This window comes from Calonectris borealis, chromosome Z, assembly GCF_964195595.1.
Source record: "Calonectris borealis chromosome Z, bCalBor7.hap1.2, whole genome shotgun sequence".
Taxonomy (NCBI): Eukaryota; Metazoa; Chordata; class Aves; order Procellariiformes; family Procellariidae; genus Calonectris; species Calonectris borealis.
The window spans coordinates 30,691,644-30,835,822 of NC_134352.1; the positions used below are offsets into that span (position 1 = coordinate 30,691,644).

General features: G+C 42.0%; 1 protein-coding gene across 9 annotated transcripts; it reads right to left on the reverse strand.

Annotated features, from left to right (window-relative positions):
• Positions 1–46,840: 46,840 nt before the first annotated feature.
• On the reverse strand, positions 46,841–110,396 carry PCGF3 (polycomb group ring finger 3). Of its 9 annotated transcripts, none has more exons than XM_075138221.1 (12): positions 109,891–110,094; positions 104,625–104,680; positions 83,594–83,880; positions 75,262–75,304; positions 68,125–68,242; positions 61,788–61,884; positions 59,152–59,207; positions 58,074–58,184; positions 57,492–57,580; positions 56,124–56,261; positions 54,036–54,116; positions 46,841–52,214 (listed from the first exon to the last, which is right to left on the reverse strand). In XM_075138221.1, exons 5-12 carry the CDS (start codon positions 68,231–68,233, stop codon positions 52,167–52,169), a joined length of 729 nt encoding a protein of 242 aa, XP_074994322.1. In that variant the 5' UTR covers positions 68,234–68,242; positions 75,262–75,304; positions 83,594–83,880; positions 104,625–104,680; positions 109,891–110,094; the 3' UTR covers positions 46,841–52,166. The 9 variants fall into 9 exon arrangements, with proteins under 9 accessions (XP_074994322.1, XP_074994323.1, XP_074994321.1 ...); XM_075138222.1 differs by lacking the exon at positions 109,891–110,094 and adding an exon at positions 73,392–73,433 and having other exon boundaries at positions 104,625–106,555; XM_075138220.1 differs by lacking the exon at positions 104,625–104,680 and having other exon boundaries at positions 109,891–110,215.
• Positions 110,397–144,179: the final 33,783 nt, after the last annotated feature.

Here is a 144,179-nt window from a genome sequence, read left to right on the forward strand (position 1 = left end):
GGATAACATTGCTTAGTGATTTTGGCTGCTGTCTGCATAGAGTCGGCTTCCATCCAGATGGGACACCATTTGAGAAAGAGGCTGGAAAAGGGTGGACGGTTTCTATCAGAGGTTCCCACTCCAGACACAACAGCTAAAATATGCCAAGAACTATGGGACAGCTAAGAAAAATCTCTTCCATATCAGCGTCTGGCGCCAGAAAGAGCACCAAAGAAACAAGATGCAAAATGGGAATGTCACCCCCACATTTTAAGTGACAGCCTGTGACTACACCCTTGAATCTGCAGCAGGATTGTTAAAAATCTCAGCATTTACACGTTTTGCTGAACAGCAAATCACTACAATGAAAAGATGCTCACAGGAGTTCAACAAATGCCATCCGTCCCCACTACCCGCCACCATGGTTAGAGGTGTTTGGGCCCCATAAGAAGAGGGAAGCATAAATCACTCTCTGAAGCCGCCTTTGAGACCTTAACTTCATTGGGAAAAGCTACTCTGCACCCTCATTGAATATCCTGTCAGCTGCCCAATTAGTGTTGTGGCTGCTCAAGACAATGGGACCAGTTAACCTCAAAGCCCCCTCACAGCCTTTAGGTCCTGCTGACTAATTTGAGTGTGTAGGGATCAGTCCTGGCCCTAATGGCCAAAGTTTTCCTATGAACAACTGGTCTTCCAGGAGCTAGAGAGAACACGCCAGGCTTCCAGAATATTTTTTCAGCTAATCGCCTGACAGGTAGGGGCTCTGGGGCTTCCAGCTTACTTCAGGCAGGCTCCTGAAAACTAGGAGAAACTTGCATCAAAAGTATATTCATAGGCTGGAAGAGAAATGTGTCATTTCCCCTTTGCATAAGAGTGAAAAACATGTGGAAATGTCACAATATCCCCACAGGACAGAAATCCCAGTTTCACCCAGCTCACCTCTGAAATTCTTCAGCATTCTGGTCCGCTTGCTGCCACTCCAGACAAAACAGGCGCAGCTCATCTTTCCCATCTGTGCATGCAAGCCTCAGCTGCCAAGGCTGGAGAGAGGAATTACGAAGTGACTCCATCTCCTATCTTTTCAGCCTCCTCTCATTAAAGCTTTAGCATATCACAAAGAGAGTACAATATCATCAACCACAAGGAAGGTTTTTATGGTGAAAAAGTGTGAATATTCACATTCAAGAATAGTGAATGGCCTTTAGAAGAATTAAATACCCCAACAATTTCCAGCTTAAAAATTGGAACAAAATTCAGTTCTGCTGAAGTTCTGTAAATGTCACATCAGCAATTTTAAAAATGTTTTCCAGCTGTTTTCCTCACAGAACTGCAAATATCCTACATTTTAAGTAATATTATATAGTTAAAGACCTGAAACACTTGCAGATGTCACACTTCTCCAAAAAGGTCAAAATATTCCAGGGAAATGGTTTAATTTTTTCCAAGTCCTGTACAATCTCTCAAGAGTTTTCAAAAACATGCATTGTGAAAGGCGAATGACACAAAACGTGCCTGACCAGCTTCCCTATTCTGCTGGTGCTGCGCGTTTCATACCAGAATCCTCCACCACTGCAAAGCAGCCCTTCTGAGCAGAGGGCAAAGCATGGTGGTACTGAAGAGCACTTTTCACACCCGGAAATCAGTCCTGCTGCTTCAGTTTAGGATAGAAAAGGGGCTCTACTTTAAATTACAGATAGTCTTTAAGGTAACCATACCGAGTAATTTTGCCAAGATGTTTTAAGTTCAGTGTCTTCTCTGTGCGTAATTCTGCTGCTGCACTCTTCAGAGAGGTTGGATGTGTACATGCAGTGAGTCTAGTATTTCTGCTTGTATCCAGAGCCAGAAATACCTATGACTCATGCATGCTAATACCCACCTCCTGTGATCATTAAATTCTACCAAAAACCTTTCTGTTGGGGAAAAGGTTCCATTCTAGCTTTCATGGATGCAAAGAAATGTGGGTGCCCTGCTCAGTCTTCCTGGGGTTGCAAGAGAGAGGAAAACCTTCTTCACACTTTCACAGGCTTTGTAACTTGAAGACCATTGTTTTAGGCTTCCCACCACCACTGATGGCAGTGCTGGTTCCACAGGGACAGTGTCCAGGGGTTGAACACTGGGCCCACAGTATGATTGGAGGTGACTGGACCATAGCAAACACTTGTTACAGCATGGCTAAAAGTCCCCAAATGCACAAATACACACTCATTCAGTCTTCTTAAAGGGAATGGTGGGAGTCACCTATATGTGACACTCACAGCTTCTGCTGGAGGAAACTATGAGCAGCCAAAACACAGACCTGTTTTACTGAGTCTGAGTCTGTCAGGTCATTTGAACTCTGTTGTTTTTAACTCCCCTGCCTTAGCCTTTGTGGCAGGCACATCTGTTGCCCCAAATCACAAAAGCCAGGAGCAAAGAAGTTCCTCCATTCCTGCCTTGCTGATGCAGTTGCTAATCTGCTGTGCGTCAGGACGAATCTGCCTTTACAGAGCCATCATTGCATCCTCAACCAAACCAAAGAAAAACCAACCTTCTCCCCACCTCAGGGAGCAGCTAGTTGTACAGTTCTGCTCCTGTTACATGCCAGAGGACTGTCCAAGGAGACCTCAGCCAGTAAATCTCTACACAAGCAAAACTTGTCCTACCTGGGATCACCACAGCGTGTTCAACATGTTCCCCTTTGCTCTGTATTTGTTAGCTACGGTCACTGTCAAGGGAGACAGCAGAGGTGTTGTCTCTGTGCTCTGAGTTGTCAGGCCAAGGGCCTGAGTGGTGCCTGTCCTTCAGGGGCGTATCCAGCCATCACTGTCCTGACTGCATGGCTCCCACAGCAGCTTTTGCATTCCCTGGGAGGTGTCCACCACAGTGTATTCACAACTCACTCTTCTTATGTCTGAGGAGCAACACAGGGACCCCGCTGCCAAATCCTACTGGGAGCACCCAAGAGCTGGTCCCAAAGGAGAATTTGCCTGGTAAATCACTTCTCTGGAAGACAGCTGGCACTAATTAGAAAATTAGAAGTCATTTGGGATCTGGCTGCAGGTGGTCCCTCACAGCTCTTCACACATCAACCTGCATACATCCTCTTAAAGAAGCAGTTGGGTCCTGGCTGACATTAACAGGCACAAATTTCCATCCTATTCTTGGCACTGCCATCTGCTGAGTAGAAGTACCATGCCAGCACATGCCAACTCACCTCAACCAAACCAGAGTGCCAGTGCGGATCTTATAAATCCTTTGAATTCTTTTCTTCTCTTCCCCCTGTGGATTGGATGGAAGTTACTGTAAAAATTTAATGCTCTGAAATGCTAGAAAAGGTCAAAATAATTTAAAAGTAAATAACAGACTTAGAACAGACTACAAAGCCCCACTGCTCATGGGCTGACATCTCTGGCAGGAAGCACAGCTATAGAACTCGTAGTTGTACTGGCCATGGCAACAAGTGAAGACTAAAACAAATATTTGGGATTTTTATCTTCAAAACACTTCACAAGCAGTAAAACAGTCAGAAAAGCAAATCTCCTAGTCAGGTCTGTATCTCCTTACTGCACAGTCAGTGCAAATCGAGTGGCAAAAGAACTGACCTCCTCCCTGATAGCAGTTTGGTTCCTCACAAGAGGTAGAATTCCTGCCAACTTAAGCAGTGGATGGACATTGCTATAGGATTTGATTTGCCATTGGCGTGGATTGACTAAATTTTCGTATCCACTACAATGTTTAAGCAGTTCTGCTGAAGCAGTTGTATTTGAGCCTGTATCTCCCTCCTGCAAGATTTCACATATTTGCTGAGTGGGGCAGCTCGAAAGATGCTCTACAGCACCTTCTATCAACAAATCAGCTGCATTTACACTTGATGCCTGTGGACCCTCTCTCGTTAATGTGGATTAGAACTAAACTGCCCCAGTGTCACCTATCCATACAGTGTCTGGCTCCTATAACAACACCTCCATATGAAAACGCTGAGGTCTGTGTTGCTCTTTAACTTCCAGCTCCCTCTGACTGCAGATTCTGTGGTCCTTAGGATACACTGGAAAGTCCACAACAGCTCAGATGGGAAACGCTGAGGACTTAGGGCTCCATGGGTATGAGAAGTCTCAGCTATGAACATTTATGCTTCACCAGCTGAGGAAGGAGAGACTTTACAGGCTCCTATTTCTATTCCTTTTAGGGAATTTCTATACAAAACTTTTCTCTGAATTACTTCATTAAATCCAGAGTTAAAAATCAAGAAATGCATCATTAGATGAGAAAGATTTGGATTAAATCAACAAATCTACAAATTTCTTTATTTACTGCCCTAAAATTTGACTTTTCAGAAAAGAGACACAAAGAAGGTTTCAGAGTCCTGAGGCTGCTGGGTTAAACAAAAATTCTCTTCTAATGTCTTTGAAACAGAAACTTTGCCTTCATGCATAATAAAAGACCAATGAAGAACAAAGCCACAAGCCGAAACTTCTTTTTTCCACTGCAGTGTACTTTCAGATAAAAGGAAATCGATAGTAGCTGTGAGATTCACATCAGAAAGATCAGCTTATTTAGGTATGAGCACAGCTCCCCCACCCCCTGAGGATGTCTGTGCCATCCCTGGGAGCAGGTCAGCCCTGTCTGAGGGCAAGAAAAGCCCACCACAGAGTACTCAGCAGTGACATGAGCCTTTGATCTCTGATAAATTGAAGATGTGGTGGAAGCAGGGGAAAAGGATGCAGATAGTTGTGTTATTTGCTATAGTTTTATTTTTAAATTCCTTTCTATGCAGTAAAACTCGAAAGATCCTTTTTTTCTAGCTTTCTTTGTTCTGCAAAATTCATTTTGCTGCTTGAGAGGTTTCTCCTCCTTACAGCAGAATGGGCTATCTTCCTTAGGAGCAATGTCTCAGTTATTTATACACACCAAGTAATAGACAGTATAATTGTGTTTACCAAGGTAGTCTAAATTGCTGAATGACACATGTTTGGATTTCTGTCCCGCACTGAAGTCCCAAAGCAGAAGCCAGACCTTTTTAGCAAACACAGGCAGCTTTAGCATTGTTCTACAAGGCACCTGCTGACATATGGATCTTACTTTTAGCTGCTACCATAGTACTCACCGACAAACCCACAGAGAAACTCACCAGCAGGCTGAGCCTGGGAACCAGGAGAGGATATGAGCTGCCAGACTTTGAGAAGGTGCCCTGTCCTTCACAGGACTGCACTAAATTGCAGAGGTAACGAACTGGGACACAACTTGCACAATGTGCATGAAAGCTAGAGACACAAATACTAGTCATACCAAACTAGGACCATCCTTTCTCAAAGATTTGACTGCTTAGAAGAACATTTTACATTATAGAGCCATCTTCACTTATTTTACTGATGCAAGCATTGACAATTGCCAGCAGCTCTTCCTTGTCATATTTCTGGATTAGAAAAAATGCCAGTTCACTTCAAAAATCTATTTTCAGATCCAAACTTATTATGAATCCAAGCTCAACTTCATCTCTGATCCACAGATACCAAAAGCAGTCTAAGATGCTTGGTACACAAAACCAGGAAACTGAACTGGAGAAAGACCAAGAGATCTTCCCATCTTCCAGACTGCCTGAATTTTCTTTCAGAAAAGGAAATACCTCTGTTTTGACAATGCAATCACTCATGACAGAGACCGTGAAACACTGGGCTGGGCTTTAAACAGAGTACACAGAGCCATTAATATCTGTTACTTTTTTCTCCCTTCAGTTTCCAGAGTTGTCTCCCTGAACAAATGGTGCACATCCTTAAGATGCTCTCTCCATGACCACTTCTGCTGCAACAGCAGTGTTGATTCTGACATGTTTTGTTACATTTTATTTGGAAATTTATGGGATGGATCTCACAGACTGTAAAGTTATGAGCACAAGCACTGACATAAATTTTGCTGCAATATAAAACAGATTGCATAAGAAGTGAACGGAAGTTTAAATACCAGATAGTACTGAGAGACTCACATCAGCATTAAAGCACACTAGGTGCATTGGTAAACACTGTAATAAGCAATAGACAGTATAATTATGTTTACTAAGGTACTCTAAATTGCTGAAATCTTCCCTGGCTGTCCATAAAATGTTGCAGCCTTTGCTTTAGGTTATAGCAAATCTCATCTAGAAGGAACCGACTGAGACTATTCAGTTTCATAAACTACCTGTGGGAAAGCAGGCAGAACACCATTCTTCTATTCCTTTATTTCTAGGAATCAAAGATGACTATTTGGGTAAATACAGTATTTTTTCAAATGTTCCTTAGCAGAGAAATTTCAAGACAAAAGAAACATCCAAGTAGATAACAAATGGATTTAGAAAACCACATGTTGTTCACACTGCTCCTGTATAAAATTTGACGTGCTGGGGTGCCAGAAAAGTCCTCAGTCATAAGTGTATGTCTACATCTATTCTCTGCCAAAACTCCAGAACTTCAACTGAACAGGGATGGGACAACTTTACACATGCCCTAATGTCCCACTAACCCCTTAAAATCCTGAAGGAAGCTCTGAGGAAAACATTACCAAAACGATATACAAATTCTGTGGGGAAATCTCTGTACAACCACTTATAGGTCTTTTATGCCTTTCTTGTATGTAGTACATGATGAAAAACAGACCAGATGTTCACAGGTGCTGTCTTCTCTCAGCATACATCTAACAGTTAAAATAAAATGTTTTAAAAAATAAGGTGAGAGCAGAACATACAATTTGGGGTTAGGAAGGACCTCTTGCTAGCAGAGATCTTTGTCTTTTGGAAAGTTGTAAGGGAGTTAAGCCAGGAGGGACAGAGTTTACTGGTTAAGGCAGGAATTGCTTCACTAGAGTAAGCTGTCTCAAAAATCTAGATATGGAATCAGGGACCACATAACTGAATGTAACACCTCTCTCACAGCTTTGTACCTGAAAGCCATCTGCTCGCTTGACAGGGCACTGCAGAGAAAATCTGTTATCCTGATCCTCTGTTAACAGTAGTGAAAAGCTTTCACAGGGTTTCCTGAAGATGATGCCTCACTGTGGTGTGAACAGTGGATGTGGAGACTAGACTCCACTCAGCAAGAGGCAGTCAGCTGGAAAACTCAACACAAAGGGGCATGCACCTCACCTGGGCAACTTACCCCAACTCTCTCATGGCATCTCAACATCCTTGAAATTCTCCTTTGGGAATCACCACTGGGCCAGTGTGATGAGAAATGAGGAGAGTCCTCCTGAGGCTGGAAGATCCCTAGGAAAAGGAACTTGGATAAGAAAAGCAGACAAATGAAAGTAAAATAGGTTGTGTGTCCCCAGCAAGACAGCATGGAAGAGGTGGCTGGGAAAGGAGGTAATGCCTCCCCCCATCTGCAAACGCACATGGCACATGGCACAAGGCAGACACATACAAAACATAAAATTCAGGGAAAAACTAAAAAACAAATCATTGCCAATGATGAGGGTGAGGGGGAATCTCCTCAGATCCTGATGAGGAAATTGGTGCAAGTCTCAAGGAAGACCAATGGCAGATTAATGGACAATTGCATCAACTAGCCAAAGGGTAAGCACTAAAGAACTAGTTCTATAGGATCAGTCAGCCAAACACAAGGGTTGGAATGAACAATGGATCCCAGAGAATGACAAATACACCAAAAAAAGTCATCAGCCTGCAGCCTGTAGTAAAAGCTTCAGTTCTACCTATGGTTCCCATAAAGACTTTTTAAGGAAACAGGAGGTTTATCATTTTCCTTGTTTTGAAAATGTGTGTAACTCAAATTTGGTACCAAATTCACTTCTCATTTTGACATGTGTGTGTGCAGAGGCTGATGGTTTCTTTTTTTCTATTTTCAGTCCACAGTTTATTTTTAGACCTAACCTTTTGTTCTGAGACAGGAGGGAAAAAAATTAAAGCAGTGAAAATTCCCACAAGGCAGAAAAAAAAAGAAGGTGTTGCAGAACACCAGTTCCTGAGGAAGACCCGAAGTGACCTCAGCCCTTCCTCAAGCCCCCATGAGATGATCCTTCTAATTTTGCCTGTGGCATTATTTTAGCCCCCTTTCCTTCCCCACAGATTGCTATAGCTCTGCCCTTCAGAAGCCTTCCTCCCTGACCACATCACACGCTATTTCTATCTATTCCCAAGATCATTGTAGGTTGCTGCAATGTGCAAAAGCCCCATAGCAGGCAGGCCAGCTCAAACTTTGCCTATCTAAAATTACCATCATAGCATAGATCAGTGGAGACTGGCAGAGTACGTTAGAAAATTTAATTGTTTAGAAAACACTGTAATCTCGAAACACCTCTTAGTGACACAGGGAAAGGGGGAAATATTTCACATAGAACACCAAATAAAGAAATCTGCTTTACACAAAACCCATTCGAGCACTCCTCTGCACAATTGATGTCACAGCTGACAAGTTAAGCTGTTTGTATTACAAGGGAAAAAAATGAGAAAGCAGGTTTTCACTTGCAACTGGAGTTTAGCTTGATTCCAGGATAATATCACGGACAGAAAAAGTTTCTCATTTTTGCTTCCTTAGTCTCTAATTTGAAAGAACATTTTTCACAAGGACACTGATCCCTCTTAGCGTAGCAAGCACTTATAAATTTCACAGGGCAACATATGCTGGCATTAGAAAGCTAGACTTTGGGTGTATCAATATTTGAATAGGCATAACTGCTTGTCCTAGTTTCGGCAGGGATAGGGTTAAATTTCTTCCTAGTGCTGTGTTTTGGATTTAGTATGAGGAGAATGTTGATAACACACTGATGTTTTCAGTTGTTGTTAAGTGCCCTCCTAGTCCAAGGACAGCTCCCGTGCCTACTGACTGAGCTAGGTACACAAGATGGGACGGAACATAATCAGGACAGCCAGCCCAGCTGGCCAATGGGGTATTCCATACCATGTGACGTCATGCTCAGTATATGAACGGTAGGCGTGATCCAGGAAGTGCCGATCGCTACTTGGTTATCCGTCAGCGCGGGTGGTGAGAAATTGCATTGGGCATCACTCATTTTGTATATTCTATCATTATTTATTATCATTATTCTCCCTTTTCTGTTCTATTAAACTGTCTTTATCTCAACCCACGAGTTTTTCTCACTCTTACCCTTCTGATTCTCTCCCCGTCCCACTGGGGGGGCGGGGGGAGTGAGTGAGCGGCTGCGTGGTATTTGGCTGCCTGCCAGGTTAAACCACGACAGTCCTTTTTGGCGCCCAACGTGGGGCTCGAAGGGTTGAGATAACGATAGATCTGACCAAAGTGTGTTAAGGCAAAATTGTTATAAGCATCCATTATATTGATTGGTCACAATGTTGATGTATTGGCTCTCAAAGTTGTGGGGCTGGCTCTCAATGTTGGGTCATGTAATACCTTGCTTGCAGTATGTGTTCCCTTTTGTGCTGTTTATCATTATTTGGAACTGGGCCAAGATTATCATTTTGTTGCTGTTTTATGAGGTGATAAAATTGTTGGTCGTAAGTCTAATCTGGTATCTGTATTCGGCACTGCCGTCATTTCTGTACCTCGGGAACCACCTCTTAGAAATTATTGGTAATTGCACTTGCTTCTCCTCGGAGAATGAATTTAAGGGGGAGACGGGATGGGACACTCTCTCCCACTTGTTCATCTTCCCTTCCATATCGTCAGAAACTCCTTTTTCTTCTATCCTCTTCACAAAGATGTCCACAATATTCCCTGAGAATTTTGAATATCCTTGGGATGCTCAAACAAGCATGTTCATATTGCTATGCCTCCTGAATGTGGTTCAGGCCTTGTTTAGGGTTAAACAACTATTCAGCAATACTGTCCAGAGATCAACCCTCAGGAACAAGAAAAGAGGGAGGGCAAGCAGCGGTGCCTCATCGGGGCGGGCAGAGCGGCAAGTCTCGGGGGCGGCTACAGACACGGTGGCTACTCAAAACCCCACGACAGGCACTGCAGCTACTCCAACCCCCACGACAACCCCTGTGGCTACTCAAACCCCGGCAACAGTCACCGTAGCTTCTCCAACCCCTGTGACAAGCACTGCAGCCACTCAAGCTCCGGCAACAGGCACTACAGTTACTCCAACCCCCATGACAAGCACTGCAGCTACCCAAACCCCAGCAACAGGCACTACAGCTGAACAGGAGGACCAACCCGTGCTGGTATCCGTTGCCCCTGTACAGAAGAGGAAATCTTGGAAGCGGAGATCAGGTCGTTTAGAAAGGGATGATGAAAGAGCAGGGACATCACGAGGAGAGGAGGAGGAAGAGGAAGAACTCATAAACGAGACGGAAACCACCCGATCCCTATCCCTGAGTGAGCTGCGAGATATGCGGAAAGATTTCAGCCGTCGTCCAGGCGAGCATATTGTTACCTGGCTGCTCCGATGCTGGGATAATGGGGCCAGTAGCCTGGAATTAGAGGGGAAGGAGGCCAAACAGCTGGGATCCCTTGCTAGGGAAGCGGGTATTGACAAAGCAATTGGAAAAGGGACACAGGTCCTCAGCCTCTGGAGGCGACTGCTGTCAGGCGTAAAGGAAAGGTATCCCTTCAAGGAAGATGTTATATATCGCCTAGGCAAATGGACCACTATGGAGAGAGGTATCCAGTACCTGAGAGAACTAGGCGTGCTGGAGGTGGTTTATAGTGACCTGGATGACGCCCAAACACCCAAAGATCCAGATGACGTCCAGTGCACCCAACCCATGTGGCGGAAGTTGGTACGGAGCGCACCAGCATCGTATGCCAGTTCGTTGGCAGTACTGTGCTGGAAAGAGGAAGAAGCACCAACGGTGGATGAGGTGGTTAACAGACTTCGGGATTTCGAAGAAACTATCTCCTCCTCCCTTGTCTCGGCTGTAGAGAAACTATCCCGAGAGGTCCAGCAACTCAAAGAGGATATGTCCTATTCTCCACCTGTACGGACCAGTATCTCAGCCATTAGGAGTCAGCGTTTTTCTGCTCAAGAGAGAGGATACAGAAAGTACACACCATGGGGCACCCTGTGGTTTTACCTGCGTGACCACGGAGAGGACATGAGGCAGTGGGATGGAAAACCTACCTTGACCCTAGAGGCACGTGTACGTGAGTTGCAAGGAAAAACAATCACACAAGGGGGTTCTCTCAGGAAAAATGCTGCTCCAGTTTTCAGGAAAACCCTGTCTCACGACGGTCCAGTTTCCAGGGAACAGTTCCCCAGACAGGGTAGAAGGGCTGATCTTACTTTGGACTGTAATGAAGGAATTCTTGACTCACGTTTGCAAGAAGTGAGAAGCGGATACTATGACCAGAACTAGAGGGGTCCTGCCTCCGGCCAGGTGGAGGAAAGGGACAACTGGGTTTACTGGACTGTGTGGATTCGATGGCCTGGCACATCAGACCCACAGGAGTATAAGGCTCTCGTAGACACCGGTGCACAGTGCACCCTAATGCCATCAAGCTATAAAGGGGCAGAACCCATTTGTATTTCTGGAGTGACAGGGGGATCCCAAGAGTTAACTGTATTGGAGGCCGAAGTGAGCCTAAGCAGGAACGAGTGGCAGAAGCACCCCATTGTGACTGGCCCAGAGGCTCCGTGCATCCTTGGCATAGACTACCTCAGGAGAGGGTATTTTAAGGACCCAAAAGGGTATCGGTGGGCTTTTGGTATAGCTGCCCTGGAGACGGAGGAAATTAAACAGCTGTCCACCTTGCCCGGTCTCTCAGAGGACCCTTCTATTGTGGGGTTGTTGAGGGTTGAAGAACAACAAGTACCAATCGCTACCACAACAGTGCATCGGCGACAATACCGCACCAACCGAGATTCCCTGATCCCCATCCATGAGCTGATTCGTCGATTGGAGAGCCAAGGAGTGATCAGCAAGACTCGCTCACCCTTCAACAGTCCCATATGGCCAGTGAGAAAGTCTAATGGAGAGTGGAGACTAACAGTAGACTACCGTGGCCTGAACGAAGTCACGCCGCCACTGAGTGCTGCCGTGCCGGACATGCTAGAACTTCAATACGAACTGGAGTCAAAGGCAGCCAAGTGGTACGCCACCATTGACATTGCTAATGCCTTCTTCTCCATCCCTTTGGCAGCTGAGTGCAGGCCACAGTTTGCTTTCACTTGGAGGGGCGTCCAGTACACCTGGAACCGACTGCCCCAGGGGTGGAAACACAGCCCTACCATTTGCCATGGACTAATTCACACTGCACTGGAACAGGGTGAGGCTCCAGAACACCTGCAATACATTGATGATGTCATTGTGTGCGGCAGCACAGCAGAAGAAGTTTTTGAGAAAGGGGAGAGAATAATTCAAATCCTTCTGAAAGCCGGTTTTGCCATAAAACAAAGTAAGGTCAAGGGACCTGCACAGGAGATGCAGTTTTTAGGGATAAAATGGCAAGATGGACGTTGTCAGATCCCAATGGATGTGATCAACGAAATAACAGCCATGTCCCCATGAACTAGTAAAAAGGAAACACAAGCCTTCTTTGGCATTGTGGGCTTTTGGAGAATGCATATTCCAAATTACAGTCAGATCGTAAGCCCTCTCTATCAAGTGACCAGGAAGAAGAATGACTTCAGATAGGGCCCTGAGCAACGACAAGCCTTTGAACAAATTAAACGGGAGGTAGTTCGGGCGGTAGGCCTTGGGCCAGTCCGGGCAGGACCAGATGTGAAGAATGTGCTCTACACCGCAGCCGGGGAGAATGGCCCTACCTGGAGCCTCTGGCAGAAAGCACCAGGGGAGACTCGAGGTCGACCCCTGGGGTTCCGGAGTCAGGGATACAGAGGATCCGAGGCCCGCTACACTCCAACTGAGAAGGAGATATTGGCAGCATATGAAGGGATTCGAGCTGCTTCTGAAGTGGTTGGTACTGAAGCACAGCTCCTCCTGGCACCCCGACTGCCGGTGCTGGGCTGGATCTTCAAAGGGAGCGTCCCCTCTACACATCATGCAACCGATGCTATGTGGAGTAAGTGGGTCGCACTGGTCACACGATGGGCCTGAGTAGGAAAACCCAGTCGCCCAGGAATCTTGGAGGTGATCACGAACTGGCCAGAAGGCAAAGATTTCGGAATATCCCCAGAGGAGGAGGTGACACATGCTGAAGAAGCCCCACTGTATAATAAACTACCAGAAAACGAGAAGCAATATGCCCTGTTCACTGATGGATCCTGTCGCCTTGTGGGAAAGCATCGGAGGTGGAAAGCTGCTGTATGGAGTCCTATACGCCAAGTTGCAGAAACTGCTGAAGGAGAAGGTGAATCGAGCCAGTTTGCAGACCTGAAATCCATCCAGCTGGCCTCGGACATTGCTGAACGAGAAAAATGGCCAGTACTCTATCTCTATACTGACTCATGGATGGTGGCAAATGCCCTGTGGGGGTGGTTGCAGCAGTGGAAGCAGAACAACTGGCAGTGCAGAGGTAAACCCATCTGGGCTGCCGCATTGTGGCAAGATATTGCTGCCCGAGTAGAGAACCTGGTTGTAAAAGTACGTCACGTAGATGCTCACGTACCCAAGAGTCGGGCCACTGAAGAACATCAAAACAACCAGCAGGTGGACCAGGCTGCTAAGATTGAAGTGGCTCAGGTGGATCTGGACTGGCAACATAAGGGTGAATTATTTATAGCTCGGTGGGCCCATGACACTTCAGGCCACCAAGGGCGAGATGCAACATATAGATGGGCTTGTGATCGAGGGGTGGACTTAACCATGGACACTATTGCACAGGTTATCCATGAATGTGAAACATGCGCTGCAATCAAGCAAGCCAAGCGAGTAAAGCCTCTTTGGTATGGGGGACGATGGTTGAAATACAAATATGGGGAGGCCTGGCAGATTGATTATATCACACTCCCACAAACCCGCCAAGGCAAGCGCTATGTGCTCACCATGGTGGAAGCAACCACAGGATGGCTGGAAACATACCCTGTGTCTCATGCCACTGCCCGGAACACCATTCTGGGCCTTGAAAAGCAAGTCCTATGGCGACATGGCACCCCAGAAAGAATTGAGTCAGACAACGGGACTCATTTCCGAAACACCCTCATAGACACCTGGGCCAAAGAGCATGGCACTGAGTGGGTATATCACATCCCCTACCACGCACCAGCCTCCAGGAAAATCGAACGATACAACGGGCTGCTAAAGACAACACTGAGGGCAATGGGTGGTGGGACATTCAAGCATTGGGATACACATTTAGCAAAAGCCACCTGGTTAGTCAACACTAGGGGGTCTGTTAATCGAGCTGGCCCTGCCCAATCAAGACTTTTACGTACTGTAGATGGAGATAAAGTCCCTGTCATGCACATAAGAAATATGCTGGGGAAGACAGTCTGGGTTACTCCTGCCTCTGGCAAGGGAAAACCCACCCGTGGGATTGCTTTTGCTCAAGGACCCGGGTGCACTTGGTGGGTGATGCGAAAGGATGGGCAAGTCCGGTGTGTACCTCAAGGGGATTTGATTTTGGGTGAAAATAGCCAATGAACTGAATTTTATGATGTCAATTGTTATATGATATTGTATATCATTATTTCTATGGTTGCTATCAATGGTATAGCAGTGAAAATCACTCAGATTAATGAAGAATGAAGTAACTCCGATGAAACCGAGCAAAGTGCAACGATGATAGAACCGGACGAGCGCAGCAGTACTGAAATGAGAACTGGCTTCAGGATGCAACAGCCCGACACCACACACCATCTCTTCGGCCCTGAAAGACTGTTATGACAGATGGAGCCCAAAGTTGTGGACTAAAAGAACTCAATGGACATTTATATATATTTATGTATATATATGTATGTATATGTATTATATGTATATATGTATGTATACGTATTATATACGTATATATATAAAAAAGATAGTGGTGATTAATTGAAAGGTATCGAAAAATGTGAGACCTAAGCATAACGTAAATGGTATGGAATAAGGGGTGGATACTGTCCTAGTTTCGGCAGGGATAGGGTTAAATTTCTTCCTAGTGCTGTGTTTTGGATTTAGTATGAGGAGAATGTTGATAACACACTGATGTTTTCAGTTGTTGTTAAGTGCCCTCCTAGTCCAAGGACAGCTCCCGTGCCTACTGACTGAGCTAGGTACACAAGATGGGACGGAACATAATCAGGACAGCCAGCCCAGCTGGCCAATGGGGTATTCCATACCATGTGACGTCATGCTCAGTATATGAACGGTAGGCATGATCCAGGAAGTGCCGATCGCTACTTGGTTATCCGTCAGCGCGGGTGGTGAGAAATTGCATTGTGCATCACTCATTTTGTATATTCTATCATTATTTATTATCATTATTCTCCCTTTTCTGTTCTATTAAACTGTCTTTATCTCAACCCACGAGTTTTTCTCACTCTTACCCTTCCGATTCTCTCCCCGTCCCACTGGGGGGGCGGGGGGAGTGAGTGAGCGGCTGCGTGGTATTTGGCTGCCTGCCAGGTTAAACCACGACACTGCTCTAAATCACAACCTGCTTTGGCCTTCCAGGTTCTCTTCAAACCCAGAAACGGCATCAAGAGCCACTTATTGCCACATGGTTAAGAAACTCAATTGGCTCTGAAGCACTTACCCAGCATGGTTTGAAAGAAGCAGCATTGGCTAGGGATGGACAAAAGCACACACTGCACATGGACTGTGATTACCCAAGTTCTTTCACTTGAAAGAACAGCAACTTTCACAGTCTCAGCTCTTTCACAAAGCTACTGTCCAGATGATAAGGTCAGTCAACTCATGTTGTGCTTTGCACACACTGACTTAAAGCACAGGGGTTTGGCAGTGCAGCAAATGCTGGTTTCTAAGCTGCATATGTTTCCTCAAACACACTAACTGGGAAACAGGTACATAAGTGGAACCCATTGCTCTCCCTCCTCCCAAAAGATCCCACACAGTCCTCACAGGCAACCAGCATGGAAACTACCCTTTCAAGGGCAGCTCCCAGGGAATGCAGTATTGCAGGCCATAATGTGATCCCAAAAGAGCAAAAATCTGAAGAGAAGCAGCATCCCTTTTCTTGCTAGTGAGCACCCTAAGATGTCAAGTTCCACTGCTTTGCTACCAGAACAGAAAAACAATCAACTAAGTCATCTTTTAACTGAGGAAAATTCTGCCAGAGGAGAGACCGAAGAAAAGTGTTTGCAAACTCTGTTTTTCTAGCAGAGGGACATCTCTTTCTCCAGCCATGTTCCCAACCACTTTCAGTAGCTTCCTGAGCTGAGAAAGTCCCACAGGGTCCCCAGAAAAGTCTGTCTCTTTATCCCTCGGCCTCTTAAGGTTGTCCAGTTTCCTCTGTCAGCTGCACATTGAAAGTATTGGCACGGTCAAGTGGAGTCCTTATTGCCCATCTGCTGGAAAAACACTGTTTTAAGGCAATAATAAACTTGGTGAATTTTGCGAATACTTTCTTCTCCTCACATATATTCAAACAAGCTGAGCATATGGACAAGGCATTTCAAGAGTGTTGCAGTCAGGGCCAGGAGACAGCATTTGTTTCTGTTCTATGCAAAGTTCTGTCAACAGAGCCAAAACATTTTGCTACTAGAAAGCACCATGCTTGTAGGTTGTTTCTCCCATGACACAACCTGACAACTCGTGGTTCAGTTTTCAGACACATTAGGAGAGACTCCAGCTCCCAGCATCTAGACATAATGAAACTTCTGAAGAAGGATTTCCCAGTGCTTTGCTGAAACTTGCTGCATGTCATCCATCAGCATCTGGTTCTTCAGCTACAACAGAAGTAGGCTCAAAGCCCCTTTTACCAGTTCTTTCAGATGGTTTATATGAATTTCAGAAAGCTTTGGGAAGTACATACATTTTTCCCATTGATACATATACAGCTGAAAAGTTCTTTTTTTTTTCCAAACAATTCTCCAACTAATTTTTCCAAGTTGAATAAGACATGGGATGGCCCAAAAGAGCAGAATCTTTCTCCATTGGTGAACTCCTGCTCTATAACACTCTTGTGCACATACAGGTTTTTCTTTCCTCCTATGGTTTCAATGGTTCCCAGTTTCCATTTGATTAAGGCATGGAAGAAGCTAGAAGCATCTTTTCTCTGAGTATTAGATGGTGCATCTTTGAAAGGACTTCATAACCATCTTCTCCCAATTTACAGATTCCATTTGCTGGTGCATACACCACAGCAGTTTTTCTTTATAATCTCTTTTCACCTCTGCAGCATTTGCCCTTTTCTTTGTGTCACAACAACGCACGGAGGCTGCCCTATACTGCTCATGTGAAGGCTGCAAGAAGAAGAGCAATAAGGTCATTTTTAATGACATGCCTGCTAATTCAAACCAACACTAGAGCACAGCACAACACAGTTCTTAAAACAAGGGGGATGAAAAGGCGTGCCAAATCAAGTGCATTTTTACGTCTGTTTCCAGGATGTCATAGGGCCTTGTTGTGAGGGGAGTAACAGAAACTGTGAACCTGACTACCATCACCAAGGTGCCTATGAAGAACTGTTGTTCAGCTTATTAATTCTCAGAGGCTTGGGAATTGCAAAAGAGCAGATGATGTCATGAAAAGGCTGTGACTGTGAATTAATCATAGCAGCACCACTACCCATCCAACACATTTAGAGAAAGCCAAATCTACTCTATAGAGAAAGAACAATCTGGTACCTAAAAATTCATATGTGAGCCCTAAGTATGACTTTTGGGGGAGGGGGGTGAAATCTTCATGTCGTGTACACGTACACTGGTCATTTAATGAATATACAGAGGAAAGATCTATGGTGCTGCTACAGCTCTTTTTCAGTCACCTAAAGGAAAATGCCTTTGTTACTATGAGACCAATGCTGCTGAAAACTAAGCAGAAAACTATGGAATCAGTGACAACAGCTTTGAAGAGGGGGGAATTCACAGCATTACATTTTAGAACTTTGGAAGCTGTCGTGGTTTAACCCCAGCCAGCAAATAAACACCACGCAGCCGCTCGCTCACGCCTGCTTTCTGGTGGGATAGGGGAGAGAATCGGGAGGGCACAAGTAAGAAAACTTGCGAGTTGAGATAAAAACAGTTTAATAATTGAAATAAAATGAAGTAGAACAATAATAACAACAATGATAACAACAATAACAGAATATACAAAGCAGGCAATGCACAATGCAACTGCCCACCGACTGCTGGCAGCGTGTCACGAATGGGGGCGAGCCCCCCACACCCCTGGTTTTTATACTGAGCATGATGTCACATGGTATAGAATACCCCATTGGCCAGCTGGGTCAACGCCCCGGTTATGCTCTTCCCCTCCCACAGCTTCCCCTACACTTGGCAGGGCATGGGAGGCCAACAAGAGAAACAAAAAGTCCCCAATGCAAGCACCACCCAGCAACAACCCTTTGGCTGGCATCAATGGGCCATCAAAACTCCTCTCACAGCAAACCCGAAACACAGCACACTCCCCAAGCTACTGGGAAGAAAGTTAACTCTGTCCCAGCCAGAACCAGAACAGTATCCACCCCTTATTCTATACCATCTACGTCATGCCCAGGTTTCATTTTTTCCAATGCATTCCAATTAATCATCACCACTTTTCCTGCCTTTTGATATATACACACACACAGATTTCATTCCCTTAGTCTATAGACCATCCCTCTAAAATGTCCATTGAATTCATTTAGTCCATGACTTTGGGCTCCATCTGTCATAACAGTCTTTCAGGGCAGGAGAGATGGTGTGTGCTGTTGGACTGTTGCATGCTGAGGCCAGTTCTGGTTCCATTATCACTGCGCTCGTCCGGTTCTATCATCGTTGCACCTTGCTCAGTTTCATCAGAGTTCATTCTTCATCAATCTGAGTGATTCTTACTGCAATACCATTGATATGACATAGAGTAACCATAAAAGTAATGACATACAGTATTATATAGTAATTAACATCATACAATTCAGTTCATTGGCTATTTTCACCTAAGATCAAATCCCCTTGAGCTAAACACCGGACCTCCCGATCCTTTTCAATTACCCACCAAGTGCACCCAGGTCCTTGAGCAAAAGCAATCCCACAAATGGGTTTTCCCTCGCCAGAGGCAGAAGTAACCCAAACCGTCTTCCACAGCATATTTCTTATGTGCACAACAGGGACTTTATCCCCCTCTACAGTACGTAAGGGTTTGGATTGGGCAGGGCCAGCTCGAGTGACAGATCCCCTAGTGTTGACTAACCAGGTGGCCTTTGTTAAATGTGTGTCCCAATGCTTGAATGTCCCACCACCCATTGCCCTCAGTGTAGTCTTTAGCAGTCCATTGTATTGTTCAATTTTCCCAGAGGCTGGTGCATGGTAGGGGATGTGATATACCCACTCAATGCCATGCTCTTTGGCCCAGGTGTCTATGAAGGTGTTTCGGAAATGAGTCCTGTTGTCTGACTCAATTCTTTCTGGGGTGCCATGTCATCATAAGACTTGCTTTTCAAGGCCCAGGATGGTGTTCCGGGCAGTGGCATGGGGCACAGGGTATGTTTCCAGCCATCCTGTGGTTCCTTCCACCATGGTGAGCACATAGCGCTTGCCTTGGCGGGTTTGTGGGAGTGTGATATAATCAATCTGCCAGGCCTCCCCATATTTATATTTCAGCCATCGTCCCCCATACCAAAGAGGCTTTACTCGCTTGGCTTGCTTGATTGCAGCACATGTTTCACATTCATGGATAACCTGTGCAATAGCGTCCATGGTCAAGTCCACCCCTCAGTCACGAGCCCACCTATATGTTGCGTCTCTTCCTTGATGGCCTGAGGTGTCATGGGCCCACCGAGCTATAAATAATTCACCCTTATGTTGCCAGTCCAGATCCGCCTGAGCCGCTTTGACCTTAGCAGCCTGGTCCACCTGCTGGTTGTTTTGATGTTCTTCAGATGCCCAACTCTTGGGTACGTGAGCATCTACATGACGTACTTTTACAACCAAGTTCTCCACTCAGGCAGCAATATCTTGCCACAATGCGGCAGCCCAGATGGGTTTACCTCTGCACTGCCAGTTGTTCTGCTTCCACTGCTGCAACCACCCCCACAGGGCATTTGCCACCATCCATGAGTCAGTATAGAGATAAAGTACTGGCCATTTTTCTCATTCTGCAATATCCAAGGCCAGCTGGATGGCTTTCAGGTCTGCAAACTGGCTCGATTCACCTTCTCCTTCAGCAGTTTCTGCAACTTGGCGTATAGGACTCCATACAGCAGCCTTCCATCTCCAATGCTTTCCCACAAGACGACAGGACCCATCAGTGAACAGGGCATATTGCTTCTCATTTTCTCGTAGTTTGTTATACAGTGGGGCCTCTTCGGCACGCGTCACCTCCTCCTCTGGGGATATTCCGAAATCTTTGCCTTCTGGCCAGTTCGTGATCACCTCCAAGATTCCTGGGCGACTGGGATTTCCTACTCAGGCCCACCGTGTGACCAGTGCGACCCACTTACTCCACATAGCATCGGTTGCATGATGTGTAGAGGGGACGCTCCCTTTGAAGATCCAGCCCAGCACCGGCGGTTGGGGTGCCAGGAGGAGCTGTGCTTCAGTATCAACCACTTCAGAAGCAGCTTGAACCCCTTCATATGCTGCCAATATCTCTTTCTCAGTTGGAGTGTAGCGGGCCTCGGATCCTCTGTATCCCTGACTCCGGAACCCCAGGGGTCGACCTCGAGTCTCCCCTGGTGCTTTCTGCCAGAGGCTCCAGGTAGGGCCATTCTCCCCGGCTGCGGTGTAGAGCACATTCTTCACATCTGGTCCTGCCCGGACTGGCCCAAGGCCTACCGCCCGAACTACCTCCCGTTTAATTTGTTCAAAGGCTTGTCGTTGCTCAGGGCCCTATCTGAAGTCATTCTTCTTCCTGGTCACTTGATAGAGAGGGCTTACGATCTGACTGTAATTTGGAATATGCATTCTCCAAAAGCCCACAATGCCAAAGAAGGCTTGTGTTTCCTTTTTACTAGTTCATGGGGACATGGCTGTTATTTCGTTGATCACATCCATTGGGATCTGACAACGTCCATCTTGCCATTTTATCCCTAAAAACTGCATCTCCTGTGCAGGTCCCTTGACCTTACTTTGTTTTATGGCAAAACCAGCCTTCAGAAGGATTTGGACTATTCTCTCCCCTTTCTCAAAAACTTCTTCTGCTGTGCTGCCGCACACAATGACGTCATCATGTATTGCAGGTGTTCTGGAGCCTCACCCTGTTCCAGTGCAGTGTGGATCAGTCCATGGCAAATGGTAGGGCTGTGTTTCCACCCCTGGGGCAGTCGGTTCCAGGTGTACTGGACGCCCCTCCAAGTGAAAGCAAACTGTGGCCTCCACTCTGCCGCCAAAGGGATGGAGAAGAACGCATTAGCAATATCAGTTGTGGCCTACCACTTGGCTGCCTTTGACTCCAGTTCGTATTGAAGTTCTAGCATGTCCGGCATGGCAGCACTCAATGGTGGCATAACTTCGTTCAGGCCACGATAGTCTACTGTTAGTCTCCACTCTCCATTAGACTTTTGCCCTGGCCATATGGGACTGTTAAAGAGTGAGCGAGTCTTGCTGATCACTCCTTGGCTCTCCAGTCAACGAATCAGCTCGTGGATGGGAAGCAGGGAATCTCGGTTGGTGCAATATTGTCGCCAGTGCAACATTGTGGTAGCGATTGGTACCTGCTGTTCTTCAAGCCTCAGCAACCCCACAACAGAAGGGTCCTCCGAGAGACCAGGCAAGGTGGACAGCTGTTTAATTTCCTCCATCTCCAAGGCAGCTATACCAAAAGCCCACTGGTACCCTTTGGGTCCTTGAAATACCCTCTCCTGAGGTAGCCTATGCCAAGGATGCACGTAGCCCCTGCGCCAGTCACAATGGGATGCTTCTGCCACTCATTCCTGCTTAGGTTCACTTCGGCTTCCAGTACAGTTAACTCTTGGGATCCCCCTGTCACTCCAGAAATACAGATGGGTTCTGCCCCTTTATAGCTTGCTGGCATCAGAGTACACTGTGCACCGGTGTCTACGAGAGTCTTATACTCCTGTGGATCTGATGTGCCAGGCCATCGAATCCACACAGTCCAGTAAACCCAGTTGTCCCTTTCCTCCACCTGGCTGGAGGCAGGGCCCCTCTAGTCCTGGTCATCATATTCACTACCCACTTCTTGTAAGCACGAATCAGAAGTCCCTTTATTGAGGTTGGAAGTGGAATCAGCCCTTCTACTCTGTCTGGGGCACTGCGCACTGAAGACTGGAGCAGCAGTTTTCCTGGAAGAACCCTCTTTTGTGGTTGTTTTTCCTTGCAAATCACGTACCCATTCCTCTAGAGTCGAGGTAGATTTTCCATCCCTATTCCTCACGTCCTCTCCATGGTCATGCAGGTGAAACCATAGGGTGCTCTGGAGCCTGTACCCACGATATTTCCTCTCTTGAGCAGAGGGACGCTTGCTCCTAATGGCTGAGACACTGGCCCGTGCAGGTGGGGAGCAGGACATATCATCTTTGAGTTGCTGAACCTCCCAGGACAGTTTCTCCACAGCAGAGACACAGGCCCGTATGGAGGAAGAGAAGCTTTCTTCGTATTGCCGGAGTTGGCCAGCCAATTCATCCACTGTTTGTTCCTCTCCGTCTTGCCAGGTCATTACTGCCAATGAGTTTGCATGTGACGCTGGTGCACTCCATACAAACTTCTGCCACATGGGTTGGGTGCATTTGACTTCATCTGGGTCAGACTGGGTAACTGCTTGTTGTTCAGGTCATCATAAATCACCTCCAGCACGGCTAATTCCCTCAGGTACTGGATACCTCTGTCCATGGTGGTCCACTTGCCTGGGTGGCATATAACATCTTCCTTGAAGGGATACCTTTCCTTCACGCCTGCCAGGAGTCGCCTCCGGAGGCTGAGGACTCGTGTCCCTTGTCCAATCGCTTTGTCAATGCCCCCTTCCCTAGAAAGGGATCCCAGCTGCTTGGCTTCCCTACCCTCTAATTCCAGGCTACTGGCCCCGTTATCCCAGCATCGGAGCAGCCAGGTGACAATGTGCTCCCCTGGACGAAGACTGAAATCTTTTTGCATATCTCGCAGCTTACTCACTTGTGATGGCCCTGGTTCATTTTCATCGCTTACTAGACGAGCTGATTTTCTTGTGTATTTTCTTTTTTGTATAGGGGCAACTGATACCGGCACGGGTTGGTTCTCTGTCGTAGGGGGCAGAGTAGCCGCCGTGCCTGCCGTGGGGGTTGGGGTAGCCACAGGGCCTGTTGTTTTGTCATCAGATGCAGAGCCCTTTTTTTCCCCTTGAGGGTTCTGAGTGGTGTTAAACAGGGCTCGGTAGGCGTGGGCCAGGCCCCAGCACATTGCAGTGATTTGTGTCTCCCTAGAATGGCCAGGGTGACAGCACACTTTTTCCAAATATTCTACTAATTTTTCAGGATTCTGCACTTGTTCAGGGGTGAAGTTCCAAAACACTGGGGGTGCCCACTGTCCTAGGCGTTTGCCCATGCTATCCCACTCACCCTGCCACTCATAACTATCCAGCCTTGGGGCAGATCTCTGGATGACATTCTTAAATTGCTTACTAACCTTGGATAAAACCCAAACAATATTCCCAAGGAATACCAATAGATGTATCTTAACTACCCAGGGATGTTCAAGGTACTGACAAGTTATATTAACGAAGGAGATGACATCATAGAGAAAGGTAGTGAGGGTGCCGTTCTCTATTTCCTCCATAAAAAACCTCTCAGAGGAAGAGGTATAATTGCTAAAGGTCTCCATGAGGTGGTACACGAAATACAGTAATGGCTTCATTAGAAATCCCAAATACCAAATAACTCCCATTGCCAGAGTTTTAATAACAAATCTCCCAGGCAAAACATCATTAATCACTGCAGAGCACAGCAGACTACAAAACCCAACTCCAATCTTTAACAGGCACAGTAAAAACAAGAGCGTGGCGCAGATCAGATAAATAAATATATAAATTCCTTGATACACACTAGTTAATCTCAACCCTTCATGCCGTACGTTGGGCGCCAAAAACAAATGTCGTGGTTTAACCCCAGCCAGCAAATAAACACCACGCAGCCGCTCGCTCATCCCCCCTCTCTGGTGGGATGGGGGAGAGAATTGGGAGGGCACAAGTAAGAAAACTCGCGGGTTGAGGTAAAAACAGTTTAATAATTGAAATAAAATGAAGTAGAACAATAGTAACAACAATGATAACAACAACAACAACAGAATAAACAAAACAGGCAATGCACAATGCAACTACTCACCGACTGCTGGCAGTGTGTCACGAAAGGGGGCGAGCCCCCCACACCCCTGGTTTTTATACTGAGCATGATGTCACATGGTATAGAATACCCATTGGCCAGCTGGGTCAACTACCCTGGCTGTGCTCCTCCCGCCCCCAGCTTCCCCTGCACTTGGCAGGGCATGGGAGGCCGACAAGAGAAACAAAAAGTCCCCAATGCAAGCACCACCCAGCAACAACCCTTTGGTTGGCATCAATGGGCCATCAAAACTCCTCTCATACCAAACCTGGAACACAGCACACCCCCAAGCTACTGGGAAGAAAGTTAACTCTGTCCCAGCCGGAACCAGGACAGAAGCCTTTATGATGTGGAGACAAGGTTACCATTTTTCTATTATATCAATACAGAAATCATGACAAGGTGTTGAACACTAAATGCATCTCTAGGCCATAAGTTTTTCAAGGTAGCAATCATTACTTTGTCCTGTCTGTATAGCCTTTAGCATAATGAAGCCTTCACTCTATTAGTCACATCTAAAATTATAACTTTCTGCTATTACTACTGATGATTGCACTAGGCTTTTGGACAAGTTCTGTACTATGAGAAAAGCTTAATGTCATATTCTTGGGGCAAGAATGGTACAGGAAGGTTTCACACAAGACATACTGTTTTCTGAACAGCAGCTGCTGGAAGCAGCCCAGGAGGGCAAGAACAACTGAGGCAGTCTTAGAGCAGATAGGATAAGCAGTCATGATGGGCAAAGGTGAATATAGAACCCACTCTTGATGCAATTCTGCAATTAATAGCCGTCACATCTCCCAAGCACTTGTTTGCTCGTGTACAGGGAGAGAATTAGCTATAAAACACAAACTTGCACTGCCATGGATCATTTTTTCTATCTACTGGAGTAGTTCTGCATCTATCAAACACTACCACACCTGGGGATAAATATCCTTACCACTATGAGTCTATCATCAATTCTCCTCTGCCAAAGCAACTGACTTTGATTTGAGACTTAATAAGCATAACCTGGCTGCTTGCTTTTATGCTGTTGCTTCTCTTATTTATGAATCATTAATGAGGAGGTGGAAATTCTCCTAATTTCTCCACTTTCTGCATTAGTTTAGCCAAATGTCAGGCTATGGATACCTGTGTGCCCTTCCCAAAAAGCAGCATTCTGTTACTAGTACTCCCATTGTCCCTAAACATCTTTTCATTCCTCACCTAAGTTCCTTCATGCAACCTTTGTCTTCATTCTTCTACCACTCATAGCAGAGAGGTGAAAGCTCCTCTGTTCCTTTTTGCCCAAAGCTCTAAAGGACAATGAAGAGCATTTGTGGCTGCTTCTCCCTCTGTTTTTTCTTTCTAGCATATGCCCAGATAAATCTGTATTTATCTGACCTGGTTAACATGTCCAGACTCTGCTGCTGACTGGGAACCTCTCTAGAAACCACCAGGTGACAAACAGCCAGAGCCATGAGATCTGGGGAGCCACAGACCTGCAAGTCCGTATCAGGCAAATTAGCAGAAACTCTTCCAGTGAACAGAGCTGGTAGGCACATAGATAAATCAGAGATATTGAGGATGGGTCATGGTGGTGTTTGTGAAGGAAAGCTGTGCCTTACAAACCTATTGGTGTTCTTGGAGTGGTCTGGCAAGCATGCCAGCTTCAAACAGTTTTGATGGTTTTCAACACAGCCCCCAAGAGACATGAATCTACCATGGGATAACAGGTTAAAATTTCATACAGACTTAAACAAATTGTTAAAGGAGAAGAGATAAAGAGTAGAAGAAAGCAGTAATTTTTTTCAATAGAGGAAAATCTCCAGAGAAATGTGCATTAGTGACCTTTGCTGTTCAACACTATCTCAGCTAGCTTAGCCATAAAAGGTCAGGAGTGGAGTAGGGAGGTCAGAGACTTCACTAGTCTAATGAGAGTCATCCAGGCAAGAGCCAGCTTTGTGTAAGTATCTGGTAATACTGAATGACTAGGCAATAAGACAGCAGATGAAATTTCATGTAGGTCAGCACAAAGTGATGCACACGGGTGGTAAAAAACAGCCATCGATTTCATGTATAAAATGATGGTGTCTGAGCTAATCATAACCACACAGGAATGAGATCTTGGGTGACGACATATGAAAAACACCAGCTCAATGCTCAGCCCCTTACAAAAGGGATAGAAAACACTGGAGAGAACATCATCATTATCTTTCTGTAAAGTGAATAAAACTCGAATGCTCTGTACAAATTTTTTTCTGGCACTCAAGAATATATAATGGATTTACAAGTCTGGATTTTAGTCTGGAGAAGAGGAGGCTGAGGGGAGACCTTATTGTGCTCTACAGCTACCTGAACAGAGGGTGTAGCGAGGTGCGTGTTGGTCTCTTCTCCAAGTAACAAGCGATAGGATGAGAGGAAATGGCCTCAAGTTGTGCCAAGGGAGGTTTAGATTGGACATTAGGAAAAATTTCTTTACTGAAAGAGTGGTCAAGCATTGGAACAGGCTGCCCAGGGAAGTGGTTGAGTCACCATCCCTGGAAGAATTTAAAAGACGTGTAGATGAGGCGCTTAGGGACATGGTTTAGTGGGCATGGTGGTGTTGAATTGATGGTTGGACTCGATGATTTTAGAGGTCTTTTCCAACCTTACTAATTCTATGATTCTATGATTTTACAAAAGGGGCCAAGATGGCAAGAGGGGTGATCGGATGTCTGAGACAACTTCTGCCTAAGGAATATTCCCCCAAAATGGTTGGAACAGAGGGAGGGGCTTATGACATTGACTGTAGAGTGTTATGATACAGAACCAAGAAAGGGAGAGCTACATGAGATGACAAGAAGCTCAGAGAGAGTGACCAGAGAGTGACTCGTTCAACTCTCTCCTCTGGTAAAACGTTGGGGATATCAGATGAATCTATCTGTCATAAGTTCAAAACAAATGGAAGGAAGTGACTTTTGAAACATGTAGTTCATCTGTGTGACTCCCTGCTACAGGATGCTAGAGGTTTACAAAAGGTCAAAAAGAAACCTGGAGAAATTCACTGATAAAAGTCAGTCGAGGGCAGCTAACTTAGATTTGCCATCTGCAAGAGTCCAGGAGACAGTGCTAGGAAAGAATCATGCTTGACCCATTCTTACACGTCTCTTGGCATCAGCTGCTGGCCAGGATACTAGGACAGGGACAGATCTTTGGTCTAATTCAGTTCAGCTGAACTTACCTTCTTAGGCTCTTATGCTGACAAAACTGTAAAACTTCTATGAAGAGCAAAGCACTACCACCCTAAGAAACAGGACAAGGGTTTCGGATCTGCCAAAGCTGGTTAGCAAGTTCCAAACGATTCTCTTTGTTCTTATGTCCCATCTGAAGCTGAAGTTGAAATTAACTGGTGGATAAGCGCAAGTTGCAATGATAACTCACTGCAACTACAGACCTATAGTTAGATTAGTATATAACTATATAACTGTAGTCTAACTATAGACTATAACTTGCTTCCCTGACCTGTTAAATGTCATTGCATTTACTCCTTATGCATCAGCATAGCACAGTATCTTAGAGAAGAGGGTACAGAACATGAACGAAGTAGAGCTAATAGCTGGAGGAAGGAGGAGTTTACAGGGTTAAATAACTTTGGTAACACTGATGTCATTCTTTGCAGCATGTTTTCTAGGCCGTGTGCAAACCTATCTAATTATAGATTATAATTATAAAGCCTAGCATGCTGGAATATTAGCACCTGCCAAAATCAATAATGTCAAAAGGTGGACATAATTAAAAACAATATAATTGTAATCCTGCCAAAAATCAGCTCTGGCACACTGTACTAAACAACTTGGAATAGAACTGTTCTAGTGGATTCATCAACATCCTAATCAAGCTACGCCCATTTTCTAAGGTTTGTAATTACTGCAATCAAGTAATGCTATTTTCCTCTTATTTGCTCTTTGCTCTAAAGAAACAAGTGGTTCGATTCCATTTAACCTCAAAGTGCATAGTTTCCATGTCTTATGAGTAATTTCTGGCTGTAGTCTGACCACAAATCAGTCTTCCCCCTTGCTATGCACTCACTAGAAGTTTCAGTCTTCCACTTGGATTGTTTCAGCTTGTGCCAGAGACAGGCTTAAAGCAGAAGTGGATGCTGTGAGTAGCTGAAGTCTTTAGCGGTCTCTCCATCTCTTTTATTTCCATTTTCTGGTGTCCTTTATGCTGCCTTGTGTTAGTAGGAGCAATCATAGCATAAGTTATCATATCATGAGGGATACTTCCTCTATCTTGTCTTGGTTTCAGCTGGGATAGAGTTAATTTTCTTCCTAGCAGCTGGTATAGTACTGTGTTTTGGATTTAGGATGAGAATAATGTTGATAGCACGCTGATGTTTTAGTTGTTGCTGAGCAGTGCTCACACTAAGTCAGGGACTTCTCAGCTTCTCATGCTGTCCTGCCAGCGAGGAGGCTGGAGGTGCACAAGAAGCTGGGAGGGGACACAGTCAGGACAGCTGATCCAAAGTGGCCAAAGGGATATTCCATACCATATAACATCACACTGAACAAAAAAACTAGGGGGACTTGGCCAGGAGGGCGCAGCTGCTGCTCAGGAACTGGCTGGGCATTGGTCAGTGGGTGCTGAGCAATTGCATTGTGCATTACTTGTTTTGTATATTCTTTGATCATTATTATTATATTCCCTTCCTTTTCTGTCCTATTAAATTGTCTTTATCTCAACCCATGAGTTTTACCTTTTTTCTGATTCTCTCACGCATCCCACTGGGGGGGACAGGGGGAGTGAGCGAACAGCTGTGTGGTGTTTAGCTGCTTGCCGTGTTAAACCACGACATAGCTGAACTAGGACAATTTCCTTTTCTCCCTCTCAGAGTTTCTACCTTCCAGAGGTGGAAGGGAAGCACTTTCAAGCAGATCTCATCAGCATGAAGACAAATGAAATTCACTTACCAGACAGAAGAATCACAAACCTGCACAGGTTAAATGGTGAGATATCTTCTGAAGCCCCCCTACAGAGTTATCAGTGAAATGTGTAATTATTTGCCCTCATCCATAACGCTGCCCTGCACACACACTTCATGCAGTGAATCTGAGGGATCTGCTGCATTAGGGTCCTTGTCAGGGAGGGGAAAATATTTCCTTGGTTTTGCTTATCAAAGTTCTTCCCTCTTGATATGGCTATCATGATTTCCAAGTAGCCTTCTGTCCACCTCCCCTTGCCCAGTTCCAGGAGAGCCATCCTAGGCAGCCCTCTCCAACTTCTTCGTCTCAGGAGACTTACACAGGCAGAACACAGCTGCTGGTGACTGACCAAAATGTTTGCAAGAAGAATCATACAGCTTGTGGCTCCAACTGTTAGGCTGCACACCAAGCATCATTCCAGGTTACATTGCTATGAACTCTTCTTTTGGACTGTGATGTAATCTGTTACCTGTTTTGGCAGAGAAGCAGGCAGGCAGGGCCTTGCGACAGCTTCCTCAGAAACGTCTTCCCACCCTCTGGCTCCGAGGTTGGTCCTGCAGACCTGAAGAATACCAATGGCAGCCATGTCTCCATAAGGTAGAAAGGGCTGCTTCCGTAGAAGATGTTAATTAACATCTCACAACATCATCAGCACGGCGAGGGGAGGGAGGGGGGGAAGGTGAAATTTAAAGCCAGTCAGAGCTTAGTGCACTGTTAGTGTCCAACCCTTTGTCCCCCAGCCTGCAGATCTTGGAAGGATTTCATTCTGTACCAGCGCAAAGGAACACAGTTTGCTTCCTGTGTGTGACAAAGCTTCTGTGGATTCAGAGTAAAGAAGCAATTCATGTTTTAGCACAGCTGGAGTCAAAGGATGTTCCTCCCCAGCTCTCCCCAAGTCTTTTCTGTCCCCACTGAGGTCAACTGCCCTAGTCAGAGCTTGTGACATGCCCAGTCATTCCTGCAGCAAGTCCTCTCTGTAATGTGAAAACAACTTCGCTGTCTTTCTGGAGATAGAATAAGAGCGTGCTGGCATGCCCCACTGCAGAGTGCTGCAGGTTTGGCCATGCTGCTCAGCCAAGGCTGACATCACTGAATCGCTCTCTTAGCCAAAAGCCATGTCGGGATTTCAGATGCTTCAAGCCAAGGATCCATCTAGCAATAGCCAAAGAAATGTGAAATACAGTATTTCGCTCAGAACCATCCCACACGATTAGACCCATCTGTAAAATTCATGCTCTGTTCAAGGGAACTTGCATGCAGATGTGTGACAGGGATATTACTTCGCCATAACTTAAATTTAATCTGTCATAATGATACTTTCTCTCTCTTCCCCCAGAAGTAACTGGGGGAACAACTCAAACACCTGTCCCCCATTAATCCTCACTGTGACCATTCTTTTTACTCATTTCTCTGGTGAGGAAACAGAGGTCCAAACAAAAGCACTCAAAACTCTTCACTAGTACTTACTGAGTTTGCAAACTTAGTAAATAGGAGTTATTTCAGCCCCAAATCAGTCTGATGGTCAAAGGCAGAAAAGATTTGCCCTTCCCATCTCTGAGCTTCTTTCTCTGTCTCTTTTCCAGGCTGAGAGCCAGACAAGCTTCACAGACAATGTGAGGATCCCATCCACTCTACTGCAAATTCCATACAAGAACATAGAACAGAAGACAAACTATTCCTAGCCAGAGAAAAACATTTTATCTCTAAGTCTAAGAACAGTATGTTTTTAGTAAGTCTAGTGTAACTTTTCATGAAACCCTGATATTTCCATTCATTTTCTAGAGTTTGGCAGTGCATTAAAAATTATCTATTCTGATACTCGATTTTTCCAAGGCATATAGCAGTAATAAATCATAGAGAAATAAGCCACATTAAAATACGTAGTGGTATTTTCCCCTGTACAAAATCACCTGCATGACTTCCTTGGTCTTGATAGGCTAAAAAGTTTAATTAAAAAAGAACACACTTATCAGACCACTTGCAGAAAACTCATTTTAGCATGAATTGCAAGGCAGCATCTGGGTCTCCTGGGGCAACTGCAATTCACTTTTTTGACCTGACTTCTGGAAGTAGGCTAAGCAAAGCGAAGGTATAAAGGAGTTACACTGAAGAAGATAGCTGGGAAATGTGCAGTGACATTCTCTGCATTAGTAAAGCAATGAGACAAGGACTTGCAGTCTCAGAAAAGGTAAGTACACAATAAGTTTGCAGGAAAATAAATCTAGATTAATAAATTTTATTCTGCATTGAATTAACAGGTGTTTTGGTATATATCAGACTATTCCATAGCATTACACAGAATAGAGGTTTTCTGAATATTTATAAGGGTGGTTGGTTTTTTTTTTTCCTATTATCCACTCAAATTACGTTACTGCAGTTTGATTTTAAGGCTGTGGTCTGCAAAATTAAGTCATTGAACCTGAGTGAGGAATAAAATCGTTGATCGACGCTGAAGTAGTTTCGCTAATGTGTTTTGGGTAATTTTGCCAGCTGGGCTGGTTCTCAGAGTACATGGAAGGTAACGGAAGGCAGCTTGCTGCCCTCACAGCGGCCGCGCGAATGAAGCCCTCCGAAAGCAGAACGAAAGCCTTACGGCTGAGCAGGCTGCCGGCGCGCGGGGCTGCTGGCTGCGGGCTGTGACACGCTCCCGCCGCGGCGGCGCCCACCGGTGCCCTCGCGCCCGGCAGCGCGGCGGCGGGCAGCGCGCCAGCGCCACTGGGCGGCGCCAGAGGCCGCCGAGCCCGCGCCCGCCCCGCCGCCCCGCTTCCGCGGGCGCGGTGGGCGCGGCTGGCTGCCCCGCGGCCGGGGCAGGGAGGCAGGCGCCCGCAGCAGGGCGTCTTGGTTTTCCCTTCCGAAAGGCGTTGGCTTCCGCTTTCTCGGTCGGAAGGGGCTGGTTTGGGGGGTTCACATTCAAAGACGGCATCGCGATTTTGTCAGAGGTGAATTTTACGGTGACCCAGTGTGGTTGCTTGGGGCGGAGGGCGTAATGCCGGTGGAGAAGGAGGAGTCTTGTGAGCAAGCAGTCTTGTTCCAGCTCCGAGGGGAAAGTCCGAGACTGCAGGATTTCCCTGGAACTGGATACGGTAATTCCTGTGTAACAACATTGCCAGGATCAGAAGTCTTATGTGCCTTGTGCACTGAAAATGCGTCATCCCGAGTAGTTTGTATGGGAGTGAAAAGTTAAGTGTGAGTCACTGCGCTACCATCATACATGTATTTAATTAAATACACTACTCTCCCAACAGGAGATATGAGGATTCTCATGAGAACTGTAAGGGATGGGTATGTAGCAAGAAAGATTGAAGATTTTGAAATAACTGAAAGCTAAGCGAATACCTAAAAGCTAAATGATTAACTTTCTCTTTTGGGTCACCTTTTTGCTTAACAAAACATGTTTTATTTAATAAAAAGGTGATCCAAAAGAGAAGGATCATTTTTTGAAGACTCCATATATTACTCAGAAATGCTTATATCATTTGCTTTGTCTTAATTGAAAAAACAGCTATAGGCTGCCAAAGGAAGAACATGTTTACTACTACAGCTCAGCTAGGAAATTCTCAGTAGCAGTTAATATTGGCAGGTCAGGGAACGCAGAAGAAATAGTAACACTGAGACTGTTTGGGTAGTGAGCTACCAGTTTCTGCTGCCTTTTTGAAAGAAATCTAACATTAATTTTTTGTTCAAACAACCCATGATAATACTACAGCAGATTTGAATGAATGAAATGGCCTAGAAACCAAGATCAGAAAAGGTGCTCATGCCAATGATGCATCAGAGTCATGAGGACTGATTTACCTGTCTACCTGGGAGAGCAACGCTAACCAGCATGCGCAGGGATATGGCAGAAATCTATCAATCAGCAATGCCAGTGCACATACAAACCTTCCAGGTTACTTCTGTTGGAGACTCTGACTGAGGCACTTTAAGTCTCTGCAGTCACAGTCCGAAAAACACAGACAGTCTGCGTGGAATAAGAAGATGCAAATCTGTTATGACAGAGGAGTTTTACTCAGCCTTCTGCCAGCCTGCACCTGCCTGCTGGCCAGGCCCTGGAGCTTTCTGCATGGTGACATTGCCTGCAGATGGCACCAAGCTGCTGGGCAACTGCACAGCAGTCAAGTCATAGACACTCAAGTCAAAGGCCTGTTTTCTTCTGAAAATCTGAAGTAGCCACATGTCAGTTGGCATATGAAAGCACAGCATGGCCTAGAGCATAGTTTCTAAAAGACAAGGTGTCCTGGTTTCAGCAGGGATAGGGTTAAATTTCTTCCTAGTGCTGTGTTTTGGATTTAGTATGAGGAGAATGTTGATAACACACTGATGTTTTCAGTTGTTGCTAAGTGCCCTCCTAGTCCAAGGACAGCTCCCGTGCCTACTGACTGAGCTAGGTACACAAGATGGGAGGGAACATAATCAGGACAGCCAGTCCAGCTGGCTAATGGGGTATTCCATACCATGTGACGTCATGCTCAGTATATGAACGGTAGGCGTGATCCAGGAAGTAGCGATTGCTACTTGGTTATCGGTCAGCGCGGGTGGTGAGAAATTGCATTGTGCATCATTCATTTTGTATATTCTATTATTATTATTATTATTATTATTATTATTATTATTATTATTATTTTCCCTTTTCTGTTCTATTAAACTGTCTTTATCTCAACCCACGAGTTTTTCTCACTCTTACTCTTCCGATTCTCTCCCCGTCCCACTGGGGGGGCGGGGGTGGAGTGAGTGAGCGGCTGTGTGGTATTTGGCTGCCTGTCAGGTTAAACCACAACACAAGGCAAAGGGAGGAAAGGAAAGGGAAAAAAGGCAATTCCTTCTGCAATTTAGCAAACTTTGGTTACTTCAAAAAAGTGCTGCCTCAGAGTCACTGAGAAATACAGCAGATGACTCCACAGTTCAAAACCTGTGCTGTGGCCAACACACTGGTGCCTCTAGCAGGCGTGTGTTGGCTGTTTACCATCAAGCTACAGGGAGAGATCAAACAGGCAGTGGACAGAGATGACCATGGAGATGACTGTTTGGTGTTTGATCAGTTTGGGGAATGCTAAGGCTCATCTCAGTGGTCCACAAAAGGGGAAGCTGTGAAATAAACATGCCCTGGGGCTGAAGTAGAATCTCCTCTCTGAGAGATAATCTGAGTCAGTGTCTGATGCCTTGCAGATCTTGCAGTGCCGTATTGCGTCTCACATGTAATAGTACTGGACAGCACCACCAGATCACCGTGCAAAACCTGAGACACATCTTTAATTTTGCAGGTGTCAGTCCCTCGTGAGCATTCCTGACAGTTCTGAATTTTTTGCAAATATGAAAAGGCTATCCAGAAGATCTGAGGCCTTAAAAGAAAAACCTGGGATGTTCATATGCCATCTCTGTGTTGTAGCTTCTGAAACAGGAAAAGCCTTTCAAAGGCACTGCAGGAAGGAACCTTCTGAATTATCTGTGCTCTGGCAGAGGTTCTGAAGGGCAAGAAGTGGAAGAAACCAGTGTTTGATTCTTTCTGCTATTACATGCCTTTTGCTAAAACTTGAACAGAAGTGACACCCCTAGAGCATTCTGGTTCAGATTTCATGTAGTGGTAGATAAAGGTAACTAGCAGCCTTGGCGATTAGGACATATGCTCCATCCCACTGTCCCATCAGATTATCCGTCTGCTTGTGAATTTGCCTTTACGGAGGCATAGCAGACTTCTCATTCCTTTCAAACAGTGCCACTTCCCGGTTTAATTGAACCACTGCACTTTTTCAACCACTGATTTGTAAGAAAAGCTGGGATATGGACTAGACATGTTGTCCTAGGCAGAAATCAGTCCAGGAACCCAGCTTGCACTACTGTAATGGGCTAAAGTCCTACAGCTGAAAGTGAAGGTGCTTGAACCAGGAGAAAGTCTGATATTTTCATTTCAAAGTTTGTTTGTATCCTGAGGGAAGTTTCAGTAACTGTTTTGGGAGCACTCCAACCTGTCCCAAATCCTTCATGTACTCTTCCTGACCAAATCTGCTAAATAGCCACCAAGCTACAGCATGCTTCAAAGGTCCCCAGCTAGTTCCCTGGGACAGATGGGAGAATCTGTACCCATCACAAAGCTAATGTATTACTAGATTAGCCTCCTGATAGTAGACACCCTTCTACTATCTTCTCATCACTTCAAATATTCCTCTGGAAAGTTAAATAACATTCACAACTATGAAATACCCAGGAATTGCTGCTGGTTTCCCATAGCTGAGTGCATTGCAGACATCTAAATTGAATGTTTCCTAGGGCCATCAGTTAATTTACTTCAGATAGCTGTGAAATCTCACAGAATCCTGCAGTCCTCCAGTGTCTCTCTAAGGCAGTCAATGGGCAGCTGCAGGCTTAAAAAAGAAATATTTGAATGTGAAGGGACACCGTGATTATTTAGTCATTTGCATGCATTGCTTCTTAGGGAATATACAAATATTTGGAGAACATCATCTCTGTCTTTCTCTGAATATAAGATAGATGGTGGTAATGAAACTGTGGTGGGTGAGTATTAAAAATACCTCCCTGCAGAGATTTTTAGAAGCGGTTTATGTGACCTTCACACAGCTTCCTCGAGTACTGTTTATAACCAGCCCAGCCATCTGATGTGTCCTTGAAATATTTCATTATGTCAGCATGTAGCATTCTGCACACACTGCTGTTTCTCTCAGGGACAAAGCAGTTAAAAGACGTCCTCCTGCGAAGAGTGCGTATTTTTCAGCTTTAGGTTATGTTCCAGAAAGCCCATGAAAGCCTGGAAGGAGCTCCAAAATAATCCGGAGTTCCAAAATGATCCAGAGCGCCAGGACTAACCTGACTTAGACCCACAATCAGTTTCTGTTGCGGAGTTGGAAAAGCTCAGCTTCACTTAACTACCTCCAAGCTTACTGCCAAGCAGCAGATCATGGGAGCTCTGCTTGTTCTGTCCTCAGCCCCATTCATTCTGTCCAATACTGCAACCAGTGAGCCAAGCCCGTTGAAGTACCACAGGCTGCACAAAAAGAGCATGGTTGGATGAGGGAAGTTTTACGAACTGATAAGAATAATGCAAGGCTGACCAGGCTGAAGGGAAGACATCAAACATCACATTAAACTGAGCTCAGCTTTTGTTGCACTCCCTGGACTAGGATGTGTTCCACTGAACCCACAATTAGCTCAAGAAAATTGGCTTTTGAGAGTATTAGTAGGGACAGCTCCAGAATGGAAACCAGGAGGAGGTATAGCATAAAAACAGCCATTAGTTTGAGTGCTCTATAAATGACAACTCTCCCTCCTGCCACAGAACACAAACAGTCTACCCCTGACTGTGACCTCACTTCCAGGCTGTCTAAAAAGCCTGTCACTTTGAAAAGCCATCAGGTAGCTGCCACACTGCTGTTAGTGCACTCAAAGCCTGTGGGCAGCTCAGCATGTACTTACTTTGCCAGCTACAATCCATTATTCTTGCCCTAGAGAAATAGATTCCATCCCCAGCAAAGCAGAACACATGAGGAGAGGAATCTGTGCAAAGCATTTGTCAAACCTCAGGATGATCGTCTATAGAGGCTTTCCAGAAAGTATTGCTCTTGCTGCAGAGATGTAGCATTCTCTACATTGCAGAGAATTAAGCCAGCACAGTATATGATGCTGGTGCACCTGTATCATCCTACTTCACCATATATCCTCTTGGCAAGGAACTTGCCACCACTCCAGGAGCACTCAAGTTTTTTCTGTTTCCCAGTCTTTTGTTTCTATTTTGAGGAACACTCCTGCTGGAGACCTGCAAGGTATGGAGCTGAGGAGCACAGAAACCCTGACCTTTGATACTTACAAGTGAGGAGAAAGGTGTCAGAAAGCTAAGGGAGTCTCAGACAGCATCATTGGGGTTCAGTGATATGAACAGATACCCAAAGTAATTTGATAGAAAAGCCATGTGGGACAAGCACAGACAAACAGTCAGTTGGCCCACCCAAGCCCTCAGCTCTGTTTGAGCCATTCAGCTCAAATTGTGCCAGTCATGGTCCTCTGGTGAGGACCAATTTGGGATCTCTTCATTGGAGTGTATGACCGCTGGCAGCAAGCCAACAAGCTTCAGTCCATCTTGACTGGTATGCAACAGTTAGTTTTAGCTCCTCAGGAATCTGTAGATTAAATTTATTTCCACCTATGACAGACTAGCTAAAGATTCTTTCCCCCAAACAATTGATTGTTGTAGTTACAAGTTTTCCAAATAGCTGTGTAATGAGGCATACAATGATAATTTGCCCGAAGATACTGAAAAACTTTCTTTTTTTCTTCTTTTTTTTTTTTTCCTGGAAAGAGAGTCATGGGATGAATCAGAAAGCTCTTACAATGTGTCTCCAACAGCATTTGCCTCGGTCTCACTGATGGGACATATTGCAGCTGAGCTCTACTAGGAACACAAACACATGCAGTAAATATCACTTTCACTGCTGGCACTGAGAACTCCACCAGTACTAGTGCCATCTGCATCCCTACAGGATCTTAGGTTTCAAAGATGAAACACTGATGGCCAGAGCTGGAAGAATGTAGGTGACTTTTTACTGGCAGGGGCTGGGGCAGGGTGGGTAGTGAATGTAAAGATTTTATGATCTGAATGAAAACCTGATAGGGAAGCCAGTCTGGAAAACACTCTCCTCCAGTCAGTCTGGGTGTCTACGGTGAGCTTCACTTTACTCATCGTGGGAATACCTCTCTATAAGAGGAATAAGTGGACAAACAATCAGGAGGAACAACATGTATGCTTTTATTTATGAGGGTTTAACACATTTCCAGTGAACTGGGACAGATATTACAGCAGAAGCAACATTAAAGGTTGTAAAAACATCAAGAAAGTTCACATGTATGTAACTCTGGATTAAACCCCCTAAAACACACCTCGGATCCATGCACCTTGGCCAAACCACTGCTGTCTTTTCATGTGGTGCAGCCCAGTAAAAGGATATTTTCCTTCTCTCTCTCTCTCCCCTATGTTGTCTTTTCTGTGTTAATGTAATAGAATATTGGAAATTGTTCAATAAAATATTGCTCTGGAGAGACCTGTGAACTCTAAATCCAAGAATCCTAGGTGTCAGCCACCCATATTCCCCTGCTCTCCTAGAGGTCTTGCCTCGAGCCCTTTAAATACTACTTTGTATGCTTATCTTTTTAAAGCTCTGATTTATTACACATGAAACAAAAAAGTTGAAACGACAAAGGATCTGAAATAGAGATTTAGAATATGAAGTCAATAGCCATTTGGCCCTCAAACTCAACTGGTTAACAGGGGCCATGCCCTCTGCATGACAGGCAAGCTAAACTCCTGTGTGACACCAGTACCTCTACTTGAAAACATTGTCTGGGAGTCCTTCAGTCAGAAACATGTGAAAGTATTGCTCCGGACAGTTCATCTGGGCACCTGTTCTAAAGAACAAGACCTCATGTCCCTTACAAGACACCTTCGCACCTAACGGTGGAGACAGTATTACCCATACAAATCTGCAGTGGCAGCCCGGCCCCCGTCCTCCTCACCCAGCTGTATCAGCACTGTCCTGCCACACTCCTGGACCTTGGAGCTTTGCCCCAGTGAGCAACACGCGCGTAAAAGAGCACGACAGGGCCTGTGTTTATGTCCTCCAGTGTGTGCTTAGGATTGGTTTTTAGATTATGTGCTCATAGCTTTAGCTCATCTGCACACCCACGAAGGAACACAGAAAGACATTGATGGGGGCAAACAGTACCCTGCTGGGCTGCTCCCAGGCCCACCATAGGAGCCACCAGCCCACAAAAGTTCCGTGTCCACAAGCCCAAGGAGCATGGGGGCACAACAGCAGGCAAATTAAGGACTCTTGAGGCACCTTGTCTGGCTCCTTCCAGGGCTGTCCCAGGAGAACCGTCAGCCCAATGCCCAGGTGTGATACCCACCATGATGAGTCACCGGGACCCGCTCTCCAGATCAGGTGTCTGAGGCGGGTTGATGCCTAAAGGGTATGGGACATGTTATGGGATGCAGGGGAAAAGCAGTTCTGGATTGCACAGGACTTGTTATGTGATGTTTAGGGGAGGAACCAAAGGCAGGAAAAGGGAGGGCCTTCGGTGATTTGGGGAGGAAAAAACATGGGAAAAAACAGAAGTAAGGGGATTAAAAGGGACAGTTTTGTGTAAATAGCTGGCTGGTCAGTACAAGTCTAACCATGCCCTGTGCCTGATCAGCGCCTGTCTTATCTTCGTAGTGAATTCCTTTCTAACTCTCTCCTGGGTGAGGGGCACCCCGTTCTGTGTGCAGGTGTGTCTGCGGGGGCCCGAGTGCCGGCAACTGCAGTCAGACCACGGTCGGAGGGCCCGGGCTGCCAGCAGCTGCAGCGAGTGGGGCTGTGCGAGTGAGTGTGTGAGCACTAGCGGAGATCAGGCCAGACAAGATGGTGAATAGGTGAAGTAGCCCGGGAACAAGGGGTTGAGTGGGTCTGCAAGGGCCAGCTCTGGGTGTGAGAGTGCCTGTGTGTCTCTAGGAGCGAGAGCACAGGGTGGCCATCTATGGGACCAAGGAGGTCCTGGCCAGCTCTGTGTGTGTGTGACGGGCTATACCAGCAACTGGAGTAGAGCTGTGGTTTCAAAGGCATGTATGTCCAAGTGACAGCAACTGGGGAGACTGGGATCCAGGGGCCAGCTACTGGGGGTCTGAGTCCAGCTGCTGGATGGACCCACCTTGTACCTATTCAGTTTTTCCTGTGAATGACTAGATGTGAAGTTTAGCGGCCCCAACACACACAGACATATGCAAGCACATGCAGTCTGCATGTTTTGTTACTCGTGCCAGTTCGGAGCTTTTGTTTCATCTTTGGCTTCTCGATAGAAGAGCCTGTTTCTCAAAATTTTGCTCTTCCCTAGATCCCTAAAGACCAATAAAATCTGTTCTTTGATTAACAAAATAAACTAAAATTCGTGATTTCATCCACTTTCTGCTCTGTCAAGCTTATACATCTCACTTGGTGCTGTCAGAGCACAACCTCTTCTGTTTGGAACCGAGCTCTGGGAATTGAGCACAGCTTTGTACGCTGGACTGCACTGATCAATTTAGGGGCAGATGAAGAAAGATGAGGATAAACAGTGACTAACCCCACCAGCTTGACTGCATGAGGAAGTTAAAGAACTGCAGCTAAAGAGAGCTTTTCTCCTGTATTGACAGACAGAAGAAACTGACAGTATTCAACAAGCTTCACTGAGCCTGAAATCAGGCTACATGGAAGCAACACTGAAAGAAACCCACACTTTTGTGAGCAGAGTACTGTTCAGCATCTAGTTCTTTTGCTACATAGCATGGATATCTTTTGCTGTTCTAAAGCAAGCTGTAAATGGATCACCAGTTGGCAAGGAACATAGTTTTGGAATAGAAACCCTTTGCACAGTAAGGCAAAAAACAGATGCATGAGCCTCAAGGAAAGCCAATAGTTCATATAGCTCAGCTTTCATGCCCATTAAGCAAGAAGCTGGGCTTAAGCAAGGTGGAGGACAAAACCAAGGGGCTTCCTGAATTACAATTCTTATGGTGAAAAAGATGTATTAGCATACAAGCCAGTGTTCATGTGACAAAATTAACTATCACTAGTGTGCATCACATTATCTGCAGCCACTGCCTACCCCATCCACTTCTCTGCAGATGTCTAGACCCTGTATTTATAGGGTATTTCTAATTGCTTCTGTGCTGCAGTTCAGAGTACGAAGCCACCACGCCTTCGCCCAACTGCTTGCTCCCAGGGTGGCTTTTTTTTGTCAGCTGAGCAGTCCAACACTGTCCTGTAGGCATTAATAATCCCTGAATGAACCGGACAAAAAAAACTTGGAAAGGAGCTGCCATGGTGTGATACAAGATTCCTTGAAGCGAAACAGGAGGAGATAACGGAAAGCCAACCGAAGTGTTCTTTGATAAAGAAAAATTGCATCTAAGGCAGGAAAATCCAGTTCTAAAATAAGCAGAGCCATTTCTGGAGTCCAAGACCAAGCTGACTTACAAAGGGTGGAAGGAGCAAGGAGCCTGAACGTGGTATGAATATATGAGCACTTCGCATGCAGGAGCTGAGCATGCTTTCATGTTGAAATCTGGCAGTCCTATGCTCCCAAGACTTCCATGAGTCCCTGCCAGCAGATGGATGGGATCTAGCTGACAGTGGCTCTGCATCAGTGCTAGGTTTAGAATAGTTGCATGCATCTCTGATAAAACTGATCTGTCGGAGGGCAAATGGATAGATGGACCATTGACTTCTCAGTTACTGACTGCACCCTAGCTGTCCATTTGATGGTGTGGCATGCCCATTCTCTGAAAGATACAGCTTCTCTGCTCTAATGCTGTCTGGTCAGTGGCTGTCCATCAAGCTATGTGTTGTCCCTGTCTTTGGATGCCTTTCTTGTACTTCCATGGCTTGCCTCTCCCACTGGTCGTTTCATCACTGCAGAGGTGCTCCAACAATCCTGGAACAGCCCAGAACACAGCCTCTTCCCCACCAGCTGCGATTTGCCACCTCAGAGTTTCTAACCAAGGATCTGACTCCCTCACAGCCGCATGACTCAATACTGGACTTCTTGCACTAGCTTCTTCATTAGGGCAGTTCGGTTACCAGGACATTTCCAGTGACGCATGCTCAGCACCCAGCAACCTGCAAAGGAAAATTAAGAGGTATTCAACACAAAATGCAAAGCATCCAATGAACTCCCCGTGTACTGCAACAGGCATTTCCTTACTAGTCTCTCACTTCTATTGTGCCCTTTTCCAATTAGCTAATTACTTTACACACATACAATGCATAGACTTCTCAGTCATCCCAAGTACCCCTGGTGAACCCTGTGCTTTTTATGTTGTTTAAGCACAGCCTTCAATGTTTCCCAGTCAGCTCACCCTTCCTGATGGCCTTCAGGATCTTCTGTAGAATTCCGTTTTTTCTTTGACAGATAACAGACCAGCCTTCAAATGAAGTCTATGATTAGTTATGTACCAGTGGCAGTCCTTTCAGATTCACAGCCACAATAAAGACATTTTGTATTGTCCAGGCACTTAGTGTGTTAGTCTACACACAGTTCCTACCTTTTTCCATGAATTGTGGATAATAATTCATTAGTAATAAGAACAGCCTCTGCTCCCAATTCCAATCACAAAAAACAGGCAACTGTATGCAATTTGTACCGTCATGAGTACCTGTATATGCAATTCGTACAAACAAAACTAATCATGACTAGCTTTCCTGCACCTCACTGCCTCTTCTTCCCAAATACCCTATCGCTTATAACAGGCAGTTGCATGGGCCATGCTCTGTACCACAGCAACTCAGAATCCCACAGGACATTTTCATTCAGCATGTTTAGCAGCAAGATGCTTACTCCCATGGACCTTGGGGAAATTGAGTGGGGCTGCTGCTTAGCTGCAAAAGCCTGCAGGTTGCACCCTAGTGTGATCAGGGAGCTCTCTGCCTTGAAGCCAGGCAGTGGTTGGAGCAAAGACACACACTTGGATGCCTCTCACCTGGTGCTGCATGACAGCTGGCACCTGTGCTAGGAAGGTCTCTGGTTTCTCTGCAACAAGTCATAGAAGCAGATTAAACTGTACTCCTGGCAATTAAAATCTACAGGAACATGGTGGTGCTCTGAATGCAACTCAGAGACATACTCCACCACAAGAGGTCACCTCTAATAAATATGCATGTGCTGAGACTGCAACATCAAACAGGCCATGGATCAGGGTAAGTGACCAGGGAAAGATGAAGAAAGTTGATGAGGCCTCCTCATATCCAGCAAGAAGACCTCCACCACCACACAGACAAAGCCAGTCAACCCATCAAAGCCAAGGAAGCAAGAGGACAAGGCCCAAGGCTAGTTGAAAGCACACTTTGCTAAGGAGGACCCCCAGAGATCAGACTCGTGATATTGAGATGCCAGTCAGCTGTTGAAAATGCTGAAGGGAGCCGTCTAGTATCTCAGAACTGTGAACTTTATGCAGGGCAATGTAAGAAACCAAACTCCCCTGCTAGCAACTCTATTCATGTGTTTAGTCTCCAGTCATTCTGACTAAAACTAGTAAAGCTTCTGTAAGACTTTGTGAACCAGAGTAGAACTATGCAAACCTTGTCTGAACATGAGGATCCTCCAATCCTGAAAACTCTTGAAGAGAGCAATGATGAAGCAGTCCGTATAATATCAAAAGGCGTGCAGACATGGGACTGCTTGTTTTCTAGGGAAAGAGGAGACTCTTTCTCCAGAATGAGAAGCCAGTTGTCTCTCGAGTCAGGACACATAAGATCTGTTGAGGTGCCAATGGTAGAGGGTCCAGAAACAACTATTCAGTATCTTTGTTTCAAACCAGCATTATCACCATTTTCAAGCAATACCCACTGCTGCAATTAAATCCAGAGATAGCCTTGAAGCTGAGCAGAGGAAACACTTGAAATCACCAGGTCTCAGATGCTGCAGCTGTAGACTGTAAGGCTGAAATGAAGCAGAGAAAGGAATCTTTTTCCGGAGGATATGAAACAGGACCAGAGGATACATTCTACTTGACATCCAGGTTCACCACTATACTATCAGTCTCCTTCCAGGCACTCTCAGAAATCAGCAAAACACATTTAAAACAATAATCCAAGTAATGCTGTCACAATCCATTGCAACTGATTACAAAGAAATTGCTTAAGTGGGAAAACAAAAGCATTTAGAGAATATATTGTATTATGAAATATACCAAAGCAGAAACTTTGCTCTGCAGCCTGCTGAGAACTAGCAGAACAGCCCAGAAGCAGAGACATTATTTGCTGCATCAGCAGTCAGCATTTTCCACAACAGCAATAGAGACCTTCACATGATGCAGCCGTAGAGCGTCCAGAATCAAAGGCTTTGTGTTCTCTTGAATGAAGGAGTCAGAATTCAGGCAATGCATCAAAGGAGAAAATAAATAAATAAATAAATAGCCGTAAAGACTTTCATGAAAATGAAGCTTTCCTTCCCTCAGGTGTGCGAAGGAACAATGACATGCTACAGGCAGAGGCAGAAAACAAGAGGCAAGACTGTAAGGGCAGCATCCCTGCATGGAAACCATGCGGTCAGTCTTTCTATTAAAGCCAGTTGCTTGGATTTTTGTTCTGTTCTCATTTTCATGGATATGGTGTAAGTTTGGATACATCAACATACAATCATTACACAAAACATACTAAGCACAAACATGTCTAATTCAAACCCATCAATGCAACATCTCTACACAGTGACAGTACAAGTCCAAGAATATTGTCATGTGACAGACTAGACATGTTTAGATAGATGTGGCCCACATCTTATTCTTGATAGGGGAATCTCTCAGAGTACTCTTGCAAACTTTTCTCTCCACTAAGGCCAGGCCACTGCTTGAATTTCTCACAGAAAAGCTAATCAAAAGAAAGCTTGGGGGGGGGGGGGAAATCAAGAAAGGGCAATGCTAAGTGAGGTTCATGTTAGAAGTTAAAGACATGCAGGGACTTTTTACGTAAAGGTGCATAGAGACTTGCATTGCATTATACCTCTATTCAGACACTTATTCAGATGTGGTACTGGACTAATCTTAACTGAGTTGAGATGAATTTAATCCTGAGTATGTCTACACCAGGTTTTAAACAGCTGAATTAATCTATCTTAAGTTCACATATTCAATTAGTATGGATTATTTTTTCTGACTGCTCCAGTCTCAAGGAAACCCTGAGGAAGTTATTGCACAAAAAGAGATATTCCACTTGTAAGTACTGATTTTTATAGCACAATATTCAAATCAGTGGAATAAGAAAATATCAGTTACATATAAAATAAGAAATACCAGTTAGAGCTTCCTCACGTTGAATTACCTCTGGGGGAAAAATGCAGTTAGCTGCTACTAGCTGCAGGGCACTTTTAGCTTTCAGGGCTAGCTAACATGACTATTAGCACAATTTTGTGTTGTGTGGCTTGGGAATTTCAGTCAAACTGGCATTGTTTTCACTCTTATTAGATTAGCACCGTGTTCAGGTAACGAGGGGAGTTAGTTTGGTTCCATCATGTATTTGTTGTTTAGGTTTTCCACAAGGTTTTGCAGTCTAGTTTTAAATGACTCATTTCAAACTAACACAAAGTAATAGTAATAAAAGATAAAATGTTGAAGAAGTTATTTTTTCTGTCCAAATCAAAGCCAGAGAACAGTCTGAATTTCTACAGGTATATTTTACATGGGACAATACAAAACATTGACTTACAAAAGAATTTTTGCTACAACCATTTCAAAGGTCACATTCACCACAGATGCTGATCGTGGTGCTTTAATCATTCCTGAAGTGAGGTATATGTGCCAGTCATTCCTCCTGCAAACCTGAGTAATTTCTTCATGATATATGTGCCAGTTAAAAAGACCACAACTTGTGTACAGCACTAAGTGACTATGTACTTCTGCTTGCATAGAAGAAAGCTTTTATCATCTCTGCACTATTCCAGCATTTACAGAGGTCAGAAAATCACACTCCCATGAAACAGAACCCCTCCGTTCGAGCACATCTTCGCTAGACTCCTGTAATAGTTGCAGAAAATGCAAGAAGGAAAGAAGCAGGCTGAGCCAGACCCATCACTGGTTAGTTCACAGATAGATGGAAGCAACCAACATACGAAGTTCAGGGAAGTGTTAGAACCACTAAAAATGAGAGCATGGAAGGTTTACCAAATGTAATGCTTGCTTAATTAGTGCTAACATTTATTCACTTTTAAGTGACTATACACAGGCAAAGGGACCCTTCTGCAATAAGTCTCTCATTCTGATATTTAAATGAAGCTAGTAACTGGCAAATCCCTGATTTCCTCACGACAATTATACATTGGTACTATCAGTGCAAATAAGAAATATGTATATGAATAAACCCCTGACTTCAAACCAGCCTGTAATTGTTGGCAGTTCCTAACAAGCCAATAGCAGTAGTAAGAGTCCTTCCTGCCCTCTCAGTATGTTTAGAGCAGTTCACAAGCTATAAATTTGCACTACTGCATGTAGATACTGCAAGAAATTCAACTACTGTAGCATCTGCTTTGCAGCTTTACTGTATTATCTCGATTACGCTTAATTTCAATTAATTTTACCTAAAAATTCCCCCATACCTTTGATCTGTTCAGGTATTAACATAAATCTCAAGGATCTTGGAGGAAAAAAGCTCTTGAAGTTATGAAGAGGGCAAGAACCAAATACCACAATAGACCAATTTTTTCAAAGGCAAAACATACTCAGTTCATTAATCAAAGCTTCCTATAAGTAAGAGACCTTTTTTCCCCCTAGCAGCTCACCAAAGTAAAATAAAATAAACTCAGAATGTGTGTGGATACGCTTTTCTATTTGGCATGTGTCTAAGGCAATGTCTGTATTCTAGAACGCTGCAGTCAGCCCCTGCGCATCAGCATCACCAGGTAAGGGTAAGACTGAAAGTAACACATACAGGTCGGGTAAGTACCTTTCTATCCACAGACACAAAAAGACCTCAGGGCAACTGTGTTTTTCCTCTTTGTAACTGAAGCCATTTCCTCTCCTAACTGGCAGTTGCTTGCCACACTTGTCACAGACATATTGTCATTCTGTGCAGTGGAGTACTACTTTGGGCCATGTTTGTGTTTTGAGTAAAAGGCCGATTATGACAATGCAATGCCACACCACAGTCACGCTGTGTTTGTTCAGTGCTATAGTATTATGATGGCTAGTTCCTTATGTTCCTGGGGAAAAATGGGACAATAACTTCCAGCCTGACAGTATTTCAGTTAGTTTCTCTGCTTTTATTAACAAGCATATAATATTAATTGGCAAAACACTGGATACAAGCTTCACTATCATAAAATCAAAACATTAAGCAATAATCCCAAAAGGCTTATTCAGACAAAACTAGCCACCAATAGTACAAAAATTACACAGCAACACAAAGCATAAAAAAGTGTAAACTTTCAAATGAAGCTAAGCCAAAAATATGGTTTTACACTGTGACAGTTCCAGAATCTTTATTATGCCACATATGAGGATAAAGGCTTAGTGGTTGCACTGGCTTATTGTCCCATAACCGTAAAATAATCTTGTTGCAGAATGAAAGAACAAACTCTCCTTTTGTCCAGATTAAGTCACTTGAATTCAAGATTCCACTAAACCGATGCTTTGAGTTTCAAATAAAAATTAAAAAAATACTGGAATATCAGTATTCAAAAATCAGGGCTCCTTCCTTCAGCCACACTGACCGCTTGCATGAATGATACCGCTGGTTTCTGTGGAACCATCCAGGTTATTAGTAAAGTTACCCATATAACTGTTCCTAGAATTGGACATCTAGTTCCTATCCTACCATTAGGATCTGGACAGGTCATTGTGGCTTCGACAGATTTCCAAGAAGCCCTACGGATGATCAAACATGGATCAAATAGCAGGACCACAGCTTTAATTTGTGTATAAGTAAACCATAACTCCACAGTAAAACATTCCCATTGACTTGCCACAAGACGCAAGTTCCTAGAAAGTGTTTGTACTGCTCGCAAGTTTTGATTAAAGCAGAGATTGAAGCATTGTTCCGTGTTCCTTAATGTTGTTCTCTCTGCAACTTTTTACTTCAACAAATCTCAAGACCTTAGTTACAGTTATTATATCTTAAGTAGAGATTCTAGTGTATGGGACAATTTTTTGCCCTGTTACCAACTTTAGGCAGACTGACTGAAGTGTAGGTTGTATTAACATTTCCAGTGAAACATCCAAACTGAAGTGATTACCTGAGGAAATACAGAAACTTGATTTTCTGTACAATCAAGCCTTCTGTACAAAACGCATTTTAGTTACTTACTAAGATTCATCTCACTGATGTACAGACTGGTTGGCTTTTTCCTATTATATTTAGCTCAATGGTAAGCAGCATAATGCTGTAAAATACGTTAGTTGTATGGTTATATTTATCATCCAGTAGAAAAAAACTTAATGAATCTCCTAGGACTAACTATGTTGTTATAAAGACAATAAGAGCCAGATAAGCTTTCAAAGGCTCATAGCCTATTGGAAAAAAATAGCACCATCATAGTTGTAGTCTGATATTTTTTATGGTCCCATATCCCCAGAGGTGATAAGTGTTGTGTGTACTATTGCACAACTAATAAAAATAAATATTCCCGGGTTTGATGGTACACAAATATACCAGACATAACAATGGCACAAAACATTTTCAGATAGGCTGCAAGTCTTGCTGATTGCTTCCACAATTCACATTAAGGTTTCTTGCAAGATCATTTATTTTAAAATATTGCTGACAGATAGTTCTTGTACTTACATGAATTTAAATCCCACACTTCACTCTTAAAATAAAAAAAAGAACAAATCAAAAAACATCCCACCCAAATAATAGCCCCAAATAAAGCCCCATTTGAACAAGTGAGAAAAGCCATCTACATTCCTTTTAAATTTAACGGTAAGTAGATGCTACATTTACAATTTAAACATATGCCTAATAAATGCATGTTTCAAACCTATTGCACAAAAGCATAAGTAATGCTCTTTATCCATACAAAACAAAAACATACAAATAAAAGCTACTCAAACTCAATGTAAAAGGAAGAAGCTTGTAAAAACATCTTACAATTTCATTTTATATGCCCGTAAATAAAGCTGGACCACTGAAACCAAAAATACTTGGATGGTAAAATAAGACAGAAGGCTTAAAATAGAATAAATAATTTTATAAAGTTAAAATTTAAAACCCCAAATCTTATTTAAATTCATTATTATATATTCTATCTGAATTCTCTATATTTAATGAAACTATATTTAGTGAGACTTTGAGCCTGGATGATTCATCAGTCTCATTGCTGCTGAGGATAATGCAACAAGATACTACTTTACTGCAATTATTTACCAGCATAAGCAGTTGTGAAAACTACTTCACAGTAATGGCATCTTCACGAAAGCCTAAACTAACATGATCTCACTAGGACTAAGAGATACCTATGCTGAGTCCAACTTTTAGTTCAACTTTGAACAGTATCAGGGTTATTCTACCCAATATAAATTAACTATCTTTTAAGCTTCACAGAAGTGAAACAAGGCTCTGACCCAAAGGAGACCTCGCTCTGACCTCAATTCAACTGCATGGTAATCTTTTAGTAAGGCTAAAGGAAATAAACATACGGTCCAGACACAGTCACATCCCTCCCGAGGGAAAGAGTTTCTGTAGCAAAGATGTTGTGACATTCAATTCAGAAAAATAACTGGGTGGGTTTGTATTTTTTTTTTCTTTTTACTAGTGAGGTTTTATCAGATTAAACACATTGCAAAAGCAGTTACACACAATTATGAGAAAAAAAAACAGCTGTAGGTATTAATACTGGCTTGAATTTATGTATCCATATAGGTATAAACAGAGTTTTCAATATATTGATAGCACCATAATAAATTCAAGTGGTTCTAAAGGTGGTTATAAACTTATAAATATATGTTTTGTACTGTAGATTGTTACAGCAAGAGAGAGATTTGAAAGGCTTCTGAATTTGCATGTTCGTAACTAATTTCTTAGTTGTACAAGTACACAGGAAAGTACTAAAATCCCAATGTATTTTAACAGCACTGCATCCATATCTAGTCGTACAAAAAGTTTCTGCAGTACACACATTCTGAGGTAGACAGATGTCACCCATATATATATATTTGTTTTTATGTGTATATATATATCCTGATTAAGGTGGTTAATCAGAATGCTGTCTGGCGGCTTTAATTTTATGTCTCCATCAGGTACAGCCAGTGTCTGTATATTCAGGGTGCACAGAGGGTGGCCACTTACAGCCCTGTTCGTACATGACGCTCGGTGACTCACTGGCTAGAGCCAGTCCCTTATTTACACTAGGACAGTAACAGCCACATCAACAGCTCCAGAAAGGCCCAGTATGTCAGTTTGTGTACACATCCATACCACCTGCATTCACTGTTTCATGAAAAGATTATAAAAATGGTACAGCCGTGATCTCATTTGTTCTCTTCTGCCAGTTCAAGTAATGTTAAAGACAGAAAAAAAGCTAAGATACATGTATCTGAGTCCACAAACAGTAAGACAAAACCAGAGCCAAGTCCAATTCCATTGCTCATATGCGTGCACACCCACCCACCCCACACGCAAACCCAGCCACCCAGCCTGGATGTGGAGTTCTGCCTAACCCAAACATTCAAATGCAGCTATCCTATACCCTCATCTGCAAGGACAGCAGCACTTTTTGGCCTTTGTGTGGCTCTCCTTTCCATCCCCACAGTTCAGTAGGCTCCCTTTCATTTTCTGGTCGCACACTTTTTGATTTCCTTCCCATTCATATTTGTGACAGTAATTAAAAATAAGGAACCCTGTTTTCAAAGGTAAATACAAGTTGGAGCATCCCTTCTGCAGCAGCAGAGCTGAGAAAGGCGGACTGAAGACTCCAAAGAAGGAAACTATGGGACACATACTGCGCAATGTGGTGCTTTGAAAACTCAAGAAGACGAAGAGGATTTTAAATGCTTGGATAAACCTCTTGCAGTATTATCTTCCTGATATCGAGTGACAAGTAATACTTTCTAGCAGAACAGGGGAAGGAGCACAGCTAGAGGAAGCAGGGCAGTTACAGGCAAACTTGTTTTTTTTATCCAAAGACAATTTATCAAAAAATAACAGGGTTTAATAATAGGAATAACAAATAGCATTTTCAGGTGACTGGAAAACTCTTCGAAAAATTAGAAGGTTAACTATTTCCATCTGCCAATAACATGACATAGCCTGTTTTCAGTGACTTGACACCTGTGCCAGACAAATACTCTCACAATCATACTATATATGCTATACTGTATACAGCTTGCAGAAATCACTTTCAACTACTGTTTTTAAAAAGCCAACTACTTCAAAAAGCCTTACAAACAGTGCAGTGAACCCTGCTAAGTGCTACTGAGGGTGCATTCTATAACATATATAGCTATATGTGTGTATAGATGCATGCACACATATATACATGTGTATTACCTTGCATCCATTAGAGCTGATGCAAGCAAAATTATCAGTTAAGGCCAGAAGGTGCTAAAATAATCTTGCCTGACCTCCCCTTTGAAAGACATCTAGGAATTGTGCTAAAGAAAATGCTATGGTTTCATAAGAAAATAGGTAAAGGAAATATAAAGCTGCTTATAATGATCTGAGGAATTTTTAATCAGTGAAGTGAAAACTATGCAATATCATCCAAGGTTGCCCAAGAGCCAGTGTTTCAATAGCTAGTGAAAGCGAATTCTCTCTAAATTAAAAACTGATTTCTGCAAGCCAAAACTACATAAGAAATGTTTATTTTTTTAAAAATTCACAAATCTAGCACTTTTGAGTATTTGTCATTATGTGGTGCAATTTATGCCACAGCAAAATATCAGGGCACATTAAAATCAACTGAAATTATATCTATAAATCTTACCAAATCAACATGCATAGGGGAGTATCAAAACTTAAACAAAGTGAGGGAGAGCAATAACTGGGCAAAAATGACAAACTTACTGGTTTCCCAGATTTTCAGAAGTTTTCAATGCAGCATAATAAATTATCACCAGTAACTATATCATTAGGTATGTTCAATGATCTACAGAACAACTTGAAAAAAGCCAATGCAATCAGGCATACTATGTAAGACAGTAACACTTTGCAAAAATAGAGTTTTTAAAGATTCAGAATGTGAAAAGTAACTAAATGCAACTTGGTGTCAAAAGCAACATTTTTAAATCACACCACGACATTCAAACTTATTTCTGTGTAACTAAGAGATAAATCAGGCTGAGCTACATGGAACTGTGAAGTGTTTTCAGTATCTGTAAACTTAGTGCTGGTAGTGTCTTGTTGAGTTGCGACGTCTTTCTTCCATACAAAAAAAGTATAAATATTTTCTGTCCGGAAATCTAGGTAACACATCCCTAGAAGAAATATTCAGAAGGACAGTCTGCTATGAAAGCACTACAGTCTTCCAAAATTATTCAGCTGGTTTGTATCATGTGATTAGTGATGCACTAAGAAGGTGCCATATGATAGTCTCTGCAAAAAACTCTGTCCAGAAGGACAATAAAGTTCTCTTACAGCAAGTCCATTTTGGGTCTGTAATGTAGCAGTAGAGGTGCTTTCTGCAAGACAGAAATATCAGGTAAGTTAAGAAACAAAACCAGAACTAATCTGTTCAGTAGGCAAAACTTTTGTTTCATAAACTAAAGCTTAAACGAACTATCAGAGTAGCTACCTGACCTGTCAAAATTTTACCAAGCCAAAGACAAGATGCAATTTCATCTGTGGAGCTCAAACAAGAGATGAAGAATCCTTCCCCTTTTGTCTCAGGAGCTGATCACCTTAAGATCAGTTCTACCAGGTCTGTTTAACTTGGAAAACCCATTCCCAGTAAGGGAGAAATGCAGATGTCTACAAAGCAGCATAAGAGCATGTGGTACTTCATATTTAACAGCTCTCACTTGATTCTTCTTCTTCTTCTCCTATGAATGTATCCATTGCTTTTTTACTAATAGGTAAACTTCTAACATCCACAGCATCCTGCACCAAGGAGTTCTGTGGTCTCATGTAAAGAATTGCTTCCCTTTGTTTGTTCTGGGCCTCCCACCTCCCAGTTTCATTTTACATCCCCCACCTCTTTCATTTCAGAAGGCAGTTTACAGTTCCCTTTTCCTCGGGACTCACAATTGCATAGATTTCCATGATAAAAGTGAATAGTAGACCCGTACAGATGCACATCAATTTGATGCTCTTGGTTCTCTTTTTTTTCCCCTCCCCCCATAAAAATCCCTAACATTTGCTTTGTATCCTTTTATATTTACCCACATTGAACTTAAGGTGCTCATTAATCACCTGTCACTCAGAACTGTAAAGGCTTGCTTCAATCCTTTGTCATCAATCTGTCTTCAGTATTCTAAATAACCACAATGTTGTCAGTGCAGTGTTACTGCACTACTCAAATGCCTTTCCAGGTCATTCAGGAACATCACACAAAACAGATTCCAGTAGGATTACACTTGTGACCTCTCTGCATTTCAAAGACTGACCATTGACTTCTATCCTGTGACTGTTACGCAAGTCAATTATTTTTCTACACAAAAAGAGAAAAACGCTTCCCTACTCCCACCTGCACCTCTTCTAGATATGCATCCAAAGCCATCAAGTGGCTATACCTCAGTGTACACTGTAAGCTCAGACTGTGGTGCTTGCCTATTATGAATACTAACTCCTAATTCAAATATCCCCAAATACACATTCACTGACTCTGTATGTGTGACTAGCCTTCTAAGTGTTCAATTTTGCAATTCATTCTTACATCCATTTCACTTGAGTTGCCATTATTAATGTGATAATTAATACTCAGATGAATGCCCCACTGTTTACTATGCAGTTTCAAGGAAGTTGTTTAAAGAAAACACAATAAGCAAGTCAAAGACGTACTCAAACATTTTTAACCAGCCTTGTTTATGCCTATTAAATGCTGCTAGAAGTTTCTTTAACTAAGGTAGACAAGCATTGCAATTATTGCCTCTCCTTTAGAAGTAAAACAGCCTTCTTGAGCTACAGAAGAGAACTATGTTGAAAATTTCTGCCTTTTCTGCATGACAATCAATTTCCCCACCTACGTGGATTAAAATCAGTTTTACCTGAAACAGCTAAAAATAATACTTTCTTGTGGCTTCCACTTCCTTTACCAGACTTGGTAACAATTTGATAGTTGATGCAGTGTTCCCTTTTACCTTGCAATTAATACTTAATTCCCCTTTTCTTCATTTTCTTGGAAACAAAATTAATACTTGGTACTTAAGGATGCTGTATTAGATATTTATTAAAGTACCTTTTTATCGAGTTTGCAGTTACTGCAGTATAGTTCCAAATGATGCCTATTTTATAAACATTTTATTTGGCCACTTCATGATTTACTTGGAACCACTGTGTCATACCTTAAATCTCCATCTAGTAACAACTACAAACTTGAGCGTGTGGTCCTTGCCAAGAATCTCTTCATTGCATAATATGTCCAGCTGACAAAACAAAGATGACAGTTAATTCATTGGGACACAGTATATCCAACAACGTATTTCAAATAATACTACAAATGTTTGACAAGATTTTTTTATTCTTAAGACACCCGAATCGTTCATCTTGCAGTGGTCTGCAGACAAAAATAGTACCAGGAAAGAAAAGAAAGTGTCTTTTCTCAATATAAAGTGCTGAAAGACCATGTCTGTGCCTACCTAGGAAACACTGCGTGAACTGGACTTAACTGTTTGATTTAGCTTCCCAAGCTGTACTAATGCCCTTTCCTGAAAGCTTTATGTGCTTTTAAAAAGGCTCAATAAAATGATCAAGGAGACAGAATTCACAAATCTCAAAGAGAGCTCGGTTATTTAACATACTATGAAAATTTTTTACCTACACCAGCCAGGTGGCTTTCTGCTACAAGGATACATTTTTTAAAAAAACTGTCTGCCACCTCCATCATATACTATATTTATGGGGTTTTGCAGATACTCAATAGCTATTTTTACTTTTCTATCTCAGTGTTGAAAGATCTTGATATTAGAAACAGTGAGGATATAAACATAAAACCATGAGGATTATATGACTACTAATCAGCTGAACCACAATAGCTGAACATGAACTAGAACAGGGAACATGCCTGAAAACAGTGAGTTCCACCAAGGTGGCTTATATTAACAACACTTTACCACACAACCCAGAAAGGCACGAATGTGCATGCAGTCCATTTACATGGCTTATCTAATTTGCAATAACTCAAACCCCCAATAGTCTATAGCAATCAACCAAATGTCCACAAGCTTAAATTCTTTTACTATGTACCCATTACTTGGTACTGGTACACCGATTACACCACAATTTACGTACTCTTTAAGAAGGTAGGGAAGGATGGCAAAGGAATAAACAGTACTCCTGAAAGTTTATTCCTTCAGTAAAAGCCAATCAGGTTGTTAAATCACAGACCGGCACAGTGCAATTCAAGGGCTTAAACACACACACAATAAAAAACATCCCCTTTTGAACAATGATGGTAGCTATGTTGCTGCTGGGCTACAGCCAGGAGTCAACCACTTCCAAGCCAGCTGAGGTCAGAACAGAAGATACAGTTTTGTTTCAGGAAGACTAGCAGAGTTTGGGGACATACTCTAACCATAAGACAAAGTGTTGGTTTGAAGTGTACAGAAGCTAGGAAGGAAGAGTGATACAAATGCAAATCGGCTGTTGAAAAGTTTGAGCAGAAAAGTGTTGACATATTGGACTGGAAAGCAGATGATTTGATTTGAATGAAAAGTCTTAAAAAAATTCAGTGAATCAGTGACATAATGTCGGGTTGGGAGATTTCAATCTGAGAGTCAATTGAGAAGTCTAGAGACTGTGACCCGTAAACAGAGGCTTCATTCATATGTTTGCCACTGTTAATTTTGAATCTGAACTAGGAGAAGTGCAAAGAATTGCCTTTCTTTCTGTACCTTTCACCATAAATTCTTCCCATGATTTCAAGTATTCCCTGCAAAGGAAGGGAAAAATAGGTATCTGATAACGCTCTGCTCATGGTAGGCAGCAACTTTGGGTTGAGTTTCACCGAGTATAGAAAAGAACAAACTATTCGCGCTGCATTCTCTTAAGCTGGGTTGAAGTGTTTGTTACTGCCTGTCCCCTGCACTGAGTATGAAATCTCTGAAAGGGCGGGGTATACCTGACTACAAGCTGTCAAACAAAGCACCTTGCCGAGTCCATTTCAACACATGTGGAAGCACATAAACAAGCCTTCTAGGTGAACTATATATATGGACATGAAAAGACGCACTGCAAACTAAATGGCAATTCCTGTATAGGCCCAAGAAAGGACAAGAAAATGGCTACGTAACATATAATTCAAGAAACGGTGTATGCTTCTGTTTTCTGAAAATAAAAACAGGCTAAAAGACATTCCTTTGCAAAGGAACAATCCCACATTTTTCATAAGGTTTTTATATCTGCAAAATCATTTTATAAAATTAAAATATTACCTCATTAAAAGAAGAAAGGTTAAGTTTTTTGGCAATGAACTTCTTTAGATGCAAGACCGTTGCTTGTGCTGAGCAGCGAATCCATTTTCGTTTCAATCCACGCAATTTGCTGCTGTTGCATTCCAAGCAGATGCTTACCTTGAGGAAAAAGCAAACAATCAGGGTTGGCTGAAACAATTTTCTGCAGTCCTCATTATCATTCCATATGCAGTTTTTATTAATACAACAAAGTGAAAAAGTACAGTACTAATATTCCTTAAACTGAAATGTCTGTAGTCCTATTAAAGAAAACATTTTCTAACATCTAGTCAGTTTAGTGATACACTGCAATCAAAATGGATCTAGACAAAAAAGTTCAAGAAAGAATTTTTGATGTTGGAACAAGGCTGCTCCAGTCCAAATTCACAGGCTGCCAATAGCTCAAGAGGACCCTATGTCAAAAGCTAGAGTAAGATAAACAGTAAGAATACCGTTGCCAATTTTTAATGATTGCTTCTAACATAACTTCTTGTTTTTAATGCAACTGCTAAGTCCAGTTTAGAACAGAATTTTAACACGTTTAAAAGGGAATTTAAAGTTTAAAAAGAATGGATACAATTGACATAAGAAATTTTTAAAATTCTAAAGATTATCTCCCCAAAAGGTCTCTCTAATTTCTATGCTTCACTCTCACTTCTTTTCTCATCTAGCTATTCATTACTCAGTCTAAGTTCTTTGTGATGATTTACTTTAAGCACTAAGAAGATCTAGTACTAGATACAATCCCTTTGAAAGTTCCCTTACATTATAATTGAAAAGAAAATTAATCCAAGTTTAATTTACTCTGGACTCACATAACAGGAAAACATAAAAGGGCTGGCTTGTTTATCCCAAAAGGAGATTTCACTTTCAAACATGCTTTGTATTTAAAGCTTAATGGTGAACTTCCCAGCTTTCATACTATTTTTATGGTAGAGGGCTAACACTGTCTTAATATTAGAGGTTTAAAACAAAATAAATAGTAAGTTAGTAGAAGTGCAAAAGGTTTTATTCATAATTATTGACTCACATTCAGCTCAATGTATCACAGTTACACTGGGATACACTCCTTCAGAAGGGGGGCCAAATAACCTGAATTTGTTTTGAAAGCATATAAATACTTTGGAAACTCAAACAGTCAGAACTATCAAATCTTAATGCAAATGTCTTTCCTGCCAAAACCCAAAGATTAAACTCATGCTTACACAAAAGCATTAGGCAACACTGCATCTTGTTTGTATCAGAGGACAGAAACAGTAGCTTGAAACAGTTATTTTTCTTCTCTGTTAGCTTACCAAAGCACTAAAGCTAAAATACAACATAAAACTAAAATATGCCATATGAGCTCACTTGTTCGTCGCTTCGGTGGTAGTCATTATCTTCTTCCTGTTTTTCCTCAGAAGTTTCTTTGTTTGAATTTTCATCTGTTTTAGTTTCACCTTAGATAAGAAACCAGATATATGGGATAACGCTCAGCAGCAGCTTCCAATGCTAATATGATTAAAACAGCACAGCTCAGGACTACAATATAGAATAAACTTTGCTTTTCCCAAATTGTATTTATCTGCTTCGGCAATACTAGCTTCCATCAGCCCCACGCGTGAAAGAGAGGAATACATACAGAGCACAACCTTCAATTCAACTGCTAGCATCCCAGAAGCTGGGTAATTTCAGAGTCCCCATGTAGGCACTACTATGGAGATCTCCTTCACCAAGAATAATATGCTATGACCAGCAAAAAAAAAAAAAAAGAAGATTCTGTGCACAAGTAAGGGACAAAGCAACAATCCTACACTCACTATATTGTGCAGTGTTATAAAACAATTGTGATTGTAATAAACCAATTTATGTTGGCACATACCTCCAACAGATCTGTTCACCAATTTACTAGCCATCACCCGCCCAAGACAGAATAAATAAAGGACCATTTACCATTTCGATGGGAATCTAGGTGCTGTTTTGTAGAACATGTCTCCCCTTTGATGTCCCCTGGAACTTCCATGCCCAGTTTGTGATAAAACTCCCTTTGCTTTTTCATTTCCGCTGTTTAAAATTGTAAATATTAATCCCTGTAATAAAGTTCTAATGCAATATTTACGAAGTTATTCCAAATCCCTTCCCTCTTAAGTGAAACAGGCTTGCCAACAAGTAGTGATATTGTCAGTATTTACTACTCTTCTATCTTTAGTATTGAATCAAGTCACGCCTGTATTTTTCAGAGTTAGAATACTACAAAGTCATCTGTATAGCTACTATTATAGCATTCCTATTAGAATGAGATAGTATTTAAAATACTATACCTTATTTTGAATCACTCCCACAATATTTCAATCAAACCATTGTTTTTGAATTTTTATTTATAGTTCTGATTTTCAATATGTTAAAAATAATTTTTAAATAATCTATTTAATCTTATCAATGTTTGAGAATGTTCTGGTTTTGCAGCTTAAATGGATTAAAATAGTCTATTTAAATGAAAGTTGTAACATACATTAAGACAAAAAATTACTGAGCAGTTACTATATAAAATACTTCTTTAGTTGAACAGATTCAGTCTCAAAGAGGATTATGAAAACACAAATTGAAAGTTACCTGCTAAGAAAGGACTCACAGCAGCAAAAACTTCACTGAAACTAAAAGCTGTTCTGCATTACATTCTATCTCTGAGAATTCTAGAAAGCTGGCACAACAAGTTTAAGTACAGATTTTAACAACAACAAATGAGAGCTACAGTGTGCCAACATTCAAAAGCTGAACTACTGTTCTGCTTTACATAGTAGTACTTTTTGAAGAAATATCCCATCTTTACTCCACCACCACCTCCCCCCAATTGCTGCTAATAAAAGTATGAAATTAAATTAATCACTAGAAATGACACAAATGAAGGAATATGATTTTCCATTGTATATTTCCTCAGTTCCCCCCCCCTGCATTTTCATCATCTGAAATTTTTTTTTTTTTAATGTGTTAAAGAAGTATGTGCTCTAAAAAAGGTCATACCACAACTTACCTTCTTGCAGGCCTGGCACAAGTTTGTAAACAATATCTTGCATTGTTCTGTCATGACTAGCAAGGAAAAAAACAAAATCAAAAGTTTAAGTCAACCATCTTGATTCAAAACATTTATCTTAAAAAAATTCCAGTATTAAATTCATGCAAAATCTCTAAATTCACCTAAGAAGAATTTCAATTCTCAAATCAGTATTTATATCAAACAAGAGAGGACAGTAACATGAAACAAATTATGTATACGCTAAGACAGAAACCCATGGAAGTCTGAGGAAGAATAGTCTGGGACATGTGGAGGATGATGCCCCACGGAACATGGCCTCCTGCATCAAGGCAAGTACGTCACTAATAATCTCAAAATTCTTTGACAATTTTGAGGTAAACTCATTTTTATTACAAAAGAATCAAGGATAGTCAGTTTCTTACCCCTACAGACTCATCTCTCATGTTTCTAGATTACTTAGTTATCTTTACTAGGCTTTTCTAAAACTGCAAGAAAACAGCTGATAGAAAAAGATCCCAACAATAAAATTTTACTTTGCTTTTAACAGTCAACATTTTAACTCTGAGCAACATTATACAGGCTCAGAAGCCTGTATAAGTAGTGTGGCTGAAATAAAAGAAAGGTAATAATCCCACTGAACTGGAAGGCAGCAGGACCGGTTAAGATTCTAAACTTTAATTCCCAGCTCACCTAGACAAAACTCTGTTTTAGTCTAAAGTAAGTCACTGTCTGAAAGAAACAAAATATTACCCTAAATTCCAACTGATAAATAAAATCAGAAACATTTCAAATGTCTGTCTCGGCTGCTGCAAGGTCATTACCCCAATAGAGCTTGCCATACCAAATCCTGACTCTGACTTACACAGGAGAAGAGGCTTATAAGGGTAGTCTCAGGCTTCTCGTCGCCCAATATGAGCACTTCACAGCAGTGGAGACCAGTGAACAAGTATAGAAATGGTGACAAATCAAGAGATTTACAGTTGACCATTACAATCTTTTAAGTAGCATGACAAGAAGAATCAAAATATCATTAATTCTAAAATGTGCGTCATTTCAACCAGTAGCAATCCCATTTGCACAGGCTGGGATTTGCAAGTGTCACATATGGGTTGCAGGAACATCTCCAAAAATATTTCAACATAAATGAGTAAATCAGCCATCACTATTAGATCAGAGGTGAGAATTTAACAGCATTCAGAAATGAAATGTGAAATAGGTAAACCAAATGTGTCTCCTATTTTCCAGATGGAGGGAGGTGAATAGGAGTGCAAATCGACATTCTAAGACATATTGTGAAACTCCTGACTGTCAATTCTTTATTAAAAAAAAATATATATCCAAAAGTAGGCTGGGCAAAGGCTGTTTCAGTCTTGAAGGGGTAGTATTTTATAACTAGTTCAGGCAAAATACTTTGAAGTGTATTCAATGACCAAAAACAAGTAGCAAATTCCTTTCTAGCTGTTCTCAATTTGATGCTGTTTCCTGGCCCCTTTTGGCACAGAAAACAAGCTTCTGAACCAAAGCACTGGTGTATCCCTGTAGGTTTACAGAAGACAAATATGCTGTCTGAAGTGTCATTTATTCATTCTTGCCTATTGGCATCTTGTCCCTTCAAGCATACACTCATATAGGGTATTATCAGTGTATCATATAATGTATTATCAGAGCACACTATTATTCTTCAAATGCAGAGATGGCATAACTAGTTTCAGGCTCCCGAATCAGGATCAGCTTGAGCAATATAAGTGTGTATAGAACATCGACAGTCTTCTGTAAAAGTGAAGAAAAATCAGACTCATCTTCTATAAGCATTGCTTCAGAAGTTGTCACAGAACTGAGAAAGGCACATTGAAAACTGCCACAAATGAAAGCAAACACGCAGTCACAATGGATTTTCGTCAGCGAAAGTTACTACAGTTCAGTAAAATGAAAGGAAAGCACTGAAGGAAAAGAAAGGGAATGTCTTTTCTGAAAACAAAAGGAAAAAAAAAACAAAAATACTTAGTAAAAAAAAAGGAAACCAATGAAAAATACCACATTCATGTTAGGTCAGAAAGTGAGAGCACTCTGTGTAGAGATCAAAACAGAACGAAGGACAAGATTGTTCCATTCTAGAGATTAAAGGCACTGGTCTAATATTTTTGCTGCCATATTCTTACCCGTTCCTATGAACCAGACAGACCTTTCAAAGATTAACTGAACAATAAAGCTGACAATTATTTCTCTCATTACTCTGTCAGACACTGAAAAGCACTGTTCCGCTGAGACTAATTATTTTAAGAATCTTGTAAAAGTGTAATTTCTTAATTTCTACAAATGTTTCATTTATGTAACTTTTATGACCCAAGCATACGAAATGAGGAATGACTAAATTCCATTAAAACTCACATAGAAATTAAACAGCAAATGCATACTTTGCTTGCTTTTAAGTCTGGAAGAAGCTAGCAGATGTCAAGGAATTGCAAATTCATAGCGAAGTTTGATCCCATATCTCCTCAATCACCTTCAACCTTCCTTTTAAATGTTTAACATGCTGATAAGCAAGTAAGAAAATTTAGGGAAAAGCTGTGCTGTATTAAAGAGGCTGAAACAGTCTAGAGTGAAGCTAGTTGCACTTTTGCTTTCATACTTACCCAATATACTGTAACGGGTGGCTCTGATGTATAACAATTCTACAGGTTGGGCAGGTGTTGTTTTCCTCCAAATATTTCACTAGGCAGCTTCTACAGACTGATAACAAGTTCATAATTAAAAAGAAGTACAAGAAGCATCATGAAAAAAAAGTTTGTTTTTATACAGTCACAGAAATGCATCTTACTGGAATTTACACAAAGTTCATTTTTTACATCATGTAAGCATGATTTTTAATCATGCAGAATACAGCTTCCAGTATCTTTCACTAATTTTCTTGATACAGGGAAGTGATGCACTAGAATTAAGGCATCTGTACCTAGGCAGTCTTCCTAATAAAGCATACAACACACAATCCCACTCTGGAATTTACTAGAACAGCAATTTCTAGCAGGTCAACATCACATTGCTTGCACTATTCAGCTTGCATAGATGATATTACAGGAACTGTATGCCATTAAGATACTATTGCTATTACTATTTGCTTTAACCATGGCCACACACAGAAGTAAAGCATACAGTGGCAATGAACCCAACACACAAAAATTATTCCAAAGTTGGATACTTTCTCAAAGAACAACTTTCAAAAAGTGGATATCCAGGTGCTATTTTAATTCTAACTTTCACAGAGTACGCTACAGTTAAACTTTTACCAGAAAAAAAGTTACACGAGCACAGACCTTCAGTATTTGTAAAATGTCCTGGCAGAAGTTGCTAAGGCAGTCGTTCATTATAAAGCTGCATGCTTTTGGAATTGTTTCCATAGGCATACACACAATCATCCGTATTTCATTCAAAGTAAACTATTTACAATTCCCCCTGGGGCCATCCTGAAACAGTACTCATAATATACACTTCTACATGACAACCTGACGCACTTGAAGTTAAAACTCAAAAATGTAGGGGAAAAAAAGAAGAAGGGGAGGAATAGCTTTTTCTTAAACAGCAGCAGTTCATTTAATCTTGGTATTTATGTACTTGTTCTTAGCACATAAAATGAAAGAATTTCTGTAACTATAGTGCCATCTACCTCTCAGACAAGATGACAGTACAATTAAATAAACACCTGTTAATACCAAAAAAACTATGCAGCAGCGAATGAAGCGTAGTAAATTTGCATTCTGCATTGTATTTACACACTTAGGATGACAGTACTGTTGCTGGTATAGGTTATCATTAGACCAAGCCTCATAGCTTTGCACACTAAGCACAGATCTTGCATAGCAGTCTGTTCCCGTGGGACGCCAGAGCAGTAAATCCATCTGCAAAAGTGAACCCAAACTCCGGTCTTACCAAGACAATGAAAGCAGAACCTGACAGTGGAAGCAGGGACAGGTATCCCAGGAAAAGTACAGCGACATTGCCTGGTTGTGTAGGGATGGGGTCAGGAAGGCATGGACTTGCGCAGCTGGACTTGGCAAGGAACGCAAAAAATAGTAAGAAGGGCCTCTATAGGTATGTCAGCCTGAAAAGGAAGGTCAAAGAAAGTGTACCCCCTCGCTGAGCACGACTGGCAAACTGGTAACAACAGACGAGGAGAACCCTGATGTACTCAACAACATTTTTGCCTCAGTCTTCACTGGCAACCTCTCTTCCCCCACCTCTCAAGTGAATGAACCTCAAGGCAGGGACTGGGGGAGCAAAGTCCCTCCCACTGTAAGAGAAGATCAGGTTCAAGACCACCTGAGGAACCTGAACATACTAAGTTTATGGGACCTGATGAGATGCATCCCAGAGTCCTGAGGGAACTGGCTGATGTAGTTGCCAAGACTCTCCATGATAATCATCAAAGTCAGGTGAAGTCCCCGGTGACTGGAAAAAGGGAATCATTGCACCCATTTTTAAAAAGGGTAGAAAGGGAGGATCCTGGAAACTACCGACCCAGGTAGTCAGACTCACCTCTGCTTGGGAAGATCATAGACCAGATCCTCCTAGAAGCTATGCTAAGGCACATGCAGGGCAGGGAGGTGATTCGAGACAGCCAGCATGGCTTCATTAAGGGCAATTCTTGCCTGACCAACCTAGTGGCCTTCTACAATGGAGTGACTACATCAGTGGACAAGGAAAGAGCTATGGATGTCATCTATCTGAACTTCTGTAAGACCTTTGACATGGTCCCCCACAACATCCTTCTCTCTAAAGTTGAGAGATAAGGATTCGATGGATGGACTATTCGGTGGATAACGAATTGGCTGGATGGTTGCAGCCAGTCAGTAGTGGTCAAGGTCAACTGTTCAATATCCGGACGGAGATCAGTGATGAGTGGTGTCCCTCAGGGGTCCCAGCTGGGACCAGTACTGTTTAATATCTTCATCAAAAACATAGACAGTAGGATGCAGTGCACCCTCAGCAAGTTTGCAGACGACACCAAGCTGAGTGGTGCGGTCGACACGCTTGAGGGACAGGATGCCATCCAGAGGGACCTGGACAAGCTCGAGAAGTGGGCCAATGTGAACCTCATGAGGTTCAACAAGGCCAAGTGCAAGGTCCTGCACCTGGGTCAGAGCAGCCCCCCGTATCAATACAGGCTGGGGGATGAAGGGTTTGGGAGCAGCCCTGCAGAGAAGGACTTGGGGATACTGGTGCAAGAAAAGCTGAACATGAACCGACAATGTGAGCACAATGTGTGCTTGCAGCCTAGAAAGCCAACCACATCCTGGGTTGCATCAAAAGAAGCGTGGCCAGCATGTCGAGGGAGGTGATTCTGCCCCTCTTCTCCGCTCTCATGAGACCCCACCTGGAGTACTGCATCCAGCCCTGGAGTCCTCAGTACAAGAAAGACATGGACCTGTTGGAGGAGGGCTCCTCTGCGTCCAGAGGAGGGCCACAAAAATGATCAGAGGGATGGAACACCTCTCCTATGAAGAAAGGCTGAGAGAGTTGGGTTGTTCAGCTTAGAGAAGAGATGGCTCTGGGGAGACCTTATTGCAGCCTTTCAATACTTAAAGGGGGCTTATGAGAAATATGGGGACAAACTTTTTAGCAGGGCCTGCAGCAATAGGACAAGGGCAATGGTTTTAAACTAAAAGAGGATAGATTCAGATTAGATATAAAGAAGAAATTTTTTTACGATGAGGGTGGTGAAACACTGGAACAGGTTGCCCAGAGAGGTGGTAGATGCCCCATCCCTGGAAACATTCAAGGTCAGGTTGGATCAGGGCTCTGAGCAACCTGGTCTAGTTGAAGATGTCCCTGCTCATTGACCTTTAAAGGTCCCTTCCAACCCAAACCATTCTATGATTCTATGATTCCTTCTAGAACAACCTCCCATTTCAGTACATCTTCCAGTTTGCACTAAGTATACACTAATTCCTCCTAAACTGAACTCGTCACAAGTCGGCTCAGGCTGGCAGGTTTATTAGTCTAAGCACAGCATCCAAATAAATGCAACAAGACAGCTTATGGAGAGTGCTGCAATCTTCTAGATTGGTTCTTTTTTCACAGGGTCAAGTGAGAATTAATAAGCTCTCTTGAACCTGGAAGTCCTAAGAGTACGGGACAGCCAATATGGGAACCATTCTAGGGTCTGAAACAATAGTATTACTAGAGTTTTTCCATTACCTGGGATTTCCAAAGTCTCCGATCTCCATTTATCCAGATACTTGGGCACTGATTGTAGGCCTGAACTGAGCTGTACATTTTCTGGTTACTTTTACAGTAGACTTAACCATATCAGAGAACTTTATTAGAAAAGGAACAGGCAAGGTAATCCTTGCTCACTTTGTTTTTTTTGAAACAGTTTCATTCCTCTTGACTTTTCATTTCTGTATCTAGTTCAAGAAATACAGTTGGTCTTTCATCGTCCTCATGAAGCCACAAAATACCTTTCATAACATATGAGGCTTTGCCTTTCATAACATGAGGACAGCTTTTACACGTAAACATAACGAAACTTAAATTACAAACGTGAAAGTTTAACGAGACCTGCACGTATCTGCTAATCTAGAATTCTAATCAAGAAACAGATGTAAACTAGGAAAGACTTAACACTGAGTTAAGTCTGAATCACTACTAATGAAGTTTTTATCTACTGAATTATAAGCTTGCCTGTCACCAACAAACTAAAGATACAGCAGGGAAACAAGTAGGAAAAGGAGCAAAATACACTTGTTTTCCCCTGAATTCTGTTTTACAAAAGAAGTTGGCCCTGTTCCTCCAAAGGACTGGCCTTCGTCCTCCAAATCACTCTTCCCAAAGGACCCAACAACTACATCTACTGCTGCAGTGAAGAGTCTCTGAATGTCTGAAGGACAGGAAATTAGAGAAAAATGAAAAAGATAGAAAAACTGTGTAGTTCTGAGTAGAAACAGAAAGAAAATTTGAAGGTGATGTAATTCAGCAGAGAATTCACTATCTCAACAGGGCACTTTCAGGGTAGATTTTGCAAGGATACTCTTCCAGGAACATATATTATTAGCGTTAACACACAGAATACAAATGATGCCAACATGTATAAAGTTTTTTTAAAGAGACAGGGCTGTGTGCCTCTTCTCAGAAAACTGTAATTCTACAGGACACAAATTGAAGTAGTAGTCTGAAATACAAACAGCCAAAATAAGGGAGGGACAAGCCACAAGGGGGGAAAAAAAAAAAAAAAAGAAGTAGAAGCTAGCAAGCAGCATTCCCTGATTTTTGAAGCAAGCACTGAAGCACTGTAGCACTGTGGATTAATCTAAAAATTTCCTCCATAAGCAAATGTAAAAAATGGTGCAGATGATGTCAGCCGAGAGGCTTTGTGGGTTTTTTTTTTTCTTTAAAGAAAAATGAAAAATGATCCTCTAGCTCTATGTCAGCCATGTTAACTTGTTATAATAGTGGTTTTGTATATAATCTTGTTAATAGCAGCAGTAAAGAATTTAGGACAAAACTAAGTAGGAGTCTAGCTTAAGGATCTCTACACTCCAAAAAGAACACTATGGAAATTAAGATGTGAAACAGATGCAGAAGGGACATGAGAATAACCAAAGTGACATGGAAGTGTGACAAGAACAAGAAACCCGTTAAAGCTGATGAACAGAACTTCTAAATGAAATACAATGGAAAACATAATCTCTGACAAATCATAAGCATTATATTTTGCCTTTGTAAGACGTTTTAGGTGAAGAGTAAGTCCACTGAAACTTTTCATTCTGCGGAGATGAAGCCACTGCCACCAAATAATTTCCTTACAAGAAAGTTTAGGACCATGGGTCATTAAGCTATTCAAACAACATACTAGCTTTATCAGAATAACAGTAAAATACTGTGACAGAAGCATTTTAAAACATGGGATGTTTGAAGTTGCATGGCAAATACTATTTAATAGATTAATACAGGTGCATATAAACAAACCAAATTATATTCTAAGCTCTAAACAGATAAAACTGGACAAATGGAAGCTCCTGGATGACAATGACATGTTGGTAAAGTGCAGGAATTCTGAAGACACAGCTAGATAAAATACTTTTGGTAAAACCCTGTAATGTAAGGTGTAAAGCCACCAATGTGGCTGCTACCGAGGATATTTAATGTCACTATAGCAGGCCTTCTGGACTGAAGGTTAATTCCTCAGCTGAAACCTACCTTGGCAAAGGAAACGGAGGATCAGAACAGATTCAAGACAGAAAATAGCTTTGGAGTTACCACTTCGGACTATAAGGGTGCTTCTCCTCAGAAGGAATCTTTCTGGATCTTTAGTTGGAACTGTGCCAATATGCAAGGTTTCCATCAGAATATTGCAAACCCTAGAACTATATCCCATGATGTCAACAACAAAGATGCTGGGACTTACACCTTCAGTTTTCTTGAAGCCTAAGGCTTTGCAAGGTAGTAGGGCATACTTCACCGATGTGAAACTAGAAATTCACAAAGTAACATAACAACAAAATACCTCATCACAATATTTTGGAACAAAAGCTTATTCTAGGGTACAATGCCAAATACTTATACTTTATCAATGAACTACAGCTGCTTTCTGCAGAGGAACAGGAGAGCAAGAGGCACTTGGAAGGCTCCAGGTGGAGAACATATGCTATGTCGACTATCACAGAAGAGAGAACTAGGCATTCCACATTCCTCTAGCAGGGAGACAGACTGCGTTCTTGAATGCATATATTACCATCTCTTGCATATGGCTTCAAGTTTGTGCAATACAGATTTAATGTTCTCTTCATTTGCTTTGTAAAAAGCAAATCATCTGTTAAAAAAAGCAGTGTCTAGTGAAGCATGCATTATTTTGGCTGATGCACAATAGATTTTTTAATTTCAATTAAAAACCATTAAAACATGTTGCACATCAAGTTAAAAAAAAAAGAACAAAACCAAAAACAATTTCTTTAACTTAATTATACTTCTACTTACAAGTATGTAAGCATTCTGTTACAGTAGTAGCATCAATCAGGTATCCATTGCACAGACGACAGGTTATATGGGCATTAATGTCCCAAAGCTTAATCTTTCTCGTTAGCATCTTTGGTGTCTGCAGAAAAGACATATCATAAAGTAACACAGCTGTAGTGATCAGGTAAAAGTCATTCGGGAATAAATGATTAACTAGAATTAACCCTAACGATATGTTTATACAGTTTTAGGCTCTTATATACTGTATATGCATGTGCACGCACACACGCACAATGATAGCACTAACTTTTAAAGGTCTTCACAGAAGTGAAGCAATGTAAAACCCACACTATTTGGCAAGTCAAACTTTCAATAGCAGAGAAAACAGTGTTTCTACCATGCTATTAATAAGTTGCTTTACCAACCAAGAGACTTGGATTTAAAGTGAAACCCTACTACTCTACTGATATAAGTCATCACATTCAGTCTAGTAATAGGGAAAAATTATCAAAAATTTGGAGAGAGAAAATCCTCAAAGCAATTTAAGAATTGAAAGCATTTTGACAATTATAAAGTCAAAATAACTGGTTCTGATTTGGCATAGTAGGTTTAACCACACTTCTAAGTGTTTGCCTTGTGTCAGTATGGTTAAAGCATAATTTTGAAGCTGTGTCTCAATAATGGAGCTGAAAAGTAAACCCTCTGAAATCCCATTTTATTTAAACTCAAGTTAATTAAAGAACACATTACAAACTAACATAGTCTCATTGGCAGAGCTGTAGTTTGTTATACTAAGAAACATGAACTGGAAAGTTTTTCTCTCTTCAGAGCAAGGGATGGCAAAACCACCATTAAAAGGAATAAAAATCAGAAATTAAAAATGAAACAGCTCGTTCAACTTTTTTTGCAGCAACCCCAATTGCTTTTAAGAAAACACCACACAAAGCCCATGCCTTAACAAACAGACTGTTACCTTTTAAAAATAGCTATATTTTATTTTTCAAATTTTGTTGAAAAGAAAATTGTACTGTTACCATAAGTTGACAATTAACAGAGTAGGCTAAACTGGCTTATAACCTATTATGTCTAGTTCCCATACTGCAGAAGTCACTGAATTACACTGTTTTCCATTAAAGTGACTTTACTGTCCCTGGCTCAAAAATACTAGTTTTCATCTAGCTTAGTTTGGAATGCATTTCAGAATGTGAATGGTGACATATGTTCCCTGAATTTCACATAGAAATATCATAACAAGGTTGTCTGATCTTTAATTTAATTTGTCATATTCTTTTTCTATGTTTAATGAAGTGGTAGTAAGTAAAAAGAACTATCAAAAGGCAAACTTCCACACTAGCACTAAAAAAGTACTTTATATTCCATTATAACCTACGGAAAAGCACATCGAACACCCACCCATTAAAATCTGCATTGTCCTAAACAAAAATGACTAGAAAGACTTCCAGTTCTCACAACTAAGAAGTAATGACACAAAAAACAAACTGTATTTCCGGTATTTGAGATTTCTTAATTAAGCTAGTGATGAATCATTACAGAAGCATGAAAGTGCAACTTGGTTTTGCAGTACACAAGATAGGTCAGAATCTATGATAGGAAACTGAATTACTTTTCTAAATTGTATTTTATAGATTTATTTCTAACCAACTGAAAACTAGCCACCCTTGGAAGTTAGTGCACGAGGTCTCCAGTTAAAGAAGCTACAGCATAAAGTAAGTACATTTCTATGGCACAGGGGAACAGCTATTCAGCATCACTCTTTGAGAAGAGTTCAGGAGATGCCTTAAAACCACCAGTTAAATAGAAAGTCAGCACATTGGAAAACATAATTCGTGACAGCAAAAGAAAAATTAAGCTACAAGGATACTTAAAAAGGCAATTATCAATACAACTCTAGTTATTTGCCTAGGCAGGAATTCAAAAAAAGGTGTTTAGGATCACCACAGACTGAAGCCAAGCACTAATGAGGCAGAAGAGCCAAAGATATTATGGTGAAAACTGAAGCAAAGAAATCATTTGTTTTGTAGAAAAAGCATGACAATTTTTCCCCACTACAGTAGAGACAAGCACTGCCACTAGAAAAAAACCTACAACAAACCAGGAACAGTTCAGATAGGATATAATATTAGGAGAACAATGAATGAACCATATAATAAAGAAGGTTAAAATGCTACAAAATGGTAATAAAGTCCATTGTGCCAGAAAAAGAAGATAGCAAAGATAATGCACACTTCACTGACTGAATGGGAAACAAAATCATAGACTTTTGGCAATGGAAAAATACATGTCTTCTAGAATATGCAAATCAACCTTATGAAAATTTTATACACCTTTCAAGAATGACACAAACCCCCTCTCATTAGATGTTTGAAGAACAGAAACTGGGAACTATTGGAAGAAGCAGCAGAATGGGAACAGGTTTTTCCAGGGCATTAGACACCTCAGTTTCAAAACAAGACAAAACCTACTGTAGGACATTTCTCTAGAAGGCCTGGCCCACATTGCTATCTTGCAGCTGCTGAAACAGGAGAATGATCTCTTCTCTGCATATGTAGAGGCCCAGACATGGTAGCTTCAACACAGCTTGAATCTCCAATACACAATGCAACTTTTAAGGTCTGTAAGATTGTCAGTGTCAGACTCCACTTTAGCCTTTATCTTATGCAATTGAGACCTGTGTCTTCTAGTCTCGGGAAAAAGAAGAAAATCAGAATGCCTCTCATTTTTCAAAACAGTTAGCCTGTAACAATAGGAGGCCTTATTAAAAATAAAAAAAAAGGGGGGGGGGGGAAATAAAAAAAGGCCTGACCACTTCATATCTATTTAGAAAGGAAGGGAGGAGCTAGCGATAAAATGGCATATTACCAAGATGTCAGTTCAGTTTAAAGACTCAGAATTTGAAGACAACTTGAATTGGTTCCGAGAGGGAAAGAGGAAGAAAAAAATAATTCAGCAAAACTACTGACATATATAAAGAAGAAATAGAAGGACTAACATTACAGCCTCATATAAGAGATTAAATTCATTAATAACAGCAACAAATTAAAATTAAAGTAATTCCACATTCATCACCTGTCTGTTCTATATCACTTCAGAGGAAAGTAAATAACATAATTGCAAATTTCACCATCATCTACTTTTTTATCATTATTAATATATTTGAAAAGGATACACAGTCATACTACAAAATACAAAGCTAAGCTACCATTCACAATACTTAGGAAGAAACTCTCCATGTGGATAGATGGCTAATATAGAATGTCTTCCAAGTGCCTATCTGGAATATGTTAACAACTATCAACTCAGAAGGGGTACTGGTCTATTTGAACCACACATCTGCTCTTGGGAAGGAGTCCCAACATTCCCATGTTCCTACAGCCAAACAAAAGTTAAAAGTCACTTTCAACATATAAGACAGCCAAGTTCTTATCACCCCACCAAAAAACCACACCAAACATACTTTTCAAGTAACCATATATACACTGAAGTACACTGCTGTAGAGGAAAAAAACGTGGATAAGATCTGAAGATTAGAAGCAAACAGAAGGTACAAAAAATTTCCAAGACACTAATGCTGACAAGCATATCACAAATAAATCTCCAAGCCCCATTTCTAAGTCATCTTAACTCCGCCTTAATTATTATAAAGACTACCTGTTATTTCAACATTACAAGTACGGTAATGAATTAAAAAATCTATTTATTAAAAATTTAAGATTTTACATCACTCTAATCAGCTTGCAAATTTCAGTTGGAATATTATTTGAGTTTATCAACCAAGCAACTGAAAACCTAGTTAATCTTTTTTAACTGTTGGGCTCCCATGAAAGCAAGATGACATCTATCTTGATAAAACCTCAGTATCCTTCAGAAGTCTCAGCATCTGTTTTTGCTATTTAGGCAGCACTCTCAAAGAGCTACTTTTAGTGTAACAACATGTAGTAACATAAAAGAAAGGAGGAAAAGCATGTTTACCAAGCTGCTGGATTTCTCTGAACAATTCTGAATGAAGTGACATCCTTCTGCTTAGACTACTGACACTTTTTGCACATACAGTCGTCCATGTTAGTAAACTCTTACAAACACCAAGACTACCCAACGTCCAAAACACGAAGTTTAACTAAGAACCACCAAGATTAGCTAGCTTGCTTTAACCAACCTATTTTTCTATTTTCTAGGCAAATCCAAGTTTCCCTTTAATACCTTCCATTTGAAAAAGGGAATGAGATTTTTCCAAATCTGAACTCCACGTGGTATCTTCCACAAATCTCATCTTCCCATCTCTCAAACAGTAATATGTTGAAAAGAAAGCTAAAAGTGAATTCAGAAACTTCCAAAACAAGTAATCGAACCTTAAAAAGAAAAAAACCAAAAGTCCAAAACCATCTCTGAATACATGTTCCCAAGCAAGCTTGCAGCTTAAGAGCATGGAAATGTTCAGACAACTGGATAAAGCACTGAGCAACCTGGTCTGAACTCATAGCTTACTCTGCTTTGAGCAGTTGGATTACATGATCTCCTGATGTCTTTTCCAACCTGAACTATCCTATAATGCTATGAACTTACTACACTACTACACTACTTTCGCCTATCCATGCAAACTGAATTTCTTACTGTTTTGACTGCTCTCAATCTGCTCATTGAGTACTTCAAGCAACTGTTAGCCCATCATAATCACATAGATATCAACTCAATGAAGTTAGCATGAGCACAACATGTAAAATTGGTTACTTTAAAAAGAAAACTGGCAGTATCAGGTTGAAGTTAAAGTCACACACACCAGCTTGAAGTAATAATAGGGAAGGATGGTAAGTTTACTTTTCCAAAGCACCATCTAGGCTGATGTCTTCTTGCACAAAATTTTAAAAGTGAAAACAAAACAAAAACATATCTCCAAATTGAGACTTGTTACAGAGATTTTACAAACTCACTAGACTGTGCAGGCGTTAGCATGAAAAGCAAACCTCTACAATAAACTGGGACTATTTGAATTTGCCTTATTTTGTAATGTGACCAATCAATCATTGCATAGAAGATGCATGCTCAAGAGCTGCTGAATCTTTCACAGAATCGCACTCAAATTCAGAAGCAGAAGTCTCACAGAAAGTTATCATTCTACATAAAAGCAGGCAACTTCAGAGGACAGACCAGAATCTGAACATTTACAACGTCATTTTCAGAATCTAATAGCCCCATTTTCACAGTTGAACACTACAAACCTTGGGCTTCCATCAAACGTCTATGGCAATTAACAGACAACAGAAATATCACACCTTAATTTAGTTTGTAGAAAGCCAAAGCCAAGCAAGGCAAATCTGTAGGACACAAAGGTTCATTAGTTCTTCTACACAGAGTTACCTGCTTAAATAGTAACCTACTACAGCAATTAATCTCAAATAAACTGTAAGAACTGTATAAAACTCAGACTCTCAACCCACTGACTGAACAGTGACATTTGATAAAAACTTAAAAGTTTCTCACTCTTTACCTAGCCAACAAGTAAACATAGAGCCAAAACATGATCCTTCTCTCTCAAAACCATGTTGCTGAAATAGGAGGAAGTTACTCCAGCTCCTTGGTTCTGTAATCACCAAACACTTCTCAACTACAGATACTTCTTTTTAAAAAAAAAAAAACTAACAACAAACACACCAACCTGAGACTCACTTGTTTTTACAGGAAATGTAAAATGCAAAAAAAGTGGCCCCTCAGCAGGTTACATAGATTCATAGGATAATGTAGATTGGAAGTAACCTCCAAACTGCTTTAATCCAAACTTGCACTCGAAGTAGGCCCGCTTAAATTGAGTTGCTGTGGGCCTATTCCGCTGCATCCAGAAAGCCTTCAAGAATGGAGATTCCACAGCCTCTCCAGGCAACCTGTTCCAGGGTCTGACCACCCTCACTGGCAAAAAGTGCTCCTACTGTCTCATAGGAATGTCCTGTGTTGCAAGTTGGGTGCAATGCCTCTCATCCTACAAGTGTGCACCTCCAAGAATAGTGCAGCACCATCTTCTTGATTTCCAAAGGTATGTTGAAAATAGCAGTAATATATTCCCTTATTCTTAGCATCATTTTGTTTAGGATCTTTGTAAACACAGCATAAAACCCAGCAATACCAGAATCTCAGTTAATAGCTGAAGAGCCGCTTTTAACCCGAGTTGTTAGTACTTTATACTGGGAATTATTTTTGAGTTAGAAGAAAACAAATCAGCACTGTACTGCTTTCGAGAAATAAGAAACCTTCTAAAGTTTGAGAAACCTGAATCATGTCTAAAAAAGAATTAAGAGGTCCTGTTTAAAAAAAATTAAAACAAAGAGAACCCTGAAAAGTCTGGGTTAGACCAATCTTTCTCTTAGAAAGACGAACAAAGCTTACTTTCCTAAAATCTGCCGCTTATGAATCCTGAAATGGATGGGAGACATAATAGAAGAGCTATCCAACTCAATTTCGAAGAGATTGTTTTCTTAACAGCTATAAAGTGATGAATTATTCAGAAACAACATACCAACAATGGAGAGAGAAGAGGCAGTCTCCTTAAGTGCTGGAACATGAAGCCCCAAAGAAACACACAAAATGTTCCAAACATCCAGCTAATACACGAAAATGATCACTTGCACAAAGATTAGTATTTCTTCATTTTGGTTCCAACTGACATTATTTTATACCATACTGTTGACATGGTGTCAGCCTCTCACTGTCTGGTAAGTCTTACATCACACCAGGAGGAAGTGAGTGAAGACAATTACAAAGACATCTGGACTATACTCCCAATTAAAAACCATGCAAACAAACAAAATGCCACACACACAGTCAGGAGAGGTTGGCAAGGGATATGCACATGTCAGATAGTCATCTGGTTTTGTTCATGCTATACTTCATCCACTAAGACAGCGTTCTATTAAAGATGCTCAAGCAAAAAGGTAAGCAGTATATTACAAATCTTTGTACTAAAACTGTGTCACCAATAAGACAAGCCTGAATGTCTCTGTGCAAGCTTTCACCTTTCAGAGAGATTTCAGCGCTGAAAACTATTATTCATGCGAGCTTACAGAGAGGATCAGCAGAGGGGCTCCTTAGAAGTATGGCCTTATCATTTATATATACACTAGTCAGGAATATTTTCGCCTACATGAGGCATACCTCTTAAAACAGCATTTCTTTTCAGAGTCTGCCATCCAGAGACCTGAAAAGACAGAAAAATAGTCTGAAAGTTAACATCCAAAATTCCTCAAAATCCAGCTGCCACAAAGAAATGCTTAGCTCACTAAATTCACCTAAAAGTATCTAAGTATCTATATTAATTTAAGATAACAGCTGGGCGGGGGCACTTCTGAGTAAGAAAAAGAAAGGGGGAAAAGACTGTCAGAATTAGATCCTCGGGAAAAAAAAAGGAAAAAAAAAAGATGTAATACAGTCCCCTATGAAAGGACACACGTAGGGAAGGAAAATTATTCAAAAATCCAAGTAGTCCTGTCACCATGTGATGACAAAATGAAAAGAAATTAATTATCTTCACAAATGACTGGGAAAATAACCAAATAAATAAGCAGAAACTTGAACCACAACCTCTGGACTATATAGTGATCAGTCTGTAAGAAAAGAAAATATTTTGGATTGAAGATCCACAGCCAGATGAGTATTATTCTCAGTTTTCAAGCTGTATTTGCAAGTAATCTGCTCTTTGCATCTCAAGTTTCCAAAAATATTTTCAAGGAAATAATTCATATTTCCAGAATCCCTAGATATTTTCCAGAATAAAATTATACTGGGTGGAAAAAAAAGAAAAGGACCTTTGCATCACCGTTAGCAAGACAATAATCTCACATGAATAGACAGAATTGTCTATTGAATAGACAAAATTGTCGTCTTCTTGACAGAAGACGACAATTTTTCTTATTAAGTTGATTCACACAGGAAATACTCAGACGTTACAGAGACAGGTAAAGAGTACTACCACTTCTGTCTTCCTGCTCCAGAAGATCAAAGGCATAGCCTGTAGTTCCTGATTTTACTGCTATATTGTTAAGGGAATTATAAATACAATGACACAACAAGATATTAATGATAGCACTAGGCAAGAACTTCAGTACAATAATAACAAATAAAAATCTCTTAGCAATTCCACTGTGAACTTCTTTGCATTCAGAGAAAAAATTACTATTAACTGAAAGCAATGCAGAATTGCATGCGATGGTCTTCTGTTGGAATCCATAAAAAAGGTCCTCACTGAGGATGAAAAGCCCCTCATATAGACAGGAAAAGAAACTCTGGAAGGCATTTGCCACAAAAAAGATCTATTTCTGCAGCAATGTGCGGAGAACAGAGCAGTCAATGACACTGCTTCTGAAGAAACCGAGTCAGAGGCTTATCACCATTCCAAGAGCACATTACAACATAAACTTCTGAGTAACAGTCTTTCAAAAGGAATTGTCATGCATCTTCCCTCACTGCTACTGGAAGAGGGCAAGGTAACACTTTGGTTCAGCTGGAAGAAGAAAGTGGCACTCAACTTGTGAGGAAAAAGCCAACAACCAAGTCAGTCCTAAATCCCCACCATATTCTTCATGTTCTGGTTACAGGAAGATAGTGATGCACCATAAAAGCTAAAGACAGGGAAATTCCGTTCATTTTTGTATCTAGACGGTTGTTGGAGACCAGGCAAGTGGATCGCTCTACTGATTCTGCACACTAACAAGTCAGAAGCGAGTACTAATATTCCAAAACGGATTTTCTTTAAAGGACTGTTCAACTGCTATGACTGCTCTTGATAACTTGACAGATTACCAAACTCTAGTTCGCATTTGTATCACCTAGCTTTATAAAGCAAAACAGGAAGTTACTTTTACCAGGTACAAATCCAGAACTGAAGGATATACAAACCATTACAACTTTGCTCTGTTTTAAAAGGATAAGCACATATATTTTTCTTTTGCTGAAATCCAGCGTAATAATGTTACTTCATCAAAAAGCAGAAGTATAGTGCTCACAGTGGAGAGAGTCTGAGGAAAAACGTTGTATGTAGCAGATGCTAGTAATTTTGCTGAATAATTACTGAAAGTTACTACAGTCATACAGCACTGAAAGCTGAATGACAACAGTAATAGAAGCAGCAGCAGGTATACCTCAATTTACAAAGGATAGTGTCATTAAAGTGAAAATCACAGCTCTAAGAAAAAAATATTACAACGATGGAACTTTGTTCAGACCCAAAACTTAGTGTGAGAAAGAAAATTTTCAAATCTGATGCTTATGATTGACTGACTTATGCCAGGCATAAGCCTCGCACAATTTTGTTAGTAAGTGCATGCAGATGAAACCCAGTAAACAAACCTAAGTCTACAATGAGCTGAATTAAACTGTAGAAAAAAAGACAGTGCTTGCTATGGCAACCAGTTTAATTATTCTCGAAGATGTCCAATAAATATTGATTACTTAACTATTTAAATATTAATTTAAATATTAATATTAAATTCTTAAATACCACTAAATATTTTCAATTTTAACAGCTGTTTCCATCTAATTCCACAATCTACATTAGCTGAACAGGCCTGCAAACACCTATTTCCATCAAGATAGGATCCAAAAAAGGCTCCTGACATTGTGAACATAACCATGAAACTAGAGAACTAATGCCTGGTTAAAAAAGAAGTCTAATTCACACTTTCAGCACAATGCAACTGAAGGCAGTGTGATGTGGTCGTGAGTTCAGAGATTACGAAGAAATACAAACACAGAATTTGTGCCTCCTCAAGTAGCTGGATTAAAACAAAAAAATACTCTGTTACTGTAATTAATTGCAATAGAAAGATGTAAGTTATTAATGGCTGAACAGACAAACCTCTGTTGCATAAGGAAATTTATTTAGCAGTAACTTAATAAAATAATATCACGCTGACCTGCAACAGATCAAAAGAATTAGGGCTAAGTGAAACAAATTAAAAAAACCCACCAGCTTAATATAAAGTACCTTGCACTTCTGCAAATCTTTCCATCACAGGGCAAGATATTTATGAGTCAGAAATTTATTTCAAGAGAACTGGAGAAGTAGTCATAGTCCTACATTCGTTGCTAACAAGGTGAATACAGCCTACACAGTACTCTAGAGAATGATGAGGATATTACCTCAGGTAAACAACTTAAGATGCAGGACACCTTTTTTAAGAGATGGAAGGATTAAGAAAACAGAGTATTTGTGGTTGCTTTGGCTTCAGATATCCAAGTTGTTTACTTCAACTGTTGTCAGGTTTATGTTGTTGAATTTTTACTTCCAAACTTAATATATCAGCCACTTAAAAAAAGAGAACAGTAACTTCAAACATCAAGCAGTGAGAAGGTGGTGCTAGGTTTAGCAAAATGCAATAACAGAAGAAAATTTTTCTTCCAAATTGAGTTTTAAAATATTGTAAACTTCAACAAGATTCTTTATGTTGTGTTTGCAAAGCACTATTTAATAAAAGAAACTACTAGAAACAAACCTTTTTCTTGAGCAGAAAGAAATATGGTTAAAGATTTAAATTTGCTTTAGCAAGCCAAGTTATGATTAACAGGCCATGTGCAGCCTTTTATGACTTATTTCATCCGCGTAATTATATGTGAAGGCAGCAAATGTATCCCTGTACTCTTTTTAGTATCATGCCACCAATTTCTCACATCTCAGTGGAACACCTCACAAGTCGTTTTTCCCATTTCTGGGAATGTATTACCACCACCAGATGGCACCAGTGCCCTACCTTCAATAAAGCAGGTCTACAACTTAGTAACACAGAAAAAGAAGGACACACACACACACCGCCCCGCCCAAACAGAAAAACAAATGAAAAACAACATTTCCACGTTTGTTGTCTCTGTTTTCTTAAAACAAAGATCTACTAACACAAACACAGGATGTCGTTAATTTGAATCAGTACATAGTATTTTGACATTATTGTGAAACCAGCACTACCCCCAGAATACAGAGAGCAGCATGCTTGCTGATGCATTTGTTCAGGGGGTTTTCTTGTTATTTTAAGTTTACCTTCTGTTGAGTGGAATAGTGTCTTTCAGTTCTGTGCCCATTTCATGGGTGTGCTGAGCAATTTGCAGAGATCAAATCACATCACATACAAACTAACTGATAGGTCAGGTTTCTCCAGTTCCAGTGGAAATTAAGGTATTAATTTTTTATCATCTCAGAAAAAATAGAGATGGCCTTCAAGAATAGTACACTACTTTTTTCACTTTTCTGAGTATTTGCCTTACTATTACATCGCTAAAACACTACTAAAAACTGATATGCAATTGGTCGCAAAGAAGGATTTTAAATCATCTGATATTATTTACAGAAATCAGTGCCGTACTCGACTACAATATTGTTGCAAGGAAAGCCACTTGCCTTCCAGCCTACTTATAGTAATCGTTCTTTTCCTCTAAAAAGATTCAAGAATGATGATTGATTTCTCCACTGGTGAATACTGTGGAGACGGAAGGCAGAGCACCAAAGGAGACAAGGCAAAATCAGGCTGCACCTGGCTGCCCAAAAGAGGCGATGCTGCAGCAGCTCCATGCCCCCAGATACAATGTGTAGTGAGGCTGAGCACATATTCCCAGTAGGTACACACACACAGAGAGCACACCTATACAACACATATACACCAAAGCCAGTGACAATAGATCAACCAAGACAGACACACACAAGCACGCACATGAACATGAACACAAATGGCACCAACAGCTTCACCCTGCTCCCATCTCTGGCTAAGCAGAATGGAAGTCCACTACTGAGAATATATACACATACATGCAAGATGGATCCCCCCAGCAGCTGAACTCAGATCCTCAGTCTGCCCAGTAGCTGTCCCTTGAATCTCAGTCTCCACAATTGCTGTCACCTGCACATACATGCCTTTAAGGCCACTGCCCCACTCCAGTTACTGGTACAGACTGACTGGGATCTGGTTGCTGGTATGCACACACACACGCATGCACACAAAGAGCTCGCTGTGACTTTCCTCCTCCCCCAGCTGTTCCCTCCTCCACCCCCCGCCATGCTCTCACACCCTCAGAGACACACAGGCATACATACCCACGCAGATGGCTGAGGCTCCACTGGCCTCCCAGTAGCCAAACCCCTGTGGTCTTGCCCCTACAGACACACATTCACCAGCAGTCTCACTCTTAGAGATTCCCAGATCTTACGGTGTCCCTGGCAACCAGCCGGACTCACCTGGTCACCCCAACAGCCAGCTCCTCGTCTGGTCTCCCCCTGAGAGAGGCACACACCCCCGGCCACTTCACCTGCATGCAGGCTAGCCTGGCTTGCTCTCCAGCGCTCACTCACTTACTGTAATTGCTGGCACTATGGACACATGGGCTTCTGATCCCTGGTTCCACCCCCGTGTCTGGCACTTGGTTTCACTCACTCCGGTCCCTCCAGCCGCTGGCACTCAAGGCACACAGTCCCTCTGGCCTGCAGTCCCACTCCCGCTGTGGTGCCCAGACCCTCACTTGCTCCAGTTCCTGGCACCATGGACGCACGGGCCCCAGTGACCTGAGGTCCCATTCCTATTGCTGGCACTTAAGTCCACTCATGCCAGTCTCTCCAGCTGCTGGCACCCTGGGCCCTACGACTCATGGTCTGACTTGCGATTGCTGGCACTCAGGCCCCCACAGAGACACCTGCACACAGAACAGAGTGCCCCTCACCCAGGAAGGAGTTAGAAAGGAATTTAAGAAGAAGGTAAGACTGCACTGATCAGACACAGGGCATGGCCAGACACATGTACTGTCCAGCCAACTATTTACACATGCCTGGCCTTCTAAATCCCCCTGCCCCTCTGATTTCCTGTGTTTGTTCCTCCCTTCCTCCCTTCCCCTGCCTTTGGTTCCTCCCCAAAACATCCCGTAAGTCCTCTGCAATCCCAAAATGCTCTTCCCCTACACCCTGCACCATGTTACCCATGCCTCTGGCAGTAACACTCCACTCCCCAGTCCAAAAGGCGCTCCAGCGTTGCCTCATGTCACAGGTGTTATGTCTGGACAAGGGAGCTGATGGCTCTCCAGGGACAGCCCTGGTTAGGTTACACACCTGACGGGGTGTGCCCTCCTCTGAGTCCTTAATTTGGGCTCCCTGCCTGCCATTGTGCCCCTGCCATCTCTGGTCTTGTGGAGATGGGCCTTTGACAAGATGATGGCTTTTGTGATGCGACTGGAAGTAGTTAGGCAGGGTACGATTATCCCACCTCCCCTGCCATTGTCTCTTTGTGCTCCTTTGTGGGTGTGCAGATGAGCTTTACCATGTAACCTAACAAATCTCTCTAAACATGTTCTCAGAAGCACGTTCCAACGAAATTAGAGAGAGATGGTTTTGACAGATGGACTGTTAGATGGGTAAGGAATTGCCTGGATGGCCACGTCCAAAGAGTTACAGTCAATGGCTCAATGTCCAAGTGGAAACCAGTAATGGGTGGTGCCTCTCAAAGGTCCGTATTGCAATACTATTTGATATCTTCATCACTGACATAGTGGGATTGAGTGCACTCTCAGCAAGTTTGTGGATGACACAAAGATGAGTGGTGTAGTTGATACACTTGAAGGAAGGGATGTCACCCAGAGGGACCTTGACAGGCTTGAGGAGTGGGCCACTGTGAACCCCAAGAAGTTCAACAAGGCCAAGTACAAGGTCCTGCATCTGGGTCGGGGCAAGCCCTGGTAACGATACAGGCTGGGGGATGAAGGGATTGAGAGCAGCCCTGCAGAGAAGGAGTTGGTGATAATGGTGAGCAAAAAACTGGACATGAGCCAGCAATATGCGCTTGCAGCCCAGAAAGCCAATTGTATCCTGGGCTGCTTAAAAAGAAGCGTGGCCATCAGATCAAGGGAGGTGATTCTCCCCCTCTACTCTGCTCTCATGACACCCCACCTGGAGTACTGTGTATGTTCACAAAGTACAGTTCTGTATCCCCCAGTACAAGAAAGACATGGACTTGTTAGAGCAGGTTCGGAGGAGGGCCACAAAAATTATCAGAGGGATGGAACACCTCTCCTATGAGGAAGGGCTGAGAGAGTTGGGATTGTTTAGCCTGGGGAGACCTTATTATGGCCTTTCAATACTTAAAGGGGGCATATGAGAAAGATGAAGAGAGACTTGTTAACCAGGGCCTGCAGCAACAGGACACAGGGCAATGGTTTTAAATTGAAAGAGGGTAGGTTTAGGTTGGATATAAGGAAGAAATTTTTTATGATGAGGGTGGTGAGACACTGGAACAGGTTGCTCAGAGAAGTTGTGGATGCCCCATCCTGGGAAGTGTTCAAGGTCAGGGGCTTTGAGCAACCAGATTTAGTGAAATATGTCCCTACCCATGGCAGGGGGATTGGACTAGATGATCTTTGAAGGTCCCTTCCAACCCAAAACATTTTACAGTTCTATGATTCTCAGCGAAGTAAAGGTAAGCTGTTCTTCAGCCCTGGAAAAGGGAAATACTTAAAGAGAGGGTGCAGAACAGAGGATGGATCCTCACCAAGAGCAGTTCCTCTTCCAAGAAGTTATTTCTCAGCTGGTCAACGAGCAAGTATTATTTTTTCTGTACAAGACCTATCAAAATAAGGCATTCCACTGTGTGCTCAGAAATAGTCATCCCTTTTTAGTCTCTCACAGTAACGCTTGTGGAGCATACGAATGACAAACCAGAGCAAACTGCTGACAATCAGATACATACTTCAGCTACAGTTCAGAAGAGAAACACATGCATGACCAAGTATTGTAACTTTACTTTCGTGTGCTCAGGTCTAAGACAGTGCAGATGATCTCTTAAGGAAATCCACTGGAAAATCTGCTAAATGAACATTTTGTCAAGTCCCCTTAACATTTACAATTTATCCCAATTAAAAAACACAATAGTCATCAAGCCTGGAAGTCATCATATATATTTTTTAAATCCAGTTAAAGCTAGATCAAAGACTATTTCCCTCCTCTTCCAAATTCAGAATAGTCTACCAAATCCACTTAAGCGTAGGGTGAATCTCCAAAGACACTCAGCCATGATACCTTTCACTCTGTGTATTGGAAACTGGAAACATGTAGGAAGAATATAGCCTCTCAAAGCTCATGTTATCTTAAAATATGACATTTAGAATAAAGAGCCTTAATTTACTATCACATCTAAAATACTAGCTGCCTTTACCACTAGAAAAATGGCTTTAACCACCTAACCATTCCAATTACACAGCACAGAGTGCACATAATTACCCAGATAAGCCACTACCCCACGTTTCTTGAAGGACTTGCCTGCCTGCCACAACTAAGTGTAGGTTAACAGCCTGACTCTTATAACCAACACAACATTCTCCATTATTTGAGTTTCTAGTCAATTACAACCCAATCTCAGTTCCTTCATAATCGCTATTACAAAACACAGGTTTAAGTTAATTTCACTAAAGAGAAAAACTAGGATATTACAAGGCCTATATAAAAGTTGTATTATCAGAGTATACTTACCTTTCATGAAGGGATTAGAAAGTCACCACGCCTTCCTAGAGCAAGCAAACGTCAATACCTATTTCATTTTTACACATTCCAATACTTTGGGGGCTTGTTTTAGGGGGGAGAGGAGGCGGTGGAGGTGGGAGTGCTGAGACATTTCACTGTTCCCTAATGAATCAGAAGCTTTCTTTAGAAGGTATAACTTTATAAGCCGCAGGCAAGTTATTGATTTCTTCCCAGTATCTTGAATTATCGAAGGTTTGTGTCAGAGGTACTGCCTCCTGGCATCAAGAACACTTTGCCTACAAAAGACATTCACAAAGCCAGAGTCACACAACTAAGCGAAAGGGAAGGTGAAAAGAGAAGGATAACTGGAACAGTACCTAAAGCTCTAGACTGCTATCACATTTTTCTCTCTGAAATATTCCCCAAGTCTAAGTCTATTCATTTTAAGCACTGTTTTGAAGAACTAGCAAAAAAACACAACAACAAAAAAACCACCTTATTTTGTGGACAACAAGTAAAAGCCCCTTCAAGACAGACATCTAAAAATTTTTAATTAATACAAGAATATTACTATCCCCACAAGAATACCGGAGAAAATTTAAAAAAAAAAACAAAGCTCATGATCCCAGTTTTAAACTGACTATGTCAGCTAGTAAGTAAAAGGGTTGGTTTGGGTTTTTTTTTTAATCCCTTGTCTTGGTGCCATAACTAGACAAATGAGTGAGATGTTTTTTCTCTCCCTCCCTGCAACCACTCGGCAACCAAAATAAGTTCTGCCTGAATACTTCTGTAGTAAAATTGCCTGTACATAGTAAGTATAACTTGATCTTCAATATTACTCCCCAAGAGACTCCTTCAGTGATGGGTTTTACACTAGTCAGATTTTTAAGTCAGAAATTCTTACTATTCACTAGTCATTGCACATTACTCTTAAGTTTTTAACAATTTATTCATGATCAAAAGTCAAAGAGTAGCAAGTGACTAGACAAGCCAAGCAAAGTATGAATAATGTGATCTTTAGCCAACTTATTTGAAATGAAGTCTGTCATATTATTTTAGAGAATTCAGATCATGATTAATGGTAACGTCAGCATCAGGTAGTAAAAAACAAAGAGGAGACTCTAATATCACATCACTTTCATGAAAACAGCCTCTGAAAATGACCATGTACTACACATTTCTTTGATCTATTATGCTCAAGAGTACTTTGGTCTTTTTTGAGGAGACTTGACTAACAGGTTAAAGAGAAACTACTTGAGGTGTAGTCACACCATTACTAACAGTTGCACTAGGGTGGCTTCAGAAATGCCCACCCCAAAGCAAAACACATTCACTTTCACACAAGTCTCATTCATTTCAATGCAAAGTAAAAGACACCACTGTTAATAAATAAGATGTAAAAGGTGACACAAATGTTTGAGATAAAGTAGAAGTAATAATCAGGATATAGTAGCATTAAATCTACCCATTTAACCTTTATTCACCCCACATACTTTCATTTTATGGTACAATGAGAGACTGATCTATCTGATACTTTTCCATAAAACACCTGTTTCTGTCTACACAAAATGAATTACGTCCTGCAGTAAGTTGTCAAAACAGCAAAGATGACTGTTCAAAATTTCTGTCTTGCATGTTATTAGTAAAAGACATAATGAGAGAAAAAAGGACGTCAGTAAGGCAGGAGAAATAGCAATGCAGTTGAAGACAACTGAGTGACTCAAACCCAAGTCCTACGCTCCTTCACACAAATTTTGGTAACTTATTTTCCGTCATTTCACTTTGCAGAGAGGAATGAGGAACATCAAACACCACCCTCCTCCCAGCTGTTACAGGAATTAACGTTCTTAGAAAATTCACAAAATATAAGTACCATCAAAATGTTAAATATATTTAAAAAAAACACAGAGCCATTCGATCTCAGTTTGGCACCTAATCATAAAAAGCTCAAAGTTACATGTTTAATACCAGGGCTGGATACTAAGACATTTTAATATAAGGTTTTATTTAAATATTTTCTCTTATATATTGCTTAGATTTGGAGTCTATTAAAACGGACTTTTAAGTCCTGAACAGTCAAAAAAATACTCCCTGCTTGCTAAATTTTAGCTAAAAATGGTCACACCTCTGATCTCTCAAAGCGTCTGCAGCCGAAGAGATGCACAAATACCCAAATTATGGAAGTTAATTCTTTTCTTTAACTTTTCACCTGACAACAGATGCTTATAAAGCACTAAATTAAGGAAGACACTTTGAAAATCAAATAAATAATTAACTGTTATTCCTTTAATAAAATCAACTAAATACAATAAACACCAGTTTGTCAGTAAAAAGGGAAAAGACTAGAGTTGTAATACGCAGTATTTTACTGTACTTTAAAAATTCATCTACACCTTTGTCTACCAGTTACCGTAATAGAACACTGCAAAGAAGATGGACATCATCCCTGCATTAGGACTCATATTTCATTTTCAGTAAATGTTGAGTTTTATTAGGTTCGTAATAGATCTGAATTCATAGTTGCCAGGGCTTAGCAATATAAAATCCCCCATATACAGCGCCTTCCATCCAAACATATGAAAGCACAAGTTTCAAACATGAGCAATATTTACTGCAGCCATAATCAGATATATATTAACCTAGAAGGTGTCATGCGTCAATTTCAATAGCCACAGTCTGCTGTCAGTGCAATTTTGTAAGCTACTGGTGAAACATCTTCTGAAATAATGTTCAATTCCAGTTGAACACATTAAGGAAAAATGGCATGAAATTGAACCAAGTACCAAGAAGGGTTATCACAATTAGGAGAACACAGAGCATGAATGAAAAAAACCTCTGTCTTTCCTATATTCACCTATCACATCTCAGTCTGAGAGGGCAGTATGATTGCTACTTGTAAAATAAGGACAAAGCAGAAGGAGTTATTTAAGCTAAAAATGTATGATGGAAAGAAAACTCGTGCATAAACTATCTAAGAGTTAAGTTTAGGAGTACTTAACGTTCCCAAATATTTGTAATAGTCTTACACTTCAGTTAATGTAGGTAATCAGGAACCTTTATGTAGAGACAGTGGGAGATGGTGGAGACAGCAGCAAAGTTAACTAAATTATCCAGACAATATTTCAGGCTTTTACTGTTTCTCTAAGATGAAACCCCTGATGCAGCAAGGTCACAGCAAACTCAGGAAGATGACAATAAATATGTGTTTTTCCTTTTCAGTATGCCAACTGCGGATCAACAAGCGCAAACTATGTCATACCTTCAACTCTTTGATTTGAAGTGCATCCATGATTAACTCCCTCTTGTGAAGACTACCTGTAGCCTCTTCAAATTTTTCTCATAGAAGCTCACTACAGAGTTTTATTGTAGGAGTATATATAAGGAAAGAAAATGAAAGCGCATTTAAAACGTACAAATGAGGATTCCAAAGAGTACAGAAATTAAGCACCCTGCTTCTATCAAGCCGGAAACAGACTGTGGAATTAGATCCCTTCAACTCTGAAGGTGAAAGCAAATACAGTACAAAGAAATGCAAGACTAAGGTTTTCCTGACTTCAAGCAATGATGATTGAAAATTGCCTTATATGAATATGTATAAAGCATCAATACTAAATCAGAGCTGGCATTTTAAAAGATTCTGTTTAGGAAGAGGAGCAATAAGAGTAAAAAGTAAGAGAACAGCAGATTTTTAAAGTAAGGAAAACATATATACATACTAAGTGCAATCTGGCCTACTTATTTGATTGCTTCCCACCCACCATCACAACTATTAGCCCTAGTGTGTTATTCCCCGTATCCTTCCTCCTCCACTCTTTCTACTGCCTCAACTCTTCTTACAGAGTCAGGCAAGGGATAAACATACATTCAGCCAAGACACACTGGCAAGTGTAATTATGGAAGAGATCACATTCTCATAATTCAGCAATAGGAAGCTTTTCAAATAGCAACAGATGGCAGGCATCTCTTACCAGAAATAAAACATGATCAGGAACATAAAGGAATATATGATAGGAGAATTTTTTATAGATACTTTCAGTTTGCTTTGAATCAGAGTATTAATTTAAAAAGCTACCTTAAGTGCAGTTACAGTGATCTACCTTGAGCTTATAGATTTCAACACAGATTTCATTGTATAATGATGTCTCACCTTAAAATCAATACTCAGAAGTCATTGGAACTAATCCAAAAGACTGCTTCTATGTTACAACAGAAAAAGCAGGGGGGAAAGAAGTTTAAAAATGTAAAATGTAAAAAAAGAGCTGATCATTGGCAAAAACACTTATCCTAAAGAAAGAAACATTTATTACAAAAATCATGCATTCACATAACTAGCCAAAAATGTACAAAACACAAGATTAATTCAATTCTCAGAGTACTTTAAGAGTGGCTAAAAATAATTTTCTATTCTTTTCTTGAAGTGTATTAAGATATTAGGATTTTTGTTTGTTTATATGGTGGTTTGGTTTTTTCCCTCAAATAAAGTAGCCATCTCAAAAGCAGCATACTACAGTCAGGGTTCCTAAATTGTATTGGTCTCATGTGTGTTAATATCATAAAGCTAGTCTGTAAACCTCAGGAAAAAAAAACACATCAATTAAACTTTGCTAGGTTTCTTGAATGGACATGTAAAATGGCAGTGAACATATTGCCACAAAAATACAGGGACATTTAGTATTGTGAATTTCTATCATTTAAGACAGGACAGAGTTAATCGACTTTTCCTACATCGGTCACTAGGAGGTGCCGAGCTAGCCAGTCAAATTTAGAGGTAAGCCATCAGCATTAGACTCCAACCACTAGGATCACAACTCCAAACTTTAGAACCAGTACTGAAGTTGTTCATCTCTGAAGGAGGGGCATCTTTGGCAAAAGCTCTGCAATGAGCAACAGTGTCTCTGGAGTCTTGCAGACTGAGAGCATATGAGGTGGCCCCACTGCAACAGCATGAAAATTTTACATTTCATTGTACCTGCAGCACCAGCTGCTAAGGGAAACAGGATCCTCTCATCTTCAACCCCAGCCTTCCCAATTACTCACTCCTTTTAACCTCTGAGTCAAGTAATGTAGTGGGTAGAGTAGGAGTCAGCAGCAGAAAAGCAGAGGGAAGGGAAAGGGCAAGCCAAAAAAGGTTTTGGAAACGTCAAAGATTTTTTAAAACTTGTTTTGGTTGTGCTGCTTCTACTCAACATGACTGAAATTAGAGATGTGGTATTTAACTACAATGTCAGCTATTACAATAATATTAAGCCCATTTAGAGAAAGTTAGGATGAAATTTTATGCCCTTCTTTTACACACCCCAATAGACTGAGTACCATCTCAGGAAAAAAAAGGTACTAAATAGAAAGAATCATAGGACAAGTAAGCATCTTTCGTAACTTTTGCACTCATGTGTTAATGGGGACAGCAGAGTTTTTAAAACTCACCTGACTGTCATGTGTAGACCTCTCCAGGCTTGTATTTAAGCTCAGACAGTACCTTACCCTCCACAGAAACCATTTTCACACAGTTGCTTTCTCTAGTTTTGACAGTTGCAGAAGTATGCAAATACTAACAGCAAGCATTCAACGTGTCTATCAATACTGTGAAATTGTGTTATGGAGATGTAAGCCATTTCCATTTCATTCTGGTAGAGCTCAGACATCTGCAGCATAAGCAGAGAAGATCTAAGACGGGGAAAATGAGGAAATACACTGTCTCAAAGCAGATGTTTCATTTAATATTAGATAACCTAAAGAAATCTTCCCATTTGTAATGTAATCCAATCAGAAAAGGTGGTTTAATGGTCTCAAAACTCTAAAATATCAACACAATTATTTCTAATTTTTATTTTGATGGATCTTTTTTAATCAGATGGACTTACTACTGTATTTGTGGTTTATTGTATAATACCTGTACATGTACAAAGATCTTTCATAGACTAGTAAGGCACACAATTAAAATAAAGTCTAGTTAATGAAACCTTTGTTTAGAAAAGCTTTTATAGATTACACTGTCAGTAAACGTTCTTGCAAGAAAAAAATTCTGTTGCCATTTTGAAGTAGAAAACATTTTTTCTTATCTGCCATCTAGCTGTCTTGATTAGCAGAACTTTAGCATTTCATCACTATATTGTTCAAAGCAGTTCTTTAATAGAGTCTCATTAAACAGCATCTTCCATACAGGTAGTGCTGTTTCCAGGCTTAGGGATGCTTTGGGAATGACTCACAAATCTGTGGATAGTCTTCTGCTGGACCCGATATATTCACTTATTCGCAGGAAGGTTAAAGGAGAACTTGAAAATGCTCAAGGGAAGAGGATGCACTGCACAGTGAAAACTGAACTTTTTTTGGCAGCAGCAAGCTATTAGCGTGGCTCCGCTGCCCGTGAAACCACATCCTTCAAAACTCTTAAGTAAAATGCATTCCAGACACCTCTTCCAATTAAAACACGCTTAGCTGTTCAGATCATTAATTGTTCATGGTAGGGTCTTGACACAGTCCTAAGAGCAGACTGACAAATACTGGGATGCAGAATATCTGTGCAACAGAAGTCAAAATTTTCTGCAAGATAGCCTGGCTAAAAACATCTCACTGGCCAGATTTGATCCTACTAAACCAATTTTCCATTTCTGACGAAGAATCACTAGTTTAATTACATTCAAATTACTCTTTACATTCTGCTGTTTCCTTTGTTTAGTGCTGAGGGTACAAGATCATTTCTGATCAACATGGATTACAACCACTGATAAAACTGGGAAGAGGTCTTAAAGTGTCAAAGTTCTTTAAAAATACTACAAAAACACGTCATTATCTCAGGATTGACCTTCATTTCATTAATGAATACCACTACAACCTTCTCTAAATAAAATCTGGCTCATTATCAGAAATCAAAATCACTGCTAGAAGCAGGAGGCTTTTGAAGAAAAGAGTACTCTTAACCTGAGAGTTAGATTAAGTCTTGACAAAAAATGAGACACACTTGCCATATACTGGAAGAATATGTTCCAACATCCTCCTCACTGCAAATTTAGAGACAGAAACTACAAGCCATTAAAAAGGCATTTTGTTTCAATTCAGTACACGTGGATCAGAAGGAGACGAAGAGATCCTTGACTTCCAGTAATTAAAAGTCAGTCAAAACCAGCCCTGAATGTCATGAAGAACAGAGTCCTTCATAACCAAACCTTCAGTCAGATTCTACTATCTGAAACCACATCACTTTTTTTAATGTTTAATATCCATGCTATTCAGAGAAAGTAATTTTGGACTTAACCACAGTTGAAACAGATTGTAATCTTCATTACTATGTCTTCCGCAGAACAGATGAGCAACTCAAAATACCAAGTGACTTTTAGTTGTCATTTGAACTGGTGGTGTACATTTGCACTGATTGCTCCATGACTCCATGCAAGATAACAAGGGCTTGAAAAGTTCACCATGGAGAAGTAAGAAGCCTTATGGACCTGTGCCATCAACTCCCAAAAAACTTTAAGTTTTTGTGATCCCTCCCTTCCTCCTTCCCCTTACATGTTTGAACTTCCATTGTTGAAAAATCCTAATCCTAGGTACAGTGAAAACATCTAGTTACATAAAATGTCATATGCGATTCTACAACCACAGAAACCAACCACTTATTAACAAAGACAAGGACAAGGTGCATCCCTGGTGAGTAATTGTATGGTAACCCGAGTACTAGGATTTTTATACCTTTTATCTGAAGTGGTTACAGATCTCTACCGGAAACAAAAATTTTCCCATTCTCATGCAAATATTGCCTATTTTTGAAAAAGAGAGGATAAAGAATCTTCATGTAGGAACCAAAGACAATTCCTTTTGGTACTTAGCAAAAGGCCTTTCAACACGCAGGTTTTCAGACACCTGACTGCACTTACTGGTCCAAATACAATGGCAGCCCAGTAAAACAGGAGCTGTCAAATTGGAAATCTGTAGTGAGAAGCCAGAAGCTACCAGCAAGAAGTAAGAAGGTGATACAATTCAACTCTATGCACATTTTACCAGCAATCACTTTTCTTTTTAACATCCCCATGTAGTTAAAACCCAGATTACAGCACTTGATGGTTAATTAATCCAAACAAAACTTAAAGATTTGAAAGGATCTAAAAAAGTACATATCCATGCCTTTGGTTAAAAATTTTCAGTGATCAAAGCTTTCAGCTTCACTGATCTGCCCAATAATTGCCTCTGTGCTGCTATGAGAGAAGATGAGCAAATGTTGCTAGAATTGCCCCATACCTTGCAAATGGTTAGTAGGTATTCTGTATTCCTTCTGGATTCAGATGTACACACATAACTTACATAAAGTTAGCTACCCATGAACCATAAAACTCAAATGAAAAGGAGCCTTGCAAAATCTTTCTTCTTGAAAGCCCAGAAGGGCTTTAAGATGCACTCTGCTCACACTTCTCCTATTGTTCTAACGTTCAGCTCTTTCAGATATAAATTGAAGCAACAATATAACACAGTTATTTAGTCTCCTTTGAACTCTTCCTGCTGTAGCTTTCTTACCCCAGACACAATCCCAGCCTTTCAGTTGACTGGAAATGTGAAAACAAACCTGATAGTTAGCATTGTTTATTTATTAAATTATATAGCAGGATTTTAATCAATAGAGCAGAAAAGTGTTTTTTCTTTCCACCAAAAACTGTTCAGTCCTCCACATCTTCCAGTATTTGATTGCCTCAATTCTTACCTTGAAGTCTTAAAACTTCAGTTTTGAAAACATTTTCCCTCTCTTTTTCTTTTTTCTCTCTCAAAACAAATAGAATTGTTAAAGTGAAAACATTGAGGAAGGGACACAAGAATACAATACAAAGTCAGGACCATCTGAGCTAGGATTTGTAGGTGTTAAAATAGAGCAAAAGCACCTGAAGCTTGTATATGTTACTTCCAAAGACTGCAAGATTTATCCTTGTTAAGGTAGAATGCGCTATTAAAAGCTTCTTTTTTCTTAATAAGGAGACATACAAATCTTTTCAATAATACATCAACCCATTAACAGCTGGAATAAAGCTACACTTGTCAATCACTGCCAGCAGGAAAAATATTCTGAAGTTTAACCTCTGAAGTTTACTCCAATAGCTGCAATATACCTGCAAAGGGCTGGATTCATCATCTAAAAATTTACTACTTTATTTCACTAGTGTGGCCTATTTTTCAAGTATCCAAGCAATCTCCCCTCATTATCTTTAAGAACATTTCACTTTGTTCACTATAAAGGAGTTTGCACTGCTAGACATTGTAAACTTAAGAGAAACAGTTAGCTGTAAGTCGTCACTAGTATATATCCAACTGATTTTAAAAATTAAAATTGTACAGGTTTTAAGCACTCTAACAAATTTAGACACCATTGCTAATTTTACAGCAGACAGTATTCTGCAAGTATTTTATGTTTAGAGGATACAAATTACAGCAAGTATAAATAGAGGAGAACTCTGGCTTTATTATGCAAGGAATACAACAACTTCTTTTAACTAGATGTTAACGCAAATGAAATAGGATCTGTTTTCACAGTGCCCATTTTCAAAGTTTTATAGGAAACACCTGTTGCAACTACTCCTCATTGCTTTAAGACCTTGAGTACAGTAGGAGAGGAGAGAGGGAGATATTCAGATCACCTGCACTGATCTCATTTATGACAAAGTCTGAGCAATACCAAATAGCATTGCAGAGCAGAGAAAGTTTTCTTGGCAAGTCCTCATTAATTTTTGGATTTCCAACACTGTCTGGCTCAGCACAATGTGAAGAATCTGAGGGTGCAAAAACAAGTTGTGAAGTCTACTATACCTGCATCTTGAGCTCCACTAGCTTAATCAAGGACTCAGACAACAGGCTATGCCAATCCAGTTCTGGCCTGTTGTGTTTCTGTTCAGCAATTCTTACTCTGCTGTGCACATCTGCCCCTTCCCTTGAACAAACACACCAGTCTGAGCACACGCTCAGCCCATTCAAAGAGGTGACTCAGTTCAAAACTAAGCTAAGATACAATTAGATACTTGCCCAAATGCTCCGAAGTACAGAAAACCTCATCAGGTGATAAAAACCCACATCAATACACTTTTACTTCTCATTGATAAAACTGACTGTACATGTCAAGACAACCTAATCAAATTCCAACACCATTTTATCTGCAAAAAGCTTTAATATTTTTAATACGCAGGAACACAACACTCCTAATATTTGGGGAAAACACAGTAACACCTGACTTTTCTGTTATGAGTACCTGCTATTTTCCTCACTAAATACCTTGGCCTGTGTCAAGTGAGCTAGTAAAATGTATTAGTCCTAGGCTGAACAGACTAAAGCCAAAAGTTTCAAGTTTTCAGCGAGACAAGAATTCTCATTTCCACTTCTTTGCTGAGTAGAATCTTTTGCTTAAATGAAATATTAGGAACTTAGGTATTTTTAAAACAAAATTGATCTTTAGTTCAGTATGTTTATGACAGTAGAGAGTAGTATCTGAAGTAGCCAATTATATCTTTTCAGGTGCTTTTAGGGAGAAATCGACAGTACTTCATATATCAATTTCAGTTTTAATGCCTTACAAGATAAACATATTGTGAAAAACTATTTTGACCACAATAGTAGAACTTTTCAAATCCTACCATGAAGCTCTCAGCCTGAATTATGTCACCTAACTTTAAGCCAAGCTACACTGCTGCTTGTTTGCTGTCTTCCTCTCTCCCTCCCCTTCCACCAGTGATAGCCATACTAAAATACCAGAAGAAAATCATCACCTATTAGAGAGGGTGCACTTGTCATGAAGCAGCATCGCCTCCTATTCTAGCAGACGCTTCATTAGTGTCAGCCCTATAGGCCTTGTGCAGCACACATATTTCTCATTGTAAGTTTTTTAATTCAAGTATCATCCATTACACATGACAAACTTCCCTTGAAAGACAGCCACAATGCTGAAGGCCCAAAAGGCTTTTCCATCTACCAGCAACAGAGCAGCTGAACTGTAAAGACACTGTGAGGCCCTCTATTCCACAGCTGTGCAAAAAACCCTCAGGGCCATTCACCCTCTGCAAAATCAAGGGCAATGAATAAGCACTTGTCAATTCTACAAAGGCAGGGGAAAACCAGCAACGTGGACACAGCAAGTGTGCTCAGCAGAATTCTCCTTTTCTCCTGTTGTACCCATGTAAACTGCACTCAAACCAACTGAGAAATAGGCTTCAATATAAACAGCACTTAAAAGGAAGACTGGCATTACAGTGACAAAAGCACGTACACTTGTAGTAGAAGAATGGATCGTTGAGAGGAATTAGGAAAGAAATGGCAGCGTTCAACAGGTAATAGAAAGGAAAGTAAAAAATAGTGGTTTGAACAAAGGAGGAAGGAAAGGAAAGTTACCCTTCTTGAAGAAAGAGAAAATTAAACACTGAAATGTAATCTAGTTTACTGTGTGGGCTTTTTTAATTTTTTCCCATTTATAATGAAATAGTCTACCAAGACAGGGAAAAAACCTGCATTCATGCAATAAGCACAAAACCCATTCCTCCAATACAGTAATTTTAGCTTTTTCAACTCTTGGCTTATTTGGACATGCTGACCATGCCACCTCTACCATACTAAAACAGAACAAGAACATAAAGAGCAGCCCTAAACTACTGATATTCTAATCCAGCCATCTTAACAGTTTTTCACTTTTACAGCTTTTCACCAATTAAGTGCAATAACTTTATCCATTAGAAGCAGCAGACAACACAGAGGTTTGGAAGTGTCTTTTAACAATACACAGAAGACATTCATAACTACACTTCATCAGCCATGTTTCTCATCATTCTCAAGTACCTGTCTAACTGACCACAGATTTTGTGTGTGTGTGTGTGGTTTTTGGTTTTGTTGGGTTTTTTTTTGTGGCGGGGGGGGGGAGGTGGGTGGTTTTTTGTCTTTTTAAGAATTGAAACAACCATCCTTTTCCAACACAACCTCATTGCAAATGATTAAAGAATGCTCCAACTTCCCAGTTCAAAGAGGCTTGCAACATTCTCAACAGGATAACAGTGTTTGAAAATTTACACTTGTAGACACTTTTAAAGCCCTCTCATTCCATTTTCATTTCCTCATCATCATTAGATATAGTGTTCTGCATATGTGTAGGAAGGGAGGAAGCTAAATATCTAGCAATACAAAAACATGCATTATCTTCCACAAAGACATAACACTTCACAGAAAAGATATCTGCAATGATCGAACCTTTTTTTGTTTTGTTGGGGGTTTTTATGGCTTTGGGTGGGGGTAGTTTTTTTTTTTTTGATGTTTCACTGGCCATGTTGCAGTAAGGAAAGGTTTCCAAAATTTAACTGTTAAGATATTTTTTCACTGCATAATCTAATAATGTGTCACTGCTCAAGAAAACCTCATAGAACAAATGGAATATCATTCAATCATTCTAAACTCTGCATCAAAGTCATTATTAACAGTTAGTTCTGCAAACTGACCAAAAAGCAGAGCAACTCCATCTCTATCTTGTCTGTCAGTCCTAATGCTGTAGCATGACACTGGTTTAAGGGACAAGAAAAATCCAGTGGAAAACAATAGCATGAGAGCATTCAGCACTTACAGAACTGATTTCTTTGCTATGATCTGATCAGTGCTGTGACCTGTGACCTGACTTCTGATGTTTTATTTAAAACAAACAGAATTTGCTCAGCAGTAGGCAGGAGTTGAAAGGTCTAAATTATTAAGGCAACAAAATCATCCCACCACGAGACTAGTTTCACTTGTGTAAGGGCTTTGACAGCCTCATTTCTGCAGTTTTAGAAATTACTGGCCACAACTGTCCACCCTTCTTGCTGGAGAAGGCCACCTTGAACCAAAAATTCCTTACACATCAGGTGCTTATTTTAACAGTATAGAACATTAGCACAAACCACTGATGAAGGCAGCTTTATGCCAGCATAGGGTCAATGTAGCAGAAGAGCAAGGGGAAACTCTTCAGGAAAAAAGGCAGATGGAATGAGAGCTAGATCCACCAACTTGCCTGTCAGCCATAATTCTCAAGTGCTATTCTTACAGCATACATTAGTAAGATCTCCCAAAGTGATAGTCTGTATTTCCCATCTTATGTTCAGTAAGATTTACACTTTAATAAGGAGTAGCCATGAAAATGTTCTCTAAATTGCCAAATACCAACAGCTTAACCAGATCTCAGAGAAACTAAGCAATTACCAGTTTCCCTCAGTACAAGTTAGTCAGCACCTGCTGCAGCACTAGCACAAGCTTCACATAATCCAGCTAGCGAGAGAAATTAACTACCTCCTGAAGTTTCCCTTTCCAGCCCTGCATATAGTCATTTTGTCACATGCTCAAGTCCGTCTCTCTAGAGTCACAAGTATAGAAAACACATCCTTGAACAGTACAAAACCTAAACTGTTCCTCCTTCTCCAGTAATGGTAATGTACTCTACAGCCTCTGGAATAGTTTAGTTTTAGTCCATGAATGAGTTGGAAGACACGCTCTGCATTTAGATCTTTGCACACAACTCCTCAGAATCCCTTAAAACAAGGCACAGATGTCAGCTTTTATAGGTAAGATTGTTGGTGAAAATGAAGTTGAAACAGAAAACAATAGCTAAGCAGCTAGCTCCTTCCAACTCCAAGTATACAAAGACAGCACTAACAGCCAGATGAAACAAAGTAATAGACTTAATAAAAAATAAAATCAGTAGAAGAATGGATCAGTAGATGATTGTGTGTGTGTGTGTGTGTGTGTAAAAGAGACATCTATGTGGAAAACTAGTATGAAAGCAGACAAATAACCACTAAATAGCTTTTATGCTGTCAGGAGTCAGGCATTCACAACAGCATTTCACAGGGACATAATGATTCTATGATATACTGCTGAACCTTTCTAATCCACAGCTACAGATCAGAAAGTAGCAAGTTACAAAGAAAGCAGTGGCAAGTCACCTATGAGCTAAAGCTTTTTATATCAATCTTTTATTCATTCTATATGAAAAGGTATCCATCATTAAAACATCACTGAACTTACAGAATTATCACAGAATTGAGAATTAGCATTCAAAGAGATGTCCATTACCAACAAAACTCTTCAGCCGCACATTGACATAAACTATTCAAAAACTGTAGGAAAAAAATATTCCATGAAAAGGTTCAGCCTAAACAGGGTCTGACAGTCTACGCAAGGAATAAATAAGTAAATAAATAAACATTACCTTTCCTACGTATAATAATTGCATTCCAGGTATACCTTAAGCCTCCTCCCCAGGAATTTTCAAAAGCAAAATCACTTTCATAGACCCTCATTGCTTCCTACAACAAATTTCAAACTCTAGATGGATGTGTGACATGTACAGTAAAAAGGGAAGAAACAGTCTTCCAGTGCAAGATGTTAACTACTGCAGCCTGCTAGCAGTTATCTATAAGCTTGAATTTGGTTGCCCTGTGCAATTCACCAAGAATTGCTTTTGGAGATTGAACTGTGCCATAAGGGACTATCAAAACAACTTAGAAAAGTTAATAAAAATGTAATAGTTGTTTAAATAGAAGACATATTCACTGACACTCTGTCTCTCCATTCTTTAGAAGATAACAATAAAATACCTCACAAGAAACATGTATCATTAAAAGTTTGGCTGACAAGGACGGAAAGGACCCTGCCTCACAGTTATCTCCACACAGCAAATCCTGGGCATCTGCAAAACTTTTTGTCTCAGGATGTACCAGGTGTAGATCTCTTCATACATTATGAGCATTTGAAAAAGTAATTTCAGGGGGAAAAAAAAGTTCATTCCTTTGTTTTTGGATTAAAGCTGGGAGGAGACAGAGCTTAAAATGGTTTTGAGGTTTTTTTTCCATTTGCATGCTAAAATTATCAATGTCTGCAGATGGCGATAATGGATGACTAACTTGAAAAAAGGTTACTTACCATGGGAAGCAGTAAGTGGCTAAGGAATCTGGGGGAGAAGCAAAAGCAGCTCCTTCTTCCTTGTCTTCACTCCTCCAGTGAATGTATCTTACAGTAACATCAGGCCTAATAGTGGAGGCTACAGAAGAGGAATCTGGAATCTTATCACTTATACTCTGTATTTCCACATTCTAAAGATAAAACAAATCTCCATGACACTTTCCAATCACGTCCAGAAATTCAATTCAGTGTCAACTCATGCTTGTGAATGGAGAATAAATGCCCTGACAGAGCAGTGGCTTTGGAAGTCTACCTCAAGTTCGACGAGGCAAGCCACCTGATCCATTTCGTGGAGCGACAGAGGGAGGAACTGAAACATGGGGACAGAATGTACTTTCCCTTCCCAAAGAGAAGTAGCAAAAATACTTAATTTGAAGACCATTTACACACTTAATCACAGAATGGCTTATATACAGAGTTGGTCCTACACTTACTTATGCCCCATTGCATTGTTAATTTCAGTAAAAAAGACCAGTGTAAAATACCTTTTTGTCCAAAGGCCTTATCCTCTCTGTATCTGTAATACTTTGTCCAAATTCAAGCCATTTTTAGTCATAAAATCATAATCACACAACCCATCAGCTATTATCATCTGGGCATGATAAACTTACATAATTTGACTAACTGTAACAGATTAGAGCAAACATATTCCTGATAAACACTTTCTGGTGGTAGCATCCAAGATTATGCCTAAAAAGTTGCTTTAAAAATTACTGCAACTAATACAGTACTTTTTACACCTACGTATTTCGAAGATACTCATAAATGAAACCTTCAAGTGCCAAGATTCACTTAATACCATGTGGATCAATATACACAAACGGCTTCTGGTAACATCTGTCTAATCTTGAAAGAATCTGACATTCAAGGTGAACTGAAGAAAATTAGCTCCACTAACTACCCAGATACCTTTTTGTCTGGTTTGGTGCCATTTATGCCACCTCAGATACAAACCTATACAAATCTAGACTCGTTTCCTTGTGGACAATGGTCAAAATAAGAAGTTTGAATGAAGCATTTTATGAATATAAACACAATCCTTTTCAGAAATTGTTACAGAATGACCTGATCTTGGAAGGCATTTCTACCTCATTAAGCAAGTCAATAAATAGAAATATAACATTAGAAACACAAGATTAATAAATTGGTATGCAAATAAACTACTTACTCTGGTGCCACCAAGCATAATGCTACTATTAACAAGGATAAATGTTATTAAAAAGCACCTTTCAATTAAACTGCTCCTGCTCAATAATAGTTAGATTGAAACTTCTGGTAAAATAAAGTATTACCACAGTATTTCAAATAGACTAGATTTTGTATTTCACTACAGGAATAGACATAGGTTGTAGCAATGAACTTCAGAATTTAAAAGTACAGATTCAAGGTAAGGTAATGCCAATTTATCAAATCCAAACACACTGGGAAAAGAGGGTTAGGAAGGGAAACGCATATATGGATTTTCCAGGAAAAAAATACAAATATTGGCCACCTGTTTGCAATTTGAGAAGAGGCTGAGCATAGATCAAAGAACTTTCTTTTACCAAGATTTTAACTAAACACCTGTAAATTAATTATCATCTTATGGCAACCCAATACAAAAAGCATGATCTGAAAGCATGAATTGATTTAAGATGCAAGGCTACTTTGCAATCAGTCTTAGGAAACTGCTACAGGAAAAGACAGTTTAGTTACTTACTTCATTCCACAAATGAAATAAATTCATAGAATCACAGAATCATTAAGGTTGGAAAAGACGTCTAAGATCATCAAGTCCAACTGTCAACCCAACACCACCATACCCACTACACCATGTCCCTAAGCACCTCATCTACACGTCTTTTAAATACTTCCAGGGATGGTGACTCAACCACTTCCCTGGGCAGCCTGTTCCAAGGCCTGACCACTCTTTCAGTAAAGAAATTTCTCCTAATGTCCAATCTAAACCTCCCTTGACGCAACTTCAGGCCATTTCCTCTCATCCTATTGCTAGTTACTTGGCAGAAGAGACCAACACCCACCTCACTACAACCTCCTTTCAGGTAGTTGTAGAGCGCGATGAGGTCTCCCCTCAGCCTCCTCTTCTCCAGGCTAAACAGTCCCAGTTCCCTCAGCCGCTCCTCATCAGACTTGTGCTCCAGGCCCTTCACCAGCTTCGTTGCCCTTCTCTGGACACGCTCCAACACCTCAATGTCCTCCTTATAGTGAGGGGCCCAAAACTGAACACAGTATTCAAGGTGCAGCCTCACCAGTGCCGAGTACACGGGCACGATCACCTCCCTGCTCCTGCTGGCCACACTATTTCTGATACAGGCCAGGATGCCATTTAGCCTTCTTGGCCACCTGGGCACACTGCCGGTGCATGTTCAGCCGGCTGTCAATCAGCACCCCCAGGTCCTTTTCCTCTGGGCAGCTTTCCAGCCACTCTTCCCCAAGCCTGTAACGTTGCATGGGATTGTTGTGGCCGAAGTGCAGGACCCGGCACTTGGCCTTGTTAAACCTCATACAGTTGGCCTCAGCCCATCAATCCAGCCTGTCCAGGTCCCTCTGCAGAGCCTTCCTACCCTCAAGCAGATCAACACTCCCGTCCAACTTGGTGTCGTCTGCAAACTTACTGAGAGAGAACTCGATCCCCTCATCCAGATCATTGATAAAGATATTGAACAGGACCGGCCCCAGTACTGAGCCTTGGGGAACACCGCTCATGACTGGCTGCCAACTGGATTTAACTTGGTTCACCACAACTCTCTGGGCTCGGGTTTTTTTACCCAGTGAAGAGTACACCTGTTGTCTAAGCCATGAGCCGCCAGTTTCTCTAGGAGAATGCTGTGGGAGACAGTGTCAAAGGCTGTACTGAAGTCCAGGTACACCACATCCACAGCCTTTCCCTCATCCACTAGGCAGGTCACCTGGTCATAGAAGGAGATCAGGTTGGTCAAGCAGGACCTGCCTTCCATGAACCTGTGCTAGCTGGGCCTGATCCCCTGGTTGTCCCAGACATGGCTTGTGAGCGCCCTCAAAACGAACCGCTCCACAATCTTCCCCAGCACCGAGGTCAGGCTGACCGGCCTGTAGTTCTCCGGATCCTCCTTCCAGCCCTTCTTGTAGATGGGCGTCACATTGGCGAGCCTCCAGTCGTCCAGGACCTCCCCTGTTAACCAGGACTGCTGGTAAATGATGGAGAGTGGCTTGGCAAGCTCCTCCGCCAGCTCCCTCAGTACCCTCGGGTGGATCCCATCCAGCCCCATGGACTTGTGAACGTCCAGGTGGCGTAGCAGGTAATTAACTTCTTCCTCTTGGATTATGGGGGGTTTATCCTGCTCGCCATCCCTGTCTTCCAGCTCAGGGGGCTAAGTACCCTGAGGATAACTGCTCTGACTATTAAAGACTGAGGCAAAGAAGGCTTTAAGTACCTCAGCCTTATCCTCGTCCTTGGTGGCAACGTTCCCCCCCACATCCAATAAAGGATGGAGATTCTCCTTGGCTCTCCTTTTGTCATCAATATACTTGTAAAAGCATTTTTTGTTGTCTCTCACGACAGTGGCCAGGTTGAGTTCTAGCCGGGCTTTTGCCTTTCTAATTTCCTCTCTGCACGACCTAACGAGATCCCTGTACTCTTCTTGAGTTGCCTGCCCCTTCTTCCGAAGGTGGTAAACTCTCCTTTTTTTCCTGAGTCCCAGCCAGAGCTCCCCGTTCAGCCAGGCCGGTCGCCTTCCTCGCCCGTTCTTCTTACAGCACATGGGGACACCCGCTCCTGCGCCTTTAAGACTTCCTTCTTGAAGAACGTCCAGCCTTCCTGGACCCCTTTGCCCTTCAGGACTGTCTCCCAAGGGACCCTCTCGACCAGTGACCTGAGCAGGCCAAAGTCCGCCCTCCGGAAGTCCATGGTAGCGGTTTTGCTGGCCCCCCTCCTTACTTCACTAAGTATTGAGTATTCTATCATTTCATGGTCGCTAAGCCCAAGCCAGCCTCTGACCACCACATCTCCCACCAGTCTTCTCTGTTTGTGAACAGCAGGTCAAGAGAGGCACCTCCCCTAGTGGGCTCGCTTACCGGCTGTGCCAGGAAGTTGTCTTCCACACACTCCAAGAACCTCCTCGACTGTTTCCTCTCTGCCATGTGGTATTTCCAGCAGACATCCGGAAAGTTGAAGTCCCCTATGAGAACAAGGGCTAGCGACTGTGAGACTTCTGCAAGCCTCTGGTAGCGTATTTCATCTGCTTCCTCGTCCTGGTTAGGTGGTCTATAACAGACTCCCAGCAGGATATCTGCCTTGTTGGCCTTCCCCCTCATCCTTACCCACAAGCACTCGACCTCATCATCACTATCACTGAGCTCTAGACAGTCAAAGCACTCCCTAACATACAGGGCTACCCCACCGCCTCTCCTTCCTCGCCTGTCCCTTCTGAAGAGCTTATAACCATCCATTGCAGCACTGCAATCGTGAGACTCATCCCACTATGTTTCTGTGATGGCGACTAAGTCATAGCTACCCTGCTGCACGATGGCTTCCAGCTCCTCCTGTTTGCCACCCATGCTGCGTGCATTGGTGTAGATGCACTTGAGCTGGGCTACCGATTTCTCCCCCGACATTGGCGTGCCACCCCTAGGCTCTTCTCTAGTGAGCCTGGTTTTATCCCCTTCCCCCTTCGAACCTCGTTTAAAGCCCTCTCAATGAGCCCCGCCAACTCATACGCGAGAATCCTTTTCCCCCTGTGAGACAGCTGAACTCCATCTGTCGCCAGCAGGCCCGGTGCCGTGTAAACCTCCCCGTGGTCAAAGAAGCCAAAATTTCGCTGATAGCACCAGCCCCTAAGCGTTGATGCGATGAGTTTTCCTGTTCCCTTCAGTATTCCTCCCTGCCACTGAAGGGATTGAGGAAAACGCTACCTGTGCTCCCGATCCTTCCACGAGTCGCCCCAGTGCCCTGAAGTCTCTTTTGATCCCTTTGGGACTTCTCTCTGCAACCTCGTCGCTGCCAGCTTGTATAACCAGTAGCGGGCAGTAATCGGAGGGCTGTACCAGACCAGGGAGTTTCCTAGTAATGTCCTTAACCCAGGCCCCAGGGAGGCAGCAGACTTCCCTGTGGGATGGGTCTGGCTGGCAAATTGGGTCCTCCGTCCCCCTCAGAAGGGAATCACCTACGGCAATTACCCTCCTTTTTTTCTTAGCATAGGCAGTCGTAATGCGTGGGGCCGACTGACTCGCCCTGGGCAACCCCCTGGATGGGCGCTCATTTGCCTCCTCCTTTGTCTGGCCCTCAAGTTCCAGAGCCCCGTATCTGTTCTGTAAGGGCAACTGGGAAGGTTGAGGTGAGGGAGGCCGGGCGGGAATTCGCCTGGCGCCCCGAGCAGGGACCTGTGTCCATTCCCCTCTGTTGCCTTCATGCAACTGTTCCTAAAAAAGTAAATGTTTATGTCTTAATCTGATGGATTTCACTCAGAGTATAATTTTTAACTACACTATTTCCACACTAACAGAAAATAACTTTTCCGCAAGTGCAGACTTCTCATAGAATTGTTTGGCTTGGAAGGGATCTTTAAAGGTCATCTAGTCCAAGCCCGCAGCCATGGGCAGGGACATCTTCAACTACATCAGGTTGCTCAGGACAAGAGCAACTTGCACTTGCGGATAAGAAATTCTAAGTGAGCATTTAACAAGTAGTGGTGGTGTTATGCTTGCTTCTCCCTGAAAAAGATTCAGTAAAGCTTCAAAAACAGTCAGTGAACAACAAATTAGTATAATGCTAAAGCAAGAAAGATTAAGGAAATCACTGCCTGTAGCACCGCAACTGAGGCGCTTTCGTAAGTGCAGACAGAACCGATCAGGCAAACACCGTACACTGGTTTGGGGTCCACACTGTAGAAAAAAGGAATAATGCAAAGATGGAAAGAAAAGCATTTCAAGCATTAAGAGGACTGATTTGATTACAGTGTGTTAGCACTCTCTTAAAGTGAGGAAATAGTGTTAGAAGTATCTTTAACAGATATAGGTTTAACAACAGTTGGAGTTTGAAATATACATAATTTGATTTAGAAACAGGGGCATATGTATTTTCAGCAGTTTGCATGATTAGGTACTTAAACAAGCACATAAAAAATTCCCTCACCTCTTGCCTATTTTGAATCCTCAAATCAAGATCGGAGTCCTTGTGTCTAGAACATACTTTATATTTTAGGAAAAAAAAATAAACAAAACAAAACCCAATTATTATCACAATGAACAGTATGAAATACAATCATCTGAAACACAGGAGTTAACATCCCAGTCCATTTTGACCTTAGCCCCAAGACACAACTTTACCTTCCAAGTGTCTCTATGTCCAAATGATTTTTGGGAAAAGTCACTCTGAATGAACAAAGCACGCCACTATGTTAAAAAAAAAATCCCATTGCTCAAATAAATTCTACTGATTGCCACTGCTCAGTACAACAAATAAATTTGTTATAATAAAAATAAACATTTTGTTTAGTAAGTTAAAATAAATTTGGCGATGTCCTTCAACTAAGTAATCAATTCACCCATGGCTTCTAATCTGTATACTCAAACTAATAGTTCAGATACAACAAGAAATGTTGGAGACAATTATTCATAAATAAAGAATATATAAGTTAGCCAGCCGTATTGTACCTTTCAGCTTGTTCTTTAAGGTGACAAACTAGAAAAAGCTGTACAGCACAACACATTACCTGAAAAATCAGCAAACACTGCACTGGCAATGCTTACATATTTTCATGGATAAATGACATTTATGGTTACAAACATTATATTAATGTTTGCATGCACATGCAAGAGAAGATAGCAGAGATTACCTGTTCCGGCATAACATCACACATAATTCACACAAGATTTGTATTATATCCAGTAACATCACAATGATTATATAATTATCGACTGAAGACAGTAACACACACTGACTGACTGGTTATGCAGGGAGTGAAAAGAAAGTCCTTAACCAAAACTGAAAAACTTGACAAGTCGGCCATTTGCAAGTCAGCAAATAACATGATACTCATTCTGACAACCTGAAAAAACAACTTTCCTCTCTTAATTAAGCAAATACTGGACAGCACGTTCTCGCCCACACACAACAGACACAGAATGCTTCCTGCCTTAAATCAAAATGAATTTACGCTATTCACAAAGCAAAGATATCCTCAGTTTCCAACAATAAGGATAGCCTCAGTTTCAAACGCGAAGGATCTTTATTGCCGCCAAAACACGAGCCCTTTAAATGTAGACAAAGTTCTAAGTTATCGCCAGTCACAAGGTCAGAATACAAAATAGCTATCTGTTAACATCAACCTAAATATATGTCTATAGGGATAATTATAAGTCTCCTTCTTGCTACTTTGCAGGGAGATGGAAAATAATGGTAGAGCTAGTTTAAAAAAGTTCTTCCATTAGCAGCAAAACTACAGAAGAGCCTGGTTTTCGTCACACTTGCATATTTCTTAGAATCTTACCTCGCATTGTAGTAATGCCAACACACACACCTCCATTATCTCCAGTTCTCCCCCCCACCCCCTCAACAATTTCCCCCACTAGCTTCGTCAACTTATAATTGTGATTTGAAAAAAAGGCAGTCATAACTGTGAGAGCACAGTCTTTTGGCACAAAGAACAAGTAACTTGAGCTCACCATACTTCGTCATTCCCCCTACTTTTTAATGATCTGCACTACCCCATACTTTTGAATAATACGTGCTGTGTTTGACAAAGGAATAAAAAGACCCTTAAGTTCCTACGTATAGTATGAAGTTCCTGTTTATAAACAGTATAAAGTACTGTTTCTGATCAAGGAAAAAAAAAGAGAGAAAAAAAGGGAAAATAGTATCATTGATCAACTCACTGCTGTTTTATTCCTTCCTACAATGCTGGCTCTGCAATATGATTGCAAGACTTCAGGACTCTGCAGTAGCAAACTTCAGTCAAACTTTCAATAGCAAATAAGGTTTTCAATCTCACTAGTTCTCACCACACTAAGCATTTCATTTTCGTAGTCTGTTGATTTAAAAATAGATGCACTTACTCAGTAAAATTCACTTGAGAAAGTCTAATTCAGGTAAGAGCAGCAAGTTTTTTCTTGGCTCTTCAGAGCAATTATAGAGCAAACCACTGTTTACAGCGTGTCTTCAGTTAGCAACGAAACTGTGTTACATATCACAATAGCAAAGATTGTTTTTAATGCAGGATAACACTTTTCTCTTCCCTTTTATTGCATTCGTGACTTCCACATAGTAGCTAAACTTACAGTCTAATACAGCAAGCATTTTAAAAAGGGAGGTGCAAGGAATACAAAACTGTAAGCTTACTTCAAGACAGAGCTTCAAAATAAGTCTTGTATAAGCTAAAAGAAATGGACAGCTTCTTCCTGGCTTTTAACCTACTTCAATAAAACTGCCCTGAGCAGGTTTTCTTTACATTTGCTTTAAACATGACAGCATACCTAACCTAGCAAATCAGAGTAGTTTCAACCATCATTAAACATCTTTACCAGCAATGACAAAAAGAGAACAGAGTTTAAACTACTGAACTCTCAGGAATGCCGACAGTTTTAAATCCATTGCATCTCCAAATACCATTATCAATACAAGCTTCCATTTAGTAAGTGTACTTCCACATGTGTACCAATTGGACAATAGTTCCAAAACAAAAAATAGAGAAAAAGTTTATTTCATAACATACAAGATCTCATTACACTTTCTTGTAAGCTTGTAAGACCGTAGCTGAAAAGTGAAACGCTACCAACATGCATGCTTTTCAAAACATCATGTCCACATCCACTTTGTAGGTCGTATCTAGCTTAGAGCTTCAATAGAAATGCTTCTACTACTTCTTACAGAGTTTCCCAGAGAGTTCAGGAATTTAATCTGGAATTATTTCAGTCCTGGGAGATCATTACCTGACAAAAGCTAAAAAGGCCACCTAGATTAAACAGTCATATGGGAAAAAGGAAACAGAAGCTATTAAAGCAAATGTAGAACGGTTCTTGGCAAGAAAGCTTACCCATATCTCAAATATAAAGCTTAAGAGATGAGCTCCTCTAATGCATGTAGGTAGTCAGGAGAAGTAAGAGTAGGTTGGACAGCTACAGCAACTAGAAGCTGTACTTTACAGTCTCTTAGTAGCAGAAGTCTTTCACAGCATGGTAATTAATTTGTGCCATTCTAAGCATTAGTATTAGGCTAGCATAGTTACAACTCTTAAGTCAACTTTAATACAAGTGTTCAGTCTTGATTTTCTATGGTGACAGCAGAGTAACAAGATCAAGCTGGCTAGATCAGCCCACATAAAGAAATGAAACAGATTTTCCTCAAAAAGTGGTTTACGAAATACTTTAAAATTTATTTCTTTCCAAGCTTTCTGCTGCAGTACGCTATGCATCTCTTTAGAAAACCGCCTGCCCCTTTGCTAAGGCATGCTACATGATCTCACCAAGTACCTTCAGTTCTGCACAGGTTCTGTATTCTCTTAAACACATTCTAAAATATCTACAAGTACAACTTAAACTGAAATACTAAAGGGTACAAGGTTTCTATTCCTATTCACCTTGTCACCAACCAAAGAATTTTATGAATTGCAGGGCACCTTTATGAGACACACGATAAGTATCACAGTTCAGATTCCCATCTGACCTGCGACTAAAAGAACAAACATAAAATTCACAAGTATGCAACCCAACAATAATCAATAATAATTTTTTAAAAGCACACTACCAATACTAAAAAGACTCATAACAACATATTTAGCACATGCCTAATTCTGCATGCTGTATAAAGAAAACCAATTTACAATGGAAGAGACATACGTGGGATGCTCCTTAAACATAAGGTACATCTCAACTTGTTTTTTTTTTTTTTTAATTAAACCTTTTCATCCACAAACTTAATTCTTCTGTGAAACTCTGGAAGACAATTATATAAGATTATTTTGAAAAATACCAAACAAAATATTTCCAGAAGAATGTCCCAGTGCATATACAGATAATAAAACAGAATTTCTTGAACTGGTTTCTCAGAGGCATGCATTTCATACAGAAGGCAGGAAACAGCTAAACTGATTTGACACAAAGCGTGCATAGAGTGATAGTTTTGTAACAGTTAAAAAAAAAAAAACACCAAATATGTGAAGTAACAAAAGAACATCCAAGTACTTCATAAACCATAATAATCAAACATCCTGTGAGCCGTATTAACTTCAGGACATGCTAAACTTTCCACACAGGACACTATGAAGTAATATCCGACACTTTCAGACTAAAAGAGACCAACTTAAGAGACCAAATCCAACAGTACTACAACTCACTAAACTCACCAAACTGTTGAGAAAACAATCAGAATTTTGTAATATCAAATATGTATGTATGTCTGCGTGGGTGTGTGTATCCTTAGACCTTAAAACAATTCAAACCACAAGCATTCTATATTTGACCTACAAGTACCACTTCATTTCCTATTTTGCACAAGACTTAAAATCCCATATGCCACTTAGATACACAGCATTGAAGCCACATACCTGCACAGCTGAGGTCGTACACACAAGGGACATGTCCCCTCTATTCTCTACCTGACTGGAAACGGTATCTCCACCACTACCAACCACCACCCTACCCCTCGGAGCGACCCTTTACTCCCAAAGCCGTGGGGTTTTGGAGCTCTGCAAACCCACCCCTGAAGGGGAGGAAGCATTCAGGGACAACTCGGGACAGCTCCATCCACCCCGGCTCCCACAGGCAGCACCGCCTCACCCGCAGCTGAGCTGCCCCAGGCCCCTTCACACCACAGGCAACTCTGCTCAGGGTTAGGAAGGGGTGGAGTGGGGGGTGCCTGGGTTTCCTTTCCCCCAGAAGACAAGAGCCACCTTCCCCTGGGGCGGGGGGAGCTGTCCAGACAGACACAGAGGCAGGGACAGACGCTCCCCTGGCCCACAGAAGACTCCCTGCTCCGGGAGGGGTGTTTGGGGAGGGGAACCCACACAAAACCCAACCGCTCCTACTAACACCCACCGAGAATAGAGCATGCTTGCTGCAGCACGGAAAGTTCAAGCACAGTCGTCCCCCCCCAGACCCCGGACCCCTGGGGGGCAGAAGGCCCGCTCCTCCGCAGACTCCCACCCCCTTGGGGCGGAGAAGACTCTCGCCCCGCACCCTCCGCCACCCCCACGCACACCCGTGCCGGGAGGCCCCCGCAGCCCCTCACCGCAAACACCTCGGAGGGGGCGGTGGGGGTGGCAGGGCCGCCCCGCCCCCGAGACCCTCGCCCGGCCTCACACGGCCCGCGGCCCCCGCAGCGGGGCGGGGGAAGGCCGGGACTTCGGCCCCGACACCGGTGGACCCCCACGCCACCCCACGCCACGCCGCGGCCCCGGACTGACCTGACGGGGGAGGGGCGGCGCCGTGTCCGTTGGCGGGGGAGGGGCGCGGTCGCCTCTCGGGGCTGGCGGGGGGTTTTCCCGATCCTCCGTTCCCCGGCCCGTCCTTCTCCGGGCGCCACCACAGAGAGAAAGCAGAGGACGCGAGCGAGGTAACGCGAGACAGAGGGAGACACCAGCCCCTCTTCCCCTCCCCCGCCAAAAAATTAAAAAAAAAAAAGGGGGGGGGAGGGGGGGTAAAATTAAAAGGCTCGGCCCGGAGTTTAAAACAAAGAGGCGGAAATAGCCGAGCGCGGCCCGAGCGGAGCCGAGCGGGGGCGCCGCGCTCAGGGCGCATGCGCGCAGGGCACTCGCCCGGGCACGGCTCCGGCCGCCCCCTCCCCCGAGGAGTGGGGCTGGCCCCACGCGCGCTCCCCCGCCCCCCGCCGCGCGCGCGCGTGCCGGGGGCGGGTGGGGTCCGCCCGTGGGGGCAGCGGCCGCGGAGTTCCCTGTGGCAGCCGCTAGCAGTCTCCGGCCGTCCCGGGAGCCTGGCCCGAGGGGCAGAGGGAGGATGGCCGGGTCCCCGGGGTGCCCAGCCTTGAAAAATCGGTTGCGCGTGTGAGCAGGGTGAGGTTGATGACGGTGATTTACTTTTCGGTAGGGTACGGCCCTTCGTTGCTCCAAGGTGTCTCATGTCTCAAGGTTTTCCTCAAAAACACTTAAGTGTCTTTTTAATCGGTGAACGTGGAAACTTGAATAGGAGCTGGGAGCACTGGTAGCAAGACACACAACTCGGTGACAAACTGCAGGTGACTCAAACACTCCAACTGATGAAATTAAGAAGATTTTGACTTCCTGAAAGTTGAAAGGTGTGAGGTCTTAGGTCAAGGAGCATGGATAAAGCTTGGGACGCTCATGCCAAGTTCAGCTTCACAGCAAGTGGTTGAATGCCAAGGTTGCAAAGACAAGTACTTAAAAATTCACCTGTCCAAACTCTAAGACACCAGAGCAAGCTTTATGTTCCCAATTATGCATATATTTTGCATGTAATGCTTCCAGCGTATTTCCCTCTTTCTTTCCTCCCTCTCAACCAAGAATAAACCACAAGACAGTCTTCCACCTTATCTAAGAATGCAACTGAAAATGGGCTGTCTGACCTGGCACAACCTTAGAAGATGTTTTCCTTCTTGTCTGACAAACTACTGGGCCTCTATTGTGTACCAAGACTTCAGGGTCTGTGCTTGGCTGCAGGAGCTATGTAATCCAGAAGCTAAGCCTGTGTTAATAGAAAATATTCCAGCACTGTAGATTTGCTGTGTTTAACTTCAAGTGGTTAAATGGATGCATCTTGTCTGACAGAAATTTAAATTCTGTTTTCAGTTTAACCACAAATGACTTCGCATGGGCCTTTGCTTACAGAGATATATTCCAGAAAGTAATGGGGCCTCCTGCCTGACTGCTGGAATTGGGGTTCAAGTAGCCAGAAGCAAAAGTAACAAACTATAAGAATGTGCATGAAATTATAAACTGGATGCCTGCTTTTTTTTTTTTTTTTGTTCCTAGTGTTTCCAGAGCCAAACACTGCAGATTGGGAAAACCGTTAAGGCCAGAGTCTATGGGTTTTGGTTTTCTCTTACTATAGATATTTTTTAGAAGATGGTACCTGAAGCAAGATGATATGGCCATGCCTACTCAATCAATCAATCTACTTTAATATACCCCTTGTGACAAAACTATTGTGACCCTCAGAGAGCCAGGGCAATGGTTTGCTCTCTTTTCAACCTCATTACCCTAACATCAGTTCTAATGCCTTTGGCAATGCCGTTAAAGAGTGTGTTGCCTATAAGTGATATTTCTGAAATATAAGTTTAGCCAGTGGGTAGAGTATCTAAGATCATAGCTGAGTAGATATGAGTGTCTTGTCTGAACTGCAGCACTTGTATTAGGAGAGAAGTGAAACTTTTTGTTAGCATTGCAGTCAGTGAGCTGTGATCAAACTACAGAAGTTCAGAGAAGGACTCAGGGGGAGCTAGAAATAGCACTTAAAGGATTCTTTTTGTTAGCTTTACATGCATTAGTCCTCACAGTTTTCACACAAACAAAAGCATAATGAGAACACAGGTAAATTGAAGCTCTAGCTGCTGGCAGCATGTATTTCCTAGCTAAAACAATTCATGGAAGAGAATCTATGTGAGACCTCTTAACAAGAAAAAAACCACAAACATTGCAGGTAAAAGAACTTCATTCTCTCCTTTAGGACTTCTAACAGTGAAAGCAATTGGTCACAAGAGCACATTAATGGTAATGGTATAAACAGGGAAATGACTAGAAACCCAACAAAACAGGATATTTTCATGAACAGTAGTAAAGCACAAAGTAGCCAAATATATGACAAAATGATTCTAGTTTAAGACTGACTATTATACAGTGTTTACAAACAGCAAAGTTGAGAACTAATACTTCCAGTAGTTGCCCAGTTCCTTTCCAGCGCAATAGAGCTATATCGATCCTGTAGCTCTGTGGACTGTGGTTGCATCCAAGGGTGCTGAGAGAGCTTGTCAATACCATTGCAAGGCTGCTCCCTCTCTATTACCTTAGCAAGATCATGATGACTGGTGCTGGAGAATTGTAAATACTTCACCCATCTTTGAAAACAGCAAGAAAGATAATTCAGGGAACTACAGCCTCACTTTGGTCCCTGAGAGGATCATGAAGCAAGTCCACCCATGCCATTTCTGAACACATGAAGGAGTAGAACATGTCTTACTGAAGGTAAATCAGGGTGGACCTGATTGTTTTCCATGATGAAATGACTGCTTTTGTGGATGCAAGGAATGTGGTGGATGTTGTGTAAGACTTCAGCAAGGCTTTTGATACAGTCTCCCACAATATACTTGCCCCACATTAGGACATTATGGCCAGGATAGATGAACTACTGGATGGGTGAAATATTGGCGGGATTGTTGGTCTGAAAGAGTACTGGTTAATGGGTTGTATTCTGTCTGAAGGCTGGTGACAGCATGAAGTTCTTCAGTGGTTTTCCCTGGGACCTGTTCAATATCTTTGTCAATGACTTGGACACAGAGAAATAAGTGTGTGGACAACACCAAACTGGGAGTGCAGTCTGTATGCCTGAGAACAGGTCTGTCATTAGGAAGGACCTAAAGAGGTTGTAGGAATAAAATTCAATGAATACAAAGTCCTGCACCTGGAACAGACTTAACTTCCTGCAGCGGTACAGGTTGGGGTGTGACTGACTAGCTGGAAAGCAGGTCTGTCGAAAATGCTTTGTGAATTCTTTGGAAGAGGTTTCCCAGAGAACCTGTGCATTGTGCATCTTCGGAGGTTTTCAAGACCAGGCTGGACAAAGACCTGCTTTAAGGAAGAGGTTGTACTAGAGACCTCTGGATGTCCCTTTCCACCTAAACGTTTCTGTAATTCTGGGATTGATTGTCAAGGAGAGCAATCAACATTGTCCAGGAAAATTTAGATTAACAGAAGAAAGAATATCTAAAATGGCTGAATTGTCTTGGGAAGACAGAGTAACTTTCTCAAACTGCTCAAGAACAACATTGCCTTTTACATGATGTTTAAATAGCCTGATCTGGGTGACTAAACTTTGTCAGTGAACTGTTGGCTGCTTTTTCCATGCTTCGCCTTTCACCTTGGCTGCTATTAGCTCCCAACAGGCCCTCACCAATTACTGCCACTCTGAGTACAGATACTTACCCTTTAGTTGCAACTGAAAACTCGGAGCATTTCTAATCACCACCTTTCACACTCAGTCTTTCCCAGTCATAAATCTTCAGTCAGCACTGGATTAACTTAGATTTCTTCATTCAGGTTCAAATGGCAGGCAGCAAGCAAAACACTGTAGTAATAGACAAAGATCTCAGAGCTGGGCTCCAAACATCTTGCAGCCTAAAACCAAAGAACCCAAGCATTCACCAGTTTTTGTCTTCTAGATGAATATACCATGCACTAATTATTTGAGTAACCTGTTCTTACGGGAAGTATCTACAAGATTTGGGCATTAGCAGCACAAAATGACCACTTAGAACACACACACTAGAAGTCCATTTATATAAGTATACATATTCATAGATACAGATATATATGTAAAATCCTATATTTTGACATCTCCTTTTTTGCACCTTTTCCTTTTACACTACCAGGTTTCTTTTATGGATATCTGCACACACCATGTATGTTACAGGCCTGCATTGTATTGCATTAGCCTGACTGAACCTTATAAAACATTCCTCATCACCAACTTTTGCAAAGTTAGCATGCATGTAACTTAAAGTTTCAGTTCCTGGAGATGCAAGATGCAAGTTCTTGTTCATGCAAGAATATCCAGATTTATTTTACAAACTTGTAGATCATGTAGGTTTAGAGAAATGCTTAGACAATGTGACTATGCTTCAAGTGTTTTAATAACAACAGAATTATATACAAGTGCTGTTCTAGCATTAAGTCAGTCATGGTATTTTGGGAATGGAATCATGATTTTTAAAATCTTGGGGAGACGCCACTGACATTTCTGACTGACTTTATGGTGCTTCCAGCCACATAAGCCTCCATTCTCCTGCTAATGGCCGGAGAAGTCTCTTAACAATAGAGGTGGTGCACAGCATTTTATGATAGTATTGTAGAATGGATGAGGTTGGAAGGGAACTTTGGAGATCACCCAGGCCAGCCTCCCTGCTCAAAGGAGGGTCAGGTAGAGCAGGCTGTCTTGCTTCCTCTATTTATCACAAGATCAAACACTGCCATTCTTACATTGTTGGTTCTGCATGAACATCCTAATAACTGAATGATAACTTCATTCTTGCTCAGGGACCACTGGGAACCAATCTTCTGAATGTCACTATTACCACAAGTAAATTCTGGCTTCAGAGATGTAGTCTATTAATCCTCTCATTTAAAAACAAAGACCTAGAGGTCCTTTACAGGAGGAGATATGATTTAGCATCCCCCATGGACACAGCTGCAGAGGCAACAGGCCATTCCACCAGAGAAACTGACTGAAGAACATCTGTTGCTTTAGCAATGAAACAGCTGAAGCAGATGAAAGGTATGTTTCGTGTAGCCAGTGCACACCATGTCATGCAGCTCCAGATGGCTCAGTATGAAGAACTGTTTGCTAAGCGGCCTTTCTGGTACTACTGTCAAGTCCCCCTCATGTGCTTTGCCAGCAATACTAACCTTAGAAGCTCACTTCCCCTTTCCCCAACCATTTGCTAGAAGGATGAGGTAGGATGAAGGTCATTTGATCTATCAAGGGATACGATCAATGGTATCTGTACTGTGTAAGCTTCTGACAGATGAGTCGTGAAGACATACAGTGTCCATCCTCTGATGCTTTCAAATAGGTTTGTCAACCTAACCCTGCTTTGTTGGTCTGATTGTTAGAAAGTATTTCCCAGTTTCTAACCTTGCTCTTTCTGCTATGATTTTAGTAGGCAAAGCAGTTCATACCCTTTGTCTTTGCAAATACTTGTGACATATCTGACATAACCTCCCATCAGTCTTCTCTTGACTAAGTAACACTTTTTCCCTCATTTTGCATCCTAGGTTTTGGGCTTGCAGACTTTTTTGTTTCTTTGCCACAACTTTCCCAGTTATCTGCCCCAATAGACATTTCTTCCTTTTCAAAAGACCAGCCATTTCTTTCCAAGACAGACAGACAGACACCTTGCCTTCCCTCAGGAAAGCACCTTTAACGAGATCTGCTTTCACCATCCAGGTGCTTTACGCTAATATGTACAAACCCAGAGGTGCAGTTTGTTGACACAAATCTGACTTGGGACACACACTCTCCCTGGAACACTATGACAAACAGGGAATATAGTCTGTCATACAAATCTTACGCTGGGGAGCTGTAAATCAAAGGTAACTTAGAGGTTCACTGCCCCACAAATTCGGACACGTTCTGAAGTATTAATCAATGTTTTGTTATAGATTTACTTTAGTTTAAGCGTAATCCGTAACAGTTTTTAACTCTGTAACTGTTATGGAACCTCCTTCATCTGTAAAGCAGTAAGATACTTCTGTTTCTTTCAATAATCTTTAATCTTTGGGTTTGGGGGAGTTGGTACCTTTCTCCCTGTTGTCCCTGCTATAGAATTGACAAGGCATGCTGTCTCATCTTCTAGCTGAACAATTTCATCCCTATTCTGATCTGGAGCATTTTTCTGTGATTGAAGGATACCATAAAACCCAGAGAGATTTAAACCCAAGAGACAGCTATTTAACTATACCCTCAGTCATTCCAACCCACCTGAGCTCTTCAATCCTCACTGTTACTTGGCTTTCAAGCTCCTCCATTTCCCATCGCAATAAAATCCCTGTTTTTCTCTCTAGTGTAAAACTCAAATAAATCAGGTTCATTAACCCCTCTAGCCAAATCCACTCAACTGTACAAGACAAACTGATTCAGCAATCATTTGGAAAAGATGAAACACTATTTTAGCAAATACCAGCCACTTGTAACTCTAGGCTTACAAATATTCCAACTGGTAAGTGAAAGATTAAGGCTTTTGGCAGAGGATGTCAGCAACTGTTAACTAGCAGTTAGAAACTTCTGGTTATGTGTTGTTCCTCACCAGAAGACTTCTTAGTGCTTCAAAGATGAACATTAGATAGAAAAGTGAAAATAGAGAGGGATTTAGTGACTCGGGAAATAAGTATGTTTGTTACCACTAACTACTTACATAAACACAGCTTAGATCCCTTCAATGGTTTGTTTTTTAAACATAAAAAGCCTCAGCCATATCCTTGCTGTTAAATGATGAGATTTACACTGGGGGCAGGGGGCAGCAGGGAGAAACAAAACAAAAAAACCACGCTCAGTTCCCAGGAGTTCTGCATCTGGGATGTTCTATCCTCAGAACTTGGAGCTTGATCCAGTAAGAGTAAAGCTGTCAGCAACCTACTGCGTTGTGCAAGTCAATGTGTTGTCCCTTCGACTGTCAGCTGTAGTTACTGCATTAAAGCTGAGGAGAACATTACCTTCCTGACTGGTGCAGTTCTTTATGACCATCAGTTATCATTTGGCTGCTAACATACCAGACTATATATATACAGAACACTGGTGAGATTTTTGATTGCCTACACGTGCTCTGACATCACCACTTAAATTCCTGCAATTCAATTTCAGATACACTCCTAGACAACCTGTACAAAATCAAAAGCAGAGATGGAAAATCAGAAGTAAATACTGGGAAGAGGAGCACGTTACAGGAGGAAAGTGATGGATGTGAGGAAAAAAGGCTCAAAAAACTTCTTGAATTACCAGCATGTGCTGCTACTAAATTGCAGGGGTAAGGGGTTTTTAAGCTGATAAGCTCCAGGCTGTTACAATGCAGTACATGATGTCCTTTCCCTTGGGGATTTTTTTCTTTTAATCTGGGTTGCAACTTTGATATGAAACTGAGGTGCAATATGCAGTGATACCACAAAGAAACTTGGCAGAATGCTACCTATTCATTGTGATGAGCCCAGGCACACTTTGTACAAGGCATGCTTGGCTCATATCTCTTCAGGTTCCTGACTTCTTTTTCCAACAGGTTGCTGCAAGACCAGTGTGTAAACCTGACAGGCTTAGAAACCATGTTAACCAAGTGGATGCAGCTGTATGTATCCACTCTGCTCACATTTATCTGCTGCTGTGTTCTCCCGTACATACCTTCAACCCTTCACATGTTTTGCAAGTCACAATACTGGTTGTAGGACAGTGTGTAATTCATGGTCCACCTGATACTCCAAGTAGTTTTCTGTATATGATCAGTTCTGGCTCTCGTTCCTCCAAACAGGGAGAAAGTAGCCACTCTGACTTGGATATTGGCCATCCACTGCTGACCAAAACCAACCTATGATAGAGCTTTGCTGATGTCCAGTATTTGCATTCTTTTTTCTGGGATAAAATTTGTCTTTCAGCAGACAGATTTTATTTGTTAAGATTATCCAGGAAAAGAAAGAGGTTCATTTGTCTTCCAACTCAAGCATATCATCCTCATATATATTTAAGATTTGGATTTTTTCCACCACATACATACTGTGATAGACAAATATTCCTCTACACAAACTATGCCATGTACACTATATATTTATACAGTCAAGTAGTTACCAGTCAGTTCTTGTTCACTGATCACTAACATTGCTATGGATCCTGACTGAAATTTCAGGTGTCAGTTCTTAAAAGAGTTGCATTATCTAAGAAGGGTATGAGTTAAGAGATAATTATATCCCTTCAGATATCTAGTTCTCCCCTTTAAAACACTTGTTTCACAGAACGGAATACCAGGAATCCTGATCAGGTCTCCCTTGAGAGGGCAGGTGGAGTTGCAGTCATGCGGCGTATAATATGTTTCACCAGGGTCATGTAGATGAGAGGACACCTCAGACAGCACTCTTGAGCTAGAATGAACAGTTACAAATGAAGGAGCAGGCAGAACATCAGCCGTAACGTCATCTGGGAATCTCCTGAGTGGCTATCTTTTTTCAGTCAACAAAGTTCCTTTGATTACATCAGACAACAACGGAGGGAGGAAGGGTAGGGAAGGAGGGAGGGAGAACAGGTCCACACAAGTGACTAATATGGAAGGGTTGATCCTGCCTGTTTGCATTTCAGGCTGGGCCTCCCCTCAGGAGCCCTGATGAGCCTCTGGAACTGTCTGTAAAGCAAATGAGTGTCTTGGCTGCATGCAGTGAAGGAAGCGACTACCAGTCAAGTACCTCAGTCAGTGAGAAGAGCTCATAGTCCTGAAAGTGGAACTGATGCAGGGTCTCATGGGGCCCAGGAAAGGGACTACAGCTACAGATAAGAGTTTTATCTTGGGGGTGAAAATACCACGTTATGCTGGTGCAAAAAAAGAGTAAACCTAACTTCACAGTGTGTAAAAAGAGTGTGACCTGTTAGTGATACAGTTTTTCCATATTGTTGGTACTACTGGTCAAGTATCATACTTGAAGAAAGAAATGAGAGAAAGTGCATGAGGATAAAGAGGTGTAGAAAATATGACCTAAGAGGAAAGACTAGTGGAGCATGGGTTTAGTCTAAATGCATTTGAGGGAGACACTCAGGTAGCTGAAAGTTTTGAGGTATTTGGAGGGATATTTTTCCAGCATCCAACTGTGAAGATGCAGGGAAGGTGTGTAGTCTCTATCCTAGTAGGCTAAACAAGCATCTGCCAGGCTGACAACAAAAATGTCTGTAAATCCAGTTGATCATACCTCAGGGTGGGGGGCCTGTTTTTTACTTATGGGAATCTAGCTTCCAGTGCATCCTCCAGGAAACTGTCCTATTTCAGAAGGGCCTTCATCAGAACTTCACCTTAAGTGAACTTAGTATAATCACCAGTTGCTTCTACATAGATTACCAAGACAGGAACGGTTTAGCAATCATATGGAACTATATTTTGTAGGATGACAGTAGCCCTCTCTTCTGGGATTAAAGCAATTTCAGTGAACAATTCAAACCTGTTAGCCGACAGAGATCATCTCTGACAGCTCCCAATCAAGTTTTCCATCTCTTCCTGCATATACAGCAGCTATCTTTGATTCTTGCATCCCAATTTGCTTTTGCAAGCATCTAATTTTAGCTTCACATTTACTGTGATCAGGTCTCACTGGAATTTCCCTTGCTCTAGGGTGAATCATTGCACTGTAGAGGGATTGAGGTGTACAGTGCCCCTCTACTTTTCTTCTACATTTTTTGTTTCTCTCTTTCTGAATTCCCCTGGTTATATAATTCTCACTGCATTTTTGATCTGCTAGGTGGTTCTCCATCTCTAACGACAAAATTCCTTCAGGTTTCTTAATAGTGTCTTTTAAAACACAACTTTAAAATCAAAACAGCCAATTTTCTTTTGTTACATTGGCTCCATCAGCACAAATCGTTTTTGCTGCTTACTATAATAGTCTTACTAATACAGGAGCTTTATCCCCAAGTTTCAATTAATATTCTCTACATTAACTAGGGATCTATATCACCTATTGTCTTGTGGGCTGAAGTGGCACATCTGTCCTTCCATGGGAAGATACCTATAGCCCATGCTGTGATCTCTAGCATGGCTGGGGATTCCTGTGGCCTTTGATAGACTCCTTTTTAGGCTTTTCCGGAGACTCCTTGGACTTTCTCCTCTAAGCTTTCCATTTCTTTGCAAGGTTTCCCTATAGCATTCTGCACAATGGTATTACAAGAGATTTATAAATTGTCTTGGAAGTATGTGGACTATGTCCAGTATACTATTGGAAGGCACTTTCCCTGGTAAGTATATTCACCTGGTAACTCATCCACATGGAGTTGGACATGTAGTCAGGAAAGACCACCACAAGATTTATAAACTTAAGATCAGCTTTCTTGTGGCAGAAAAAATATGGGGACATCCTGATGATATGCTAAAGCTTGTCAGACCAATGTCAATAGCAGAGAAGTTTCTGCTTATGTACTAGAAGGCAAATGTTTCAAGATGCTGCTGCAGCCTTTGAGGTGAAGCATGCCGTTGATCTAGGAATCAGAAGAGAGACGGAGAAAAGAAAGCTCAAGACGACTAATTTACTACCATCAAGACCTCAGGAATTCATATATTCAACTTGTAATCATACCTATTTGTGAGACTGGCATATTCCTACTGCACCAGGCACAACAGCCACCTCACTCTGAAGAAATATTCATAGTCCATTATGAAAAGAGCTATGTTATGATAAGATGGCTGGACCTGAGTGTGGCAAGAATAGGCTGCACCTGCAGGCATGAGGAATCGTGTCCTGAAATGGAGCAGCTCTGGATGGGGTGAACTGTGACTTCCCATTGTGACTATGTCCAAATGGGTACAGGGGTCCTGCGTGAGACCTTCCATGCTAAGTGAAGCAGAGAATACAGTCTGAGCCATCCCATGCAATAGCTGGGTCTGCATCACATAAGTGATTCTCACAGCCTTTCTCAATGCGAGAACTACTTACACCACCACCTAACTATCACAAAGCTCCCCAGGAGCATTTTGGACACTCAACTTTAGGCAGAGGCTCTTAGGACTGGAAAGGATTCAGATGTTCATATGTGAAGGGGAAGCAGGATGTCTTAAACCAGTTTGATAGTGACGTGGACTTACCTTATCAAGAGCTGTACCCACACGTAGGAAGCACTTTTTATAATTTAACATCCAGTTAACTAATGTGGCCCAGTGAAAAATAACTCCACCTTTCCCCAGTGAAGACAAGGCACTTCAGTTTGTTGTAAGTCAATTTCTTTCTGGTTGATCTTCGTGATCCTGTCTCACAGGGGAACCAAAGTGCCCTGCTTTTATGGTGTTTACTTGGAATAGTTCATACTTACTACTTTATGGGGGAAGGAGGAAGAGATGTAGCCTGGAGACAAAGAGAAATGTTTAATGATAAGTATAAGTCCCCAAAGTAGCTGTTTCTTGGGATGGGTTATTGATGTCTTGAAGCCAATACTTTTGTGGGATAATTGTTCAAAGGCAGTCTTAGATATCTCAAGTCAAGGCAAACCTCATGTAGATATTAACACTGAAAGTGGTTGGACTCTATTACTCTTTATTACCACAGAACCTAGTCATAAATCTTTACCTGGTTCCTCCACCTCCCTATCATCTGCTACTGTGTAGTATTTCTCCTTTTTCTTTTAGAAAAATATTATCTGAAAACACAGGGACAAGTGAGAGGTAATTAAGGACAAGGTCCAGTCATCCCACGAACATATTTGCAACATAAGGTCCTGCAGAGTTTGAGCCTTCCCTGAACCCCTGTGGGCTCCAGGGACTTGGCAGGGAAGGCAGGGAGCAAGAGGAAATCTTTGCCCCCAGCACAAGCAGGGAGAAATCTGCACTGTTTTTTTTGAGAGATGACACAGCTGTCATGCTTGGGAGCTTGCATTTAAAATTCTCTGGTTGCCGAGTCAAGTAGAGCCCTGCTGCCATGTACCCAACAGGGAAAGGACAGTCTCTCCCAAGGAAAGAAACAGTAGATCAGCAATTGAGGCACACCCAAATCGAAATCTCAGTGTTTCCACAGATTTCCTCTATCATTCTGGCTCTACTACTTCTTCTGTGCTTCCATCTCTCAGCTAGATGAGGGGAGGAAGAGTGACTGATCTTTCATTCAGTCTGAAGAGACCACCTTTGTCTGACCAAAGATTTCCAAGCTTTTCTGAGGTACTACTAAGCCAGCATGAGGGAGAAGGCTGCAGTCTGTTGGGGCAGAATACTACTCTGAAATGGTTTGCATACTACTATTAGGACATATAATTTGGGAACTCCTGAACTACAGAAAGAGGGAGATGGAGGGATTCTGAATTCTTATGTCTAACAAGTAAATGTTGCCTCCACCTTGAACCCTACCAGTCAAATCAGCATCACTCTCTTAGCATGCCATTTTTGTCCTAGGCGACATTTTCAAAGTACTTCAATTTCTAGGACTCAGCAAGATTAAAAAAATACAGGCCACAGAGTCAGACCATCCTTGAAATTTTGCAGGGTTGGTGGGCAGGTAAGCAGGAGCGATGGCTTCAAAACATTGCAATGCATAATTGCCCCTTCTGAGAGGAAGAATGGTTAGCCAAAGCATTAGAAATTATTTTTCTTCTGAGCTCAGGCAAGAGGTAGAAATCACACCAGCTTAACATTTCATAGACAAGAAAGTGGTTCCCAATTTTCTTGTAAATCAGAAAATGCTTCATTCTATGAAGAATGAGGGGAAAACAGCGGACTATCAGAAGGGAATACTATATATTGACCATCCCATCTACCACCCAATCTACCAAGAAAACTAAACAAAAGTGAAGGATGCAAAGAGAATAAAAGTTGCTTTTGAAAGTATTAAATACAGTTTAGTTACAGTAGTCTGATTTTCAAGCTGGTACCATTTTACCTCCTTTTTATATCTGCCCAATTCTTTATTTAACAGTATTACTTCAGACATTTAAATACATAAGAAGAAAATAACAGTTCTGTCTGTATCTAGGAGACAAGGCTGGCTCAAGGTTATGCACAACCGTAAAAAAGTTTTCAAAAAATTGTTGTTCTCCTAATAAAGGGCTTTAATTGTACTAAGCCTTGGTACTACTCACAACCTATAGGAACAGTACACATTGCCCACTTTATGAACAGCTTCCTAGTTTAGGTCAGTACAGTTTGTAACTGGAGACCAGAAGCAAATGAGCATGTCAATCGGCCATCCCTGGTAAGGGGGAAATCACCTCTGGTGCAGAAGCAGGGTTGGCAGATGGAAGGCAGGGGTGGCCACCATTTTATCTGCATACACTTACAGGCAGATGTCTCCCTATTTGCGACCCCTTGCAGAATCTTGCCCTAGGCAGAACCATCTATGCCATCTGCTTGCTCATGTCAGCCCTGCAGGGAGATGTATTACTCAAGGCAACAAAAATCATTGTGGGTTTTATATTTAAATTATTAAGTAGTTGTACATTGTCTGTACCACTGGAAAAATAAGGTCCCACACCCAAGTCATGGATAGGTTTCCTACAATCCACTCCATGAACTCAAATAGACAATATTATAAACCAGGCCAAGCACTTTGTTAAGTAATGCACACCTCAAAACCAATGCCACACTTACTCTTCCTCAAGAAGCTTATTTCAAACATTTCTCTTCTCCTTTCTTCCTGGCTCTTCCCTATTTTCCTCATGCTTAAATTCTGCTTTGGAGGAGGTTTGCACACCATTCTATGTTTTCATCAGGACACATGCAATGACTTGAAACCAAGGAAAATTTATGTTTATTTAATACTTTGGCTGCAGCCGGAGCTTCGGTAAGTTCTGCTTGCCGCTGCAAGAACATGTAGTATATCCAACAGTTCTCAAGGATGCTTCAGCTTCAGCCTCAAAAACCAGTTGTGCAAAGTCGGTACTTGCTGGTCTTTTTGAATGGAAACACAATTGTCAGCGGACATGTTAGGTCACGGGGCAGATGCTAGATAAGTTATCCGCTTCAACGTAAAATGCTTTTGAAATATTCTTGGCCAGAATACAAGCTGAAGTTTTTCAGCCTCATTGTCTTTTAAGGACAGCTCTGTTTTAATAAATACATTGCAGGTTGAAAGAACAGGACTGCTTTTGTAAGTTTATGTGCTCCAAGACCCCAGATCAGGCTTCATAGTTCTGCAAATAGAAGAGAGTTTGAGGAGAAAAGGGTTATCTTTGGAGGCTGTAGGTACGCTTCCCTCAGTTTCCTGGGGTTTATTACCCTTAGGACAAGGAGACAAATTAAAATAATTTGTAAGGCCTCAACTCTGAGTGAGTTTTTAGATAATGCAGGAGAACAAAAAATGCTTTCCCAAATGGTACAGAGACCTAGGAATGATCAGCAAGAGGTGTACCTGCTAATGCATGTCTCCCCAAAACCTTCAAGCTACTGAAGAAATTTAGCCAGAACTGTCCACTGCACACTATAGGCAACCTGGGCAAGCTGCCACAACCACCAGACTTCCTGACAATTTATTACGGACTATGGAGACAAGCGTCAGTGTTTCCATTGACAGCTGTGAGGACTTCTCTGGGAAAATAACAAATCAGTAAGACCACAAAGGGACGGACCTAGCTAGAAGCCATGGGGGAAGGTTGAAGTCCAACAGAACCAGCTGCTAAACCAAGCAGAAGGTTGGGAGGGAATAGAAACCATGTGCTAAAATGAGTTCTGAGCCACTGGCAGGCTCTGCTGACAAGCCCGTGTCTCTAATGACAGATCTGAAAACGCAAGTTCTGGAAGCTTACATGGAAACTGCAGCCTAAGAACAGACATTCAGTCTGCTTAATAAGGTGGAAGATAATCATACGGCCAAGAGATATGGAAAAGGCTCACAGGTTATTACGTATCAAGGGCTTGGCAATTGCCAAATAAAATACAGAGGACTGTAGCAGAAACTTTTCATCGCCTATGGGCTAGGAGAGATCTCCAAGTGATGTCTTTTCCAAACAAGACACAATTTCCCAGTTCTCCTCCACTGCACCAACCTTCCCTCCCTCCTCCAAAAACAGTTGCCACTTTTGCTGGTGTCAACATCATTTTGCCTGGAAAGATGCTATGAGGAGTCCTCCCACCTCCCAGCAGGGCAAGTTAGTTTACGCAGTTTCATTCCAGCATAGATCAGTCTTGATGCATTGCCTTATTTATGTCCTGCATTGGCCTGAAAGGACTAGCCAAGCTAACATGTTTGTAGTACTCACTAGACAGGAGTTCAAAGCAGCAAGCTCATTTTCAGGTATGAGCAAACCAAGTTTCTCTTTGCCTAGTAGAATTACTGCCCGTATTTCTAATGTGGATATGCTATGATCACTCTTTGCCCAAGAAGCTGAGGAAAAGCTAGGTCTTTTGCCTCACTGATGCTAAAGATCTCCTGAATATATATGTGGTATGGGAAAGACAGAAGTTGGTTAACAACACTTTCGTCCATTTCCCTAAGGTAATCCAGAATGAGATTGTCTTCACAGAGTAGTGTCAGCTTGCCCATAATTGCTTTCTCCAGACAGAGCAGTCAGCATCAAGCGGGATTGCCCATAGATGTCACCTCCTGTAGTGGCCAGAAGCTGCTGTGATGCCTTTTCCTCTGTGCTTGGCTGTTAGTGTCTAAGGGCACAAGATAGCCACTACCGAGGGGAGCAGGAGGAAGCTAAGCAATAGGTGTAAGCATGGGATTATAGTGAGTGGGGATAGCGTAGGGGAAGTTTGTTACATCAAAGAAAGAACAGTGGATGCCAAGGTGAAGTTCAAACCAGATTTTAGAAGGCAGCTGGTTCCTGGATGTGCTAGGACAGAGAACTAACAGTGAGAGAGAGGCTGAGCATGGACATACCCACGTGGTTAGAGCTGCAGTGCCATGTCAGAATGGGACAGTGATGGGATCCCACAGCCAACAGGCAAATCAGCAGTCAAGCAGTGAAGTACCAGAAAGTGCTGGGGACAAAGAAGAGAAGAGTGCTGAAGAAAGTGTGGAAGACAGCTGTGGTGAAGAAAAAAACAGGCTTTCAGAGGGCTGACAGTCTAGTTAAAGGAACTGGGCAAGGGAAGATGCCCAGTGAAAAGTGATGTGTGGGTTTGACCTTGGCTGGATGCCAAGCTCCCACCCAGCTGCTCTCTTACTCCCCCTCACCAACAGGACAGGGTGAGAAAATATGATGGAAAAGCTCTTGGGTCGAGACAAGGGCAGGGAATTTGCTTGCCAGTTACTATCACAGGCAAAACAGACTCAACTTGATGAAAATTATATAAATTTATTGCCAATTAGAAACAGAATAGGATGGTGAGAAACAAACACAAGCGTAAAACACTTTCCCCTCACCCTACCCCTTCTTCTCAGGCTCAACTTCAGTCCTTCAATCCCAACTCCTCTACCTCCTCTCACCCCAGACACGCAGGGGAATGGGGAATGGGGACTGTGGTCAGTCCGTGACGGTTCCTTTCTGCTGCTCCTTCCCCTGTACACTGTTCCCCTGCTCCAGCATGGGGTTCCTCCCATGGGATAAAGTCTGTTACGAACTGCTCCAACGTGGGTCCTCTCCAGAGGGTACAGTCCTTCAGGAACAGACTGTTCCAGTTTGTGTCCCCCATGTGCCGCAGCTTCTTCCAGAAAACCTGCCCCTGTGTGGGATCCTGTCCACAGGCCACGGCTCCTGCCAGGAGACTGCCCCGGCGTGGGCTATCCACAGGCTGCAGCAGCTTCCTCCAGGGCATCTCCACCTGCTGCGATGTGGGGTCCTCTATGGGCTGCAGGGTGGATATCTGCTCTACCGTAGTCTTCCTTAGACTGCGGGCAGACAACCTGCTCCACCATGGTCTCCTCCACGGGCTGCAGGGCAATCTTTGCTTCAGCGTCTGGAGCACCTCCTCTCCCTCCTTTACTGACCTTGGTGTCTGCAGGGCTGTTTCTCACACTTTTTTTTCCACTTTTCTTCTTTGCCTTTGTGGCATTTTTGCCCTTTCTTAAGTACTTCCTCCCCGAGGTGCTACCATCTTGGCTGAGGTGCTCAGCTGTGCCCTGTGGTGAGTCTGGCACAGAGCAGCCCTGGCCTCTCCTCACAAAGGCCCCTCTATAGCCCCTCCACTACCGAAACCTTGTCACATAAACCCAATACAAGTGAAAAACTCCATAGGTTGGGTCTGGGTTTCTCCATGGGGAGATAAGGAGCGCTTGCTCACTAGAAAGAAGGGAGGAAAGCTGGAGAGAGGTCAGGAGTGCATGGGAGCCTCAGCCACTGATGGGGAACAAGACAGAAGGAAAGAAGTGGGCAAAACCACAGAAGACTAAGGAGGAAGGGAGGAAGGAGCAAACGATAAGGACTGCAAGGAGGCAGAGATGTGGAGGAGTGGCACATTAATGGGCCCATGGCTGCAGGGAGTGAGGAGGAAAGGCCGTAAGCAAAGCAATGGGCTGTGCAAGAGGAGCGAAGGGAGGCTGGGAGATGCACACCCTGACACCTACTAGGCAAGATAAGCAGGGAAAAAATAAGCACAAGTTAATACTAAAGGAGAGAAGAATATTGCAGAGAAGAGGGGAAAGAGTTAATACAAACCGTTGTGAAATTCTGTAGGAGGGGAGGAAGGGGAGGAAGAGAGAAAGTGGAGGAGATGGTGTATGAGGTTTGGATTTGTTTTTTTCTGAAGTTTCACAGAAAATGTAGTACCTATACATAAAAAATGATTCCCCATTTATCACTTTCAGGTGTCCATACCGCAAACATGCTCCTTTCTTGCATGCAGCTTGAAAGCATGGTAGGCAAAATGAAATGGGTGGTCCCCCTTCTGTTTGGCATGATACCTGTGACTGAGCCCGGGATGTTAAGTGGCAGTGGCACAAGGTTATGTGCCATGACATAAAGCCACCTGGCTTGTTGGATTTGGATTGTGTTTCCAAATTGACACTACTGCATTGCTTTCTCTTTTACTTTCCAACCAAGGTACACTGCACTAAGGTACAGTTGAAGTTGTGAATTTACATCCAATCTTGAAAGAACTTTTCAGCATGTGGGCCGCCTTATGAAAGCCGTCCACTATAAAGCCCAGGGATTTCTGGGTTGAGCTCTTCCAGATTTCTTTTAAACAGCTTTAGTTAAGGAATTGCCAAGTTGTGGCACTCAGCTAGCCTTTGTCCAGCTCGGTGTACAAAGCCCTGCAATACTTCCAGGCTTATGACTAAGATAAATTTTTAATTCTCCAGTTTTACTGGAAAATCCTAAGACTTGGATAAAGTCTACTAACTGCCTCCTCTTAGTCCCCTTTCATGCCTGCAATATCTGTCTTGTTCTGTAACCGCACACTGGGATGTAGAAGAACTATTTACATCAAAATCAAAAATAGAAATGAACTGTCTGAGTGGTAAAAAATGCAAGTAATTCCTCTGGAGATCTGTAATTGCATATCTAAAAACTCTTCTGTAGTGGCCACGAAGGTGCGCAGGAGGAGAACCTGCCTCCCACTGTCATGCACTCACTGGGTGTAACGGGAAGTGAAGCCCTGGCTCCCGTACCCCTTCTTCCACCCAGGTTTAGCAAGGACCGCAACTGTTTCTCCCAAGGGGGCTGCAGCAACGTGGTGTCTCTTGACCCAGCTACGTGCTCTCACAAACCTTGTGACAACTGGAGACTAAGCTCACTATCTTATTGATGAATTTTTTGGAGATCAGCAAAGGAAAGCAAAGATTTTGGGAAGGCAGAGAAAAGACAGGGACTTTATGTAAGCCATGTTTCTTAGGAAAACAAGGATCAAAATGAGAAGACTACAGCTTAATGTAAGACATGCAATTTATTTGAATCAGGCATTCCCATAAAGGAGCAAATCTGAATCATGGCGTTGTGGCACACATAGCAGTCATCCACTGATTAACAGTCTCCCCCCAGGGTTGATGAGTCAGCCAAATCACCCACACATTATGAAAGCTACATATAAAATTTGGAAGTGCTGTCATTTTCCCTGAGGAAAAGGCAGTGCTGATTAATGAATCTTAGTCTGCTGAGGTCCCCAGTCATGGACAGGAACATATTTATCCCTTCCGTGAACTCTGAAGATAATGTTATTCACCAGTGACTAACGATTTGGGGTGTTTTGAAGAGGTGTAGTACAGGAACTATTGCATGCTCACTCTGAAAGTCAGGCATCTGGTTTTGGTTTCTTAAATCGATACCTTTAGTCCCTTTTGAAATATTTTGGTCTTTAATTTTTTTTTTATGAGAAGCCAAATTAAGTTAGCAACCTACTTCCATTCTTAAACGCCATTTTAGGTTCCCTAAAGTTTTGGCTTGAATGAGAGAGTGCCGTGTTTCTCTGAGAACACAGAAGATTGCTTAGGCCACTTGAGTAAAACTGCAAGCAGTTCTGAAGTACCAACCGTTGTACTAGCCTGCTTTGAAAACTTGGATTTTTCCCTAACATTTTTCTGCCACCTTTGTACCTCAAATGCTAGCTTATTAGCACCGTTTTGATCTTTTTGCAGAGTTCGTTCTCACTGTTAACCTAGGGGAAAAACAGGCTGACAGTAAAGGACTTTGGAGAAGGTGAGCCATTAACAGGGCTAACACCAACTACATGGCTCCTTTAGCCAGCACTCTGTGAAATCAGGTTCAGCCACCAATGTCAACCGAAACAGATTTGTGAGTACAAAGTTTTGTACTTAAATCTATATTAAGACATTTAAACGAAATTTCCATTATGTGTAAAGAGAGAGTCAAATCTTCGCATTTATCTCCAGCCTACTGAAGTGGGCAGTCTGCTCAATGGGCTGCTGCATGGACCGAGGACAGTGTTGGGACCATCCAAGCACAGGCCTAAGCTGTTCTAGCCTCCTCATTTACAGATGGGCTCCCCAGCAGATTCCTACAGGAGAACCTTTCATTTTGGTGGGGTATGGGTGAGGGTGGGAACAGGTCCCACTGTGGACCCCAAATCTCTGGCAGAGTGCTGCGGGTTAGAACTGAATCAATTACTGAAGATAAATCTCTAATGGTTAATCTATTTATTTAAAGATTCAGCTTCCTCATATAACACTGCATAATTCAAAGATTTGTTGCATGCTACACTATACAGTTCCTGTATGGTGCTTTTCTCTTTCCAGAGTTCAGAGTCATTATAGCATTTGCATACTAAGCAGCCATCCAGCACTTCGTTAAAATAGCCTGCTTCGGCCAATAATACCAGCTAAATTACCATATTATCTGAAATACATATAATGCTTAACTATAGTTAAAAAAGGATTGCAATAAAAGAATTCTGCAAGAGCTAAGAGACCTACACTTGAGTAAGTGGCCTCAAAAGTAATTCCTCCTCATTAGCCCCATATCTAACATCAGATGGACACTGAAAACCCTGAAAGTCTCCTGAATACAAAACAGTGCACGATTCTCCCTTGAGGAGGAGAAATTCTCTCTCTAAGATTTTCAGCACATCCTCCATGATTTGGTAGCATGTGTAGCCTTCAAGTGGTGCAGCATGCAGGAGTTACTGTGCCCTGAAAATAGGAGCTGTGCAGGGAACAAAAAACAGCTCTGCAGGGAACAGTAGGGAAAGACAGAAGTTACTTCTATTTACCTGATCTGATCCTTTTGGGTCCCTGAGTTGTAACTCGCAACTCTGTGCAGGCAGAAAACATACATGATATGACTTCTTTTCCTGAATGTCTTTCCCTCATTAAAAATCTGCTTTTCAGCCCCACTTACTGCCTTCCTAGAGGTGCTAAGAAATCCATTTCTACTGTTAGTTTCCAGAGGTACTCCTCTGTCAGCAGTGGTCAGAAGACAGCCTCACAAGCTGTGCTTCCCTGTCTGGGACAGGACCCACCCCAGAGCTGGGATGTCACAGCTCTTCCCCATGTTCTCTTCCTCCCACTCACCCCATGAGACTCCAGCGAGTGGGTTTAAACACTGACAGGGTTCTTGTACGTAGCCAGTCTCCCTCAGTATGTAATCCCCACTGACAGCACAGCTCCATCTGTGCCGCATTTCCGAGCACATGGGGGAGGATCTGCAGGCTGCAGAATTATTTCAGTGGCATAAGACTTCCACAGGCTTTTGCAGCCCTGAGTGGGCAAAAGTTTGAGGGCAGGGAAGGTGCTGTCCCACCTTTCTCTCTTCCCTCCTCCCAAATTAGCCTCAGTATCAAGGAGCAAACTGCAAACACAGGATAACCCGAGATGCCAGACTCCTACAAAGCAATGACAGTGATTAATAGTGTGATCATGCCAAGACATTTGTGGGTTAGCTTACTGCAGTTCAGATTTAAAAAAGAAAATTGAGAAATGTTTTTGCATGATGAGAAATGCATGAAAGACTCAAAGTGACAGGGTATTTCTACGGTGACCAGTGCAGCATCATATTTAGACTATAGTGATAAGAGATGTTAATGGCGGAGTCCTGGCTCCTGAAGCAGCCAGATCTTTAGAGAATCATAGAATCATAGAATCATAGAATCATACAGGTTGGAAAAGACCTCTAAGATCATCGTGTCCAACCGTCAACCCAACACACCATGCCCACTACACCATGTCCCTAAGGGCCTCATCTACACGTCTTTTAAATACCTCCAGGGATGGTGACTCCACCACTTCCCTGGGCAGCCTGTTCCAAGGCCTGACCACTCTTTCAGTAAAGAAATTTTTCCTAATGTTCAATCTAAACCTCCCTTGGTGCAACTTGAGGCCATTTCCTCTCGTCCTATCACTTGTTACTTGGGAGAAGAGACCAACACCCACCTCGCTACAACCTCCTTTCAGGTAGTTGTAGAGCGCGATGAGGTCTCCCCTCAGCCTCCTCTTCTCCAGGCTAAACAACCCCAGTTCCCTCAGCCGCTCCTCATAAGACTTCTGCTCCAGGCCCTTCACCAGCTTCGTTGCCCTCCTCTGGACACGCTCCAGCACCTCCATGTCCTTCTTGTAGTGAGGGGCCCAAAACTGAACACAGTATTCGAGGTGCGGCCTCACCAGTGCCGAGTACAGGGGCACGATCACCTCCCTGCTCCTGCTGGCCACACTATTTCTGATACAGGCCAGGATGCCGTTGGCCTTCTTGGCCACCTGAGCACACTGCCGGCTCATGTTCAGCCGGCTGTCAACCAGTACCCCCAGGTCCTTTTCCTCTGGGCAGCTTTCCAGCCACTCTTCCCCAAGCCTGTAGCGTTGCCTGGGGTTGTTGTGGCCCAAGTGCAGGACCCGGCACTTGGCCTTGTTGAACCTCATACAGTTGGCCTCGGCCCATCGATCCAGCCTGTCCAGGTCCCTCTGCAGAGCCTTCCTACCCTCAAGCAGATCAACACTCCCGTCCAACTTGGTGTCGTCTGCAAACTTACTGAGGGAGCACTCGATCCCCTCGTCCAGATCATTGATGAAGATATTGAACAGGACCGGCCCCAGTACTGAGCCCTGGGGAACACTAAGTACACTTTAAAAGGAGCAAGAAGATGTTTCAAATGGATAACAAAACAAATATACAGACAGAAAGACTGTCCCAGCCATGTCAAAATTTGGAGCTGAGGTATGAGGGCTCTTGGATTCCCAAGTACCGCTCTGCAACTACAAAACTGTTTTTTCAGTATTTCTAGTGCAACAGGCAGAAAACAAGCAGAAACAATGGACACATTTGTGAAGCTGGATACCAAAGGAATACAAAGACTGTATTTTCATCTTCTCATTAGAAAAACATCACAGCTCACTTTTTTCAGCATGAACATTGAGGTTTTGTTACTAAGGAAGCCAAGGGAAGTCATGGGACACAAGGCTCAGACCCAGGAAATAGAAAATAATTCCGAAGTCCATATCTAGATATAAACCATACAGTATTTCTTAGAAGAGCTATCTGTAAAGGGAAACACATTGTCCCTTAGCTCTGTGGTGATTTCCTCTGAAGAACCTTCATGTTCTGAGCAAGCCAAGCTGATAGTATTCCCCTTTTTTGACAAACTGAAAGCAAATACCCATGTTAGATTTCAGTTCTGTCCCTTGCCTTGCTAAGCTGTTTTTCCTCAAGTAACAACTCCATAAACATCTTCTTGTGCTACTTTTCTCTGTGGAGTAGACCATAAGCCCTTTCTACCTGCTTGAACCTGGTGCTGCTGCTACAGTTTCTGCTATCAACTTTTCTTATCCCTCTCCGGTAGCCAAGGCATCATCTAGGTTTACTTATAGAGGCCCCAGACCTGTAAGACCCCTTTCCTCCTGTAAGGCTTTCTTAAAGCTTTATACCTGGATGAATCTCACCTTATATGCCTGGCTCTAACATGACAAATTAGAAGTCTCCTTTTTAAAACACAACTAACTTCTGCAATCAGGATAAATTTGGGGATCATAGTTTGATGAAGAACAGGCAGTAGAAATATATTGCCACGGCAGTTGTCACCAATACTTAGCTTCAGGGCAAAGAAGACTCACAACAAATTATCTCCTCTTGCCTATATTTGTCCTCTAAGGCAAGGACTCAGCCAGCACTGAGTACTGCCCCTGTTAGCTGTGGAATGCTGCAGAGCGTATATCAGGAAAATGAGCAGAGCTGAGGGAATGTTCAGGAAGCTGTGAGATAGTGGTGTGGAATAATTTCGTTTACAAGGGACCTCTGGAGGTCTGTGATCCACCACTTGCCCCATCACCATCCATGGAGCTTAAAGGAGCGCCAGCTGAATCAGGCTGCTCTAGGCCTTGTCCAGTAGAGCTGGGAAGATCCACAGGAGTAGAGATCCTATGGCTTCTCTGGGTCTCTCTTCCTGGGTCAAGCATCCTCCTGCGGAAGAAGGGGCTCCTTTGGTCTCTGGCGAGTGTCTTTGTTGCTGTCTCTCTGCACCTCTGAGAAGAGTCTGGCTCTTTCCTTTCTGTTCCCCCACCCCAAGGAAGTTGAAGACATCCAAGAGAGTCCTCCTTTCCCTTCTTTTCTTCAGGTTGAACAAAGGCCTTTCTCTCCACCTCTTTCCAGATGTGCTGTGCTCCCGCACCATCCTCATCTTTGTGGCATCTGCTGAACTTTTTCCGTGGAGTCAATGGCTGCCCTGCTCTGGGGAGCCCAAACTGGACACAGGTCCCCAGATGCAGTCAGGCTCAGTGGTGCTGATGCAAGGGGAAAGATCCTTAGGATCTGGGAGGTGGCACAGAAGCAAGTTTAGGCAGCTGAGTCTGTTGGGGCAATCCAAAGCAGTGGCCTTGGTTCTCCCCTGGGTTTGAGAGGGGAATTCTTGGGTCAGAAGTTGGTGCGCACTAGATACTGATTTTTCCAGGAGGAGACAGCAAAGTGTGAATGATACAGAATAAGGTGTATAGAATAGTTCCTTAACACTGCACCAGCCCTGCAGGGGAATGCTGTTTAAAACTGTCCTCAAGCGATGCTGGAGTAGATGTGTTCCTTTCTACTGTCTCATACCTAAAGTTCAGTCTGATTTTCTTTGGCATCATAAGAGGAAAAAAAGTGACACGTTTAAGCTTGTCATCTATTTTGTGCCATGAAACCCCCTAAATAATTGCACTTACTCATTTTGTTTTTCATTACTGGCAGATGCTGCTGTGTGAAACAGTCATCCAGAGTCTTGCATAATAAAATGAATGCGGTTCCACTGCCTGTCTGCCCAGGACAGAGGGTTTTCTTGTCCAACAGAAAACAGCTGAAAGGCTGCCTAACACTGCCACCTTGGGACGTCTACACACACCATACTAATTCTTAAAGTTGCTAAAAGTCTTTTAGATCAAATTTTTATAAGTACCTTTCAGAAACTACACAGAGACATGTCTTCATACAATGATCTAAAAGCTATCCATTGCCATTCAAACAAATTATTTTCAGGACTAAATAATTTACCTAAAACTGTCTTTAAAACTTCTCTCTCAAAAACACAGATAAAATTTTAGACATAAAAATATCTAGAAATTATTTTAGGTTCTTTAAATAAGCTACTGGATTTGGAGCTTGACTTCAAAGATGACCAGTTACAATCGCATTCTAAGTAGCTTAAGCAAGATCTACATTTGAAAAACTAAAATCAACCGTTTTAGCAGAGCAAACCCCATGGTTCAAACTCAGCCCTACTGTAATCATTTTAGATAGGAGGTACTTGCAAACAACCCTAGAGGAGGAGAAAATAAGACCAGTCCTTTCCTTTGAGTGGCAAGAGCTTATTGTTCGAAAACCTACAGTGTCAGTTCCCACATGATGGGGATGTGAGAAACCACATATAATTACTGTCTGCAAGATGTTTAACACTGGTCTGGGAGCCACTAGCTGCCTTTAATTGCAGAGAGTTTGCAGACCCTGTCTAATATAAACACTCACAGCAATTAATTTCAGCTCACTCTCACATCTCACCTGGGCAACTGGCTCTCGGTGGCCCTGCTGGAGCAGGGGGGTTGGACCAGATGACCTCCAGAGCTCCCTGCCAACCTCAGCCCTTCTGTGGCTCTGTGATTTTGTGATGCCCACCATGGCGATAAAGAGATGCTGTCAGCAGCCACCCTGAGACAGCCCTCCTCCCCGTGCAGGGCAGGGCCCCAGTCAAACCCCAGGTCAGGAGGTCTCAGCTCCTTACTCCCACCCCTGCTGTACACCAGAGCCCAGCAAGACCCTACCAAATGCAATGGCAGGCTGAGAGGAAGAAGACGAAGCATTTCCTACCAGGCTGAAGTCACTTGGTAGGAGCTTGCACTGAGAAGAAAGCTGAAGAGGGTGTGAAAATGGTGAGGCGCTCACCTCAGCACAGGGTGCAGCACTGCAGAGCAGAACTGTGCCACCAAAGCTGAAGCCCCATGCGTTCCCTGGCCTCACCTGGGGGATCAAGAAGACCCCAAAGCTTAGAAGCCCAGCAAACACAGGCTCCCACCTGAGATGCGACAAAAGTGTCCTTCAGGTGACACAGGCTGCTTCTCTGGAGGCCTGTGCTGGAGATGAGGGTGGCTTTACATTGCTATGGAAGAAGAGAAACTATGCTTGGTGCTGAAGAAGCAGTTCTTCAGGAACTTGTTGCTTGCTGTCATTGCATATGGGAGGAAGCCCTTTGTACAGATAAGCCTTCAGCTGGCCTCAGTGAAATCGCCAGGGTCAGTACATGGGACATATTGGCGAGGCAGGGAAAATAAAAGTCCACAGGCTCACAGGCAGCATGATGCAAGGCCCAGAGCTGCACTGTCCTGGCAGGACCATTGACAGCAGGCACAAGTGCAGCCAGTGTGATAAACACCACAGGTTTTGGGAGCCCTGACTTTGGGAACCCTAACTTGCTTTTGTAATGACATTTCCACGCTCCAAACATCCTCTCCCACAGCAAACTACCAGCAGGAAAACCAGGCTGCACATCAGAGGCAGAACATTCAGTTTGGTGTAGAAGGAGCTGACATGAGTCTCAGTTCATTTTCCATACCCTTTAGGACATGGTTAATGTGAACAAATTCATTCCTGCTCTGAAGTTATTTTAAGGAGCAATTTTGCAGATTACATGCAGAAATGACCTGAATATGGCTGATGTCATTTATTACGTTCTTTAATGTTCTTGCAACAAAAAGATCTTGTCATTCTGCCCTCTATGCAAAACCTGTTCAAAAGGACACTTAAAAAAATATTAACCTAACAAGTCATTCTTGCTGGATATAAATTGAATAAACATAATTCAGCTGCTGACTCAGATTAAATAGAAGCAAGAATTTTCCTGAACACAGAGTGATTTAGAGATGTGGGTAGGGCAACAATACATTGCCAAGTTTTATGCTAAACATGAGTCTGGGTAAAAAGGCCCACACAGGAAAACATATTGGACAATGCAGAGACTGCTGCAAATGAGGGTTGGGGTTTCCACACCCTATTGCAGTCCAGGTCTCTCTGCAATGAGATCTAGTTCTCATGACACTGAATGACTGTATGTGAATGTCAAATTTTCACTAAAAAGACCTCTTGAAAATGCAGGAGTAAAATTCCAGTCTTCTGGAAAGAATGTGGCAATCAAATGAGGGAATAATAAAAGGAGACCAGGAGACAACGATAAAGTTCACATTTTATTTCTCTTAAATGAGTGATTCACCATTTGGGTAGCATTGGGGAAAATGCGGCAGAGGAGGGATTAGTCCTTCTTGCTTAGTGAATGTTTAAGTCAGGCAAATGTAGGGCTGAACACTAGCCAAAAGCTTGTTCATGTTTTACTATTGTTGCATTGACTGAAAAACGATTTTATGAACCATGTGTCACACCAGATGTGCTAATGTCTGAAAGTTGCTCTTTTCCCAATTTGCTCAGGACAGAGCAGAGTTTTATAATAGGCCTTTTTCCACATACAGTTCTTGCTCACTTGGCTGCCAGGCCTGTAAATTATCTTGTCAGAAGCCTTTTTTAGGAGGATTTACTGGAGATAGGTACTTTGCTGTACAAAAGGATTCATTATTTTGAAATGTGGTTCTGCTCCTCGTTTTAAATACAAGCCAAACCTTTCAGCATGCTCTGCAGGGGGGATGCAGCAGCAGATTTGGGAAGCTTTTCTCACCATTTCTGAAGCAGTAACCCTGCATCAGGCTAGAGACCTTAGTTCCCAATGTCTGCAAGGATAGATGGAAAATACTCCAGCAAAAAGGGAGGCAACTTCCCATCAGAATCCTCTATGGCTTAATTAAAACCAACACACCTGTATCAGATGTTTCCATATTGATAGTTGGGCAGATTCCACCAATATTTTTTCCCAAACATTTAACATTAGCAATGTATGACAAACCTGGTAAAATAGTGTTTCTTTTCACACTGGTGCTATGGAAAAACTCCTACAATTTCATGCAAATTAGTTTTAGCCTAGCAGTTGCCCTCCAGTGTGTGTGGTATATATTTCCCTTTGTTATTAGTGAGATTAGATAAATTGTGGTATTTCTGATATGCCTTGGAGCTACAGGTCAAAGGGAATTGACTGCCAGTATGTGACTCTTATTCTACAGCTATTCAACTATATTTCCAAGGCAAGCCATTAGTGCATTTGACCCTGGAATGCAGAACAATCCACAGCAGGAAGAGGTGTCCAGAAGAAAGGCAAAGCATAACCAACATCACAGAATGTAAGAAGCTTTGGTTTGACCAGTGCTTGTTGTTCGTACCACATGCACGCTCTCAGCAAGGGGCAGTTATGTTCTATGCTGTCATCTTCCCCTGTCAGTGGGCTTCATCGTAATAGGTATCTCCATTCATGGTTTGTTCACTATTGACTTCAAAATAATGTCGTGGTTTAACCCCATTCATTCATTACTCTAGTTTAAACATTGAACATTATCTAGCACACTTGCTGTTCAGTGATATTATTCTACGTAGTCTTTTATTTCCCTAATTAGTTAATATGCTGTCGCTTGAAAATGTGCTAGTCTGCCAAATTAGAACCAGATTAAAGAAAAGAATGTGAACTATTAATATAGGATCTAAATACATGCCTGAAAAGCTCCCTGAGATCTTCAGTAGTTGTTTTACTATGAAGTCTTTTATCTAAGTAAACATAGATGTTGAACATAAATAAAGGTAAGAAAGTTAATTGGACTTTTTACTATAGAATTAGCATAATAGGTCTACCTTTCAAGCTGCCAACACTGCTATAAAATAGTAAGAGGCCAAACAAGAAAATTAGCTAAGTTTGAATATATGAATGCCTTTGGTTTTAAGAATATCAACAAGTCTTATGCAAGATACCTCCCCTTAGGAAAATGAAAATATGGGAGAAAGGTTGTATAGCTAAGTTGCAGAGAGATGGCTTTTTGCCTCCTTAAAGGTATTATTTGAAATATTTATGCCAATATAGAAGGAGCCTTATTATTGGACCAGTCTTTGTTTTTACACTAAAACATGCAGATTGCTATAGATACAGCAGGGCTCAAGGGAGGAAACCTGGCCTATATGTATTAAAAAAAAAAAAGATATTGAAAGCTAGGGTCTTAACCCCAGCCCTGGGGTCTAAATAAATTGCGCCAGTGTCAGAAGGGATGAGCGTACAGCAGCTGACTGCAAGGAAAGCTTATGAGCACGCTGTGGTGAAGCACAAATCCCAGGGATTCTCTAAGCCTCTTGTAGAAAATAATAATTTACAACCCATTGCAGACATCATCTCTGCCCTAGTTGGGGGGCAAGAAATAAACAAAGTCATGGAGGAGAAAGTGAATTTTAAGGTGCAGCCTCCTCACTCATTTTTTTTGTTGGGCATCTTTCTAGCTTTCGGTGCCAAATTGAAAGCTTACCTTGATGAACAAAATTCCTTGTGCTTTGTTGACTGTTCAGTAACTGGGCAGACGAAGCCACCTCTTCCACTGTGTGAATCTGATGTCTCAGGAGGGAACAGGAGCTTCTGCTGTAATTCACAGTACTTCTGACATGGGAAAGATAAGGGCACGCTTTTTTCCCAACAGTGTTTTCTGAGTGCGTAGGTGAAAAGTAACCTTTATGAAATGAGTGTGCACATTTCTCCATTTACATTAAAAATACAGCATCTTACTGGAAACCTTTCAGTCAGCAAGGGAACCCATCTAAAAATGCAATTGATGGTGTGCTCCATGTGGAAATGCACAGCTGGATTTTAGAGCATTAGCGTAGTAACATTTTAGTAAATTATTTATTTTCATGTAGTTTTTTCTTTGCATTAGTAATGAGTTAGCATAATATATTGCAACATCAGCCTGAATGGCTGACTGCATTGGCTTTGCTATCACAGTTTACATTTGTTTTATAAGCAATCAGTTCTACATGGATTATCATTACTGGCCTCTGTGTTACGAAGTTTATCCCATGCTCTTTGTATGAACAACTCCTTATGCTGTCTCTGTGTAACACTGTAATGTATCTCCTGAGCACATGTAAAGGCCATAAGGACAGTTAAATCTGAATGAGATATTTGCTGGAGTAAAAAATGCATTCAGGTCTATCTCTTAGAAGTTTTGCACTCTATGCAGTCTATCAGGTTTTCTAAGTCAAATGGTTATTCCAGTTTCCTAGTCTGAAGCCACAGGATGTAGAAAACCCATCATTTATACAGATGCTAATTACTCCCTAAAAGTATTCAAAATTATCTGTAACAATTCTAATTTTAAAAACTTGTGCTATTAAGAATGTTTAAATAGTGCAATTGCATTTTCAGCTATATTAGCATGTGTGACAGCACAGAATAGAAAGCGAGTCAACCTCTGGTGGCTAATTTCTGGTGTGAGTGTAGGTCTACAGCACCACGAGAAACTTCAGTGATTCTGCAGGGCTGTAAAGGGAATTTCAAATTATAACAGTTGGGATCTCTATAAAATAATTCTGCCTTCAGACCTGTTAATTATGCATTGAAACAAAACTGTCTCTTTGCTCAAGGTGGGAAGCAACTGTGAAGTTCAGCATGAGAATACACAATTTCATTAAATACGATCCTAATCTAATAGATTTAAAGTAAGACCTAAACTATATCCCACACATTTTCTTAGTAACTCTGTGATCCTGTGAACCAAGAATCATTAAGACTGAAAAAAGCACCAAGAAAATAGGCTGGTTTTTAGCTTCTAGTCTGGTGTAATAAAAATCCAAACAAATTGCTCTTTCTACCGAAGCTGTGTTTTCCATGAGTTTCTGTCCAGTATCCACTCTGCCACATTAATCTCTTCTTTTGGTCTCCCTCTAACACCTGGAGTGCCTCCCATGACCCTCAGCTCTTTTTGGTTGAGTGGACAGGGGATCAAGAGGTAGTGTGTGCCATGGCTGGCTTGGAACAGGAGTCAGGGTACCAACTGCCCAGCTTACCCCTGCTTCTGAACTTTTAGGGAGCTGGCCAGAAAAGAGAATACCTGACCTCCTTCTCCCTTCCCTTACACGCAGTACTGCTGGTCTGTCTTCCTAGATGTCAAGTTTTACAAAATTTGTAAGACATCAAAGTAATTGGGATTTCCACCCTTCCATTTGGCATGACTGAAGCTGGCCCGCAGATACGGAAGTTTTCAGAGAGGGACTAAGCAATTGAATACATGCAGACAGCATGAATGCATAACCCCCCTTTTCCAAAGCAAACTGTTCTAAAAAGGCTCAGGACAGCCTCTCGTGCAATAATATTAAAACACTGAAGAGACCACTCCTTTAGCAATGAAAAGAAAAAAATAAGCAGAGTGTAATCCACAGTAAAACCTCACATGATAAAGAAAACCACAAACCAAAAGACATAATGAAGGGACAGCCCATACTCAGAAAGACAAAGCATGCAGTTTCCAGCTAAACAAAACTGTAGCTCCTTGTGCCTTACAGTTGGCACTGAAAAATACATGTGCCTGATGGGGAAAAAAAGACAGAGGGAGAGGGGAGGAGGAAGTTGTTGTAGTGTAAAAAAAAAACACCAGGAAATAAGTTGGGGGCAGGGGGCGGGGAACAACAAGAGGAGAAGCTTGAATGATTCTTTCCTCTGAATAACCTTACATTATATTAAGGAAATACTAAATCCAGAATAGGAGATTTTAATACAACAAGAGCGTGCAAAGTTTGCAAAATGAAGGGCAGCTTTTCCCCAAGAACATTCCTGTATTTCCTCTGTAAAGATTTTTTTATAATTCTGTAGGGAAATAATATAAACTGAGTTCAATTTCATTCTGAAACATAGTGCCTTAAGTAGTAAATTTCTGTCCCCAGTGTCCTGTTTGGCCCTCTCTCTGCACAACACTGGTCCCAGTGGTGCATTCTGGTAGAGTATGAGTAAATGGCCACTCAAGAGTTACTCACGTAGATCGCAGATTTTTCCCTTGGCAAAGGGGAAACTAGGGAAACTGTGCTTCTTTCCCAAATACTTGCTAGCTCTCATTTGCAGTAGCGTTGAATATATGCATGACAAATATAGTCACTGCGCCATTTCTCATCCTTCTGGGCTGGTTTAGGACCCAGTCGCTTCCTTTTACGTTTACTGGTCATTTCTGGTCAACAGCTCTTTCAGAAACGAGGGACTGAGACTATTCTTAAACAGGATAATTACTTCTGGACTTCTCTGAAGTTTTCACACGCCACTTTCTGCAGCCACTATGTAATAAAAATATTGAATTGCTCTTTTGCAATTACACAAGCTGACAGCAGAAGGCCAGGAGTGAAGTAAACATACATGCCTCCATGTGTTGCGGGTGTGGGTGTGTGAACATAATGTGTATTCTCTCTGTTCTCCTGCAGAGGGATTAAGAAGTCCCATGCTGGGGATTTCTGGCATGCAGAGATAGAGGCAAAACAGAAGAGAGGGAAATGTGCTTATAGTCCTTTGCACAGACTTGTCTAAAATCCTCTGTCAGCCTATATACTCCTCACCCAGCCTGTATATTCTGGCTGCTTTCTATATCCGCGAAGTGGTATAAGGCAGAAGGAATACATTAGTGAATCTGACTACTGAAAGGCAAAAAAAACCAAAGAGTTTTGAGAACTCCTCTGTAGTTATTAGCAATCACAAATGGCGACATTTGTGTTTTAAATAATGTTTGGGAAGGGAATTCCATTCCACGTAAATGTCCAGCTGAAAGACTATGAAACAGAGTATGCATTCAATCACACATTAAATTGCACTGAAGAGAAGTTGCAATTACCACAAAACAAGTCTTCCAAACACTAGAAATTGAACTAAGATGACCACACGTGCAGAAGAGGCACCGATAAATCATCCAGCCTTTTTTTGTCTTGCAGAAAGAAGGAAAAGAAAAGAGGAAGTGGGGAGAGAGAAAGAGAAAGCCAGAACAGGGAGCCAGTGTCCACAGGCATCACTGCTTTCTGGGAATATGAACAATGATGTGTTGTGATACGTAATAATTGTAATCATATGGCCCTTGCACTGCATCCCTGCAAAGCAGATTTAACAAAGTCCCTTATGTGCTCTACCTGGATAGCTCACTTCCAGCACTGAGGATCTCTTCTCATTTTCATCTTGGCTGCAGTATACCTGGACTTGTAGCAGTTGCTTTCTGGGACCATCAGGCATTCAATTCTGTTTACAATATGTGGATCCTTACTCCATTCTTTAGCTCCCATATAACACATTTCTTTGTGCAGAGAACAAAGGATAAATCTGGGAGTGTTTTTGAGAAAAAGACTGTCTTTGCTTGTTTCATTAGCACTGTGCCTGCAATACAGCAGCAGCTGCTTGTGTGTTGAGGACATCTCTGATGACTTTGGATCGGGACACCACCATTGTACTGGGGATCAAGCAAAGATGACTCAACGTTCTACTAGTTAGATGTGGCTGTGCACCGAGAATAAGCAAGAACTGTGAAAATACAGTAACGCTAGAGCCCTGATTGCTAATGTTTAAGAGGAAAATGTTTTTAAAAGCTTACAATAGAAAAAAAAAGAAAAAATCAGAAAGGAGGAAGCTAGTAAAGCTTTGTGGTTAGAATGACCTATCAACAGGGATCCATGGTACAGAGCAAAGCTCACCGTGTGGCAGGGAAGAAGCGTGCTGCACCAGTGCCTGTCGCCATCTGTGTCATACCAGCCTCATGCCTTCTCGCTAGCTAAAGCCTCTCTGTAGGTTGCCGCTGCTCTAGCACGCGGAGTGCGGGCGGGCGGCGGGCGGGACGCGGTGCACACAGCACGGCACCAACGCTGCCATAAAACGAAGGTAAAACTCATCGTGCTGCCCATGGCTCGCTCTGCCGGGCGCCGGCCGGGGCACTCTGCTGGGCACCCCAACGGGAGGTGGCTCCGCGCCGGTGGCTGCCGGTGGGCAGAGCGGTGCGGGATAACCGGCCTTCCTCGGGATAAGTCCACACTTGGGGGGACAGGGACCAGCCACACAAAGCGCGGGTCACGCTGCTGACTGAGTGAGCCACACTTGTGCTGGAGAAGCAATATTTAAAAATCAAGAATAAAGACAATGCTGCACCAGGAAAGCTAATTATTAAAATTTCCTTTTGCTTTGAAATGTAAATTGGACAGCTACTTTGTTTGGATTTTGCACTCACTTATTTTAAATGGAGCATAAAATATGGTCAGATATAATGATTCTAAAATAGCTTCAGCTACTCATGTTTGCAAAGCCGTGAAATTGATTATGTTTTCCATGGGGAAAATAAAATAAAATTTAAAAAAATTAAGAAATAATAAAATATTATTTCAGTTTCTCTCCTTGAAAGAGTCATCCTGCAAGGCACTAATGGAGCTATCAGTGCACAAAAGATTGAATTTTAGGTAGACATATCAATAATTCCACTTGCTTGTCTTATGTGAGTGGGTACATTTGGTATAGATATAAGTGGAAATAACCTGGCTCAAGGATGACTAAATACTAAAATAAGAAAACACTTTAAAATATCAGATAATGTTTTAAATCTTTCATTGAGTTATCTTAGGCTTCAGAAAAGATTGGCAGCACCGATACAGCAATCAGGAGTGT

Coding starts and splice junctions, on each gene's coding strand:
- PCGF3 (XM_075138214.1), bottom strand. CDS start 110,224: ATGCGCCCTGAGCGCGGCGCCCCCGCTCGGCTCCGCTCGGGCCGCGCT. Junction 61,885..109,890: donor CGCCGCCCCTCCCCCGTCAG/GTCAGTCCGGGG, acceptor ACTTGTTATCAG/TCTGTAGAAGCTGCCTAGTG. Junction 52,215..54,035: donor TTACTAGATGGAGATTTAAG/GTATGACACAGT, acceptor TCTGTCTTGCAG/AAAGCACCTCTACTGCTACA.